The sequence below is a fragment of the Neolamprologus multifasciatus genome, chromosome 7 (genome assembly GCF_963576455.1).
Source record: "Neolamprologus multifasciatus chromosome 7, fNeoMul1.2, whole genome shotgun sequence".
Lineage (NCBI taxonomy): Eukaryota > Metazoa > Chordata > Actinopteri > Cichliformes > Cichlidae > Neolamprologus > Neolamprologus multifasciatus.
Window position 1 is genome coordinate 17,567,508 of NC_140445.1, and position 107,847 is coordinate 17,675,354.

General features: G+C 40.3%; 3 protein-coding genes and 1 long non-coding RNA gene across 5 annotated transcripts; 3 read left to right on the forward strand and 1 right to left on the reverse strand.

The window, feature by feature from the left end:
* The first annotated feature begins 5,400 nt into the window (after positions 1–5,400).
* Positions 5,401–8,807, forward strand: ptcd2 (pentatricopeptide repeat domain 2). The gene is made up of 10 exons (XM_085166474.1): positions 5,401–5,545; positions 5,922–6,014; positions 6,096–6,225; positions 6,315–6,432; positions 6,536–6,614; positions 6,702–6,793; positions 6,891–7,004; positions 7,113–7,187; positions 7,275–7,388; positions 7,683–8,807. Exons 1-10 carry the CDS (start codon positions 5,416–5,418, stop codon positions 7,902–7,904), a joined length of 1,167 nt encoding a protein of 388 aa, XP_085022600.1. The 5' UTR covers positions 5,401–5,415; the 3' UTR covers positions 7,905–8,807.
* A 108-nt stretch (positions 8,808–8,915) lies between these two features.
* Positions 8,916–16,686, forward strand: cacfd1 (calcium channel flower domain containing 1). Its single transcript, XM_085166475.1, has 5 exons — positions 8,916–9,759; positions 12,024–12,096; positions 12,652–12,777; positions 12,929–13,036; positions 13,435–16,686. Exons 1-5 carry the CDS (start codon positions 9,651–9,653, stop codon positions 13,523–13,525), a joined length of 507 nt encoding a protein of 168 aa, XP_085022601.1. The 5' UTR covers positions 8,916–9,650; the 3' UTR covers positions 13,526–16,686.
* A 12,201-nt stretch (positions 16,687–28,887) lies between these two features.
* LOC146514046 (carboxyl-terminal PDZ ligand of neuronal nitric oxide synthase protein) lies at positions 28,888–80,689 on the forward strand. Of its 2 annotated transcripts, none has more exons than XM_085166476.1 (11): positions 28,888–29,527; positions 31,219–31,290; positions 55,255–55,347; positions 55,454–55,512; positions 56,884–56,992; positions 57,649–57,790; positions 58,900–59,072; positions 64,173–64,334; positions 65,306–65,510; positions 66,285–66,615; positions 77,565–80,686. In XM_085166476.1, exons 1-11 carry the CDS (start codon positions 29,423–29,425, stop codon positions 78,127–78,129), a joined length of 2,016 nt encoding a protein of 671 aa, XP_085022602.1. In that variant the 5' UTR covers positions 28,888–29,422; the 3' UTR covers positions 78,130–80,686. The 2 variants fall into 2 exon arrangements, with proteins under 2 accessions (XP_085022602.1, XP_085022603.1); XM_085166477.1 differs by having other exon boundaries at positions 29,450–29,527; positions 31,219–35,170; positions 77,565–80,689.
* Positions 40,430–50,926, reverse strand: LOC146514047 (uncharacterized). The gene is made up of 2 exons (XR_014875100.1): positions 47,879–50,926; positions 40,430–45,945 (listed from the first exon to the last, which is right to left on the reverse strand). It is a non-coding gene; the product is annotated as an uncharacterized LOC146514047 (long non-coding RNA).
* Positions 80,690–107,847: the final 27,158 nt, after the last annotated feature.

A 107,847-nucleotide genomic window follows, 5' to 3' on the forward strand; every position in this document is an offset into this window, starting at 1 on the left:
AAAAATTAATAAATATGAAAAATAGTATACAAATATAAAAACCCCCCCAAAAAACTATACATTTAGAAATGGCTGCTATATACAGTCAAATACCCTCAGAGATTCTTTCATATGTACATAAAGTGCAGTGGGGGTGATAATATACACACATATATTGTATATTATGGTATGTATGTGCTAAATGAGCTGTTCATGTCCTCTACAGTCTCATACAGGCAATGAGAGTGTTGTCCATAATGGACATCCTCCTCACACCCACCTTGGATTCTAGGGGACTGTCCAGGACAGAGCTGCTGACAGAGCTACACCGTGATAAAACTATGCTGGACCTTCAGAACTCCCTTATTTCTTCATGGCATAGACTCAACAAGGTTCTGGAAACATTCCTCCTGAGATCTTGGTCCATATTGTCATGATAGCGTCACATAGCTGCTGCAAACTTGTTGGCTACACATAAGTGATGCAAAAATTACACATCCCAAAAGTGCACTAGCGGATTGAGATATGGAGACTGTGCAGACAGACAAATTGAGTACAGTAAAGTTTCACTGTCATGTTCCAGCAAACAGTTTCAGATGATCTGATCTTCTTATCATGTGTTATTGAGCTGGAAGCAGCCATCAGAAGATGGGTACACATTATCGTAACAAAGGTTCGGGCATGGTACGCAACAATAGTCAGGTAGGCAATTGTGTTTAAGTAATTAAACAATACTCAACTGGCACTAAGGCCAAGAAAATATCCCTCAAACCATTATACCATGAGCAGCCTACCACCAGTAGCCTAAGCCAGGATGGATCCATGCTTTTATTTTTTTTTCTAAATTCTGAATTTACCATCTGTCTTCTGTTGTCCACTTTTGGTGAACTGATGTGAACTGTAGCCTTAGTTTCCTGTTCTTAGCTAACAGAAGTGGCAACCGGTGCAATCTCCTGCTTCTGTAGCGCATCTGCTTGAAGTTTCAAGGTGCTGTGTGTTCAGCAGTGCTCTTCTGCATGGCATCGGTTATTTTTTTAGTTTGCTGTTGTCTTTCTTCATATACATATTTTCATGCACTGAGTTGCTGCCATGTGATTGTGTATTAGATATTTGCATTAACAATCGGCTGAACAGGTGTATCTAATACAGTGTCCAGTGAGTCTATTTTACAGGGTATAGAGTGCTAGTTTCAATTTAAAGTCTGTGTCACCAAGGTAATTATAAGATCTGTTGAGGACCACGGACCTCTGAAGATTCCTGCCACGGTAACAAAAACTACAGTCAGCCTCATAATGTTACTAAAGTAAAAGTTTCAGAAAAAGTAGGTACATTGAGGATTTTTTTTTTTTACATTTAGATTTTTTGCAAGTGAACAAAATTTACAGCATGCCTAGGTTTAGCCACCCAAACTAAGAGCACCTGTATTTGTATCTGTTGGTACTATATCTATCATTCGAAATCTGTCACTGGCTACATAGAAACTCCTCTACACTATCTGTTCATTTTCAGTCATGTGGCAGGGATTGTTGGCTGTAAAGTGAAATTGTGGCCGAGTGGAAATTACTTCTTTTAGCCTCATTGCCAACAAATGTCCCTGAAAGTCAGAATTGAGGAGAGATTTATGTCCCCACAGAGATTTACAGAGTGGACTGGAAGCCTCATTTAGTTAGTCTAAGGGGATGTGATGAGGCTAAAATAACTAGGAGTGAGAGTGCTTTAATACAATCTGTAGGGGTATTAATATAATCTTGTAAATGTGTTTTAAGCTTTGGTTTATATACTGCCAATAGATTATACTTACATTCATATTTTCATGGGGGTTTTTTTTTTGTTTTTTTTGTATTACTGGTTGATTTGACAACCAGATTAATCTACATGACATTTAATTATATTCAAAATGAATTATGATAGTTTTTCTTACCGTCACAGGTCATTTTTTTCCAAAGCTGTTAGATGTTTGTTACCAATTAGTTAACATTATCATGCTAATGTTCCAAATAAAAATAATGAGCATTTGTGGATTAGCATTGGTATCATTCAGCTCAAAGCACAGCCATGCCTAAAAGGCTTGAAGATACAAGTCATTAGCTACATTTGATCGATCACTTTGTTGAAACAATTCAGGCATAACTATTGAGAATCTGTCAAACTGTAAAAGAAATATGTATTTAAAAACTAATTAACTAATTGTGCACAATAAAAGTTGTTGATGGATTAAAAAAAAGTATAACGTTAGTGTAAAATTGTCTGCAGTGCTTTCTAGTTGTTCTGACATTGGCATCTCATTGCCAGCGAAGCTATAAAAAAACATGAATTACATTAAAAAAAAAAAGCATAACATTCATATGCTTTATTGTTTGTTGGAAGATGCTTAAACAGATGCTAACAAACCAATGCCACTCCAAAGCATGCAGCTCACAGCAGATTTAAAGATAAAAACAATAATATATGGATAGATTGATATCTACACAGAGAGCAATAAACGTGTCACAAGAATATGAAGAATGAAAAAGAAAAGGCAGAAAGGAGACTGATGATTTCAGACTTTCTGTAGCATGAACTAAACACAAGAGCCTTTAAGATCTGATGCCCCAGAGGTACCGACTGAGAAAGAACAGATCACCAAGGAACACAGCAGATCAAGATGATAGGAAATGTCTTCACCATTCAGAGTCATTTTGTTGTGCAGTGGGAGACCACAGCTTCACATGTTTGATGTCTCAGAGCAAGTGAACACTGAGCTTTGCCACCCAAGCTTTCGGGGCTTTTAGCTAATATACAGCACTCTAGTAAACGGACAGCCTTTTTTCTTTTATAATGTATGCATATTTCCTTCGGCCTACTACTTATTTATAAGTTATGCAAATAAGGGAGAATCCCTACTGTTTCTTCAAACCCTAAGCACAGCCATGGGCCTTTAAGATCAGCCTGCGTTCAGTGTAATCATAAGGCATTCTACAGATGAAGAAAAGCTGTGGCTTTATAAGTCTAACACAACCAGTCTCTCACAGTAATCATTGCCAGCTGTTTTTCTTTTTTTTCTGCTCCAAAACTGTCTCAGTGGGGACATTTATTAATGATGATGGGGCACCCCAGGCAATTTCCAAAACTAAAGGGAAGTGCACGCAGGGATAAATCAAAGAAGATGTAAGTGCTGTGATCTGTCAGCTGAACCTGGCCAATTGTCAAGGGAAATCGGAGTCTGAGTGCTAAAATAGAACCCCTACAAACAGTGTCGTGCTCCCTGTCGATTATTGCATCATTCCAGCAACTTTGCACAAGCTGCCATCATGCTGATCACTCAGCCTGTGGTTATAGATAAGCAACACAGGTTTGAAAGTATGTGAAAACAGCCATATGCTGTTATAAAAACAGAAAGAGAGAGAGATGGAGAGGGAGAGAAGGAGAAACCCATAGAGACACATACACCTTGCAGGAAACCATAAATTATACAAGGCCCCGTGTCTGATTGGCTGAGCCAGCAATCTCAGCCGGATGGGCTGAGTTCATGTTGCCAAGGCAACTGTGGGGGATCCTCCCAGTCACAGCCCTATTTTCTCTGTGAAAGACTATCCATCTTAGGAGTTCATTTAAGAAAATACCTTAATTATAGGAATTAAGTTTTCAAAACTTAAAACTTACACTGCTTTGCGAAACAGCTTCAGACTGAAAAATACTGTAGTAGTCTGTCTGAATTTTAACATTTTTGACATTTTTCTTACACCCCCACCATGAGAAAGATTTTAAAAAGCATGCAAAGGCATGATTATATAATACTGTGCGGGTCAATGGGTACACTAACTAGCAGCAGAGTTTGGCACTTACTGCAGCCTTTTATGTTAAAGTAATGTTCCTTTAAAGTAATTAGAGGAATTCAAAAAACATAATCGCTTTTACTACACTGCTTGCGCGCAGAAGGATATTATTGCATTGGAAGTCACAAAAGCCACCCAAATTGGCTCTGTGGTTCAGTGACCTGACACAATTTATACAGCTGGAAAAAATAAAGTATACTCTCAAGGGGTCGAAGGAGAGATTCTTTGCCGTTTGGGATACATTGCTAAAACATTTAGAGAAAATTAAAACCATACCCATCTGATACTCGCTTGGCAGCTACCGTATACCCTTATTGTTATGATGACGATTAATTTTGTGCAAACTATTGCCTTTTAAGTGCACATATTTAAATATGGTGAATTTTGATGTACCTCATTTAAATTTATTTATTTATATATTTTTCTTTCTTTCTGTATTGGTGTCCAATATGTTCTTGAGGTGGGGTACACATATAAAAAGAAGCATTGTAACTTCGTTACATGTATATCTTTGTATTACATTCTTGACGCTCAATAAAAAATATATTTTAAAAAATTAATGAATTCATTCATAGCCCTACTTGTAACCCATATTTTCTTTTTTTCTGCATGGCATGAAATTGGCATACAATTTTTGAATGGTTTTGGATTTTATAATGTAAATTATGGCTCTCTTACACAAATTGTATTATCTTATCCTATCTTATCTTATCTTGTTTTATTGTAAGTGCAAAATATGATTTGGCATGATATAGGTGTTTGCTCATTAGAGAACATTATGTGAGTTTTTGATTCAGCGACAAGGGGATCTGGAATGATAGCTTGAAACAGAAGAAAAATTTTACAGAGGAGGTGAATTTATCTTAGCACTGTAAATGTCAAACAGGCCCAGAAATGACTTAAATATAAATAAAAAATGTATTGTTTGTTCAGTAACAAATATTAATATATATATAAATATAATATTATATAATAATATATATATAATTATATATATATATATATATATATATATATATATATATATATATATATATATATATATATATATATATATAATATTTATATATATATAAATGCAGGGACTTTCCGAGTCCCTGCATTTTACATTATTAAACTGTGTATATTATACCGCACTGTGTGGGTACAGTACAAACACTGTAGCTGCTCCAAGCAATGACGCCAAACCAGAAATGTTCTGCAGCACAACAGCACCACCTGCTGGTTAACAGAAGAACACATTTTCCTGTTTGCTGCCGTTTTGTTCAGTAATAAAATTTCGCGTGGCCTTTCTGGAAACCACGATTCAAATAATATAGTTAAAGCTTCGTTTCAAATGACGATCACATCATTTCTGATGTATAATGAAACATCTGTCTCCTTCGACCTGCTTAAAAAACGGAGCCAGGTCATTAAGCGGTGCCATTTTGGATCATACCAACTGGAAATTGCACATGACGGAATTAAAAATAATAACTAATTATATTGTTCAGATTATATAAAATATTGACATTTTTAGGTGTTTTATTTTGATATGGCTTAATTTGCAGGGCTGAAATTGTGTTTTTATTTAAAACCTTGCTTTATTATTACTAATAACATCCCCTTTGATTTCATTGCCATGGTACAGCCTGTGGGAGATATGGCGCTGGGCAGACTTGGTAAATGTTGTCGGTCGTTATTATATGAGCCCTCTAAAGGAGTTTTTTACGGTGTTTTACAGCTAGGCTGGATTGAAGGCTGCATAGGAGGTAAGACAAACAAAAGTCGCCAACAAATGTTGTCACCCTTTAAAAGGTAGTATGAAAACTGCGTGGTTTGCATAGCGGGGGAGCTAGCACCCTGTAAAGCAAGCACACGTGAATTAAAACAAGGTACAGCTGCTAATGGGGGTACTGAACGTGAAATAAAGCCCACTAGAGTTTGGACTTTAAAGCTTAACTGTTGCCACTGTTGTTCTCTTTGGCTATGTGAGTATTGTGCAAGCTATTCTATGCAAGGCTACCTTATCACAGGGACTCGTAAGAGCTTTCTTCTCGTATAGTTATTATTATCTTTGCCCATATATGATTGCCATGTGTTGGTAACTGATTATGGATTCATCCACGCATTTTAACCACCCTGCAGCAAAAAGGCATTTGTTGTCGGAAGATGTTATCAAGCTACAAGACTTCCAGCAAAGAAAGCTGGCAGTGGCTCACCATGTCAATGGATCGGAAGGTAAAGTAGTTATTCTTGCCACTGGCCCAGCTCTGCAAAATGTCGTATAAAACTTACTTATGTGTAAACCTCACGCTACAGGGAATTATATTAACCTATTCAGTCAGAAGCTGCAAAGGAATGAGCTGATATTGCGGGATGATTTGAAGCTTCTCCTTCACCTGTGCCAGTCAGCAGATGACATGCAAATAGCCAGAGATGCCATCTATAGGTAAGTGCAGCATTCATACAGGGATATTTATAAAAAAAAAAACAACCCAGCCAAATCTCACTTACCCATTGCTGGCTTGTTCTCATAAGGTATCACACAGAAAACCGTAACTTGTTGTATGGAGACTTCAAATTTGGTCCTCTCTTCATGAGACTGTGCTATGAGTTGGGTCTGGAGAGCATGGCTTTTGCTACAATAACAGACAAGGTATACTGGGTAACATCCAAATTTAAGTTAAACAACAATAACTAGAATGGGCATATACTTTAGTGTTTGACTAATAACATTTTATTTTCTCCTGTCTGAACAGATTATGAAAGGATTTTTCCACGACACCACATCCTTTAATATAGCTATAGACATGTTGTTCATGAAAGGCTCCTTTGAAAGTAAGTAACAGATTAACTCTCCTGTGTTTTTTGTTTGTTTGTTTTTCTCCCACAGAGTATAATAATGCAAACTTTTAACAATTGCAGATGCTTTGGAGGTTCTAAGAACCATGAGGAGCCAAGGCATACCATTCAACAAAGACACTCTCACGTTAGCAGCTGGTACCTGCTATAAGCTGGTAATGTTTCAGATATTTTACTCTTTTATTTTCATTCAACATTACAACCTTATTTATTCTTATATTTGGACTGATGCCCTGTTTTTGTGTTGGTCAGAATACGGCAGAGACCTACCGGATCTGCATCGCGCTCATAGAAGAGGAACAGACCAGAGGGCAGTTCATCCCGAGGCATACTTACTGTTTTGCTGTAGCACTAGCACTTCGAAGAGTGAGTTTTACATTATGTACCTCTTTTGCATGAAGTGAGATATAGCACATATTTAGAGCATCATTTGTTTTCTTTTCTTTTCTTTGTGTGTGTGTTTGTGTTTTCCAGGGTGACCTTGAAAAGGCTCAGTCATTATTTTCACAAATTATGAGCACCGACAGCAGATTATGCCAAAACTTTAAGGTAAAGGTGCAGCATGTAAAATGTAATGTGCATTACTTCTTGCATTACTTCTTCCTGTCATTCTATGTAATTTGTTTTGTACTTTAGGTCCTAATACTAACAATGTCTGGAGCATTGGAAGAGGCTATTTCTATCCTTTCTGCAGCCATGTTGCCAAAAAGTCCATCTTTTGTAAAAAAGCCAGAGTTTTCTCAGGAGGTGGTAAGTGAAACTACAGCTACTTAAAATTACTGCAGCTGCCAGGCGATTGGTTAGGGTTACATAATTGTTGTTAGTGTAAATGCTTATGTACAAGATGAGTGGTGTATTTAAAGTTTTACTTTTTTTTTTTTCCTGTTTTAAACATTGGAAAATCTAGTCCAAAGGAATTTTGATGTATCCTTGTGCTGTTATTATTAATCCATGCTACTCTGAGGAAATGTTACTCAGATTGTTCTCTCAAGCTTGAATGAACAATCATCTGCTCAAGAGTTGACTTGGTGTCATCCGTTTCAGGTGGATTTGCTACGTTTGCGGAGTCAAGGCAGGCCGCATATAATAAAAGTGGAGCAGGTAGTGACTCAGCTTGAAAGAGAGGGTCAGGTGACTCAGCAGACGCTCGATGACATGCTGTGCCGCACGCCCACAGGAAAGAGGAAACCAGCACCAATAGGACTGGAGAGGAGAACTAGCCGGAGAACTCTAAAGCCTCTACAGTCCACTTTACTGTCAGAGTGAGGCTAGAGTTGGCCATTTAAACACTCTGACATTTCCCAGATTTTACTTTGATGTTATAAACGCACTCATATGATATTTAAGGGCCCTGAACAGCAGCCTATTAAAACATGCTTGTCCCCGCCAGTGCAGATACAACAGTCCATAGCATTGCACCTAAAGAAGCAAAATGGCCAAGAGGAAAGTTTATTTTTCTACTCCATCAGCATCATTGACAGAGTCTATGCGATCTTCAATAAAGAACACTTTAATATTTTATGTTAAATGTGTTTAAAATAAATTCACAGTACCTGTGCATACTCTTAGACTAATGAATTATTATGTGAAGGGACAAAGCAACACTTTTGTGAAAAGGTAGGTTGCCATCTTTAATGCTGAGTCATTTGACAGTCTTGTGTCATATGCATTAACTATCGTTAGCTACCAAGAAATCAGAAACGGGGACAGGTTTATTTGTAAGGCTCGTTTGGAGGTCATACGTGGGTTTTCTGTTTGTTGGGGGAGAAGTGTGTTATGTGTATGAATGAGTGATCAAAGACAGATTTATTAAAAAGCTAAAGTTTTGGGGGGTGTTTCTGGAATCAAATGATTTTGCTTTCTCATACTTTCTAAAGAGGACACTGGCGATTGTAAAGAGCAAACACTGGATATGTTGTGAGTTTTCCCCGTAGTCGACACTAGATATTTCCCACATCTTTAGTGTGGCTTAAAGGTTTAGTGTGTCTTGGATTTCTATATGGATGGGGAGAAAAGTGGGCCAGACCCGTGAGTCTAAAGACATTTAATTACACATTTAAAAATCCCTGAGATATCTTATGAGAAAAAGAAATTCAATTGTAACTGTACAACTCAGTGTTTCTACATGGCCTGTACTATGAAGAATAAAAGAAATGTGTTACAGAAACATTTGTTTTTAAAGAAAAATTCTATTTAGTAGATACTGAAAAAGAAATTGAGATTTCTGTAATTTAAACATGTAATATAGTTGGGAGAGGTCTTAAATGGTACTAACCAGCCACAATTCTGTGGCTACTCTTGAGTGTACACTCCCAGCACCTAATGTGACAACTTAAAAATAACATTACTTTAGTAGAAAATTATTACAATGCCAACAGATGGATGTGAAATGCTAGTATTTCTACTGTAACAGCATAAATTAAGTACAAATGCCAACCAAACCCGCCCGTAGGAATTTGCCCGGATGTAAACAAACCGTGACGTACATCGGAACCTTCCCATAATGCACTGCTTACGTCTATTTAACACGTAAAGAGGCGAAAGACTGAGCTGCTAAATTAACCTGAACACACCGGATGGACAGTTTGGAAACAGCAGAAAGAGAGCGTGTTTGTTTTTTTTATGTGACTGATTTTGAAGTTGAAGTTATATGAGGCGGTGCGGCGACATCCTCGCCTAGCGGCCGCTGGTGGCGGTGCTTTTTAGCGTTAGCTTGCCGGTTCGCTGGGACTGTCTTGAGCCGTGTGTAGAGGCTCCTCGTAACATCGGGCAGCTGACCCCAACTGGAGCAGACAAAGGAAAGAAAATAATTTATTTTAAAGAAGACGTATAAACTGAAAAAGATATCAAACTATTCGAAGGGACTGCGAGGTCGGAATAATAAGATGGTTAGGAATTAGTTTGCTGGGTAGTGTTACATTAATTTATAGATTCATATTTGGGTGTTTGGTGGTCTGACATTTGTAAATACTGGCTTTGGTTAGCTTTAGCAAGCGTAGCTAGAAAAACATAATGAGCACCGAAGAGACGGCAGCGCCTACAAAATCCACTCCGGATGATGATGGAATGACATGGTGGTACAGATGGCTCTGCAAAATAGCTGGGGTTTTGGGAGGAATATGTAAGTAGTTGTCAAAGTCTTATGTCACTCCTCGAGTAAATAACGTTACGTCCACAGAAACCCAAATCCTGCCATGACCACACGCTTAGCTTTAGTTAATACCACAGACTGTGCACTATGACCACTGCTGCTGCTGTGTGCCAGGTCACGACATTTACTTATTTTGTGTGACAGCTATGTGATTAATCTTTACGCTGTAATTGATACTGTTATGTGGCCTACTCAGTATGCAGATGAGGGGCAGCTGCAGAGTGACATGGCATTTTTTATAACGTAACATCTGTTTTAGATTGTGAATATGCCGCAATTTAACTGCACAGCCACTAAACAAAAGCTTTGTCACTGCTTTGTCCCCCTCGCTGCAGCAGCAGCCACTCCTGGGCACCGTCTGTTTGTTTGTTTTTTCATGCCACAGCAGCTTGTTCTGCCAAAACGAACCGCGGTGTACACGCACATGCTCAGGTATTCCTCTCAGGAGTTTCATGTGAGGCTTTTTATTTATTTATTTAAATATAACTGCTGTCTCTGCAGTTTTTGCAGTATCCCTGATCCACCCTTCCTCTCCCTGTATCCATCTCTCCTTCACGGTGACACCAGAGTCACCGTGGCCGTATCACATTAACAGCTGCATATTCAGTGGCTTCTGTATTATTAAGGAAGCTGGATTGTCTGAGTGCAGTGGATGAGTTTCAGCATGAAGCTGCTCTGTGGTGTTATTTGGTTTAGTTACCACAGTGGTGAAAACTGCAAGACTTGAACACTTTCTCAACTCCATCCTAAAAATACAACTCTGTGTAGACATAGATTGGAGTTCTGCACTCAAGGATTTTTACGATTTAGTGCAAGGTTTTTTACATTTAAAAAATTTGAACTTTTTCATTTTTTATTTTTATTTTTTTATTTATTTTTGATTGTTTGATGCCTTACAGCAAATTCTGTAAATTCTAATAAAATATACATTAACTTTCAGGATATTTCTTCTTTTTTTAATTATCTAAAACAAAATTTTTACAGCTTTAGCATTTTTATTTATAACATTAACTACTGGCAAATAACCTTTTGCACTTCCTTTTTGTTGTTGTTGTTTTGCAGATTTTGCAGAGCTTAGAGTCCTGTCCTCAATACTGCTTAATACTTAATACAGTATTTAATATAAGATTTAGGAGCAGTGAGATTTTTTCAGATATATCTTCTTTTTTTTAAAAAAAAAATAGCTGTGGACTTCACATATGAAGTATTGTAATTTCAGTGTAGTGGATACGTATAAGCGCACACACAGCAGACTGAAGATATAATAAGAGCCAACCCCAAAACTTTACCTGTTCTATTCCACATGGATATCGTGTATATAGATAGCACTTTTTGTGTTTACAGTTGACTTCATTACATTAGTGTGAATCAAACTGGCAGTAATTTACACCATTAGTTCATTTTCTGTGTTAATTGCTTTATTTCACACACATCCATGATATGTGAGATGCCAAGTTGGATACATTAGAGCCTGCCAGAAATCCTTACATGTAGGAAGTAGACATGGCTTTTTTACACAGCTTTTGAACTCACCATTTTCTACTGAGCTTTTGGTCTGTCTCATTTTCTGCTGTACACATATTTTTATTTTTTTTTACATACAATAGTGGACCTTCTGCTTCTTAGCAGTGGAAAATTGTCCTCACACTGAGTAGATGTTGTCTATCATAATCACTGTGGAGAAATGCTGCGAGTGAAAGGATTAAAAGGTTTCAAACAAATGCTAGCCAAAAAGAGGAACGCGGCCTCAGTTATGATGCAGTTATTATTAAAACACTCTGAAACAAATTCTCTTGTACATGAAAAAGGCAGCCTGCTTTGATTTTTGACCTGATTTCTGTCAAATTTATTCTGTGTAGTTAATCTTTGGCCCAGGCCTTGTTTCATAATCGCCTTTTCATCGAGATAGGCGTGCTGTATTTGAACAGTTTATTTGATTTTCGTTTATTTGTGTCAGAACAAACACAGAGCACAGTTGTAGCGATGATGAGACCTCTTTCATTCTGTGTTTGTCATCCTTTTGCATTCGTATGTTCCATATTTTCCACGTCACTAAGCAGCTTACACATGACAACTTTCCCACACAACTTTCGACACTGAAGTGGCTGAACTGTATTAACAGCTTCAGCCGGATGTATGGGACGGATTATTTTCTCTATCACGCAATGATCTGCTTCTGTGGTGTCATAATAACAGCCCTTTGCTTTGTGTTTTGTCCTGTCCGAATCATGCAGCCTGTGCCATCTCAGGAGTGTGGAACTGTGTCACTGTGAACCCTCTAAACATTGCTGCTGGAGTGTGGATGGTGTAAGTCCCTTTACTGTCGCACTTTTGTAATATTCACGTGCCACACAGCTAGATAGTTTAAAGGACAGTTTAGAGGTGAAAATGCAGTAAACATTATACCAAATGACCTCTTTTTAGGCAACACTGTGTTGGTGATGTAGCGCATTCAAAGACAACCAGAAAGTTGCCTTTTCTGGTCCAGTTTGTGTAAAGTAATGATTAAAGACACCACATGAAGAGCCTTTCAGCGAACTATACATTGATATTGAGCAGAAGTCTCATATAGCCACCTAACCACACCTACTCCTCTAACAAAGGAGGTATAAAGAGTAAATTGGAGCATCTTGCGCCAAAGTGCCTTAACAATTCTTGATTTTAGGTAGGATTTTTAAGTTATAAGCAGGTTAATGGGTAACTGTATCTCCAATCTGGCTAGCTGGCTCACTGTGAGAACTTTGTTGTTGTTTCCATGACAGCACAATACGTCTTTTCCAACTAGCTGCTGCTTTTAGTAAAAGGGAAGGGCAAAGAATGATTTCCTTGCCGTGCTTACGTATCCTCTCCTTGCTTCTCAAGGTTGAACGCCTTTGTGTTGTTCCTCTGTGAAGTCCCGTTTTGTTGTCAGTTCATTGAGTTTGCTAATGCGGTCGCAGCTCGTGCAGACAAACTCAAACCCTGGCAGAAGGCCTTCTTCTATTGTGGGTGAGGATGATTTATGCCACTGGAGACAGAAATGAACTATATGGGGGAAAAATAAAAAACATTTGGATCTTGGGTTTTCTGATAGTTGTGCACATCGCATATAATCTGGAAAATGTACTTAATCAGATTCAATGACTTTGCCTGTTCTCAGGATGGCTGTGTTTCCTGTATTCTTGAGTTTCTCCTTTACAACCTTGTTTGGGAACGCCATCGCCTTTGCTACAGGAGTGCTGTACGGCCTCGCTTCTTTAGGCAAAAAGTAAGAAATACGATATAATGCATCTGAAATATCTATACAGTACAGACTGTGCAATAACGTGTTTTTTGATATCTCACCCACATTATATCTCATTGAAACAGGCTCTCACATTAAACATTAAACGTGTCATTATAACAAGTTAACATGTTTTTAATCTCAAGTTTAAATGCGCTAACAGTTCTAATGTGATTTATGTGGTTTCTTTTGTTGTTGTTTATTCACGTAAAGTAACTTTTCACTTTTCAAGGTGAGCTGTCCATTAACCTTGCAGTTAACAGTGTCATCTATTCCTGTCATTCTTTCTTTCTTTTTTTCCTCCCCACACTTCCCTGAACGTAACATTTTATTATTACCATCACTCTCCTGCACCCCTGTCTTTCCTTTCCCTCCTCTTCCAGGGGAGATGCAGTGACTTACGCCAGACTGCAGCATCAGAAACAGGGGGATGAAGAGAGGATGACAGGAACGACAAACGGGGCTCCAGAGTGAGGCCTTTTCACCAGCTGTTGTTTCTTTTCCTCCTCCTCTGTTCTACACTTGGAATTTTTCTCCTGTCTTCTATCCATCCTACCTCTTTCTCCACACCCCTTTCTTTACTTAAATGTTACATTCTTGTTGCGCTCACCCGCAAAACAGATTCAGCCTGTTATTTGGTACTTGCCCTATAAACGGGATTCATGATTGTGACCTGATCACTTATATTTAAAACTTAGTTTTTATGTTTTGTTGTGTTTTGCTGGTTTCAGTCATACAGCCTTTATTTTTCTCTCTTTCTTTTTTAAACTGACATTGTTGTCGCCCATAAAGCCTTTCAGGAAATCTGATCAGAAATTAATGTGATTGTAAATTGTACATATTTGACTTCAGGTTATTCACTTTGACTTTAAGGCTGCAGTTCAGAGTTGTGTGTCAGAGGAATTCACCCCTTTGCATTCTTTGTGTGTGAGTGTGCCTCCCTGCTGTGGCACCGTGTCTCAATGCAATTTAACAACCGTGTGGCCAGAGTGGGTATACTTTTGTTTTGGGCACAGCGTGGTACACAGTGTCAGCAGTACAACACATCAGCGGGTTAAAAACAACAGCAACAAAAAAGTTATTACACTTTAATAATGCACAATGTCCCGAGGTAAAGAACCGCGTGTATCAGGAGCAGGAATTGTAGCAAACAGAGCTGCCCTCGCAGAGCTGGGAGAGTGGAATTATTGCCTGGAAGAACGTGACTCTTTTCTCAGCTGTCCTCAGATCAGATTCGTCACATTTTGGGATTCTCTTCAGCCGCAGGAGGCTACGTTTGCAGCTGCGAGGCACGATGTGCATCACACATGTGTCAGATCACACTTCAGTAATACTCAGAATCAGTTGGGGAGGGAAGCCTTCTCAAGTTGCGGATGAGCCACAGCTCATCTAGAGAGACACAGGTTTATTTTCTGTATCCTCTGAAGGCTGAGACCTGATCTACTAGAGAACTTTGAGCTATGTTTACTTGCGCGTTGCACTGGCACAAACTGGGTTTGGCGTTAAAAACAAAAAATAACACGGTCAGTATTCACAATGACACTGCAGCGACAAGATTGCGTTTAAGTGGTGCAAACTTTTGCGACTGGCTCTGTTGCGTATGTATTTCTGGAAGTTTACTTTCTCAACGCACAAAATACAAGGAGGAGAATATTTAAATCACATGATACACAGTTTACTGCTACCTGCGGCAATATTTAACGCAGAAAAAACACTAACCACGCTTATAAATACTATCTGAGGATTGCACTCATGCGCTAATTTGCCTCACTTAGTAAGTCTGGACGATAAAAAGCGATTGCAGGAATAAGCGCTGTCACTCCAGAATGTATTATTGTATTTGAGAATGTTAAGGACTGTATCGTCTTCTGACGATAATTAACATTCCTCTTTGGTTTGACTGAGTTAACGACATATGATTTGCGTGTAATATTTTTGTATGTGGCTGTGTTTTGATTTCATGACCTTTTATCAACAACCTAGAAATTTCTAGACCAGGAATGTGAAAGTGATTTTATGTCATGGACCACATGTGACTTGTTTTTATCTTAAGTGGGCCGGACCTGAAACTCCCTGTTCTGTCAGTGTAAAGACATTTTACTACACATTTAAAAATCCCTCAGATGCAAAAAAGTGCAGATTTTTCTACATGATCAAAAAATGTTGCTGTAGTACATGAACGAAACGCATGAGCACAAATAAATGTGTAAAATTACAGAACAAAATGTTCTGGTAGCTCTGCTGTAACTACGAAACTGAAGGATTGTGCTGATTCTAATGTGGACTCATTGTAGAAAAAAAATTCTGCATTTAATAGTGAAAAAAATGATCTTTTCTGTGATTTAATAGTTTATCTATTACTTAATTACTTTAGGGTAGTATGGATGGCAATCGGGGAGGTCCTTATGTGTATAAAAAAGCTCTAATGCTCATGAAAACACAGTTAAAAGTCCAATATCAAAGCCATTCTGTGGGCCAGATTGGAGTCTTTGCCGGACAGATTCTGGCCCCCGAGCCTTATGTGTGACACCCTCAGTCTAGGTACTTAATGTCTGTCAACCAAAACCTTTTATAAATCTCTGGCCAGTGATTTCAGTAGCATAGCTTCTGAGCACACACAGGTCTAAACTGCAGCTTGACGTCATATTTGAGGGATATTTTTAACATTGGAGAATGTATCTGGTGCATCCAAAGATAGAGACCTTTTATCTTTATTTTTGTTTTGTGCTTTTTATACATTAACTTTTCAGTTGGCTTAAGTTCAGTTGAGGTATTTGTGTAGCTTTCAGTTGAATGGCAAAACCTGCTTGTGCTGCTAACGGACAAGAGACCAGTCGCCAACTTGTGGCATGTAGATTTTGTGAAAGGTCATGAAACGAGGAGCAAAACTGTGCACTCATTTGGGAATCTTTGTGTAGCTGGGTTTTTTTTTTTCCTGCTTTAGAATCCGTTAATAAGTATCTGCTGATTTCTTTGTGTCTGACATACTGCTCTCTTATGCTCTACCAAAACCCATCCACAGTAATGAAGGGAAGTGTCTTGATTCAGGGAGTAATTGGTCTGTATCCCACACAGTCACCACAGCAATGGTTTCACTCAAATGAGGTATGCAGTGCTCACCAGTGTACCGTGTGTGTGGTTTGTTTTTGGGCCTTGCCATTGTTATTTTAGCAGTAATAAGGATGGAATAAGTGTTTACACATACCTCTTACAGCTGTTTCTACCTTAAGTCTTGACTGAGTGAATTATTCATACCATCACCATCAGCTCTCAGGTATCATAGTTAACAGTGCACAGCACACAAAACCAGCCTGTGCGTAGGTCCCAGTCGAAGCCTGACTCTACGATTTTACTGTATCACCCGAGTCAACGTGAAAAGCATTTTGTCATGCAATTAAAACGGACACAAAACAGCCTTCACACACATCCAATCCAGTGATATGCTAAAGTCTAACACTATAAAAGCACTCCACTGCTGTTTTAACACCGCTTTCTCTGTCCACGGCCATCCACAACAAAACGAATTGCTGCAGGTGTTGAGTGTATCTTGTGCTGTAAGGGATATGTGAATAATGTGTGTTGTGATGTGAATCCTGATCATGTTACAAATTAGTGAATAAACAAAATTGCTACTACTGCGTGGTGTTGTCTTCTTCTGTACCTTTTTGTATCACTCTCAGGTTTGTATTTCTTCTATCACGATGATCAGGTCAAAGTTTACATGTTTATATTAATGTCAGAGCCCATCTAACTTAGTAACTGCAGTTATGTTTTCTGTCATTTCAAATATTTCGTGTATAAGACATAATAAAAAACTGCTTTTTACCAAATCCTCTTATTAGATAAATACTGTACATGACATGCATTGACTTCCAGAAATCTTGTAGTTTGTTCAAATGCAGCTTTTTAGTTGTGTTGCCATGTTCTTTTTAAGAGAAGAGGCTTTCTCCTTCTTGTTTAGTTGCTTTCTACTTCTGCTGTCAAAGGTTTTCTCATATAACATCCTAACTAAAGAGTTGGAGATGTAGCTCTTTTGCAGAGTAATGCACATTTTGACCTTGGGGTCATTATCCACTCGTGGGAAGATTGGCAACTGTGTTGAATGCTTTTCCACTTGAATAATCTTTCTGACTGTAGAATGACACGCTACAAATTATTTCTAAATGACTGTATAACCCCACCCAGATTGACTGGCATCAACAAGATCTTTGCTGATGTCAACAAGCTGCCAAAACGTCTGTTTTTTTTAATGGAGATGCACACACCTCCTGAACTTCTCTATTAAAAGTGGGAGAAAGTAGTGAGGATGTGTTTAGTATTCACATGCTGCTTCTTAGTTTTGGTTTGGTTTCTGTTTAATAAATAGTGATGTGGTGTAATATATCATGTTTTTGTCATTCATCCAATTTTAAGACCTGCTAGGGGTCCTGGTTAGATTGATCATGTTTCCTCCCCTCATCCCAAACCAGGCTGCTTCTCCCTGAACTAGGTTCTGCTTGAAGTTTCTTCCTGTTAAAAGGGAGTTTTCCTTCCCACTGTCAACAAAGTACTTGCTCATAGGAGATCATATGATTGTTGGGGTTTTCTCTGTAGCGACTTTACCTGACAATGTAAAGCGCCTTGAGGCAACTGTTGTTGTGAATTAGCACTATATGAATAAAACTGAATTAAATTGAATTGAACTGCTGTTCTCATATGCAAAACCTTAGAACTGGAAGTGTTTATTTTAATTTATTGTGTTTTTTGCCATTAATGATTACTCTTGTTAAAAAGTTGTACACCTGGGAAAAGTAAATATGATATGTCACAGTCACGCGTGGTTCTTTTCAGTTCTTTTTCAAATGTTATTTCCATTTACTGCAGCTAGGTAGAACCTTTTTCCTCTTTAAATTATTCAGCTGTGGTTGAATCTGGGCAGAACATCCTGCTCCTTCTGAAAGCTTTAAAAGACAAAGCATCTCTCTGTCTGAAGTGTGGAGTTAGGCAAGAAGATGAATACTGATGAAAGACAAAATTTTATAAAAAGATTTCTGTTATACGCTGTTTTTTGGGGGGTGGGGGCAATTTTGTTAAGTGTTAGAATGTTTTGGGGCGCCTTTGATTGTGTTTTCTTAATAAAACAATTTCCCACTGACATTTTAAGATCCTTTCAGACAAATAAGCCTTACTTTGAATAATGATCTTGGAATAAATGGCCCCTTTCTTTGAAAAACCAAATGAAAGCAAGTAAAATTGTTTATTGAATGTAATTCAATTTCAGTTTTATTTATTTATACATCATCACCACATCACAAGAGTCACCTCAAAGGTGGCTGTAAGGTAGGGTAAGGTAATGATTCTGCAATAATACAGAGAAAACCCCAAAACCAGACAACCCCCTTTGAGTTCCCACTTGGTGACAGTGGGAAGGAAAAAGTCCCTTTTAACAGGAAGAAACCTCTGGCAGAATCAGGCTCGGGGAGGGGCAGGACAAAATGCAGAACTGTGGAAATGCAGATGATTCATATATAGGTTTCAGTGTCACATACATGTTATTGATAGATATTACTGTTATCATTAAAAAGAGATTTCAGTGTTATCTCTTATGCTTCCGCTTTTTGTATTGTTACAAGCAAAAATATTTGGGCTTTTTAAAAAACATTTTTTATAATGCTATGTGTCATCCAACCCAATCAAACCACTGTGTTTGTAACTGTGGTTGATCTTGAGTGGTGGCCCTTTACAGTGGCAAGCTTTTGATATTTTTTATGCCCTGTCAACATGAATCAGTGTCTGCAGGTGAATGGAAACTGAAACCAGACTGTTGATCAACCACACTGAACTGAGTTAGAAGGAAATAACCTTGAGGATTTTATTAAAACATACAAGCTTAATTCTTTTCCCAGACGAAACTAGCACTCCTATTTGATTTAATCAAGTATAGTTTCTCTTTCTTTTGCTTAGCCTTAGCCTACTGACTTTAATATTTCTATCATGAGCTTGTAGTAAAATCAAAGTATTGTTTCCCCTTTTTTTGCTGTCATGTCGGACAAATCTAAATCACGTATACATTAAAATTTAAAAGCAGTGATCAAAGAAAAAAGAAATGCTTCACATCTCAGTGTCACACCACAGAAATTAAGGATACTCTAGAGTTCCCTGTTTTTTTACATTTTGCCGTACACTATTGCTTTTTTATTAGTTTTCTTTGAATTATTTGTATCTAAAAACTCGTGAAAAATAAACCCAGTCTGACTTGATTTACCAGCACTTCCTCTAAAGTATGCTGTATAATAAATTACCTATTTATTAACTACTATTTAAATTTCCTTTGTAATGAGTCATTTCACAATACATCAGTATTAAATTTTGCATTGCTTCCTGGAATGTGCAACACATAAATAATGCTATCTGTAAAACTGCTCTGAGAATTCTGAATAAAGTTCTCATGTTTGAACATGTGATTCTATTTTCTATTTTCTTCTGGCCACTGAAGAATTCGTGTCTTTGCCTTGAGAAACTCTTGGGTAGCGTTTACAGCATGTTTTGACTCATTGTCCATTTGTATGATCAAGTATATCTCTGTACACATTAGAGTTCATCCTGCTACTCCCAGCAGCAGCTACATCATCAATGAAAAGCCATAACATAGCCTCCACCATGTCTAACAGACGATGTAGTATGCTTTGGATCATGAGCTCTTCTTTCCTTCTCCATATTTTTTTTATTTTCCAATCATTCTGATACAACTTCATCTTGGTTTCATCTATTCTAAATATTTTTTTCCAGAACAGTGCAGGCTGTTTTAGATGTTTTCTGGTATTATCTAGTCTGACACTCTTGGACTCAAGTGTAACTAGTGGTTTGCACCTTGTTCTATGCTCTCTGTATTTAAATCCATGATGGTGTCTTTGACAATGATACACCTACTCCCTCAAAAGTGTTTTTGATGTTGTGAAGCTGCAACCATCTACTTTAATACTTTTGTTAAATCCCTTTAATTAAAGCTAAACTTCAACCACATCTTGACTGTTAGATTAGAAAAAACAGGCGCAAGGTATAAGCATATACATACATACATACAATGATGCTTCACTGCAAACCTGCTCCCATCACAAGCCTGTTTATGTCTTGTGTAATTATGTCTCCGCATGTTTTCATTATCTGAACTCTGTGATTTGTCACAGTCTGAGTCTTCTGTGTGGTTTATGTTTAATAACAGCTGTTAAAGTCGGATGACTAGACAAGGAGTTACCTGATGTGTTCTGCAGATTAGATAAGTGTGAAATAACACTAACACAGCCAGATGCAGATCAGCTGCACCGCATGTGGATAAGATCAAACAGGAATGTCTCCATTAGTCTATTACATCATTAATTGTGAAACCTTTTCATATTCACAATGACCAGATACTAAGATTACAGAAGAGCAGACAGTGGACAGAGATATTTACAAAGCAAATAGAAATGACCTAAAGCACAGCTTGTAGCTCAGGTGGTAAACATGGAAGCTCATTTAACTGCAGGTTTGGTTTTGGTGACGTTTCTCTTGTTGTCCTGAGCATGTTGAATGGCAGTTCACCTGTGTCCCCTATGTCAGTCAGCCTATTCTCCCATCTCATCATTTAGCCTGATATATTCAAATAAGTTCAACAATATTTTTAAAAAAGAGGAAAAGGAAATAAGAGGCTTATGGGATCAATAACGTCATGGGATTTCTGCTGGATGCTTGGCAACCAATTAGCAATGATACAGACGTGCACCACTTAAAGTCTACTAGAAATTTATGTGTTTATCCATTTAAGGGCCATTGGGGAGGTTGGACGAGACTGGATACACCCTGGACAGGTCACCAGTTTGCCACAGGGCTAACTCAGAGAGATAAACAGCCATTCCCACACATCCATGGGCAATTTAGAAATAACCAATTAATCGAACCCCACTAACGGTATGTGTTTGGAAGCAAGCTGGAGTACTCAGAGAGCAGACATGGGAGAAGTCTGTGAAGGTTCTCAGTCATCCAGGTCATCGTAGTCAAAGGAGCTTGCAAAGAAAAGCGTCTGGACTTCTTTAAGTTGCTTGAAGACGTTTCACCTCTCATCCGAGAAGCTTCTTCAGTTCTAAGGTCAAATGGTGGGGAGTCCCAGATTTAAAGAAGTCCAGACGCTTTTCTTTGCAAGCTCCTTTGACATGGGAGAAGCATGCAAGCACCACCAGATGGTGGATTCAAACCCAAGGACTTCTTGCTGTGAAGCAACAGTGCTAACCACCACACCACCCAGTAAATTTAGTAAACTTTTTTCTTTTAATATAATTTGGCTTTTTAATTTAATTTGGTTGATGATTCTATAATTAATGTTTTAAAATAATAACCCAGGCGTATGACAAGATGACTGCCAAGTGGCGTGACTTGAAGGGTTTTATCAGCTGTGGCTTCACATTAGTCACGCAGACCCAAGAGAAGCAATGCTCATCTCATCTAATGCTCAGTCAGAAAGAAAAGACGCATGTTTGACGTTATCAGTCAGAGCACACTGACCATCCAGCTTATTTTAATCTGACGTTTTGAGAATGCATCTTGTCTCACACGGACAGACTGATAGGCTGCGTAATAACCTGCAAAAGTATTAAAAAACACCACTCCGATAGCTGCTGCTACAGATGGAACTTCCCTGTCTAACTGGATGTCATTACCATAATAGCAAAAATACGATACTTTTAATTACACACTGTGTAGAGAGAGGAACACAATAGATAGAATGCAATAAAATGGAAGACACATGTTCACATGTGATGAGCTGTAATGGAGAAAGGGCTAGTTTTAGTTGTGTTTAGTTTCAAGGTGTTCTGTGAATGACTGTAAATAATAACTAGGGCTACCTAAACTACTAATTCACACACCACGGTCACGCAAACACATGCGCTCAACGGCAGCACATTTACAACAGCCTCACAGCCCACACAGACTTATAGGACACACACGCAAGCCACGCTTGTTCATATTAGTGAATATACACACACATAGTCAGACTTATGGAGCCTCTCACCACACATTTTTTCTCTCTTTCTATTTACAAACAAGTGATGTTTCCACATTCTCTTCACCCATCTAAAAGAAGCTCCCAGCGTACATCATTAGACATACACACACAATTATGGGCACACTAAGGTTTGTCACATGGAATGTAAATGGAGCTGGCACCAGAGAAAAAAGGTTAAAGATATTTAACCAGCTTAAAAAACTACAGGCAGATGTTGTTTTATTACAAGAGACTCACAGGCCTGTCACAGGTTTAAATGAACTTAAAACACCTGAGTTTCCTAATGTGTTTGCAGCCTGTTATAATTCTAGACAAAGGGGAGTAGCAATTTTAATACATAAAATTTTTAACTTTACAGTACTCGATACAGTTATAGATCCAGAGGGTAGATTCCTTATTATTAAATTATCAATATTTAACAAAAATCTATGTAAGTATATATGGTCCAAATGTTGATTAACCCTCATTCTTCCACGGATTTTTCAGTGCACTCTCTGAGCACCTTGATTGCACACTTATTCTTGGAGGCGACCTCAACCTTGGACTAAATGAAGAAATGGATAGGCTCAACACAACAGGAACTCAGCACAATTGGCAATCCACAAATATAATCAAACAGAGCGACTTTGGCCTTTGCGATGCATGGTGCTCCCTTCACCCCAACAGTAAGGAATATTCTTTCTTCTCACATGTCCATCACTCCTACTCTCATCTGGATTATTTCCTAGTCAGCAGCTCACTGCTGAGTGATATTTCAGGCACTGAGATTCACCCTATAGCTGTCAGCGATCATGCTCCTGTATCTTTAACACTAATACATAAGAAGAACGCTACACCAAGTAAAAAACTGGAGATTCAATACATCGCTGCTCAAAGATGAAGACTTTATTAAACATTTTAAAAAAGAGTGGACTTCATATTTAGACTATAATGACACTCCCGGAACATCAGCATCTGTTCTATGGGAAGCAGGGAAAGCTGTGATGAGAGGTAAAATAATTTCTTTCTCATCACACAAAAAGAAAGAAGAAAACAAAAATATTCAGGAACTAGAAAAAACCATCAAATCCTTAGAAGGAGCCTACTTGTGCGACCAAGATAAAGAAATAATGAACAAAATATGCAAAACAAAACTAGAATTAAATGAAAGTATTAATAAAAAAACACAATTCCTAGTACAAAGACTTTGCTTGCAGAATTTTGAACACAGTAACAAATCAGGTTGATTTCTAGCTAACCAGTTAAAAATAAATAAAGAAAAAACAACTATATGTCCTGTTAAAGATTTATCTGGAAACACAATATATGATACTGGAAGAATAAACAACATTTTTAGGGATTTCTATCAAGCTATCGTCCAATATCCCTTATAAATGCAGACCTCAAAATAATCTGCAAAGCCCTCTCAAAAAGATTAGAGAAGATAACCCCCCTTTTAATTCATCCTGACCAAACTGGTTTCATAAAAGGTAGGCACTCATCAACAAACTGTCAAAACCGTGACACAAACGCACGTAGATTACTTAATTTAATAGACTACTCATACAGTAAAAACACTGAAACCACAATATTATCTCTAGATGCATAAAAAGCGTTTGACAGAGTTAACTGGAAATTTTTATTTGCAACTTTACACAAATTTGGTTTTGGAAACTCTTTCATAAACTGGCTAAGAATATTATATAATTCCCCAACAGCTTGTGTCAGAACAAATGACCAAACATCCTCCAGCCTCTGTCTCCTGAGGGGCACCAGACAAGGATGCCCACTCTCCCCTTCACTTTTTGCAATTTTTATCGAACCACTAGCAGCAGCATTTAGACAAGCTACAACAATTAAGGGCATAAAATGCAAGAACGTAGAACATAAAATCAGTCTCTATGCGGATGATGTGTTGCTTTTTCTCCAAAACTCACAAACCAACCTTTCTGAGGTAATTACTCTAATAAACTGGTTTTCAAGAGTTTCAGATTATTCAATTAACTGGTCAAACTCTACAGTTCTTCCAATTAACTGCTCCTTCCATAGTTCTTCTTCTGCCCCACTACAATCTGGAAATATTAAATATTTAGGTATTAATGTCTCTCCTAAGCTTTCAGACTTAACTAAATTAAACCACATCCCACTTCTAAAGAAAGTAGAAGGCAATCTGACTAGATGGAAATCTCTACCCATATCACTCATAGGAAGGGTCGCCACTATAAAAATGATGATCTTGCCAAAAATAAATTACTTATTTTTAATGATCCCGAACAAACCATCACAAGATTGGTTCAGATCTCTGGATTCGTATATTTCTAAATTCCTCTGGAAAGATAAACCCCCGCGTATCAGCTTAAAAACGCTTCAAAGAACCAAGGATAGAGGAGAATTAGATCGGCCTAATTTTCAACAATATTTCTTAGCCAACAGGCTTCAGTACATCTCAGGATGGTAAAAACCTCCCTTCTTAGATGAGCCCTGGCTAGATGTTGAACAGGCACTATGCAATAATCTAGAGATTTCAGACCTACCATTTATCAGCTCAAACATCAAAAGACATGAATGTTTTAAAAGCATCAACATCAGCTCTTCTCTGACAGCATGGTGGGAGTTTCTAAAAATAACAGAGTCTTCATTAATCCCATGCAAACGTACACCTATCTGGAATAACCCTGACATATTACAAAACAAATATGATTAATTTTCCAGAATGGAGTTGTAAAGGAATCAAATACTTAGAACATATAGTAGAAGGAACAGACTTTATTCCATTTGACAGACTAGTTATACAATATGGGATCAACAAGAAAATTTTTTCGAATATCAACAAATTAAATCCATAGTAAAAAAGAAATTTAACCTCAGTCAAGTTGAATTGCAAACACCACCAAGCGCGGTACATTTTCTTACTCTTAAATCCCCCAAATTATTGTGTAAAATATACAGAACACTTTCTAAAATAGATGAATCAATATCCCTTCCTATTGCAAAGTGGGAAGCAGATTTGTCAGTTGGCTTAGACTAAAACTTCTGGTCTCAGATATGCTTAAAAACCTTTAAATTGATTAGAAATCCCAGTCTGCAATTAATACAATACAAAATACTACATAGAGTGCACTATACAGGTCATTGGATGTTCCAGATGGGCTTTACATCTTCCAACAACTGCTCACACTGTCAAGGCAATACACCAGACAATTACATCCACGCTAATTGGTTCTGTCCACCAGTGCAGAAGTTTTGGCGCGAGATATGTGAAGACTTATCAAAGTGTCTCAAATGTAAAATTCCAACCTCCCCTTTGTCAGGCGTTGTGTGGAGGCGAGGAAGAAGGAACCCAAACGCAGGACTCACAGGTAGGTGAAGACTGGTGGATGTTTATTATAAGGAGTGGAGGAACAGAGGGTGAACGGACACTGACTGGCTGGAACACTGAATGGCTGACTGACTGAGAGAACACGGGGAGGACAACATCACACGAACATCATCAATGACACGACAAAGAACGAGTACAAACAGAAGACTTAAATACACAGACTGATGAGGATGATAATGAGAGACCGGTGAGTACACAGCTGAACATAATCTGGCTAACGGCACGAGACGAGCTAACACAGGAACAAACAGGAAGTGACGAAATAAACTGAACGTGAACAAAACGGAAAGCACTGGGTCACCGACCCAGGAACCCTGACACCCTTTAGTGTGCTTGTTGGGCAAATTGGATGATGTCACTACAGAAACTAATACAGTCCACATGGTTTTCACTGCCCTATGCATTGCCAAGAAAATGGTCCTCATGAGCTGGAAAAATAAAAATAATCTTAATTTTAGCCAATATAGAAACCATCTAATAGATCACATTAGTCTTGAGACAGCCTCTGCCACCACATTAGATCAATCCCTCTGGGCTCCTTTGATCGGCTCCATCACCTAGCGGGGGTGGGGGGGTCGTGGTTTGGTCCCGCCTTCGCCATTGTGGTTGATGTGGAGGTTGGGACGGGCTTAGGGCGTCTGGAGAACCCCTGGGGACGTTATCCCTGGAGGGCTTAACCCAGGGGTTGTGGTCATAACCTGGTTAGTGGCTCTGGTTGCTTTTAGAGGGTGTTCTCCTTGTGGCTGCGTGCAGCAGGCCTGGGGGAGGGTTTGTGCTGACGTAGGGGGCCTCTGGATATCTGGAGCCTGGATCTCCTCCATGCCTGCTTCATGCCCTGGGGGACGGGGCTATGGCTCTCTACATCCTCTAGCACACCATTACATGGGGAAACCTTTTGAATACAAGCGCGCTGATCCACACAGGTGTGCACACGGGTGTTCACTGTTCATAGACATAAACTACACCTTTATTGGCTGCTACTTCAAAGCACATTGTGCGCTGTCGGTTCTGCTTGCTACACAACAACATTCAATATTTAGTATTTAGTGCTGTTTACACTTAGCTAGATTAACGTGATGGTGCTGTGTTTAGTATGTTGCTCTGTTTTTTTTTTTTTGTTTGTTTGTTTTCTCTTCTTTTTCTCTCAACAGGTGATCCAGGAGATTCGTTTTCTCTTCTTTCTCTTTTTAAGTGCCCTTTATCACTGTCCCTCTTCCCTTCTGTTTTTCTTTTCCTTCATCTTTCTTTCTCCCTTTCCTATCCCTCAGTCATGTCTGTCCCATATGTAACACCTGAAAATAAAATAAAATAAATAATAACAACAAAGGTCGATCAAATGGACCAATACGGCAAGGCCGTGATGATCCATTTGGCAAACCAAATCCATTGGGTAACCTTGTTGGTCTTCAGACAACAATTCTGACGGCTAAAGAACCACCCCACCCCCCACCATCCGTAGCACTGACCTTACATGGAGGTTTAATAGATGCTTAATGCCTGTTTGATGAATCAGGTTAATTCTACCCATCTGTCACCAATTAATTAAAATGGCATTATGTGAGAAAAAAAAGTCTTGTGTGTCACAAGACTTTCTTCTCTCACTTTTAAGCTCTTGCCCTTTAAGTGCCGATTTAGTGGGATTTAGTTGTGTCACCTGGCTTCCACTTTCTCACATTCATGCATATTCATTCATTCATTCTTTTGATTTACAAGGATTAGTCTCTATAGGTCTATGGCTCTGCTGTCTCTGGAAAACAAGGCGACAAGTTCAAGAAAAATAAGTTTACTTTTTCTTGAAAAACAGCTGGAAAAAAGGCAAAGTTACCGTTAAAATTCAGTAACTTATAGTAAACGGCCAACAGAGGGCGCTAGGACCTAATTTCATTTGACGTCTGGAGGATTTAACTTAGTTTTTAACACAGTAATTAATTATGTAATAGATTAGAGGCTACTACTAGTACTACAAAAGGATGGCTCTCTTTATTATTGATGCTTTAAATACTGAACATGATGTTCCTCTTACAGACTGCTCACTGGGCTTAACGTTAATACCGACAGCTGATAAGAGCGTCCTGAGAATTAACCCTCTATTCACTGTTTCTCTCATCACGAAACCAAAAACTGATTTCTGGTATTTGTCAAAAACAAAACAACGAAACAAAACAAAAACCGACAGAGCATATTTAAACAGGTGTAAATGACTTGATGGCTCACAATGTGTGAAACATGTGTTAAATCTATTTATTAGGAATGATATGAGGCAGGGGCGATTCTAGGTTCAAACTTTTAGGGGGCCTCAGCTCCCACTCATAATGTCACGTTATTAATATTAATGTAATATGCTGTTTCCAAATGTAATCAGTCCTTTTCACATTTGCAAACCTCAATTCAATTCATTGACATTAAAAGTGTTTTTTTAAAGAGTCGTCTGGCCAAGAGTTTGCAACAAATATAACATTGCTGTTCTATAATGTGGCCAAAAAGGATTGGGCTGATTATAATGTAGGTGCAATAAGCCATACATTGTGTAAAATGACATGCCACTGTGCAACCATCAAAAACTATCTTGCAGGCAGGCAAAGGGGGCTCTTCTTATAGGAACAGACTCACAGAGGCTCTGGTTAGAAAACTCAAAGGGCTGATGAAAACGGACATATGTGATGTGTGTGAATCCCAGCCATTTGATCAGCAGCATGAGCTGATCAGACCTGAAAAGTGTCTTTAATGTGGAGAAAAACAGCCCAGGGCTCATGGTCCAACAGAGCCACTGGATGATGAAATAAGAAATAAGCGGATATATGGCATGAGGGTTTTGAGTGGTCTGATGGTTTTCCGAACTGTATCAGTCATACTTTTAAGTGGGGTTTAATTCAATGCATACTATTGCATGATATTTAACAGAACTTTTGTGCAAGTGGATCTATTCTAAAGCCTACATGAAGTGTATCAAACATAAGGCCCAGGGACCAAAATCTGTTCAGCAAAGACTGAAATCTGGCCCACTGGATGATTTTGGAAAGTGTAAAGGAGGGCACACATTTTGGACTTTTAGGTAAGTTTTGCAAAAAATTTAGAAATTTCGTTTATTTTAACAAAGAGTTCACAGTAAATTAGTTGAAATTTGGTCGCGAAGACTCGTGCAGACCGATTTTTTTTTCATTTATTACATTAGCATTTCTTTATCATGTAGAAGACACCTGCTGCGAATATTATCAGTCAAATTCAATGAGCGCCGAGAAGCGGGTGTAGAAGAACTGAGAAATACAGATGAAATCTCACCTTTTCCCCCTTAAGATATCTCAGGCATTAAACGCATGATTGAACTTCTTCACACTGACAGAACGGGTAGTCTGGCTGGTTCGAGCCACTTAAGATCAAAGTCCGGATGTGATTAGCAGCTAATTACAGTTTTATTTCTGCAACAGACCCACCTTCGGTTTCCAAAGGTTTCTAAGGTTCATGTCCCTAGGGGAGGACCAACTTAGTCGTCGGCCTTCCTCCCAGCTCCTGGGTTGCGTCATGCTTGGGAACTTCACTCCAGTGAGGGACCTGCTTTGTGCTTTGGAGAGAGAGAGAGAGAGAGAGAGAGAGCAGCGTTTCCACCAACAGGACGGGATTCAAAAAAGGGGGGAAAAAGCACAGCCAGCAGGCAACATCACCTGCAGAGCGAAACAACGTTGGATTTCCCCGGTGGGAAACAGACATCCGTGTTGTTTCCCTGTATGTCAGAGGCTTACTGCGTGTAGAAGAATTCGCTCAAGTGTCTTTTCGGTGTTTTGTAAAAGGAAAAAAAAGAGGCGCGCAGTTTTGTCCTTCTTGAGGACCCGGGACCTTGTTGACGCTCGGAGCGGGGACGATGGACCGCGTTTCCGCTGGGAATTCGCTCTTGGAGCCGGGCCGTGCGCACACATGGGGACTGTAGCGCTTCGAGCCCGGTTTGTTTAGCGGTTGAACCGTGTTTACTGTGCTGGGAAAGGAGGTCAGGAAAGCCGCGATGCCCGCCAGGAACAGGTACAACCTGGTGGATGATGTGGCGGACTCGAGGGTGCCGCTCCACAACGAGGAGGCTTACCAGCACGGGATATATTTCCAAGCCAAGGTGAAGTCCGGAGAGAGCCCGAACCTCCTCAATATGCAGTGTTTTCAGAGTTACATGAGCCTGCTGTGTGCTGCTGGAGCGGCAGGTGCACTGGGCTGAAGTTTGAACACATGGTAGCTTTGCCTGCAGGTCTTCAACCTCACACATCTATTAGTGCACGCATACATCTAAAGTCTAAAATGTTACAGACGGGGCTCAGAGCCGATGTGGGATGACTCAATCGTCTAAAAGCCGATAAAGATAGATGATCATTTTTTGATGCTTTGAGTGCATTTGGGGGCTTTTCCCAACTTGCTAAATTATTAAGGTGATCGCGAAGAAACCAGACAGTATTCAGCTTTAATGATTGCTTTTATAGTGGAGATGCAGCTCGTGACTGCTTTCATCATTGGTTGCTTTTTCTTTTTTCTTTAGATTATTTCCAATAATAGCAGTAATGGTTTGCAATAGATGCGAACAAATAATTAAAACAAAATCTGTTTTCTAGATGTGGAAGTGATGTTAGATCCCGCTGTTTTTGTCAGATCAACAGTGCAGGACTTCAAAAGTTTCGGTTTCCGTTTATGTAAAACAGGAAAAGAAGCTGAAAATAGCAAATATCTGGCACTTTGCACAAAGTCATATTGATGGACCAATCGCTGTGTGAGTCATAGGCACCTGCGTCTTTAACTGTATTTTGGGTCTGTTTGTTGTTCCGTTTGATCAGCAAACCGAAAGGGTTAAAAAAAGGGAGTGTTTCTGGTCCAAAGTTCATTCACATGGGTGCTTGTATCTTGTATCTCACTGGGCCTGCTCAGCAGCAGGGTGATGTCACTGTTCTTTTCTTTCGCTGAGTGTCCCATAACTCCTCAGCACAAACCTGATATTTACTGTGAATATACAACACTTTTCAGTCAGATAAAAACAGTAAAATATAAAAGATGAATCCCTCCCCCCCAAAAAACCAAACAAACAAACAAAAAGAAACATGCATGATGCATTTCTAAATTCAAACACCGTGAGCTGCAGAATCTACACAAGACAATGAGTCATTAAATATAAAAAAAGGAAACTCCTATTTACCAAGTAAACAATAAATTAAGGCCAGTGTTGCTGAAGCTCTCAGGCAGTTTACTGTAAAATGATAGAGACATCAAAGGCGTCATTGTCCCCAGAGCCCCTTAATTACACAGGCGCGTATTCAAATATATGCAAGCCACAAAGAGCTCATTAAAAAGGCATAGCTTTGCTTTGTTTGGGTTTTTTTTTTGTCATACATTAAATACATTTTGTCTTAAATAGAGACACCCTGTTTGACACTTTGCAAAGAAAATCTGTGATTGGCCGTGTTAGCTGATCTCTCCGGTAGTGAAAACCTGCTAGAGTTGCTGATGTCCGGGGGGTGAGAAGTATCACATGTTGGAGGCTTGGTAAAGACGGCTTTTTTCTTTTATTTAAGTGATCCCTAATTTTGGTGCCGTTTGATAACCCCCCCCCCCCCCCGAGGCTGTTTATCTTCCAAGGATGAAAATGGAAAAAGAAATTGCACATTTAATCTTGTGAAGGCAGAATGGCTTTGGGAGTAGAAGCACGAGGGATTGGATACACTGATCTCAGTTTGTGGCTAAGGAATATTAATTGTGCAGCTGTTTTCCATGGGATAATACCTGACGCTGATGCTTTGTGTATGTGTGTTTGCGTGTTTATTGCAGTACGTGGGTAGTCTTGACGTTCCCAGGCCCAACAGTCGGATGGAGATCGTGGCAGCCATGAGGAGAATCAGGGTAAGATCCAAAGACAGTGTCATCCTATGTTTAGGCCTGGAAGCAAAGACACACACACAGACTCACACACTCATCAGTGTGTGAGTCCAGCGGTGAGTGGGCCTTGATGGAGGACAGAAACTACCTTTACAATAATAGGAGAATCACACACACAGTAGAAAAAAAAAGAGCATGCTGTTGTCAGAAGGTATTTGTTCCGAGGAGGCCGTGACGCATGTGGTGCCCTGACAGCGTGTCACGGCTTCTGACGTGGGAAAACAATGCAAGGATGAAAAAGTAAGAGAGCTGAGGTGGATTGTGTGGCTCTCTTTGCCTCTTTAAAAAATGGGGAGGAAGCATATTTGAACAAACTCAGTCTGTGGCTTTTGATTTTTGCATTCTGTTGAGCAGATAGTTTTTTTTTTTTTTTTTCCTCAAATCAACTTTATAGTATAAGATGATGACCCCCCCTCTCCGCCCCCCTCCTAGCTATAAAATCATATCATTGTTAGTATCATCTTTGCCCCAGAAGGCTGGCGGTTTCATCAGGAAGCTAACACAAAGCTATATCAGACAGCCAGGCTGGTCCTGTAATCTAAGTGTGACTCACTAGATGTGCTTGGTTCAAACATGACAAAGCTCTTAGCTTTAGCCGAGTGTGTGTGAGCTACTAAAAAGTCATAATGTGTATTTACCCCCCTGAAAAATGCACAAGATTTAAGGATACTCATGCAAGCATCTCTTGGGGGTTCTATTTTTTACCCTTTTCGGGTAAATTTAAAAACACTGCAATAGTGTGAACTTCAAATTTGTATAAACATTTGTACAACCACATTTGTATAAACATAATGCAACCCTACATCTGGAAAAATCAGGGTTGCTCTATAAACCTGTGAAAGCTGTTGGAGGGTGAAGATAACACACCTCTAAATTTACCACAATTCCAGCAAACCTGTAAATCAATAAAGGTGTAGAGTAAACATGATCATAAGGTTGATACAGCACAGGCTGCAGGTACAGACAAGGAGGGAAGATGCTGCTGGTTGCTACAAGAAAAAGATCATCTTGTACATTTCAAAAATGTACAACACTTGCAACACAGTGAGATCTATTTACTATGTATTTATGAAGCTCCCATATAAAAATACACAATTTGTCATTAGTGCTTATTCATGTTCATGTCTAAGAGTGTGCTCTCATTCGGATGCATACATGTTGGGGTTGTGCATATCTGTATATTCACTTCCTTTCAGAGCCAAAGTAAGCTGCTAAAGCTGCAACTATTAGTGTATTTATAAAAATATGACGTAATAGGAAATTATTAAAGCTCTGATTTGTGTCAAATAGTCTCCTGATGACTGTAAATATGATAGTGTGGCTGTCAAACAATTTGGTATCATTTTTATATCTTTTTTCATGTGTTCACAACTACATGCATCAACATACATGGAAGTGTACCCAGGCACAGGGAAAGCATGCAAACTCCCCACAGAGAGGACCCAGCTGTACACAGGACCCTCATAGTGTGAGGCAACAGTGCTCACCACGTTACCACTGTACCACCCTATTTACCTGATTATTATTCTTTTGCACTTATTTCAATTCATTGCATAGAAAAAACACCCAGTCCCACTTCAGCTCTTTTAGAACTTCGCTGTTCTCAGCAGATGGTTGACAGAACCACCGTAGAACAAGCAAGAATCACCCACAGACCAATCGTCAAACATAGTTTTGATGCCGCCTGCATCTGACAACAAACACTCTCTGCAGGTAGACAGGCTGTCCACGAGGCTGCCTTTGCACTAGCCCCATTCAGGCGTAAAACACACATAAGACTGACGCACACATTTGTTCCAAAATTTGGGCCAATATTTTTTCTTTTAGACATGTGAAGCATAAACATTTCTCTAGAATTTGTTATGTGTATGTGTGTTATTTTTGAGGCCTTGTTAATTCAATTCAATTCAGTTTTATTTGTACAGCGCCAAATCACAACAACAGTTGCCTCAACGCGCTTTATATTGTAAGGTAGTAATCATACATACGGAAAAACCCAACAATCATATGACTCTCTATGAGCAGGCACTTTGGCGACAGTGGGAAGGAAAAACTCCCTTTTTTACAGGAAGAAACTTCTAGGAGAACCAGGCTTAGGGAGGGGCGGGGCCATCTGCCGCAACCGGTTGGGGTGAGAGAAGAGAGCCAGAGATTAATAACAAGTATGATTCAGTGCAGAGAGGTCTATTAACACACAGTGAGTGAGAAAGGTGACTGAAGAAGAAATACTTAAGACAATATAAGAATGCAGTTTAAAAATAATCTTGCTTTATTGTCACAAGACATGGATTATCTGTTTAGACTCTGCCCAGCTGCTATGTTGCCAGCAGTGGAGAAACTATGCAGCATCACCACTTCTTAACTTTAGAAATTTGCATGTAACGGCTGTTATAGATGCCAATACTGATATATTGCCAAATAGCTAATATCGTCCAATATATCAGCCCTAACGATATATCAGTCGGGCTCTAAGCTCAACAGCGTATTCCAGCATCCACAACAGTTGTAGAGGAACCGAGTTGTGTGACGTACAGATGGTTGCTTGCTCACCAGACCTTCTAGAGAAAGCTACCATTTTTAATCAAACTTGTTTACTTTATGTAGATTTTGTCAGCAAAAACTAAGCAGCAACCTAAAAGAATAAAGTCAACACAGATGTGCCAAATACTCCTGGAGTTTATGTTTTAGGTCTGTTTTCCAAGTGAAATGTAATTAGCTGTGTATAGATGTATTTTGAGTAGCCTTCCTGATTTTCACTTCATCCTTTTTTACAAAAGCAAAGAGGCTCGTCTTTAATTTAATGCGCGACCGTTTGGCTGAGGCACTGAGCAGAGACTCCGCGGTGCGAAGCATGATTAAAGAGAGTGAGGAATGAACTGATGGCAGCGGGAGAAAGACTTGGGAGAAGGAAGTCCTAGAATCTAGCAGGGTTGTGCGGTAGCTGGCAGAGCCGTAGTCGTTTCATATCCCTCGGCTAATCTCTTTGGTCTCAGTGGATGTGAGAAAGCAGGCGCAAACATGAGAAGGGAGAGAGGAAGGGCAGACAGCACAGACCATCATCTTTGTATAAACAGTGGATCTGGGTTTGACAGAACGCAGGAGTCGTACTAGTTTTTTTTGTTTTTTTTTGGGGGGGGGGGGGGGGTTTCACACACCTGCCATTCCCACGGAGAGAAAGTGAATAGACACAATTTTGTATCCTGTGGATCTTTTCAGAGTCGCTTTTTTTGTTAGACGTCCTCCCATTATGGCTGACTGGTCATACTGTGTTGGTTTTGTCTGAATTTGCTTCATTCAGTGTGACCAGTGACATAGAAAGTTTGCGAGTCTGTGTGTGTGTGAGGTTGAGTGCTCTATAATAGTGAGACCTCTTGTATTCTAACAACCTCCACAATCGATTAACGAGACAGAATAACAAAGGCTGGTGTTGCTGCATCCACACGGAAAGATTTGCGGTCTTCCACGGCTCACTGCCTCAGAAAAAGGGCGTGTGTATGTAATGGAATTTCTTTGGGAGACAAACGTGTGCTATTTACAGGAGGCCACAGACTCTCTACAAAGAAAAACAAGTTTGAGGCTATTCTCTCTCATTTTCCCCCGACCCGCCTCACCCCCCTCTCCACTGCTGTTTTCTTTCCATACCCTCACTCTTCCCCTACCAAAATAGACTGCCTCGATTTAGCCCATCTCTGGCTATCTACTCAGTGCTGACAGGAATAGATTTTAGGCTGAGGGCAGGCTACGCATGCTTCCCTTTGAATTTTGATCGGCCCTAATGGGATTTTAAGCCTCCCGCACGTGTCTTTCAGGATGCATCTTCCTTTCCCAGACCGCCAACAGTCAGGTTTTTACATCCTTTCTTTCTTTCTGCATTTGTCTCTGCAACTGTCTGGATCATCTCATGAGAAGAGCCCCTGTCTGCCATGCGAGAAGGAAGGATACCTTTTTTTTTTTCCAGGTTCCTGCTATTTTAGTTTGGCTTCACTGATTCTGTTAGTCTTCTGAGAGCTTGCAGAACTGTCATGATTGTGTCAGATGCAGATATTGGGCTGTCGAGGGGGATGAACCTGTCACGGGGTACAGCAGAACTTTTTACACGAGTTAGTTTTACTTTGTCGAGTTTTGTTTATCATGCCTATTTTATAGTCAGACATAACTCCGACTGTAGGTTGAACAACTGTTTTGTTTTGGTTTTTTGACATGACAGTAACTGATTGTTGAATAAGTAAATATTGGTGTGTAGTACTGTCATTACTTCTTCCAGTTTCTCCCAGCAGCCCAGGATTTTGTCAACAATTATCAAGCTGCAACTTCACACCAGAACCAGGAGATCTGGCTATCTTTTATATACAGTCTATGTCAAAAACCATCAAGTCATCAGACAAATTGAAGGAATCTGCAGTCTAAAGCATGTGCGTTTGTTTTTAACCATCTTCTTTAATTCTTCTTGTCCATTCACTCAGTTGTCATACAACATACTGCATCACTGTGATACTGGTCAACTTATTTGGCAGTGGCAGAAATCATTTAGAGAATCACTGAAATATTAATATTCATTTCCTTCCAGTCTGTTTCCATCGTCCATTAATTCTTAAAGCTCAAATTTTGGCAACTAGCCATAACAACTGTTTTCCCGTGCCTGAAGGCTCCTAAACATACCACTTAGTCATAGCACCTGTGAATGAGTGTGACGTTCATAAATGAGGCATTTCGCTCAAAGCCTCTAGTAGATTCAAAGTTAGATTAAAACACTTCAGATAATCACATAACATGGCCAGGTATGACTGAACTGCAGTCAGGAATCAACATGAACAGTTCCTGAGTTACAGTTTTGCAAAACAGTTACACACCCTGCATGTCCCAGAAAGCCAGGGGAGAAATGAAAGCACAGCTTAATTCCAGGCAGTTGTAGATCTACAGCAAAGTGGGGGTGGTTGGTCACCACGTGTGAATGGGGGGGATACTCTGTTTCCAGAGAGGCATGGACAATAATGAGAGGTTATTGGTTTTTTTTGCTTTGTATTCATGCTAGCTTAATGGCAGATGTACAAGAGCATAGTCGGTGACCTATATGTGTAGTGGATTAGACGTGATCTCAGCTTTGAAAGGGTGCACTCATCTTTTGTTTACCCGGGGTGAACAGTGGCACCGTCTTCTTGATTAACAGTAAAAAGTTATAATTCGTGACCTGCTGTGTTTGAGCCTTGTAACACTAAAAAGTGGCACAGAAGAATTTTAGCTATAGAAAATCTATATTTTGTAAAGTTGATGTCACCAAGCTTGAGTCACTGAAATTAATCTAGTAGACAGTACCGATACCTTTGTAATGCCACAGTTCTTAGTATTACACGTGCTACTAAATATATTTTAAATCAATCAAATGAACACATTCCAACAAAATTTTTAAATATACTCAAACTGACAGGATGAATGCTATTCTTTTCTGCAGCATCTGGTTATTTTGATGTGACAAGTTGTCTTTATCCTTTGTAAAAGTTGTATTCAGTACTGCAGTTTGCAAAAACTAATAGCAGAATTTTAGGATGCTGAAAAACAAGGCAGAATGTGGAGCAGAGGAGAGAGACTAATTTGTTTCTAAATTGTCACAATCAAACCTTTTTATTCTGAAGGTTATTTGTACCTTTGATCCTCGTCTTATGTAACCATCATTCAGAATGAACCAAAGCTGACCCTGACGTGAAGCATTCATCCAGATTTGCTTTGTCTCCTTACAAAAATCCACCGATTGTATAATTCAGTGGAATTCGGTTGATTGTATAGTAAAAATTCAACAGTTTGAAGTGCTCATGAGAGCAGCTTCACTGTAACGTTCACTGGAAGTGAATTCACGGAAACTTTCTTCCACATTCAAAATATGCAACACAAGTGATATTATGTAATATTTGATTCTGTCTGATAGCGTGGTGTATATTCCTGGTGTGTGGGGTAAATAAATATCCTAAAGGGATAGCAAGTCTTTCTTCACATGGTTGGACAGACGGTTAGTAAGTGGTCCCTGTCTCCAGTACCAGCTTCACATGCACAGACACACAAGCTTCTCCTTTCATCATCATCCCTAAGGCTATGCTGTTTCTTTCAGCGCCACAATTAGTCAAGTCTTATATACTCTGATGTCCCTACACTCACCCGAAGCAACGGAAAAGACATTTCTAAAACCATGAACTCAATCCTGCTGCACAGGCTGAAGGCACAGTTTTCCATAGGCATTCACTGTCCATTAGACTCTGTACCTCAGCACACAGTTCAGGTTTTATTATATTAACCAGTTAAACTTATTTGGAGTGTGTTTTCTAAGTATTTTTAGATATAAAATGATTTACATTACGTTGGTATGGTCTCTGAAAGTGTATAGCCAGAACCTGAGCGGTCCTGTAGCCTGCCTATTTCCACTGTTAATGCTGCAACAAAGCCTGCCGTAGCTAATCTTGAGTACAAACACAACTAAAGTCAACGAACCAGCAAGTGGATATGCTTCTGTGTATTGTTGGAACACATATGCCAGGTTCCTGCCAGAAAAGACACCCGTTCAAGGTGGATAGGACAGTACAAATGACCAAATTACCCCCTCTGCTAAAACACTCATTGTGCTGAGACAGACAGAACAGCCAGTCTGCGTATGTGCAACTCTCCAAGGAGAAACGAGGATGAACACCATCTGACAGGTACAGGTTCGTAACATATCTCTTGTTCTTCACTGCCTTTTTAAAATTGTATTTTCATAATGAAAAAATGGTTACCTGCAGTAGTATAGTTCAGTTACATGTAGTGACTGCTGTTGCTGTTTAAGGTTGAGCTCAGTTTAAATACTTTGTACAGTGCTGTGCCCCTGTGTCACACTTACATTTAGATCATCAACCGTATTTTAATATTAGATTTATTAAGGGAAAAAGGCTATCCAAACCTACCTGGCCCTGTATGAAAAAGTAATTGTCCCCAAAACCTAATAACTGGTTGTGTCACCCTTGGCAGCAAGGACTGCAATCAAGCCTTTGGGATGACTGGCAATGAGTCTTTCACAACTCTGTAGAGAAAGTTTGGCCCACTCTTTTTCACAGAATTGTTTTAATTCAGCCACATTTGAGTATTTTTAAGGATGAATGGCCTGCTTAAGGTCATGCCAAAGTATCTCAATTGGATTTCCATCCCAGTCTTCACTAGGCAAACAACAGTTTTTAGCAGGAACAATATGCTAATTCAGTGCTGTCGGAATTCAATTTTATAGCGTATTTTCCAATTATGTCCAAAAAAAGTTTAAATAAGGCAAAGCTCAACTACAGTTAAGTTGTCAAATGATTTAAAAGAGCATTGAGAGAAGCAGGATGTGCCAGTCTAACTTGTGTCATTGCCAAGAGTTTAAATATTCATGTAAATGTGTTATTTCAGTCTTATTTAACAAACTAATAAGCATTCCACAAACCTGTTTTTCTTCTTCGATGTGGAGGAGAGTACAGTTAAGACTGAGAAGTGTGTAGTGAATGTTTTTAAAGATGAGTCAGAAACAGTGTAGAACGAACTGTGAATGTGCTGTTTTCTATATTCAGATTAGCACTCTGTTTTCTAGAATGTGCCTGCAGTTTTTAAAGACACACAAGGTTAAAAGTCTTTTTTTCATAATCGCAACAAAAAAGTCTATTTTCCCACATGTCCGTTTGTCATATTACTTAAAATATACGTGCCATGTTTGGAAGTTGTGCTTCTCTGCCTGGGAGCATTCTTCCTTAGCATGAGTAGGCAGATAAAACTGGGCCTATCGTACTTTAGTATCGTTTGTTGGATAATGATTGAGGAAAGTGCTGCAGGCTTTCGAGCTGGCAGGATAGGCTGCCCTACTTCTAAATGTGATTTGGAGTCGCGTGCGCGTTTGTGTGGGTGTGCGCGCCTGCACATTTATTTCACTTCTCTCATCTTCTTCCAAAGTGCTACATATAAAGCCTGAAGGTCTCAATCTTCCATTCCCCCAATTCAGCTCCCAAACACCCTGATCTTCTTTTTGTTTTACTACCGTACTACTCTCCCTCATTCCTCTCCTGTCTCAGATGTGCCGTGGTTCAAATATGCACAAAGCAGTTAAGGATTAAGCTCAGGTTGATGCAAACTTACCTCCATCAGTTAGTTACACTTTACTCTTGCTCCTTTAACAGCTTCCTCTTGCTCCTTTAACAGCTTCCTACTGCTTACTTGGGATGTCTTGATACCTTTAATGTAGCAAATTTATGATTTCCATATTTGGAGACACAGCTAAAGCATGGCTAATTTCCAGTTTGAATTGAACTCATCAACTCAGGTGAACCAACACTCCTCCTGACATGAATGTGGTTCAGTGTTCTCATCAGTCAGTCAAGCAATAAATTATTTCCTTCCTTCTTTATCTCACCTCATCTTAGTCACCATCTCTTTCCTTCCCAAAGCTGATCTCTTTTAACCTTTGTCTGTGACAGTGATATTTAACTTGTATTTATATGGATTTATAGGACTGGCTTGCAGTTAGGGCTGGGCCATATCATACCGTTCACGGTAATACCGATATAATGTTGGGCAATGATAAGAAAATGAAATATTGCGATAGAATATGGGTAAAACGCGCATGCGCAGTGCCTTTGTTTTCATATGCACATGGTGGAAAAAGCATGGCGGCGACGGAGAATGAGAAGGGCGAAACCGGATCGTTGAATGAAACGGATGAACCAGAATTGGTTTGTAAAAATGCTACAACTTCAGTGGTGTGGAACTGGTTTGGCTTTCGTCCGTCAGATACACAACAAAGCACAATTTTTGGTAGCGCATGCAAGCAGGAAATACGGCACACTTAAAATCAATCCTTTGATTTTCTGAAAAATTGACAGTGCCCCTTATAATCCGGTGTGCCTTATGTAGGAATTCTGGCTGTGCTTACTGACCTTGAATAGATTTTATGTGGTACACAATGCTCAAAAATCTGTCAAAAATTGTTTTAGTACGATACTACAAAGCCGCACCGCTTGATGGATTGTCGGAACATTACGACTACCGTAGTCAGGAGCCTCGCGGAGTGATACGTTCTGTGCTTCAACATAATATTGCCTTATTGTGTGTGGATAACCTCTTAAGTTTTGTGGATATTATACTCGGTTATGCTGAGGATATGTCGACCAATTTCCACTGGAAATACCTTTTGGTTAAACTGTCAGCAAGGAATTTGCATTTGCACTGTTACATTTTTAGCTTTAATGCACATAAAAAACAGCTGCTTATTTAAGTGAAAATACATTGATGAGGTTTTTTTTGCACTAATAAAGTTGTGGAGTTGTAAAGTATTTTGTCTCGCATCAATTATATCGTCTGTTATATTGTTGTCGCAAATTTTCAAATGTATATCATGATAAATATTTTTGGCCATATTGCCCTGCCCTACTTGCAATTAATATATACCTTGTTTTAAGTTGCATTTAAACCTGCTATGCAAATCTAATTGAAATAAAAGCTGTGCATTTTCAAAAGGCAGTCCCACATTTATGTGTATTATGGACTGATACATAGAAAGCACATTCGAGTGCTTAATTGAAGTAAAAGGCACCTTATTTTTAACCTCATTCACCCAATCACAAAGCACTTTATTCTGTGTTTGTCTAACATTCACTCACACACTCACATGGGTGGAAACTTAGGGTTTAACATCTTTCCCAAGGATAATTCACATGTAAACATGTAGACTGGCACTAGGGATTAAAATAGCAACCTTCCAATGACTAGATGACCCACCACGGCTGCTCCACAGTATAATGAGCTCTAGTAGATGTTTCTTCTTTGTGGACAGGCTGTGATCACCTGACCAGTGATACTGGGACTCTGAGCCTAACTGCTCTTTGTGGATATATGAGCAGATCTTACATGAGCTATCATGACTGCTTTCCAGACCCTAGCCAGTATAAAGTTAGTATAAAGGTGGAATTTGCACATTACACTACAAAGTGTCATCAGCTTAAATTGAAATCTATAAATTCTGAGCTAACCTGACACTGATGATGGACACCGCAACCAGTAGCTGTAAGATATTCCACTCCTTAAACTTAACCACCTTACTGCAAATGCACTCCTTTGTCCATTGTAGCCTTGGAATAACACACAAATATTATGTTTGTTATTATTTAAACAACAATTCATTAATAATAGATAAAACTTGAAATTTCCAGTATCATGTCACTTGCTGAGCAATACTATTTACCTTTGAAAATGTAATAATCATGTGAATGTAATATTATGTGCATCGTGATATTTGTTTAGCTGTGTGAAAAAGTGTAACAAGCTAGGTTCTGAACGTAGCTTTATTGACATCTGGATCCACGTACTCAGGATTGATGTAAAGAGGATAAAGCATGTGAGGAGCGTGTGCAGGCAAGACGTTGTGGTGCCACTGCTTTCTGATTTGAATGCATGCTTGGCATCAGCTGGTAGAATCAGCCTGCAGCACAAGAGAAATTATAAAATGATGTATAAAACTGCCAATCAGATTTAATAACTTAATAACTGAAGGTGCCAGATTGCCATTACTTATTGTTCCCACTCATTTGTACCTCTGATGGCACCCACAAGCCAGTGAATGCGATCAAACTAAAAGCAATTTAGCATAATTCTCCAGTTACTGTATCGCACATTGGCAGAGCCAGAAAACCAGAGTCTGTCATACTCAAACAATGATGTTCAGTGGGAGATTTTGTATTAACATAGATATATTTGAGGCCACAACCTAACATATAATATATATGTTAGGTTGTGGCAAACATATATCAAATTGTTCAAATACTTTGTAGCACCAAACCTCTCAATCACAGCTTTTTTCATGTTCACTTCAAGTAAAACGTTTGTTTGGCATAAGGTGAGCACAACGTTCCTTTTTAAAATGATTAATTATTGTTAATATCTTGCTCTCTTCGACAGTGCATCTTTTATCCTCTCTCTTTCCCCTCGCCTCCAATCGGTCGCAGCAGATGGCTGCCCCTTCCTGAGCCTCCAGCTCGTTCTGCTACAGGTTTCGTCCTGTTAAAAGGGAGTTTTTCATTCCTACTGTCACCAAGTGCTTGCTCATAGGGAGGTCATGTGATTGTTGGGGTTTCCTCTTTGTTATTGTAGGGCATTTACCTTACAATAGAAAGCGGCTTGACATGACTGTTGTTGTGATTTAGCGCTATGTAAATAAAATTGAGTTCAGTTGAATAGTTTGTCCTTTACTCGCAAATTTGGGAACTCACCTAAATTGGATGTCTGTGGCACCAACAGATGTTTAGTAGGGATGCCAGAGCTCTTCTTTCTTTTAAACAGAAACGTCATTGTCACTGGATCATTGAACAGTTCACAAACTAGACAAAGCTTGATTATAAACATAATCTGCCCAGCTTTGATGCATACTCTATTACACACAGTGCTGAGAGTGTTTTAAACAATAGTCTAAGTCAGTCTAGTGGATGATCTCACCATTTGTGAACTGTGAGTTTATCCAGTTTATTATGTCAACATGTATTATCCACAGTAGCTGCTAATACCACTCTGTGATTGGCCAATATAGGCTCATACTTGTCTATTAACAATATCTTTGTCTTACAAAGAACCGTGTTCCTGCAGCATAAGCAGATAGAATACAGATAAAATAAAAACTGTTGTATTTTTAGTAGACTGACTGAAGACAAAAACACCAAGGCTTTTATGTTTTGTGATTTCCTTTACAGATTTTATGTAACAAACTGCTGCAGTGAAAGTTGGAGAAACTGTTTGCTGCATTCATTGTTATCTTCACTAGCATCAAGCCATCAGGGCAGAAGAACTGAATGAATAATGAGGGAAGAGACAGCCCACAAGCTGTATAATGATATGCACTGGAGGCTTTAGCTTATTTTGGGAGCGGAATCTCAATTTCCTAAACTCTGAACTCTTTCATGTTTTCTTGTGCTTCCTTTGAATAATTTGATCCCAGCTGAATTTCTGTGTAATCTTTGACTGGTCTGGTTTCTCACTTTCTCTGCCTGTCTTTGGTGGCTTTTGATAAAGCCTAAGCTCCTTAGATCGTGTTCTTTTTTCATGTCTATTTGTCTCTATTTCCTGTCACCATCACCTAGATTAGGTACATCAGACAAGTGCAGGAACATGTTGTAGCTTTCCAGAATTATCCTGACTCCATTATACCAGCAAGCAATTTCATTCTGCTGACCATCTGTAAAAGAACTTTGGACACAGTCATATCAAATGTCAGTCATATCACCAACCTCTGTCTCTGTTGAAGAGCCGGCTATTTGTGAAAATCTAATTAGATTCCCACAGCAGCCATTGGGGAGCACTTGTTCCCAAACTGAAAAATCCCATGAGTATTAGATGGATTGCCATGAAACTTGTCTGCAGAGAATAAATCCTTTACTTCTAGTGCCTCGTTAAGCCCAATAAACTTTATATGGAATGCGTCTGCAGTTACTGATTGTCATTAAAAAACTAGCACAAACATGAATTCACCCAGAAGGCCATCAGTCAGTAATTTACTTCATTTAGCACCATGATCAGATACAAATGTATTTTTTCCTTTATGGTGGTTGCTCCATCACATCCCCCAAAGAGCCAATTAGAGCCAATCATTTTTATGCATTCATGCACAAGAACGGTAGAGGGTCTGTTCTGTTTTGGGGGATTTCACTGGCAAATGTCTAGTTGTGGTATTTATGAATACTTCAGTTGATATGTTGGCTCTCTTTTCCTATTTTTTGCATAGGGGACTTACTTCTTTAAGGAGCTAAACTAAACTAATATTGCCCCAGATTAGAGCTTGGCAATTAGATATATGAGCTATTTGCAATCAGCTGAGTTCATCAGTGTAAGAGTAATGTAGTTCTTCTGAATCTGGTAATGTATGGTTAAGAACGGAGTGCCAGTGTGGAAATCTCAATTCTTGTCTCTGAACAAGTTATCTCAGAGCTTATGCTGAGCAAGCTAGTTACTTGTTGCTCCTGACTGAGCCTGACTGATATATTGGCAAATATTGGTTATATGCCAATATACTGATATTCGCATATATAATGCTGATAAAAAAATAAAAAAGAGAAGTGAAGACGTGGGAGAAACACCCTTCAGCGATTTTATGACAGTTGCATAGTTTGTCCACCAGAGGGCGCTCAAGAACACAAAACCAGGACAAGCAACTAATTCAAAATAAGCTGGAAGAATGAATGACTAATCTAAATCTTCTTATTCTCTAAATCTTCAAATTCTTCTTAAAAAATGTTTTTTGGGTGTTTTTTGTTTTATTTAAACTAGATGGCGCAGTGGAGAGGAGACAGGAAACCATGGAGAGAGTTAGGGAAGACAGAGCAAAGGGTTGGAGTCGAGCCAAGGCTGCTGCATTTAGCTTTGCAGCAAAACACCCAAGATAATTTTTTAACTGCACTGTCACATTATCTTAGTAATATGCAATTTTTCCAGATTTTTGTGTGTCTAAGAAGAAAAAATTTTTTTTTGCTAATATATAAATACAGCTGGGCTCTAAACACCATCATACATCACAGATTGTGAGGTTTTAATGACTGCTGGCTTTTTCATGTTTAAACCCCACCGTTTAAATCCCCCAAATTGGTAATGTATTCTTTTACATGACAAACAAGTGTGTGTGAGCAGCGTGGGTCCGCTGTAGACCTTCTGGGTAATAAGTGAAAAGGACAGTACAGGAATAGTCCTGGTTATCAGACTGCACACTGCTCATCTCCACCAAGTCCTTTGATTCTGCACAAAAGACATTCGGTGTATTTGATCTCTTTGATTGCGTCCAATCTTCTGCAGTGTATTACTAATGAAGGACCTCAAAGACTCAGGGCCGCCAAATGAAAACACCAAATAAGATACCTGATTAATGTAAAGAAATGAATGCTGCCAGATTCAGTCTCCTCTTTCTCTGTGACTCCACTTGACCCCTGCCATTTGAGTTTGTAGTTACATTCCAGGTATTGTGTGAATCGTACAATGATTTAAACAGTTCACTTAAATATTATTACACACAGTGTTAACCCTGTCTTGTGGAAGAATGCAGTCAGGTTGGAATGAAATTTGCAGACAGCACTAAGTAGAAAGCAGCTGGCTGTCATCAATCAATGCCATGTGGTGGCACACTTTGCACTGCCTTCTGTTGTCAGACATGTTGTTGCTGGTGTAGTGGGCTGCATGAGAAGCTGTCTCAGTCATAGATTTAAGCTACTCACGTCTGAGCTTCATGAAAGCTCTCACACTCTCTTAAAGCCTCCTCAAGGGGACTTTTTGGGGGATGTTTGCATGTAAGGCACAGATGGTGGGCAACCCTGATTCACAGCCCATGTTTGCCTCCCTAAAACAGGGTTAGCATGTGATTAAGCACTGACCTCAAACCTTGCATTGTTCTAGTAAATGGTTCATCACCTAGTGTTTCCCCAACACCCAAGATGATTTGTTTTTAGCCCAACAAAGAGACAGCACACAGAGAACAACTACTGAAATGATAAGTATCCATTTATCCATCCATTCTCTTCTGTTTATCCAATTAAGGTTCACAGGGGGGCTGCAGTCTATCCCAGCTGCCATAGGGCGAGAGGTGGGGTCCGCCCTGAACAGGTCGCCAGTCTGTTGAAGGGTTTGAAATGAAATGCTTAACAGATTAACAAAAAACTGTTTTACCAGCTATTTTGATAATCAGTTATCAGTTATTCTTAAGATGCTTTATATTGTGAGGTACAGACAAAAACAGAGAACACGCCATATAAGCAAGCACTTTCAACTGTGGGAAGGAAAAACTCCCTTTTAACAGGAAGAAGGACTCAGGGACGGGCAGCCAGCAGCCATGAAGGGTTGGGGGGAGACAGGAAAAACTACACACAGTGGAAGAGAGCCAGAGACTATGACTAATTATTAAATACAAAGTAGTGTGTAGACACACAGATTTCTAGAAGGGGAAATCAGAGCCTTATTCAAAAAAATCTAAAAATATCAAAACATTTTTTCTTCTGGGTCTCAGCTTATTTTTTTATTTTTTCAAAGCAGATGTCAGATATTACATACACAAGTGTTTATTAGTCAGCCTATAGTACCATACAAGCTCTGTTACAGTATGGATGTAGATCGCTGATGGTTGCCCCCCTGCACTGGGTGCTAAAGGGATTTTATGGCTTGTGATCTGACAGCGTTCATCCCAGTAATCCTATTACTCTGACTGCTGCTTTGCCAGACTACTGCTTTGGACAGAGTCACACTCAGCATCCCTGTATCAGCCAGATGCCTTCGTTTACCCCCTTTCTGTATGATGCCCTGTTGCCCCAGTGGCTCCACCTGTCATTTCAGACACACAGTTTGGTTTCAGTTTTCATTGGTGCTTTTTTAAACAGAAACTCCCCGGCCTAGATGGCGTCTTTATTGTAATATAAACCCCTGGCTAAATCGATCCTGAGTGGTATCCAGACAGCCGTGCGCTTTATAAATGACACAGAGGGCTATTATTTGCATCACTGTTGTCAACCATGCCGAGCAGGTAAAATTATCCAACAGATTCAGCTGTTCAGATTCATCATCAGGACCAGATTTCCTTTCCTTGAGAACTGTGTTTAACTATAAAGAATTAATAATTTTTACCCACACTCTTTGGAATAAGTCTGATTATGACCTTCAAAACGCCAACAAGTGTTCATAGTATCACATTTAATGTAGAGTATTCCCATAATTTTAACAAAACTGCACAAGTTTCTGACACTGTCACTGTCTCTTAACCTCCTAGGACCTGTGTCCACATATGTGGACATCACATTTTGGGTTATTTAGACCAAAATACTCAATTTTGCTCTACAAAGGCCTGATATCCACTTACGAGGACATTATACTGCTACTGTTCTATCAAAATTTTAAACGAATATCCTCATATGTGGCTTGTTTTTTCTTAAAAACAAAAATAAGGTAAAAAAAAAATAATCTGGTAATTCTTTGTTTTTACATTCATCGGGCCCCAATATGCCCAAATATAAAAGAGAAATTAAAAATGCATGCCGTGGAAGAGTTTGGGTCCTAGGAGGTTAATGCAGCACTAGGTACTGAGATGCGTGTTGGTACAGTTCGCCCTCGCTTCCATTTTTCCAGATGTCAAGACATGCCTGATTAATTCCTCTGTTTTACACAACGTGTTAAAGCGCACCTGAAACACAATGAAGTGTGTAACTCACTCTTTTAAGATAAGGGTTTTTTTTAAGTTGTGAAATAACATGAATAACAGCCTCAGCTCCTCGTTCACCTTCAGCCTGTTTCTCATTGAGTGCAAGTGCTTGGCATGCTCAGGTTGTTCCTTTGTATTTCCTCCCTTCCCATGTGACTAACCCCGAGTAGCTGCCGTCAGCGCCCTGGGACTGGCTGTCCTTTCACTGTGCCTGTCAGTGACTCACTCAAGCGTGCGCCCATTCTCACTCCAAGGGCGCCAGCACTCGAGGAGTGCCTGCCTTGGCCCGCACTGGGGTTTAGCTGCTTCTTCTGACAAGTCTGCCTCAAGTGTAGTTGAATCCTCTCCAAAGGTACTCACATCTCACGTCACGCTCGCTGCTTACCATCCGCGGAAGGTTTTCATCTTGACCTTGCCGCTTTCGTTTTAAACGGAACGACACAATGGTGATCAATCCATGCGCTCCGTTGTATTCGCGTCCCAGACTTTCATTCTTTTCCTCTCCCCCCTGCACAGATGCACGAGCACGAGCTGTGATGGTCAATTCTGTCCGTCAGTCACTGTAAACAGACCTGCAGTGTAAGTAATGAAAGCCATTTATCTAGAAAAGTAACAGCTGGAGGTCCCAGATGGAGCTGGTGGAGAGTCAGGACCAGCTGGTGAAGCCTGTATTCCTGGTAGAAGATTGTCACTAAAGTCCCAAAATAAACATGCTGAGGTCAGGTTAAAGAAGAGTAAATGACGGTGAAGCAGCGTAAACAAAGCCCTTCGATCAACACTGTGCCATGTTCTACTGAAGAAAAAAAGCTGCAGTTATTTAACAGCCTGCCGTCTTGCGCGTAAGCCCGCTGTCATGGAGGAGCCCCTATTTAGCAGGCCGTTAAGTATTCTGTTTTCTGCTAACACCCGCTCTCTCTTGAGAAAAGACTGCTGCTGCTCACTGGGGGCTGCAAACAGGAGTAATATCATCACACAGTAGAGAGCAGTCAGCACACGCGTTATTTCTCTTCATTTTGTCCACTCAATTTTTCCAAACACACATATATATCTCTCTCTCTATATATAGAGAGAGAGATATGTAACGTCGCCAGGGTAAAGAAAAATAAAACTCCCCTCTATTTCTGATCTAGGCCAAGGTCGTTTTCCGGGGTAATTGCACCGACACACACATTTCTGCTGACTAACGATGAGACGTGCCAGGAGGTCTGGGCATCTCTGCTATCGTGAGAGTCACTCTGTCCTCCCTGTCTGGCCTCAGGAGTGACCGGCAGCAGCGATTTAAGCTCCACTTTCTGTTCAACTCATGCAGCAAAGTACATTTTCTTCATTTTTAATTGAATTTCGTTTTTTTTTCCCAGTAATTTGATTTCCCACCCCTCTTCCAAAAAAAAATCTTTATTTTCATGTTAAATGTTCAGCTGTTGGGGAAGCTAGTCTGTCTTCCTGCCTCAGTTCTGCTCCCAACAGTCATCTCATTGTACCCTGAATCCAGGAAAAAAAGCAGTGAAATTCCTTGGAACTCCCCAAATCTGGGGAATTATAATGAAGCCGTTGCTAGGTTGCGATCTATAGGGCCTATTGTGGATTCCTGTATAGATTCAATGGTACAACGGGGAGCATGAGTGACCCACAATGCACCTCGCATTCCACTGCTTTTCAGGATTGCTGAAAGCGGGGAGGGGTTGTGAGTGGGAGTCGGGGGTGCGCCCTTCTCATTCCATGATTTTTGTTTGCCCAACCTAAAACCCTCCTCATTTATTCATTCTTAAAATGTCCATTAACATCAAGCAGGAGGGGGAAAAATGTCCTTTTCCAAACACTCCTTTTAATTTTCGCAGAAGCCAGAATTTGAAACATGAATCGAGTAATGTTAACTGTAGGACTCGGTGGCCTTTCATTTAGAGGTTGCTGGCAGGTACCATTTGGGACCCGGAGGTTTATTTACAGTATCTGCAGTGTAATTACTTCCACATAATGACTGGGAGCTCTGTCCTTTGCTCTGCAGACTCTCAAGAAAAAAGGGATATCAGTCACATCTCTGTCTCTTTTTAGTCTTTATATATGTACAGTAAGAATACTAAGAATAGAAAGATTACTGATCACATTCAGGGTGAAAATTGGCGTTACTTGTATACAAACACTATCTATCCCATGATCACCATACAGGGTTAATTTAGGTAGCAGGGTCTATAATATTATAATGTTTCTGATATCTGTATTTAAGGTAATCTAATGGTTTAATGGAGATTTTTAGCATGTAGCATGGTAACATTTGCTCATTAACACTGAACTAAAGGTGCAGCTGATTGGCCTGGACAGTTAAAGAATAGCTAGTCAAAGTCTTGCAGACATTTCAGTGATAAAATGTAGTGTCACAGTGACACTCGAGGGAAAATTAGGAAAGGTAACAGGATTTGTCTTCTGGACATGAATGTCAAAACTGCTGTAATCCATCCACTAGCTACTGAGATATTTCAGTCTGGGACAAAGTCGTGTACTAACATTGCAGGCCTTAAAAGCACATGAATAGATAAGTCTTAAAGATTAAAGCTATTTTCCAAAGTTTTAGTATCATTCTGAGGGCATTGCAGTTTGTCAGATAAACAATCTCAAGTATCTGATCTGGCTGCGGCTCTCATTGCCTTGAAGCTATTAAATATTTAATTACTCACAAATTGAAAATGCTCTGTAACCTTTTTTTTTGTCTTGCCTTCTTATACTTTCCTAATAAAAAGTGATTGATCTCTCTCCTTTGGTTTAATCTTCCTCTGTGTTTCTCTGTTGTAAAATAGCTAGCTCAAAACAAAATATAACAGTGAAATGTTCTACTGAGAGTGAGTTTTCCCTTCCTCGTTTTGTGCACATAGCAACTTCCATCACTATTCTGTCTGACACTTTCATAATAGATTGCAGAGAGGAAACGCTGACTGGAATTTGTTACGCTGTCTGGGAAGACTGATGAGTCTGAAGGCTTAAATGCTCACATCCAGGCTGAGAACGGTCTGAAGTAAATGCTCTCAGTATGTTCGCCTTGAGCTTTTACATTGCTGTAGTACTGCAACACTCACTGTCAGCATTGCAACTAAAGTTTTATGGTTAAAACCTGAGTCTTTGAAGGGAGATTTTTAGCTCATGTGCCTTTGCATGTCTGTTCAGTCTTCATTAGTCATGCACCTTTCATTGCATTTCAGGTCTTATTCCTCTCACGTGAGCCTGTAAATCTGGTTACCTAAATTTCTCTAACCTAATTCAGAAAGTTTCAGCATCCGTAGCAGCGCGCTAAAGTGAACTAAGCTCTTCTCTGGAATATCCTTAGGGTTTTCAGAGCTGACATACGGCTTAGTGCATCTTGTGTCATGAGCTTTTAATTGTTTGTTCTGATGTCAATACCGGGAAAACCATAACAATGCAAGTTATTACATTAATATTTCAAAACACTTTGCACTTATCCATCCATCCATTCGCTTCCGCTTCTCCTTTTTCAGGGTCGCGGGGGGCGCTGGAGCCTATCCCAGCTGTCATAGGGCGAGAGGCGGGGTACACCCTAGACAGGTCGCCAGTCTGTCGCAGGGCCAACACACAGAGACAGACAACCATTCGCGCTTACATTCACTCGCACATTCATACCTAGTGGCAATTTGGATTTTCCAATTAACCTATCCCCACAAGCTGCATGTCTTTGGACGGTGGGAGGAAGCCGGAGTACCCGGAGGGAACCCACGCAAACACGGGGAGAACATGCAAACTCCACACAGAAAGACCCCGGCCTGATGTTGGAATTGAACTCAGGACCTTCTTGCTGTGCGGCAACAGTGCTAACCACCGTGCCACCGTGCTGCCACTTTGCACTTAAGCAAAGAAAATATAAAAATTTCATACTTTGGATGAAGTTGCAAAATCCCACAAAATCCCACAAAATCGCATTTATTAGACCTCACAGTGTAGATCAATGTATGGAGGATATTTTTGTTAGTGTTAGTACTTAGGTAATTCAATTTTCAGTTCAATTCAATTTTATTTATATAGTATTTATATAGGCTGCTATCATGACAGGTTGGGGGTGAGGGGAGGAAGGCAGGACAAAAAATACTTGGAAGAGTGTCAGAGTTAATAATAACTAATAGCTCGCAAGCTAAAGTATTTTAGTCATTGTCATAGCAGTTGTGTTGTTTAGGTTTTAATTTCTGGTTTATGACCAGACACTAGCCTCATGATGCTAAAGTATGACTGTGATGCTAGTTTGCTGCATGCTAGTATTTAGCTCAAAGCACCACTATGACTGTGACAGTGCTCTTTTTTTTGGTCTCTGTTTTTTTGTATTCCTCAGTCTTACATTAGAAATCAGTTGCAGATAATCTGTTTGGTCTTGGAGCCCCAAAAATCTTTCAGAAGTTAATTCTGTTACTTTCAGGACTTACTTTTAGCTTGTAAGCTAAATTGCTTAAATCATTGTCATAGTAGTTGTATAGTGTAGTCTGAATGTATACTATCTTGCTGATAGTGATTTTTTACACAGCGTGGTTCTCAAAAAATAAAGAAATGATTTAAATTCTGGTTTATGACCAAACACTAGCCTTGTGATGCCAAAATATGACTGTAAACACCAAGAATGCATGCTAGTTTTTTTTTTCTCATGTGGTGAATTTGCCCTGTAGAGTCTATTATTCCTTGCATGCTCCATCTGCCTGTCACTTTGTTGCTGGAACGTGAAAGTGAATTTCCCCAATGAGGGACAATAAAGAATATTTCTATTCTATTCTATTCTAGTATTTAGCTGAAAGCTCTGCTATGGCTGTGACGGTACTCTTTTTTTGAATCCTGACTAGAATTTCTTTCTGTTTCTGTTTCTGCATTTCTCTGTCCTCTTCCACTTTAAAGACCTATTCTCTGTTTAATCAGCTCTCTCAGGACTCCTTTCTGTATAATTAGAGACTGAAACTTTAATCACCATGGATCCAGGGCTGAGAGAGCAGGGCAAATAGACACAAGCAGAAAATTATCACGAACGACGGTACATAAACACGGAAACGGGTGACAAAAATGACTTCATGGAGTCACAACAGTTATTTACTCTGTCTTTGGAGACATTCAGAGTGTGAATATATATAAAGTTAAAATACAACACAGATGTGACTCAGAATCATATCTGGTAGGTCTTGAATTCATAATGCTCAGCTAATTGCTATTTACTGCCATTGTATAGCTGAATTAAAAGGTCACAATTTCCGGGGGGTCCTTACGTAACAACGGTTGTCTCTTAACCTCCTTTCCGGTTGTCTCTTTGTATCTGCTCGCCTCTCCTCCTATGTTCTCTCTTGCATTTTATAGGCTTCTTACCCTTCTTTGTCTCTATACTTTTATTCACATTTATTTTGCATGCCAGCATCTTATATTCTCTTCTCTTCCATTCTTTTTACTCATTCAACAAACTGAAGTATAATCACATTTGCGATATAATATAGAAAATTTACTTTTGTCAAACAAATTTTTTGCTGAGATTTAGAAGAAAATATATGAATCTGACTGCATTTGGATACCTGAGTGTTTGCCACTATGTTATAATTATATTAAATCTAATGAAAACATTGGGACAGAGTTTTCCAAATCTAAACCTTTCATCAGTTTTACAGATATACAGAAGAAAGAAAAGAGACTCCACATTTTAAAGCCACTTAATCTGTTCTGTGCATTCTGGTTTTTAGTGCGTTTTTCATTTCAGTGAGACATCATGCGCATCTTTCCAATTTTCCACAATTAAATGTTTATTTCCATTGTTGTAATTAATTTATTTTATTTTATTTTTTTTGCAATAGCGTTGTCCTGACTCATTGTTCAGAAAGTCAGGTAATGAGGTACTTTGCACTGCTTTTCTCGTATAAACATTATATTTTGTTTTGAGAATGTTGGCATTGCTGTTGTGAAATGAACTTTTTACCACAGGCTAAAATGTTTACAGTGACTGATGTTAAATAAAGTTCTTAAACTAATGTAATGGAACTAATGTTATAGCTTGTAGTCTTTAGTAGGCTACTCACCAATCAAGCTAACATTTTGAATCTGTGTCCCGCTAACAAACTAGAATGCTAATATTTTACATACACAGTCAATAACAAACCATGTCAGCGCTTTAAAAGGATATTTTAATATTGTCAATTACATTTTAATAAAGTTTAAGTACACAGGATTATTTTTTAGCCTTACTGAATTGGGTATTGAGGTAGTACCAAACAATTGGTACCACAAAAGTGCAACTTCAATGATGCTGAAGGCTTTTTTTATATTAAGATGGAGGAAGGGGAGCTGTGGAAGTTGTTTAAGTTGAGCTGAGTTGAGTTTTCTATGCTAATCACAATCATGTTCTAGATCAGGGGTGGGCAACTCCAGGCCTCGAAGGGCCGGTGTCCCTGCAGGTTTTAGATGTGTCCTTGAACCAACACAGTTGATTTAAATGGCTAAATTAGCTCCTCAACATGTCCTGAAGTTCTCCAGAGGCCTGGTAATGAACTAATCATGTGATTCAGGTGTGTTGACCCAAGGTGAGATCTAAAACCTGCAGGACACCGGCCCTCGAGGCCTGGAATTGCCCACCCCTGTTCTAGATAGTAAGGTCTCAACATTTCCCCTCTGCAGCTGAATTTCATCTCATATTGCAGGCATATGTTACCAAATATAGTCCACAAAATATAGGCATTTTGGGACATGAAAGATGGATGTTTCCTGCGGCCTCACTGTAAGCCATTATAGCTCGTAGCTAACAAGAGTTGCTTCTTATTTATAACTGATCTGAGTTGACAGGCCAGACTTGCTAACTTCCTCGGCAGAGTGCCTGGCCAGCTGATGAGGTGGAAACGTGTTAGTCACTCTGTGCAGACACAGCTGTTGTGTACTTCTCAGCTAACAGAATGAAGACAAACCCATACCCAAGGCCTTGTACTTAAATGTTGTTTAATTTAGTAGGATAGTTTGTGTTCCAAGAAGAGATGTGGTTCAGCTCTGCAAGGCCACAGTCTTTATAACACGATACTCGATGTACTCGACTTGCATTGCAGCTGAGGGGCTGTTTCGTCTGTCTCTGAGAGCTTTGGTGAAGTTTTTTTTTTTCTTGGCTGCAAATGTTTATCAGACTTGATCAGAATTCTTATTGCAAACTGCCAAGCCATTAAAAATGCTGATAAATTAAAGTGCACTGCCGATTTTGTTTTAATGCTGATAGATTGTTCTCTTAATGCTGCCACCCTGCCAAAGCAAGACATCTCTCACTGCAGTGAAGAACTGGAGTTGTTGGTATATGTCTACGATGCGACTGTATAACAAGTATGAAACACAATGTCAGAGTGAATTTTAAGTGAATTACAGCAACCAAAATCCCTCTAATCACGTTCAGTGTTGGGTTTGAGCACGTGATTGACTGATTCGGTAGATGCATTAATGAGCAGCTGAACAGGTGTACATAAAAAGTGACTGGTGAATGTAGTTTCTAAGCATTTTTGCAAAGGTATCTGATTTCATCCTGCACGTGTCTTCAGATAATCATCTCCAAGCAAACAGATGGAATTAGGAAATTGCTATAAAAGACTTATTTTCTATGATCATTCACTATTGTGCAGTCTAATTCTTACTTAGTTAAAGCTCCACTACTGCAGCAGTCACATTTCTATCCTGCAGAAAAGATAAGATGCTCTTTATGTATGCATGATTAATATTCCGATCTACTTTTTTTTCATTTACTTTCCCAGTACGAATTCAAGGCCAAGAACATCAAGAAGAAAAAGGTCAGCATCGTGGTGTCTGTGGACGGGGTCAAGGTGATGCTAAGGAAGAAACAGAAGGCAAGCTACCAGAATCCAAAATGACCGTTTTCTCCTGGATTCAGAAATGAACCACCTCCACGAGAATATTAGAAGTGAGATATAAGCTCTTTCTTTTCATTCACAGAGAAAGGAATGGACATGGGATGAGAGCAAAATGCTGATCATGCACGATCCAATATACAGGTCAGTGCACCTCTTGAAACAAGTTCATATCTTCATATATAAACAAGCCATAAAATCTCATCTTCCCTTTTTCAGTTATATACTCAGAAGATAAAGCTGTCTGATATTCAGCACAGTCTGTTCTTTGCTCTCTGCATCTTGATGTATGCTTTACCCAAAGTAATTGCTTTGAGTAGACTACAGGTTATACAGTGTACCCCTCTAAGTGGATATTTTGTCCTTTACTGCGGGCCCAGTGGATGTAGCTTTTGCATGCTTTACATGTCCTCACGTGTACGTTGCTATACATAATGGGTGGCTATATATGGAAAACGAGGCTACATTCATAATACATAGGGGACAGCTTATGCATGCACTGTAGTTAGCGAAGCATGTTTCTGTCATTGTTTAATTTTTTTTTTTGTCAAACAATCACTAGTTGACAAGGTGAAGATGTCACCTGCTCCCAAACGATTTAACTCTAACGTGTCAAAATTGTACTGCATATCAGATGCTAGTAGGAGTAAGGTTTGTGTGCAGTCAAAGATTTGTGTGCAAGTTGATGTAAATTATGGATAAATCTGTGAGAGGATCTCATTTGGTAGAACCACACCTCACCAAGGGTCTTAGTGATGTTCAATGTAATTATCCTTTCTGTGTGTGTAAGTGTGCTTTTTGAGCAGTAGGTCGTTATAATTTGTTTGCCTGCTTCCCAGTGGAGACATTTGACAGTAGAGGAGCTAGAAACAGATGAAAAATTGACCTGTACCAGTTTACTGCACTGGCAGTAGTGTAGTATCAACCATGACATAATGTCTGTACAGTATAAGCCACAGTAGTGTAGTACAGTAGCAGGTGTCTTTAAAAAGTACGTATTGCTCTTTTACTTGATTCTGAAGAAGGTGAATTATTTGTGCTTGATTAATGGCTCCACACCCTCATGATATAGGATTTTAAGACCCATAACAAAGCCGATGTTCTGCGATCACGTTAAAGCCACTAATATTTTTTTCTTTTAGAAAAAAAAGTCCCTTTCAGTTGTTATGTGTAGTTATTTATGAATTAATTTATTAACTTATTTATGCTCTGCCTGGCTCTGCTGATTGTTTGTGACACTCCAAACACACGTTGCCAGTGGGGAAGTTGCAAAGTGCCCTCCGGTGGACAAACTATGCAACATCAACACAGACAAAGTAGTTGAACGGTGTTTCTCCTGTCTATTTTTCAGCCATTATAAACGCCAATACTGAATCATTTGCAGATAAGCAAAAGGCAAATATCCTGGCGCTGCTAAATCAGTGGGGCTCTACTCATTTATTTGCTATTAAATACAAATGCCTAATATTAAAAGGCAAGAGAGAGTTTTTTTTAAATCAGCTGTCGTGTTTTCAGGATTTTCTACGTATCACATGACTCCCAGGACTTAAAGATCTTCAGCTACATTGCAAGAGATGGCTCCAGTAATTCCTTCAGATGCAACGTCTTCAAGTCAAAGAAGAAGGTACAGTTTGACTGGCTCACACGCCTTCTAACCAGACTCATGAAAAGCTTATTATGGATCTCCGCTATGTCCACTATGATAGTTACAGCCATTTGAAGTTAGGGCCAGCAGAGCTTGGTTACAGGGGCATAGCTGCCTTTAGAGGCAGAAGAAAGAAAACACTGTGCAGAACACATCAGGTCTGGTAGTTTAGTATTCTGTGATTTTCACTTTGCTCTTTCATTCAAGAATATTTCATTCTGATGATATCAGCTCTGTTATTCGATATTTGGTTTTAAATTTGATTTAAGATTCAATTTGTAGTGGCTTATTTAATATTCGGTGGCTTACCAGATCCACAACATGCTGTGAATACAGAACAGATGCACTCAAGGACAAAGATTACAGCTGCATATTTGAGACGAGGATCTCTTTACCTTTCCTTCTTTTTATATGTCCGCAGTTTTTTGCAAGTTACTGCTGCTCTTGTTTTTACATCAGTCATGAAAATTGTGCCACAAAGGGGATTTTGTTTTTTTCCAATTCATAAAGTGTCAAAATTACTAATAGTTCATATTTAAAACTCGTATTAGGCTGATCAGTGTAACTGACTTATTTTGCTGTACTTCTGCTCTAAGCATTGATTCCTATCACAATGTTCCTCTTTTCTGTGGCAGACACAGGCCATGCGTATCGTGCGAACAGTAGGTCAGGCGTTTGAGGTGTGCCACAAGCTCAGCCTGCAGCACGCCGAGCAGGACGCTGACGGGCAGGCTGACGGAGAAAGTGACAAGTCAACAGAGGAGCCCAGCAACCACGGTGAGGACAACATGATGAGATTTACTAATTTTTGTGATCCACAATTCTGTCAGTTCTAATTCAGATTACTATCTACACGTTTATTTATTTATTATAATAAATATGACATTAAAATGGAGCAGCACTGTTACCTCACAGCAAGATGTTCCCGGGCTCAAATGGCCATGGACACGCCGTGTTTGGGTTATCTCAGAACACTCCGGCTTCCTCCCAAGACATGCAGTTAGTGGGGTTAGGTTAATTGATGATTCTAAATTGCCCATAGGGCTACAGGTGAGTACTAATAGTTGTCTCTCTCTCTGTGTTAGCCCTGCACCAGATTGGCGACCTGTCCAGGGTGTACCCCGCGCTTGCCCTATTGCACCTGATCTAAATCATATAATATACAGTTGGTTTTCTGGACACATGTCTGTTTGTGTATATTGTGGACTACAGTGTATGTTTTTAAGGATTTTAAAGAACATAGATTTTTTTAAAGGCAAGCTTAAAAATAAGAAAAGAAACCATCCCACGTTAAATTTGGTGAACACTGTAAAAGAGAGTATTTATCAGCCACATGGGTCACTTAGGTTTGACTTTGCCTTTCTTCAGTCTGATTACATGCTTTTTCATGGCATAAATTGAACTGTCAAACCTCACCATCCGATTCATTTAGAACGGTGATTGAATGGTAACAGGCACGTGACTGGTTACACCGGGATGTAAATGAATCTAAGGAACAACATTAAGATAATATGTAGTGTTTGAGTGTTTTCCAAGGCCTCGTGCTGAGTACAGTTTGTGCAGGTAGGATGAGGGAAGCAGTGGGAAATATTCCCATGATTACAGCTTTCAGGTTACTGGAGGAAAAAAACTGGGTGATTGCCAGTGTTGCATGTAATGAGGGTAATTTTCAAAGTGACTGAAATGTTATCTGACATCAGAGAGCTAATCATGACGGGCGGGTATGTGTGTGCTTGAAATAGCATTATTATAGAGTTATATAAATTAGGGCCGTGTTTGTTTGATAGGCGCTTGTTCAGTAAATTACTCTTTAAGTTGGACATGTGAGAGAACATCTAACATGTACAAGATGTGGAGATGATCCATTTTTGTGTATTCCTCTACAGGTCGCACACTGACGGGGGCAGAGCGAGGGGAAGATGATCAGGACAGCAAACATGAGGGACGACGAGGAGGAGAAGATCCTGCAGCTGGCAGCTCTCTGTGTGAGAAGGCAGTGAGCGAAATTCTCCAGAGCTTGGCTGAACTCAACGTCGTCAAGCCTGGACAGACCATCATGGTAAGATACTGTAAGACAAAGCTGGAACAGGTTTGACATATCAGGTACATGTACATACAGAAACATGTTGTTTTATTATTCATGAAGCTCAGGATATTTCACCTAATACACAGGTTTTTATTTTATGATATATTTCCCTTTCTGAAAAGCCATCAGTCTTACTCTGTATTCCACACAGAAGTTATGGTAACATTTTGTATGTCACCATCTTATTTATTTTTCAAACTCACACGATTACATTTGGACAACACGTTAGAGCTGGAAGGGTTTATTTCCCATTTCCAGCATTAAGAGAATGAAATAAATTCCAGCCGAACAGCCTCGTTCACATACAGTCTACTGTAATAAGTGGATGCATACATTCATTTGATTACTGTAGAGAGGCAGTTTTTGTTGTTTTATTGGAGGTAAGGTAAGATGAGCATGGGAGCCAGTCGATGTTATCGGTTCCTTCATCCTCCAGAAACGTGCATATTTTTGCTACATGAAGCTCAGCATTGTCCGGTGGAGCCCAGAACTCATTGCACCAACACAGGGTCTCATGATGGATCCAAGGATTTTATCCCAATACCTAATGACAGTCAGGGTGCCGTTACTTAGTCTGTAGCGGTGTATGCATCCCTCCATGGATATGCCTCCTCAGATCATCACTGACCCACCACCAAACCAGTCAGGCAGATAACATAACGTTATCCATGGCTTATCCAGACCCTTTCATGTTTGTCACATGTACTCTGGGTGAACCTGCAGTCATCTATGAAAAGCACAGGGCACTAGTTTTAGCTCCAATTCTGATATTTCATGACAACTGCCAGTCGGGCTCCATGGTGTCAGGCAGTGAACACAGCGCCCACTAGAGGATGACAGGCCCTCAGGTCACCCTCGTGAATACTATTTCTGATTGTTTGGTCAGAGACGTTCATGCTGGTTGTCATCTTGTAGCTCTGGCAGTTCTCATCCTGTTACTCCTTACACAAAGGAGCAGATACCTGTCCTGCTGATGGGTTAAGGACCTTCTACAGCGCTGTCCAGCTCTACTACAGTAATTGTCTGTCTCCAGGAATCTCCTCCATGCTATTGAGACCGTGCTGGAGGACAGCAAACCTTTTGGCAATGGCACGTATTGATGTTGAATCCTGGAGGAGTTAGACTCATGCTACCATTTCAATGGCCTCCACCTACAAAACAGTCAACAATATAAAGCGCCTTGAGGCGACTGCTGTTGTGATTTGGCGCTATATAAATAAAATTGAATTGAATTGAATTGAATACAAAACCATTTCTGTTTTGTGTCCCATTGTTCCCCCTCTGTCGATAATTTCATTAACACCAAAGCAGCTGAAACTGATCAACACCCCCCTAACTCACCTGATCCATATCCCACAAATTAACCGACTTGATGCTGTACTCTGATTAAAAATTCTCCCTTCAATTTAATGCCACAATGAGAAACAAGCTAAAAAACAAACTGCCTTAATTGGCATCATTCATAAGCACAATCTCAGTTATAACAAAAAGTCTCTTTGTTTTGAAAAATCACACAAAGAAGCAGCACAAGCCAGGTCTTACTTACGGAGAGTACAGGGACTATTTCCCAAGCACTTCTATGAAAGCGTACTAACTCTTTAACTATGCCAATATTTTTATTAAACTTGACATGCAGAATTCCCTTACACTGCAGTATCACATTCACAAACTTGTACTATAAATGCCCGTGTTTTATACGGGAGTATATATTTCCACCACATTTTCCATGTGGAAGCTCCTGTTTTATTTCTGACACTGGCTGTAGGTGTGAGGCAGGAGTTTTCACACTGTAATGATGACTTTCATTTTTGCATCAAACGGCTTCTACCTTTGTAGCTGCAGGGCATCAACTCTGATTCATTGCTTTGGCTCTGGTGGTGTTTTGATACTATAATCTAGGCATATCACTGCCAAATGGCTCATTGAACTAAGTAAGTACAGTATAGTGCTTTCTCATCTACTGCAGTACCTGACCACATCACTGACTGCAGTTCTTCATGACTAATAAAAGATGCTATTTGGCAGCCTATTGGAGACATAAAATAACCTGATAACTCTTGCATGAGGTGGGAAATAATAGATTTTGGTTAGATTGTGTTTAACATGTGGCAGAGCTTGAATCCCTGTGAAATTAAAAGCTGACGATGATCTTTCTTTATGGTTTTGAGAGCAATAGGAAGAAAAGATGCAAAGGCTTTGGTGTGTTATGATGTCTTCCTTTTGGATTTGTCACCAGGACCAAGTGTGGCAGGCACAGCTGTTATCATGCTACTAAAGGAGGGAGAGTGCAATAGGAGCGAGGAACCTGAATATTTTTGCTGGCTGGGTAAGGGGGACACTTAATCCCAGAAACCCAGCGTGTTCCCTTTGATTTTCTGAGAAATGCCACCGTAATCCCATTGAGGGGTTCACCAACATCTGCACCATGAAGATAAGCAAGGAGGGAATAAGAGAGAGTGAGCAGCTGGTAAAAAAATAGATGAAGGAAGGAATAATGAGAGATTTGGATATCAGGAAAGATGCAAAGTAAAGATGACAAAGGGACTGGCTGTATTTGAATGCCAGGATGATAACCTAGAAATGAACAGAAATGCCCCTGACACCATCTGAAGTGTTAAATCAGCTTGCATTTTTAAAAGTATATTTTGTTAGACAACTACTAACCCTGATTTTCATCAGTTGGAAGCTTTTTCATAATTTTTTTAAGCTAATAATGTACATTTAAAATGTTTGTCTGTGAAGATTCTCAGCCATTCAAGTCATCGTAGTCAAAGGAGCTTGCAAAGAAAAGCGTCTGGACTTCTTTAAGTTGCTTGAAGACGTTTCACCTCTCATCCGAGAAGCTTCTTCAGTTCTAAGGTCAAATGGTGGGGAGTCCCAGATTTAAACCTAGTGGGAGTATCCCCCCACAGAGGGACAAAAGGACCCCCTGATGATCCTCTAATCGCCTGAGCCAAGGTGTGAAACTGGGTGTGGGTCCCAATCAGCCAGGGTCAACCTGAAACCCTGGCTGATTGGGACCCACCCTTAAAGTTTTCCTTAACTAGAATTCTTAAGTAAGTGAAGAGTGAAACATTTTTTTGCCCAAGGCTGTATATAAAAGATGGACATGGCCACTGTGATCCCCTACTGATTTGTAAACCACCATTTTACTTATAGTTTGTCATCTTATGCGTCAGTCACACAGGCCTAGAGACGAGTCAGGGACCCTCTGACAACCTCTGGTCACTGGTGAAAAATGTGTATTCCCAACTGGTTTGAGAGTGGTTGCTGGCTATTGCTGTGAAATTGCTTATAAAGGGGGCACTGGATTAAAAAGCTCTTTGTGGTTGCTAACACTTTGTTGCCTGTAGTTCGTATGAAAGAAAGCTTGTCTGCAGGCGGTAGTAAAACCCACGCTGTTTGACACAAACCTCTTCAGAGTAAAAGTTGTGCCTCACCCCTGCAGCTAACAGATTTCAAAAGGCCCAGCTTTTACTTTCAAGGCAAATGTTTTTCATTTCTAGTTTGTGTTGCACTTTTACCAGTATCCGCTCGTAGAGCAGTTAGCAAGTGTTTGTAGACATGCAAACATCCAAACCGTGGGTAACTGCGGCAAACAGCTTCCAACCAACCAAAGATATCACAGAGAATTTTTCAGTACAGCACTTTGTACCTCTTTGAAACCAATTTCATCTACCAAGTACCAACAGCTTCCAGCAACTGTTTGCCTACTGGAAGGGGATGGGTCACTGACTGGTTGTAGGCCTATGCAAATAGAGTTTTAGCAATCAGTTTCACAGTGTCTGCCATCAGCCTCTTACCATTTGATATGTTTTTTCCTCTGAGTCTGTGAAACTAGGGCCTTATGTCGCCATCTTGTTTTTTAGTTTGCTTGTTTGCCTCTGTTTAAACAAAAGAGTAGCAAAGGTGATGCACTCTAGCTCTAGCTAGCTAACTTGCGTAGCACAGCATGTCCTATGTTAACTATGATGATTCAAATTTTAATTAGCCAAAAAAACAGGCTGTAAACAAAATGTATTTTTTGTTGTACATTTTGTTGGTTACTGGTTACTAAGGTGCCGGCCTTAGCCTATCCCAGTGGTGGCTTGAAGCATGTGACATTGTTTTTATTAATTCCCATCAACTTCAAAAATAGTAAGGATGTTAGAGACTAAAATGGACAGCTCTTGTGTAAAATGAACAAAATGGTGTTCATAAAGTTATGATCACTATAGTTTGTTGCTCATAGTTGATTAAAAATGTGGTAAAGCAGACTTGCTATGTGTCAGTGTCAGAACCTGTGAGAGCAACATTAGATACATTGATACATTAGAGCTAAAACCTCATCTTTAATGTAATGCCAGTGAGCTGCCTCTCATAAAAATCTGCCTGAACCTGAAAGTACATTACAGTGTTCTGCCCGCCCTCTAGTGGTGAGATGTGGCCTTTACATTTTCTTTTCATTTCATTTCATTTTAGTGATAACAAGTGGTGTAATTATACACATATAAATCTTATGTTTTATATGTTTTATATGTATGTTCTGTCATGAAACCATCACCACACATACAGACACACACAAAACCTCCATTCCTTGATGACTGCCAATACCCCAGATGCAGAAACCCACAACCTATCTGCCCTTCTTACTGTGCAAGGCAGGAGGGGAAGTGAGAAGCTACTTAAGGAATGCCCTATATCTCCAGGAAATTTTATGCTACCAGAGATCATCTGGAAAATCGTTAAAAATGTGTTACAGGACAGATGGAGGCAGGATGGAAGGAAACGAGAAGATCATATGGTAATGAGCATATAGCTTATAGAAGTGGCATTACAGCAGGGGCCCCTCGGGAGCTCAGTGGATGACTATCTTGGTCTTGGGGACAGAACAGGAAAGTCTGTATCCCGTTAGTATGGTAATTGCATTAATCTGTCCAAGGTCTATAAATAGGTCATGTTATGCAGCTAGGACATGCAGCTAGCAGCTCCGTGGGTTCTGAAGGCTCAAACCTCATACCTTCATCCCAAGCCAGCCTGTTTTCATCAATAAGTGTGTTTTTTTCTCTCTCCGTGTTGTTTGTCTGGGGTTAGGACTTCGATCGAAGGTCCCTCTTCACTGTGACATCCCAAGGCATTACTCCCAGCAGCCCTTGCTCTCCTTCTATTACTCCGCTGGCATCACAGCACTACCTGCAGCTTCTTCAGCAGCAACTGCAGCAGCAGCAGCAGCACACACACGTGGCTGTTGCTCAGGTAAGAATCATATACACACAGTCTTACAGCGTGTACAGCATTAGACACACACACAAAAATCCCATTATGCCCACAGTACAGAATACTTTTTAATCCTCTGCTGTACATGTAATAAAAATACAGATTCAGAGCTTTAAGATGAGATTCACTGTAACTGGACTTAGCTGCACGTCAGATATTAAGTGGTAAATGTCTCTATTCACACTTCATAAATAACTAACATTTTAAAAAATTATATTATGTTTTTTATTATCGTCTTCTACCAGCAGGATTTCAGATTATTAGTGGCACTTTGAAGATGACATCTCATTACTCAGAATTAAAATAAATGATTTTTGCTATTGCCAGTAACTTTTTAGGTTGATCCTGGCTCATGCTGGGAATTTGCCTAATGGCAAAAATGACTAAACTTCCTTTGGCCTATTTAGAAACGTCAGTGCAACAATTTTTGTTGCGATTTCAGATGTAAAATTCTTCATACATGGATAATGCACAAAAGTAAGGTAGACTTTTCTCTGCTTCATGCCAGAGCACACTCCGAATTTGCATAATGAGAAAACAGCCACAGTTTATTACCTGCTTCTCTGTGTTTCTCATATTAATGTTGTCCCACTAGAGGGCAGAACTGACACAGTAATGGAAGGACAGTTATTGCAGCTTAATATCTCACTGCCTGGGCTGAAATATAGACACACAAATGATGATAACAAAACATCTGAATGCAGTAAGTCTTCTGCACCAACCACTTAGTCAGTCTTAGACCCAAACAACCAGAATGTCAGCACTTCCCATTGCAGTCTAGTTATTATAAATATAGAAAGTAACGTAAATCTAAATTTGTCTCCGTAAAATTCTGGAGCTTATGCCGTGTGCGATGTATAAGAACACTGTTTATGTTTCCATTTTGCACGCTCAGGTCAGAAATGTTCCCACTCAAACAAAACACACCTCGGCCTTTGTTCTCTCTCCAGGTACAGCTGCTGAAAGATCAGATGGCAGCAGAGACCGCCGCTCGTATCGAGGCTCAGGCCCGCGTCCACCAGCTGCTGCTGCAGAACAGGGATTTGCTGCAACACCTGACCCTGCTCGTGCAGCAGCTGAAAGAGCTGGAGGCCCGCGCCCTGAAAGCAACACACCCAGGGCAGCCGCAACAGGAGCTGCAAGCTAATGGACACGGTAGGCGACTGGAGGGGTGACTGCTGAGAACAGCATGTTGCCTTTTGAGTAATTTGTTGTCAGGTCAGGTTGTCTATGTGCTGCGGTCTTGATTGCTCACTCCTTTTTTTTTTCGGCCTGTGGATGAAAGTCACAACACAAGCCACGCTCACTCACCGATTTCCCGCGCCTGCCAGCATTGTCATCTGTGCTTGTGGTGACGGAAGATGAAATCTCAGCATAAACTGTCGAGCGATTCAGCCTGGAGAAATTTAACCAAACTGAAAAGGAGTCTGTGTCTGCCAGCCCGACAGATGACATTTTACGTTGAAAGGACTACTGCGCTTTTATACAGGCTTGAAAATTAAAATCGAGAACCATGCATCAACCCCATACTGTGTTATCCCCCCCCACCCCCCCACCCCCCACGCATTCCCGTGTAACGCACAATGGCATAAATCATACTGTGCGCAGTGGATTAAAAACACTTCCCCTCAGCAATATCTTACTTCTCAGTGAGAAGGTGATGAAAACAGCCTTTATTCTTTGTTCTTTTTCAGCTAAAAGAATGGGTAAACTAACTAGAGGCAGAGCTGTCAGTCTCTATACTAGTTGTGTTGGCTGAGAGAAAATCGTGCTGACCTCAGGTGTGGCTGGCCTGAGATCAGATCTTTTTCTATAATGAGAGTTAGAAATCTTAACAAACTATTCTAAAAAGTCTGCATGCTGGTTACAGGTGACTCGTGTCATTATACCTCTTGTTGATTTGTCTCCCATTTTTTCTGTTTTTCTCAGATGGCCAGCAGTCATCAGGTGGCTTAGTTTCAGCATCAGCAAAGTCCCTGTCCTTAAATCTGAAGAATCACTACAGTCAGACCCTGGACCACCTCATCACCTCCACGCCCTCACGGCTGTTCGAAACCTCGCCCCTGTCGCCCACCCAGGTGGGCTGTGCTGAGTCCTACCTCAACCTGCTTAACATGGAGAGCGACGTCAAACCACCAGCCTCAGCCAACAATGACCTCGACCCCTTCATCAGAGCAAATGGCGCTGTGGAAGACAAGGAGATCTCCGGCAATGAGATTGTCCCGTTCACATCCCGAAACTCTGCCAGCATGGATGAAAAGTAAGACTGCTGTCTTCTTGTTTATTGTAAAGAAAAAGATAATATTGGGTGTCTGGAGTGAAGCAATTACATATATATTAAAGGAAATTTCTGTTTTGCTGTAACGCTATTACAAACAACAAATTGGCTTATCCCAGCATTGGGAAATTGTTCATATCACTTCCTCAAATACATAAGAGTGAGAATTCTTTTATACAAGAATTCAGAGAGTGGAGGACATCACATGCAGTTGCCTGAGGGGGGAATTTGGTATATGAAAATTCCTTGGCTATCTAGGCTAGGCAAAGCCCTGCCACTAACAGTTCAGAGTCTGTGCCTTCACAGCAGTGTGATCAACATAGCACTGTTTGTTGGTAATGACAGCAGCGATGTATCCACCAGATAGTGGTGGGGCGTGGAGATTTTGCTCATCCATCTCACATGATGACAGAAGAGAAATACGGCTTGTATAGTCAATCAGTCGTTTTACATATCAGGAGATAAGAACAAAAATTATGTGGCTCTTAAAATAAAGTAAAATTCAACCTCAGATGAACAACTACAGATGCCATATTGCACTGTGTAGTTATTTAATTAGTAAAAGCTCAAATGCACATGCTGTGCATAAAAATTTATCTACACCTTCATTGCTTCTAAAGGAGTTAAGAGGGTAATTAGCAGCCAGGTGCTGCTAATCAAATGCATTTGATTTATTCATCATCAGCAAGTGTGAGCACCTCTCTAAAAGCAAACGTTTTGGCAGTTTTGCCGGTCTCGAGCATTCAAGTGTGCGTGTTAACGAAATGGCGAGGAGGAAGGACATTAGCTCTGATCTCAAAGAGGCAATTGTTGCTGTCATCAATCTGGGAAGGGTTATAAAGCCATTTCCACACAAGCTGTCCATCATCCTACAGTGAGAACAAGAAGAGTGGAAAATGTTCAACACACTTGCCAGTCTTCCCAGCAAATTCACCCCAAGGTCAGACTGTGCAATTCTCAGAGAAACTACAAAAAAACCCAAGAGCTACATCTCAGACTCTACAGGCCTCAGTTGGCATGTTAAATGTTAAAGTTCATGATTGTACGATTAGAAAAACGCTGGAAAAGTATGACTTGTTTGGAAGGGTTGGCAAGAGAAAGCCTCTTCTCTCTAAAAAGAATGCGTAAGCATGGCTTAGGTTTGCAAAGTTGCACCTAAACAAATCTTGAGAATTCTGCAAAAATCTCCTTTGGACAGGTGGAGGGGTGTTTGGTTTAATGCACAGTGGCACATTTGGTGAAAAACAAACCAAATTGGAACTCATTCCAACTGTCAAGCACGGTGGAAGAGTGGTGAGGATTTAAGCTTAGTGTGCAGCCACAGGACCTAGTCACCTTGCAGTCACCATTAACTCTGTATACCAGTATTCTAGAGTTAAATGTGAAGGATGTGGAGTATTATAACAAACTGAAAAGTAATAACAAGCAGAACTTTGTTTCAAAGAAGTTGATTGGATTGGTAACCTTTAACGACGCTAGCCAGCGGGTTTTGCTAACTTTGGACTGAACAGCATTAGCTGTTTCTCCTGTTAAGTTAAACTAAGGAGTATAGATTAACATTTAGCACACATATCCTCGTCTAACTTGCTGAACATTTCCCCCAAATGTTAAGCTCCTTTAATGGCCATGCATGCTGCTTATGTCAGTTTGTGTTTTGGGTAACCAGGCTACGCAGCGACATACACATCCGCTAGCTTTCAGTGTTATTAGCGGGGAACAGCTCGACTCAGCAGAAAACGCCTCCAGCTAATCAAAGTGTGACTGCAGTCAGGGGATTACAGAACACGGGGGAGAGAAGGTTTCGGGTTAGACAAACAAAGAGGGGATTGGAGTTGCTCGTGAGAGGCAATGAGATTTAAGAGAAACACACAAAACTCCATCAGCTCTAAACTCTGGCCTCGTGTTTCTGTTTCATGAAACAAACTCATGTTGAGAAGCCATTAAACCACACATCGAGAGAATAAGGACAGTAAATGTGATCGTTTTCTTGCAATAATTCATTATTAATGTGTTTTGCTTTTCAGGCTTCCTCGAGGCTCTATTTCTCACTTGCACATTTTATTTTGTGAATTGCTTTTACTACCTTACCTTTGACTCACCATCTAAATTCTCTGGCATGCCGCCCAGTGACACACGTGCACACACACACACACACACACGCCTTGAAACATATATAGAACTACTGTGTATAATCACTTTTTAATTAGGTTTAAATGCTCTTAAAACCCCTCCTATTCTAAACTTTTACTACAAAAGATCAAGGAGAGTTCTCAGTCAGGATAAACTCTTTTAGTAATTTCCTTTTTATCCAGTTTCCTTTTCCTTTCATTCACACACTTCAATTGGCTCTACAGAGCATCTTTAAGATGATTTCAAAACAGTGAAGGAGGAAAATGGGAAGTTGACCTGGCAGATTGCTTGTGCTTATCCAGACTCATAGCTTGTGGTTTCGTCCCAGCCAGTCCCCACTCACATCCATTCACAACCTGAAACTCTACCCTGCTACCATCTTTTTTTTTTTGCATAAGCAAAAGAAAAAACAAAGGTTAACCTCAGACGTCTTCCAAAGAGAAGCATCCTGTTACTGTACATTTCCATCTGAATATTGAATTCTTCTGGGAGTGTGCGGCTCGCATGCAAGGCCCTCTCGCTCCCGCTGTTTCACTGCCCCACCACATTTTCTATTTTAAAAGACGAAGTAGCTCAGGAACTTACCACCAAAGTGACTTTTCTCTGGCTGCCACCCTCCTCCTCATCCTCCTCCTGTATTGGCTTGTGTTAGCATCCTCTCCTGAGTGACATCATCTTTATGTACAAAGCAATCTTGAAATTTGATGCCCGGCTCTTACACAAACGACATACAAAAGGGATGAAAGTCAGGGTTACTGCTGAGCAGAAGAAGAAGAAATACACAACAAACAGTTTTGACCTTTTTTGCTGTTTAGATTAGGTGATGTGATGAAGCTTATGTAGCCCAGCCAGATCTTGTAAATTTGCTACAGCATAGGAAAAATAGAGGGGAGGTGTGGGCGGCAGTGGAAAAATGGAAACTTCATCTCCTTTGTGTTATTGTGTCCCCCCCCCCCCCACCCGTTTGCCAAACTCCTTTGCATTACCTTTGACGCAGTGAGACTCCTCCTGTGTCTGCCCTCCCCCACCCGCTGCATAGCAAATTTTATTGCTTCCATTTGCTTTTGTTTTCTGGATTTCCCCAGCGGATCAATGTTTACAGCCTGAGTGGCCCAATTTTATGTTCTGCGAATGACTAGACAGGTCCTCCAGTGCCATCTTCTCCCTCCCATCTCTTCTTTACCCCCCTCCCGCCCTCCCTTGCTCCCATATATAGCGTTCGGTGTATAGCCAGCCGTGTAGTGAGTCAACCTTTACACAACACGAGTGGGATCAAAACAGGATGTTATAGTAGGCTTAAAATACACTTTGTTGCCACAACTTTGAGCTGAGTAAGAGGATGACTAAAGTGAGCGGAGACTCCTGAGTGCACGGACGTTTGTACAAAATGTTGAGTCAATCCATACGTTAGTGAGATATCTCTACCTGGACCAAAGTGGTAGACAGACCAAAGATTGACATCCCTTGAGCCACAATGCTGCTAAAAGCTGCAGCCTGCCCACACAGAGCTCACACAGAAACATATAGTAGCCAGCTTATATTCACAAGTGAGTCATACTTTCCCGTGGCATACACTGCACTGTATACACTGCATTCTCTTCCACTCTCTCCGACAGGACTGCATGTTGCATAATCACATTTCCTGACCTATCTCATGATATCCCTTTCTCCTCCATCTTTTCTTCATTTTGCTGCTTCATTACATCATGGTCTCTGTTTCCGAGCTGCACTATCAGACCTCGCCGGCTGATAATTTGATTTCACGAATGTGATGGGAGCGTACTGGATAATGGTTTTAGGCATTTGGGCAGAACCCATACTGTCCACTGAATTTACATGCTGTTTTTCATAAACAGTTACTGTAATGTTTTTTGACAGTTTTTCAGCAAGATTCATTCGTGCCTTCAGACTCAGATTGGGCTGAATGTGATGTCTGCAAAGCTGGAAAGTTTGTAAGAATGAGCTTTGACAGGCACTCTAATTGGCAAGTTTCTGCTTTTCAGAAAAATTAGTGGAATTTTGAAGTTTTGCACACTTTCACGTTCGTCCACCTACAAACTTAAACGTCCCACACGGACATCTCACCAACACCCTCGACTGGGGTTAAGTGTTAGTTTCTGTAGAAAAACAAGATGCTTTTACAAAGGCCCAGCGTCCCCTTTGAGTTTACACGTCCTACTTCTTTTCTTCTTTCTCTTCGTGATTGACTGCTTTGTTCCTTTTTATTTAATGGTTAAAAAAATTTGTCATATGTACTTAGGTTGTAAATAAATGTTTTAAAAAGCCTTTGCTCCTCTCTCCGCTCTGTTTGTTTATTTTCATGTGAGATTTATTAGTTCAAGAACAGACAGTGAAAAGGCTGTCACATATCTTTGGTAGTAAAATAATTCAGGGAAAAGGCACTGGTACTCCATCTACTAACCATGTCTCAAGTAATAGACTTGTCTGTGGAAAGTTTTTTATTAAGAAGATATTTTGTTTTTGTGATATTTTTGAGTTATGGAAGGAAAATTAATCACTACTTTGCAGATTTATCATGTGCTACCAAGTAGCAATGCACCAATCCAATCTAATAGAGTCCAGTCGTGAGCTCAGTTCAGTCCTGACTCGAAAAACTGGATTGGATTGGATGTCAGAGCTGGCACATTTCAGTTCAAACCATGCATCATTAGCTGCTAGCAGGATCGCTAACGTAGCATGTAGAAAGCTAGCAGCAAAGCGACAGCAGCTTGGAGATATTTTACTGTAACTACACCAGCAGCTTTTGTTTTCTCTGCAAGTTTTTAATTTAACCACAAATTATTTTCAAGCGAGGTAATGTAGGTGCATATGCTATGAATGACATTATTTATGCATGCCTAAAGTAGTTGACTTGCATTGCTGTTCTAAGGCAATTGATAGGCCTCAAGGTTTTGTGTTCTGTCCAGTTTTTACAGATTACTGCATGTTTTCATGTATTGTAACTTTGTAACTTACAGTGCCAGAATAATCATCACAGTGAATGACTGTAATCCTTTCAGTTTTAAGTAAATTCCAAATTCCAAAAATGTTAGAATTGCTGTGAAAATGTAAATAAACGAACAAAATTCTGTAAAATGGTATTAGCGCTTTTTGAATTTGACAAAAGCCAAAAAGGCTGGAAAAGTAAGTAGCACTGCAAAGAAACAGCTGTTGGGGGGAATAACTAGGTTAACAGGTCAGTAACATGGTTTTTACAGACAGTGGTTTCACTGGTCTGCAAAAACCTGGTGCTACAAATTGTGGAAAAGTTCAGAATAATGTAAAATTGTGAAGGATTTGAGAAAAGCATCATCAGTAGTACATAACATTGTCAAAACACTAAGAAAATCTGGAGAAATCTCTGTGCGTAAGAAAGAAGAATAAAAATCAATACTAGATTTCCATATCTTCTGGCCTTCAGGAAGCAAGGCATTAAAAACAGGCGTGATTCTGTCTTTTAAGTCACTGCGTGGGCTCAAGAACACTTCCAAAAGTATTTGTCTGTAAACACAGTTCATTTTGCCATCCACAAATAGAGGTTAAAGCTCTAACATTCAACAAAGTGCCCATATGTGAACACGGCCCAGAAATTCTGCTGTCTTCTCTGAACCAACGCTCATTTCAAATAGACTAAATTAAAGTGTAAAATTGTTCTGCGGTTGGACAAACTGAAATTATTTTTGGAAAACATAGACACTGCATTCTCTGGAGTAAAGAATAGAAACTGCATCTCTGATTGGATTGTATCAAAAGCATCATGAGTGCTGAAACAGGTTTTGCAAGGAAGGCATTTCATATTTTAGATAGACAATCCTAAACTGCTTACTGCAGTAAGTAAACAGCACAGCTTTGTAGTTGAAAAGTCCAGGTGCTGCCCTGCCTGCTGTCCAGACTTTTTACTAATTTAAAACATTTGGTCCATTATGAAATAAAAATGATGACAAAGAAGACCCAGGACTGTTGAGCAGTTAGATTCATATATCACAAAAGAATGGGACAACATCCCTCTCCCAAAAGTCCAGCACCTGGTCTCTTCAGTTCCCAGATGTTTATAGACTATTGTTAAACAATGGTGAACATGGCCCCTTCCCAACTTCACAGCTTTTTTTTTTAAAGATGTGTTGCTACTATCAACGTCAGAATGACCCTATTTTTTGTTTAAATTGGTACATTTTCTCATTTTAAACATTGGTTATGTTTTCCACATTATATTGCAAGTAAAATATTGGTTTGTGAGATTTGCAGAGCTTTCCTTTGTGTATTTATTTACATTTTACACAGCACTCCAAGTTTTTTGGAATTGAGGTCATGCAGTACCAATGCTACCTTTGGATTTCAGGTCAGCTAAAGGTGACTTTTGTAAAATGCGTATTTTCCACAAAGCATTTTGAATGTGCTATCTCTCTGATTTTCACCTCTTGCTGGCATTTGCAGCTGTATTCAGCGCCACGCACCAAGTCAGACTGATGGAAAAACCTTTGCTCTAGTCAGGGAAGTGCATGTTTCCACCTTATGTAACACCGAAGTTATTATTGAATTGTTGAAGTTGAGTTTAGAATGGGGGAAAATACTTCCACACCCAGCTGCTCAACCAAATATCTGTCTGCTACTGTGTGGTATTAGATATTACCACGGAGGGTACCAATGATGGAAATGTTCAAATCCAAAACCTTTTAGCTGTTATTCCTTCCACATGCATAGCTCCCCGACTCTGTCGTCTAATTGTGGCCTCTCTTTGGTACAGGTGTGAGGACCCGCTCCTGCTCATCCTCTTCTTCCTCTAACCATCCCTCATTTCCTAATGAGATATCATCAGCCACTGCCTTAAACCCCCCCAGCTCATGCCTTTCATCGCCCTGTCCCCATCCCCATCCCTCTTATCGTTTACTGCACCAACCTGCTTCTCCCTGGGAGCCCGGGGAGCTCTCTGCCACTGCCTAAGCCCCCTTCCTCTCTTCCTCTTCCTCCTCTTCTCTGCCCCTTCTCCTCCCTCTATGTGAGTATTACTCATGGTAACCAGCATGTGGAGCATGTGTCTGTGGCACAAGCATGAGGCTGTGCATGCAGTGGATGAACAGTGTGGGTGTTCGCTGGCTCGTGCGTAGGTCTCACCAGTGATTTCTCTGCTAATGACTGCGTAACCTCTATTTACATTCAAATGTGCTTCTGCAAATTTAGAAGCCGCATTAGCATCGAGGTAATCAATGAGTCACAAATGTTTTATGCACAGCACTTTTGTCTCTGTTTTCCACCTTTTGTTGGATTGTTTTGTCTCTCCCGGTTTTGCCAGAAGAGAGGAAACGTTCTTGTCAAGACGTGGTATTATTTTATCTGTGGAGGTTTGGCCTGAGCTGTAAAACTGTCAGAGCAGGGCTGGAGGAGCGGCACATCTTTATGTACCTGTCTTAGACTCGATCTGTTAGAGTCGGCTCTGTGAGGTATTTTAGAGTGTGAGTGTGTGTTTTTGTCACATGCATGTTTTGATTTACCGAGAGAATCTGAGAAGACCATCCACCGCCATAAAGCACCAGAGGTCTCACGTACTGTTCTGCTGCATGTGTGACAAGCAGCTATTAAAGAAACCATCAGAAATCTTGTAATTAATAAAGTTCAGTCAGGACCACTACAGTCAAAACAGAACTGTATTTACATCAGAGTTAATTTACATTAATCAGCATTTATGAAACGTGGAAAGGCCAACGGGGATCATTCCTCCCATAGCAGCAGCAAGACCTGCAGCACAGATCCGAGTGGCAGTCACTGACCAATATGACATTTATTAAGTCACACACAGCACTAACGGAGGAGCTGGGGTGGAATCCAAAGCAGCTGGCAGATGCACAACAACGAAACTAGCTTTAATATCACACCCTATATGAGATTCCAGTTGGATGCGTAGAAGATTGCTGAGGAGTCATTTGCTGCTGGTTAGCTTGAGATCAGCCGGGAATTGTGACTGTGCTTGTCTTTGTGCCCTGCCTCAATTTAGAAGTAGTGGAAGTAGTAGTTTTCCAGCTGCATTGTGAAAAAAAAGATAAATCCACAGTGAAATCAACTGAATCTAATTGCTGATCAAATGATACGCCAGAAGTAAGCACTCATATTCTCTTTTGAACTGTGTTTGTACTGTCATTGCAGGTACTCTCATAATAATCACTTTACTTTGTACAACTTTATAGGATAATGAGCACTGGACAACTTGATCACTGTGGGCTACTGTGGGCCATTTCACAGTCAAAAGTCTGACCCCAGTCCTTAGCTCATCTTGTATTCTGTACACCTAACGGGACTAACTGAGCATTGGATTTTTAAAGTTCAGTGACCTATTTTCAGTATTTTCTTGTCAAAGTATCTACTGTTTAATCACTAATACTCTGCAGCTCTACATAATATGGAATGAAAGCTTTTATGTTACATAATAATAAAATTTAAATTACCTCTTCAGACTCAAGATGTGAAGGATAATACATGTTTTATACAACAACAACAGATGGTTATGAGCTAACGTCATGCCAGCTAATGTTAGGCTCATTTATGTTACAAATCACGCTTTCGCTCTGATAAACAACTTGATTACATTCTCATAATGTATGAGAGCTTATTTGCTAAATGTCGAAGTTTCACTCACAGCAGAAAGGGTTAGCAGACTGACACTCACTACAAATAAATGGTGGCCACCATAGCTAGGATTGTGCACTTGAATTGGGAAGGGTAAAGAAATCTACTGACATCTAGTGGTGAGATTTTACACACTGTAACTTTAAAATACAGACATGGTGTTGGCAGCGTATTTATTTAAAATGTTAATATTACAAGTTGTAATGTTATATACATTAACATTAGCTTAAGCATTTATTGAAGCAATAATTTACTTTAATTTAGCCAATCAGCACTATAGCTGACTTAACTTTGGATGCTGTTGAATGTCAATTGTTTTAAGTGGTTCGCTAAAGTATTGGAACTATTTCCTCGTCCCTTGCAATGACATGACAGCATTTTTACATTTTGCCTTTGGCGAATTGGTTGGTCATCTACCTCGAATACTAAGTACTTCCATACCAGCCTTCTTATTAATGAGCGTGGCAAAGCCATTACAGCAGCTGTACTAGTCACAATCTTCCAAGTGTAGTTTATCCTGTGCTTGTGTGTGTTCGTGTTTTATTTCTTTAGCAAGTGAGGATAAACTAAAACACTTCCTGGCATATTTCATCTCGTTCAGTTCCAGAAGATTCACAGCTTCAGTGCAAAGGCCTGCTACAGTACTTAAGGCAAAAACACAAAAGTACTGTCACATTTTCAGAATTTTGGTATTGAAAGATATCAGCAGTATCGGTTCTGTTGACAACCCTAATCCCAGTTGTATGTCCTGGTCTTCCAGAGTAGTGCTAAATTAAAATAGTGACAGAAAGTAGAGGAAAAGAAAATAGCCTGATGCTCAATCCAGCTGGAATCCAAGCCACAACTTGGCAGCACTTTAAAAATAACACCATTTAAACCTGCTGCAGAGTCAAACCGTTAACTGAGCAGATTGTGCGTGAACAGTGAACCTACCAGCCCAAAAAGAAGCTAAATATGAGTAAGAATCAAGTGGATTAATTTGCCTTTAGGGCTTACTATGTGTGCTACTTTGAGTATAAACATGAATGTCTCCACCAAAACTTTCTTAACATCATTTCATGAAAAACCACAAATGTTAACCTGCTAACCTCATTAAAACTCAGCCTGTGGCCACCGTTGATGCAGGTGCCACATTTTGCGTCGGTCCATAAAAACAGTTTCCAATACATTTAACTGAAAATAAAAAAGTTACCACATGCTGTCCTTTGAGGAAAAGTCGAGGGATCCTAAAGCAGTCGGCTCCATTCTCAGGGAACCACAACCTTTGAATGCCGGCCCTTTCATTGCTACATTTTTCTTCATCTGCATTGCAATCCCCACAGCTACACTGGCTAACTAATGATACCCCCCTGTGCCTTTGGAGTCAGTGGAGTTCAGGTTGACTTTTACCTTCCTGTGCTACGTTGTGCTGCTCCGTTTGTTAGTGTAGGAAATGGCGGATAATTATCTCAGGAGATGTTTTCCCCATCATTACTGTAGCTGTCATCATCATCCTCGTGTGGAGACAGTAAATACATCATTAGGTCACATAAGTTCATTACTCAGCCCAGGATTCAACCACGGACCAGATTTCTCGGGGGAACGAAGTTAGCAGCCACAGTTATAATGTAAATGGGAGGAGTCGGGGAGGAAGTGAGGCTTGTTATCGGGTGTTTGTCAGGAATCATTTTCCAAGAGAATGCCTATAATTGAGTGTGGTTGTGAGCACTGGTGCTTGTCATGATGTTATGGTGGTGAAATCAGAGTGAGCAATGTAGCTATTTCTGGTTTGCGTGTTGGGGGAAAGCCTGCAGCTTTTTCCTTGGTTCTTTACGCTTACCCTCCCGCAGTCTTTGGCTCTTTTTCTTCGCCCATCCCTCCGTTTCCCCAGCAGAGAAGCTGTGGGACGTAGATAAGTTCCTAGACAGCCGGAACAACAGGGAGCCAGAGACAGAGTCACTGTGTCGTGTATTAGCAGCTTACACCACAGTGCACTCAGGTTAATGGAGTATAATGTGACTGATGGAGCAAAACTGGCTCGAGGTGCATTCTTCTACTAATAAAGTAGAAAATGATGCTGAATATAAATAAGCAAAAAAAAAAAAAAACAACAGAAAATGTGCTCATGAATCTACTGTGAATTTCTCAACATGTTAGCCGGTTGAAGGCTTCACTAACCAGTGCCTCTGTTTTCTCACTGACAGGTGCAGGCAGATAATCCCCAAACTCGACCCTCCTCCACCTTCCGTGAACCGCAAGAGAGCTAGCAGGACATTGTCTCCAGGGTCAGAGGTCGCAGCTGCGCCTACGCCCGCAGAGGTCACCTCTAACGACGCAGCCCCCAGCCGCAGCAGCAGCATCTCGTTCCCTGACATCACCCCCAGCTCGCTGTCATCCGGTGACTTCCACTCCCTGAGCAACGGCGAGAGCAGCTCCTGCTCCACCAGCGAGGACTCGGGCGTGCGCTCCGAAACCAAGTCCCTGCTGTCGCCCCTGCGTGACGACGACGACCTGTTCGGGGACCGTGGGACATTTTTAACAGCCTCCAGCGACTGTAACAGTCCCGTGGAGGAGAGGGGGGAAACTGTTCTCTCAGCCGCTGAGTCGTATCCCACTGAAGCCCCCACCCTCACTTCACAGTCGGACACTTGTGGCCACCCGCTGCCCTTCTCCTCCCCGATGAATGATACCTGCCTTCACATCAGCTTTTCTGAGGATGAGCTGCTGGAGAGCAGCCAAGAAGACCCTAACGCCCCTCAGCGGAGCTAGGAGCTATTGATCTCCTGGAAAACTTCCATCATCTTCTGCAATCAGCTTTTAATCTAATATTTACTATCAGACCCTCCTATGTTTGCACTGGGCTCTATTTCAGGGCCTTTAATCATTCCACCCACTTGTGACACAGTACAGGCACACAGTAGCTGATACCAGTTCCTGGAAAGTACTCTATTGTACAGATGATTAGCCTGTGGACAGATTTAGTATTTTTGTAATAAAATAATGAGCTAATTTACTTTTTAGTGACTAGAATGTTTAGCAGAATACATGTAGCACCTCTTGCACTGTCAAAGTCAATTTAGCGTAGAATTCAAAGCCAACGAGGGAACACGTTTTATTTTTGCTAGTAGTCGACGTTAAAGATTATTTTGTATGATGGTTCACTGTGGTACAAACTAAAGATACACGATGACCATGCAAATGCTTGTGATTTTGATGTTGGGAGAAGCCTCGATTTCTGCAGGAGCACCCGACGGGTAATGGTGGGCGGAAAGAAAAGAACAAGAAAGTCAGTAAAAATGGAAAATGATGTGTTAGGGTCTGCGCACAGCTGTGTAGTGCTGTGCATTATATTTTTGTACTCTCAGAGGTTAGTGGGTTTTAGAATGGTTTTTTTCTTACTTGCATTTCGTGGGCCTTAAAGCACTGCTGGGAAAATGAGTGGAATGTCTGCAGGTATTCTGTGTATTCAATTGATTTGTTTTGGATGCAATCCTTTAAAACCAAAGGGGATTTTTGAATTAAAAGCATTTTCTTTTTGAGAAACTCGACATGAAGCTAATGACCGTGAAAGTAATGGATTGCGCCCGTCTGAGTGGGGAGTCTGTTACAAGATACTGAATGGGAAGATAATTGGGGAATCAGAGAGGACCTTGGAGAAAGAAAGCTTGGCAGATGGATTTTCTCTTCTTTGCTTCTATCTTTGTCAAATCTTGAATACCCAACAAATCTGCTTTCGTTTTCAGGGTGAATTAACCTAAATGGTGGGAACATTGTTGGCATTCAATTGAGAGAAAAGGACCTCGAGTAGTTTAAAGTGAATCAAACTGCACTCTAATCCCAATAGTTTAGTTATAAAAGAAATAATTGTATGACGTTGAAATGAAAATGCCAAAATGTACCACCATAGATCAAACCAGATTGAAAAATTCAATAAACTGAGTTACTTTAAATGTCTGACATTTTATAAATGAAATCATAAAATGTTGAAGAAAATGCTAGAGATAATAATCGGAACAACGGACGATGAAAAGCAGTAGCTGTTTAACTTCACGTTTATAAGGTTTCTGTTGCCTTGTTAATGGTGTCGAATAAAGTGCCACCTTCTGCGAGTAGAAGTGAATATAAATGGAAATGAGGGGTAAAGCACACAAGGTCACATGGGGGGGAGTGTAAAGTTGCAGGTGTACAGGCAAAACACAGAAATCAGGCTTTTCCCAACATTATACGTGGCAGGGAGCTTAACAGCAATAACATGAGGATGAAGAATAATAATAAAGAGAAACAGCTGAAAAAAAACTTTGTTTCTGGCTATTTGTGGATCACCTGAAATGAACTAAAGTCTTAGACCCTTACTTCCTGTTAGCTTCTGCACATAGGACACCATTTACATTTACAATAATTGATTACACAGCAGTGGGGAGTAGACTTCATCACAGATGTTTTTCTGAAAGCGCTGTAACTAAGTGTAAGAATATAATCCACCCACTGTTATCATCTTCAATGCTCATAGAGCAGAGCAGCTATCTGAACGCTACCCCAACAGAGGTCGATTATCTTGTTAATAATTTTACCTCCTCACTACGTACGACTCTGGATACTGTAGCTCCTGTGAAAACTAAGGTCTCAAATGTACCTGACTCCGTGGTATAATTCTCAAACACGTAGCCTAAAGCAGATAACTCGTAAGCTGGAGAGGAAATGGCGTGTCACAAATTTAGAGGATCATCATTTAGCCTGGAGAAATAGTTTGTTGCTTTATAAGAAAGCCCTCCGCAAAGCCAGAACAGCTTACTACTCATCACTGATTGAAGAAAATAAGAACAACCCCAGGTTTCTCTTCAGCACTGTAGCCGGGCTGACAAAAAGCTCTTTTGAGCCAACCATCCCTTTAACGTTAACTAGTAATGACTTCATGAACTTCTTCACAAATAAAATTTTTATCTTTAGAAAACAAATTACCAATAATCATTCCACAGATGTAATATTATCTACAGCTACTTTTAGTACCATTGATGTTAAGTTACTCTTTTTCTCCAATTGATCTTTCTGAGTTAACTTCAATAATCACTTCCTCCAAACCATCAACGTGTCTTTTAGACCCCATTCCTACAAAACTGCCCCTCTCACACTGCAGGCCTACTTGTTGTTCCTAGAGTATTTAAGAGTAGAATGGGAGGGAGAGCCTTCAGTTTTCAGGCCCCTCTTCTGTGGAACCAGCTTCCAGTTTGGATTCGGGAGACCTTTCTCACTCACTATGTATTAATAGACTTCTCTGCATTGAATCATATCTGTTATTAACCTCTGTCTCTCTTCCACAGCATGTCTTTATCCTGTTTTCCTTCTCTCACCCCCCCCCCCCCCCCCAAGCCTGGTTCTGCCGGAGGTTTCTTCCTGTTAAAAGGGAGTTTTTCCTTCCCACTGTCACCAAAGTGCTTGCTCAAAGGTGGTCATATGATTGTTGGGTTTTTCTCTGTATCTACTGTACAATATAAAGCGCCTTGAGGTGACTTTTGTTGTGATTTGGCGCTATATAAATAAAATTGGATTTAATTGAATGGGGAGAAGAGTGCTATGGAAGGAGGGGGTTCAAAGAAAACTTGTGCTTACTGTACTGCTTACATTTCCTGTCGTTGCACATATTTGAACCTGCTGCTGATCTTTGTTCACACGCCTTTTCATTCAGTGTAATTTCCTGTAACCGCTGTACAGTCAATATCATTTGAACCACAGCCAGAGCTGAAGGCACTTTGAGAAGATTACACTGCAAATAGTAACGCAGCGGTGTAAGATATCAGCGCACAGGTGCGGCTCTGAGGAACTACTGTAGCTGCTCACGGCTGGATTCCAATTAAAGACTGTGCTATTGGTTTCGTCTCCTCGCTTTGAATGGAAAGCAGAACAGACAGATCGTCCGCTCTTCTGGCCTGTTTGGCTATGCATTCATTATATCTCATTACAGTCCCATTTGACATTAGGAATTCATGCCTCTCAAATTCTTTACCACACACTTAACATTTTCAAGGCTTGACGACACTTCCTGTCCCTTCCTCCAAGGCGTTGTGCTCCCAAGGTGTCCTTTTGAAGGTGAGCTTTTTCTTCTCTCTAGTCCACGAGCTTGCAAACTTCGCTTCTACAGTGTGCCCTGTCGCTTCAGGGTGCAAACATCTGACTGACAGGCTTATTAGCCTTCAGGGCCTCAGTGTAATGTAGCTGTAGCAAAGAAGGCAATGCTGTTATTTCCCTGTGCACCTCTCTGATCTACGGAGTGCAAACACCACCTCTGCTACAGTCTGGAGATAAGAAATTAGCTGTGTAGTGTCCCTGCGTGCCTTCATTCTCACCTTCAACATGGAATTCCCCTGCTGGATAATCAATAATGCAGGATGCTTGTGCAGCTTGTCCCTCCTCTCTCTCCTATTTCTCTCCAGAGAGGTGGTTTCCATCCTGTTCAGTAAGCCCATTCAATACAAGACTGCATCTGATCTGCGATCAATCTAACGTAGCCCTTAGAAGCTGGAAGGCAGCCTCATGCCAAAACCCCAGCTCCTCGGCTTTACATAGCCATTTAAAGTAGATGTCCCTCGTTCTTTATATGCCCATTAATGCTGCTGAAAAGTCATTAGTCTGTGTATGGACAGGAGCGAGCCGGTCAGTGATAAAAGCTTTGTGTGTGTGTGTGTGATGCTGGTGATCACAGGCACAGGGACCGACTCATTATGCAAAGCCTGCTGCTTTTAACAGCTGCCAGTAGAAACAAAGATAAAGAAACAAATCAGATCTTGTTACCTTTTTTTTAAGCAATCATCCAAGAATGAGGAAGCCCAACAGTTTAATTCTGACATCAACACAACAGGAATGTGAAGACAGCAATTCAGCGCATTTTAATTAATCTAATGTTGAAATGTTCAGCCGCATTTAGTGTTTACAGGGCAGAAGGCTCAGAAAAGTAAACAGAGAAGATAGAGGGTGTGATAGTGTCATCTCTCTTTAAATGCAAATTTGTAATATCAAAGTCCTTGCTGGATACCATCAGTTTTTCTCGGGTCATAATTATGTAGCAAACACATTAGCAAGAAGTTCAAAGCAGAGGGCAGGATACAAGTTTTCAGGGTAAAACTTTTCCTTTTAAAGGTTTCAGTGACTCCATTTTTATATACACAGGATGTGAAAAGTGTCTCACTTCCTCTTTGTTATTGTTATTAATAGTGAAATCACTAAGCTCGTGCACAAAGAAGGCTGCAGTCACGTGACTTTTCACCTTTCAGACAAAGTGAGGGAAAAAATGTCTGTAATTGTTGTTTTTTTTATCTGTTACAAAATTACTTTGGTGTGGTATGAATGACTATGGGAGAGTTCTCTATCAATGGGAAAAGCTGTAAAATATCAACACGTTCTCACTCCTAAGCTTAATATTTTACACCAGGTGACAAATCGTCAACATTTTACGCTTTCGGGTACCCAACGCGTTCCTAAATGACGACATCGGAAAAAGGAGAACGTATGAGAACCGTTTGGACTCAATCTACACATGTACACTGTGCATTAAATTGCAGAGAAGAGTTGTATGGGAAAGACTTTGGTTGGCTTCACCATCTATACCACAAAGCACATCCAAAAGAAAGTAACTTGATTGATTTCGACACTGGTTGGAGTGTAGCTGTGGCAAGGTAGTGTTTTTAGGTAAACATACAATGGCAATGCAAACCAAACCAGTGTAATATGTACACATCCCTGTGTTTTATCACGTCCTGGTAACATTTGTGATGATTACTTCCAAGGTCGGCTGCAGATGACTTTTGCTCTTATATTTTTGAAGAGATGCTTTCAGGCAGAAGTGATTGTCTCGCCCTTTTAATGTAGCACCGCTCCAGTTTTCTTGGGTCCTTGGATGGGTCCTTCTTTTAGCTTCTTTAGTGAAATACTTTGTGAAATCTACCCTTGTCTTGTTTTTGATGAATGAGTCAAGTTTGAGGTGCCCGTCATTACCAAGTGCAACTTAATCAGGTAACAGACTATGTTCTGTAAACTTTTTTTGATTGTCCGGTTATACTGTTGTTCTATAGTGTCGAATATTTTAAGTGAAACAGGAAATAGGGGCATGGTGTGCTGCTTGTCTTCCACTGCCCTTGTGATCTCTTTTACAGCATTTTTGAAAACACAACTGATGCAAATTCTCAGTCCTGCATACAAGTTTATGATTGGTTTTCTGGAGGCTTGTTTATATGACAACTTGAGTTCAGTTCAGTTTTATACATAGAGTGCCACTTCACAGAAACATGCTTTATATTGTATGGTAAGGACACTACAATATTCAAGAGAAATTGAATTGAAATCCACTGTGAACAAGCACTTGGTGGTGCTGGCAGTGGCAGTGGGAAGAAAAAACTCCCTTTTAACAGGAAGAAAGAACCAGACTCAGGGAGGGGAAGCCATCTTTTCAGGTTGCGGGTGGCCTGCTTGCCAGCAGTTTAAATTGCACCAAATCATAGCAGTCATCTGAAGGCTCTTTATATTGTAAGGTAATGACCCTACAATAATACGGAGAAAACCCCAACAATCAGACAACCTCCCACTGTCCCGTTTGGTGACAGTGGGAAGGAAAACCTCCTTTTTAACAGGAAGAAAACTCAGCTAGAACCAGAATTAGGGAGCAGCAGCTGCTTGGTTTGTTGGTTGGTTGGTTGTGAGGGGAGGAAGATAAGACGAAAGAAGAACAGCAGGAAACGGGCCCCCTAGAAAGTTTTGAGAAGCAGTTAGGTAAGCAGATAACATTGTACCCAAACCTTTATTTTTTTTATTATAGTAACTAGCATGTAAGTCTTGGCCAGCAGCTGCCAAAGTAGTGACCCTGGCTCCAGGATGGTTCAGGCTCATGTGATCCAACCTTTGTTAAAGGTCAAAGTTTCAAGCCTAATCTTAAAAGTAATATGTATGCATTGTATAAGGCAGGGGTGGGGGAACTCCAGGCCTCAAGGGCCTTTGTAACTAAGGGCTGGTTAAATTACCTCCTCAACATATCTTGACGTTCTCCAGAGGCCTGGTAATGAACTAATCATTTGATTCAGGTGTGTTGACTCAGGGTGATATCTAAAACCTGGCCCTTGAGGCCCGGAATTCCCCACCCCTGGTATAAGGGTTATATTTTTAGTGATATATAGGTTACACCAGGACTCCATATCTCTTGCCTGTTGTCCAATAAAATTGTTTGTTTAGAACTAATGTATATTAACGATAAGGTAAAACAGAAATGGTTAAAAAGTAAAAGCCTAAAAAAAACCTGTGCTTTTTTACCGTGGCACTACATACTAGGTCTGATATATTTCTAAGTCAAATTTGCTTTTGTAGAGCCGATCACAGCAAGCAAACAACAGGATGCAGTGAGAGAGCACTGACACTGAATTTCAAAGAGGATTTGACTTTTGACTGTCCCACAGCATGTGAATAAAGTACCCAGCTGCACTCAGCCAATGCAGCAGAGATCAGGAGAGGCTGAGTTAAATATGGTGACTCCAAAGTTCCCCCTATACGCTGGAGAGCTGAGGTCACAGTGAGGGAGAGGCTGAGTGTTGAATTTCTTGGCTTTTTCCTAAATAGATATGTGACTGTAATGGATTTAATGATCACGAATAAGTTTAAAATATCATGAAATTCAATCCAGACAAGCACAAGAATGATATCTGTGGTCTTGTTTATTACAACATATGTGCTTTCACATAAAGCCCAAACCAGACACATTGGAGCACTCCTCTCTGGTCCTTTGAAGCCAGAGTCTTCTTTCACTATGTCATGGCTTTATTGGGAAGACAGACATTTCAGATATGTAAACAGGCAGACAGATGGAGCTGGGAACAAGAGAAAAAGTGATGGGACTGTGGAGACACACAACAGCTCACTGGAACACAAGTGTCATGAAGCTGTTGGACTGTCCACCTTTTGAAATGTGCGTGTTGATGGTCTTACATCTTAATGCTGGTAAAACCCTGTTATCTTTTTTTGGGTTTATTTTTACAATGAGAGAGCCATACGCGGGAGTTTAGAAAATGCAGATTTTATTCATTTATTTTTTTGTCTCTTGGTTGTCTGGAGGTGTGTAGCACAGCTTACATTTTCTGTTTGTCATTTCTTTTTATCAGCTTTGAGCACATGAATGTTAAGCGGGCAAAAACTGCTGCTGTGTGCTGCTTGAAGAGCCTGTGCAGAATATCAGAGCGAAAGCTTTAGGTGAGCTTTTTGTACAGCTAGACCCTGGAGGCGATAAAATACTCACTAGTTTCAAACCATTTCCTTTAACAGATGTTTTTCCTCCCTCTCTCTGTTTTGGTAATGAGGTCAAGCAGAGGAGAAGTGATACCTATCACATTTGCAGCATGCTCAGAAAAGGTCAGCTATGGTCTGAAAGCCAAGCAGCTGTAGTTATTTGCACTCCTGCAAGCTGATAAAGCCAGGCCCCTTTGCAAAGCTAAATATAAGTTACGATGACCACTACTTGGAAGTGATGTTTGATTTTAAGTTAACAAAGGTTGTCCAAACAAAGGACGCTAGATGATGAGTGTTCTGCAGGAGCTGTTGCTTGGTTAATCAGGAAAACTGCACCTGTAACATGGCAGCAATCGAGTCCACTCAGTTAATCTCACTGTTGGAGAGTAGGTTAAATTACTCATACTGTCTCTCTTACTGGAAAATAATACTGTGTTATGTTTTTACAATAAATATCAAGCGGTCAGTTAGTTTTGCTAACTAAGTAGTAAGTAAATACAAAATGCAGTTTTTAAATAGTCACTTATTGTCCAGCAGGTCACAAAAGACCCTAAATAATACCAGGCCCCACTTGTCTCAGTTAAGGTCAGACTTGGTTATTCAACAATAAGAAAAAGACTGAACAAAAATGGTGCCTATGGGAGAGTCCTAAGGAGAAAACCACAGCTGACCAAAACAAAAAGAAATGTTCTTCTAACACTTGTCAAAAAAACCCACACTTTGATGACTCCCAAGACTTTTGACTCTTCTGCCGACGAGGCACCTTTTGGTTTGAGTCCATTTACATCTGGGGAAACTAACACACCATTAACACAGCATTTCATAAAAAGAGTTTATTTGTGCTGGTAGTACAATGGTCTGGGGTTGATTTGCTGCCTTATGAGCTGAATGTTTTCCCATAATTAATGGAACCACGACTTCTGTTCTCTACCAGAAAACCCTGAGGGAGAATCTCTGGCCATCAGTTCATGCTATTAAGTTCAAGACAATGATCTGAAACACACCAGCAAGTCTACCTCTGAATGCCTCAAAAATCCAAAACAAAGGTTTTGGAGTTGCCTAGTCAAAGTCTAGACTTTGTAGGCATGACCTTAAACAGACTGTTCATGCAGTCCTCAATTAATGGCTCAATTAAAACAATTTTGCAAATAGGAGTGGGCCAAAATTCCTCCACAGTGATGTGAAGGAATGAACAAATGCTAAATTGCAGTTCTTGCTGCCAAGTGTGAAACAAATAGTTGTTAGGTTTAGGGGGCAATTACTTTACGACAGAGGGCCAGGTAGGTTTGGATATTTTCCCCTTTTAGTAAATTAAAAAATAATTTATCATTTAAAAATTCAATATTTAAAAGCTGTATTTTGTTTAATAATCTGAAACATGTAAGTGTGACAAATATGTGAAAGACTAAGAAATCAGGACAGCACTGTCAGGTCATCGTTATTGTCTATAGCATTATACTGTCTTGATTATTACCAGTATAATCCAAACACTGGTGCGATACATCGGCCAAAAAATGTACAGATGAAAACTAGAGAGAATATTTGCACTTCTACTGTGTGACTAACAATAAAAGAAATATTTTGTTGAAATCAAAACTTGCAGAGGGACTTTCAGGAATACAGTGATTAATGGTTTGCACAGAGAGTAAGGAATATACGTTTACAGCATAATATTATTTCTGGCAGTTTTGCCTGCGTTTTTTTCTGGCTGCTGCAGGCTCCTGACATCTTTTCAGCAAACATCGGGGGTAAGACAAAAGCAGAAACAAAGATTAGGCTACTGCATGTTATGGAAGAATTAAAAACAGGGTCTAAGGTTTGGCACTCGGTGGCCATTGTGAGCTTGTGGTGAAGTCCTGAATGATGCTGTATATTTTTCTGTGCGTGCTTAAAAAGAAGGGATTCAGCACCCATGCACTTACTATACTGTATCACCGAGAGAGGCTGTTAGACTCAGATCATTTTTCGTTTCTGTTTTCATAACCTTTTAAACCTTCACAAGATGAACTTTAGGACTTTAATTAATCCTCTCGGCTCACAGCATAGCAGGAGAAATAACCTGCTTTCACCGGATGATTAAACATTCCACGGCTTTAATTAACAGTGCTCATCTGCAAACTACCTACATGTAGTCTATAAGATCTATATCCTTGGCCTTCCCCATGCTATTATGCACCACAATCAGCACACTTTGAAAATCCACAGGCTTTACAGAGTGAAGATGGCTACTTCCCCCTGCTTGCATCATTTCTCATATTTAACGTAATACGTCAACAGCACCCATTTTGACAATTTGTGCTGGGGTGAACTTAGGTGTAGTTACTGACAGGAATTATGGTCCCATTTTTATTTAGTAAGTCACAGCCACAGTACAGTGAGTGAATTTCCCTCTGACTCCCAGTGAATTACCACAGTGCTTTTAGTATATGCATCAGTGATTCACCATTCATTCCAGTCTATTTTTAGACTTGGCTATAGCTTTCTAGCCTGCATTTTGTGTTGTGCCTTGTAAATTAGCTGAACCCAGTAAACCCCAGTTTACACCATTCTTTTAGATCCTTATTTTCTGATCTGTGACACAGACGTGTGGAGCTAAGGCTGAAAGCAAGATTATTAGTTTAGCATATAGGTCATAAACTATAGTAAATACACTAATGCAATTTGTTCTATTTAATTCAGTTGAATTTGGTTTATAAATAGCACCAAATCACAACAACAGTCACCTCAGTGTGCTTTATATTGTGAGGTTTAAACTTCAAAATAATACAGAGAAAAGCCCAACATTCAGACAAGCAACAGTGGCAACAGTGGGAATAACAAACTCCTTTTTCCATTATATAAAAAAATGATTGACGTTGTCATCTCTATAATACTGTTCAGTTTCTGAGGTTACAAACCCAATAAATAACAAAGGCCTGTGCATCAGGGGTCCATTCAGTGTACAAGGATTAACGTAAATCACATTGTTAATAATTTGGCGTGATCTTTTCCGTTCTTTAAACCAATAATTAGATTAATTGTCACAGCCACAAAGTCATACCTACACTCAGTGTAGTAAAATGTGGTTTATAGTTCTGCCAATCCACATATATATCATTAGTAAGGACTAAGAGCTATGCTAACCCGATCTCACAGATTAGCTCTCCCAACTCTGGAGAAGCATTAGCTGCAAAAAAATATCAGCCTAAATGTGCAAATGCAATCTTGTCGATTTTACGCAACAGAACGCACCAAGTCTTTCGTCCATGTTTATTATTAGTACATTATCATGCACACCCATGGAAGTAAAGTAATCTCCACCCCAATTTCATGATGGCTTCAGCACAGTTTCACTTCCTCTTTGTAAACTCCAGAGTTCAAAGAATTTTCTCAAGAAGGCTCCTTCTGTCTCTCTGCCGTCTTGTAAATTCTTCCAAGCACTGAAACATTTAATCATCTTCATCATCCATCTTCAAAAGTGTTCACTAGAGGATGTGACCGACGTTCCTATTAAAATGATTCTGTACTTATGCAGTGGCACTTAAGATCGCAAGACCCTGAGTTTGTTGTGTTTTAGTATGACTTCATTATTCAGTGTTGTCACTAAGGCTACAAATCTTTAGTGCAGCAGCGTGTGAGAGTAAGGGAGAGAACACCACAAATACCAGAGAAAAGTGAGCTCAGAGTGACCTGTGTCTGACCCTGTATGCAGGGCGGTGACTCTTAGCTATCAAAACAGTGACTGTTAAAGATGGAAGATATAGCCCTTACTGAATGCACTGAATGCATGATTGTTTAATAAATGCTAAATATGACCACAGTTTGTTAAATTTTATTTATTTTTTTTATGTTTGGGGGGTCATGTGACTACTTTTGTGTCAGATCAAACTGTTTATCCTGCACTTATAATGCACCCAAATCCTTGATCCATGAGTCCATGCACTGAAGAGCTAATGGATGCACTTTCGAGCAACGCTATTAGTGAAGCAGACACATTTTTCACCTTTTCACATGTTTTCCTCCTCCTGTTATTTCAGTTAGACTAAATCCATAAAATGACATCATGATGTTTAGTGTCATTTGTTATCACATCATATCCAAATGTCTGTAACATGTACATTTCTTAGAAAGTTTGTCATATATCCACTTATAGTGTCCAGTGGTAAGATATACTATTAAAGCACTGAACTTTCCATTAGCTGCCTCCCTCCACAGCCTTTCTTCTTTTCTTTTTTTTCATTGCTTGCCTCAGTGTTGTTAATGTGTGTCAGACTTCTTCTCATGGTTACCAAAACAGTAGAGTACTGAAATGAATTCTAGCCAGCAGACCCTCATTGATTTTCCAGCAGAGAACAATCATTTCATTAAGTTCCACCGTGTTTATCTGCGTGTGTGTGTGCGTGTGTGTGTGTGTGTGTGTGTGTGTGTGTGTGTGTGTGTGTGTGTGTGTGTGTGTGTGTGTGTGTGACCTTGTTCACAATCTGCCATCTGGACAAAAATGCTTAGCTCAGTCTTCATACGCATGGACAGTAGGAGAGAATGACTCACTGTTCGTTGCACAGAAAATTGTGTGTTGATAAAGTGCTTTCACTTGCACTCACAAGTGTCCCCTCCCTAAAACAGCTGAGGCAGATTGGCACACCATGCTCCAAAATGAAGAAGTAACATGTAATCAGTTGGGTCTCCGGATTTCAAAGTGTTGCGATATTTAGCTGGGCAATGCAGAGCTAAGAAAAGTGCATCAACTATGTTTTAATTTTTTATACTGTATATGTAAATGAATACCAATGGATTCAAGTAAAGTGAATGGATTACAGTAAAGTGAAATTGAAATGAAGCTTTATGTGTAAGTTCAGTAAGGAGGATCAATAATCACTCATCTGCCTGCTCATCACCCGAGTGTTCGGCTGCTTTTCTGTTCTTTACATAACTACCGCTTTCCCACGCTGTTAATCTCAATACTGATATCATTTCTCTAGTCCAATCACCTTCTCGCCCACCTACTTTGATCCAATCAGCCTCTGCTTTACATGGATTAAACCTGTGCCCACCATTATTCTCCCTTTCACATTCCCTTTCGTACAACCCACCTCCTCCCCATCTCCACCTCACAGACACCTCAGAGCTCCATTCAGCCCTCGGTCTTCATCTTCACCACCAGCGTCTAGACCAGGGGTGGGCAACTCCAGCCCTCAAGGGCCGGTGTCCCTGCAGGTTTTAGATGTGTCCTTGAACCAACAACACATCTGATTTAAATGGCTAAATTAGCTCCTCAACATGTCCTGAAGTTCTCCAGAGGCCTGGTAACGAACTAATCATGTGATTCAGGTGTGTTGACCCAAGGTGAGATCTAAAATGTGCTTGTTTATTCTGTTATATCTTTTGTTAAGGTTTGCCATTCGTTGGGGTTTTGTTCTATGCCTGCCTGCTCCCACTTCTCTGTGTCTGTGAGTTTCCTGTTTTATTCTGAAGGTCTCTGTCTCATGTGAGTGTGTTCAGTTTGATTTCTCTGATTTCTCCCAAGTGTGTTCCCCTCCTGTCTCTCATCCCTTGATTGCTGCTGTGTGTATTTAAGCCCTGTGTTTCCATTGTTCTCTGTTGCATCGTTAATGTCTACTCACCCTCAGTCTACGCTCTGTGTTCCGGTCCCTGTTTACCTGCCTGTTTGTTTATATTTTCTCAGTATAGTTAGCCTTCTGTTCAATCTGCAACCTGCAAATAAAGCTGTTTACTTTGAGTTCAACTTTGCCTCACTGAATCCTACAGGGTCCTTCCTCCCTGTCTGCCTACACACAGCCATAACAATATATGTTGAAACGTGTATTCTTTATTTTTACCTTTTATTTAATATTCTCCTTTATACTAACGTGAGAAACAGTAAGTCAGTTCTCCTGTATCCCTATATACGTAGTAAATTAACAATTTTTTTGAAAAAAGTCATTACAGCAGACTAGTGCTGTCAGCATTAATCTTGTTAAAATGACGTTAACGCCATAACTGCAGTAACGTGGCAAACCTCCGTTAGCGAGTTAACGCGGATCACCCCGTGTGAGGGACTGCGCAGCGCTAACGCGTTAACGAGCTAACCGTGCTAACGCGTTGACGCCATGCAGCCCGCGCACGGGGCGATCTGCGTTAACTCGCTAACGGAGGTTTGCTGTGTTAATGCGGTTATGCCAATTTAACAAGATTAACGCTGACAGCTCTACAGCAAGCCCATGTTAACAGCAATCAGAGGTTAATATAAATTATTACCAATGGCAAACAACATATTTAATATGGCGAACTAGCATAGCGGTAAATCCACGCAGCTAAATTATATGCATGCTAATGCTAATAAAAGCTTTTTCTATACATCTTCATTTTCCAGACAGACACTGACCAAATATCAGAAAATCTGACATGGCTTTAAAGTGCTGTGTTTTAAATATTGCAGTGTGTGTGTGTGTGTGTGTGTGTGTGTGTGTGTGTGTGTGTGAGAGAGAGAGCGAGAAAGAGTCATAATGTAAGTGACACAGAGCAGCCAGTTAGTTGGTATAAGCTCACTCAGCTGCTTCAGCTCTCTCTAAATCTGTTTTCACACTCAATTTGTCACATGAAGAGGGGAGATGAGATTTGAGGCTGCCTTCACAAGAGGGAATCCTTTTTTAAGGGAACATCAAGCAGGGGGGGAAAAGACAACCGAAGCTCCCAGCTGTAATTTACTCCAACCTTTTGTACACTCCTGTAATTCTTCTGATTGTGGTTTTAAATCTGCACAATAAACTGGAATATTTCACCAAAAAGATGTTTTTATTTTATAAACTCAACACTTTCCACCAGTCACACTTAAAAAAAGAAGAAAAAAAAGAGATAACAAAAAAAAAATCAATTCCTTCTTTATGGAGATGAATCAGATTATTCACACTGTAGTGACAAATTGATTGGAGCAGTGCTGAAGCAGCATGTGCACCACTCACCGGAGAGACACGGAACGGAAAAGCATCCCGTCTCATTTGCTGCGCTCAATCTCATACTTGTCATGAAGGAAGAATGTGTAGGCAAGGATGCAAACCCACACACACACAAAATACACACATGATGCCATAAACTCAGACCTGAATCAGGGATAAATCTGACTGATTTATGTTTTTATTATATCTCCCTCTCTTGCTTTATAGCACATGTGTTGCAGTCCCATTCGTTTACCGTCCTCACGTCAAACTGCACAGCAGCAGGTAATTTTGTTATGGTGGTATCTTAAAGCAAATATGAGTCTCCGGTTTGGCATTGCAGCTCCATTTGCCGACCCAGAGGCATCATCAACCCATCAAATAGACGGCTGTGTTTCGTCCATGACCTTGAAGAGTAATTTACCTCCTCATTCATAAAAATTGCCATCCTGTCTCATTCTAACCTCGTTCTAGCTTTTTCTTTTCTTCCACTCCTTCCACCCCCCTCTCTAAAAGTGCATCTTCAGCACACCTGTTTGCATTTCCCCACCTGGGATTTCTTTGATGCATCGAGCTCTAATTGAAGCCAGCAGATGAAACCTAAATGGCAGAACATGAGGACTTAATCTGTTCAATCTGATCAACTCACAGAGGTATTCCACTCACAGATGCAGCTCAGAAGAGTGCACAGAAGACGAAATACCTCAAGAAATCCTTTAATGTCACGTGAGGGATGTTTGATGTGGACTTTGATACACAGTGGTGGAATACCAAAGCAAAGCATTCACAGGCAGACCTCATTTTCCTTCTGACTTACAGATATCTGATTTACAGGAAAACAACCGTATGTGCAATTCTAATAGGATTTTGGAAAATTTCCCAGTTACAGTTATATATATATATATATAAAAAAAGATGCTTTCCAAGATCTTTGGACTGTCCACACTCCCCATATACACAGTCTGTGTTCCAATTTTGGTGAATAAAATTCTGGGGGTTGTTTATATTTTGCACTAACTAATAAGGTGCTAATTAGTGTACTTACACTAAATAACAGGTATCTGAGTGTGTGATGCTAGCTAGCATGCAGTGCTCTCTTCTAAATAAGGTCTCTCCCGTACACGGTAACAGCCACAAAGCTTTCGTTTAAGGATAGCCAGAACAGTGGTCCATGAAATAATGAGTACCATCAGGATGACTACATCTATCATTCCTAAGCCACATGACTAATTCTTTCTCATTCTTCCAGATATTAATCACAGATCAGACCATCAGAGATGTTCAACAGTGAAAACTCGGGCACAAAAAAGCAGTCATATCTAAGTCTGAGACTGAGTCAGTATCTGCAAACAAGCATCTCATCTTCATTGTGAATCTCACTGGATCCCTCTCTTCAAGCGTAGGCTCTACATATCAGATACAGACATTAAGACCAGGACACGGCGCTGTCCCACAGCAGGTAAATTATAGAACGTCTAGATGTAACTTAAATGAAATCTGCACAATTCAACTTTGAAGCAGTTGCTAGCCTTTTCACTGTAGATGCGTGTGTTCTTCATATCACTAAAATGTACCACTCAAAATCTTGGCCATTGTGTAAATAACAGATGCTCGCCACCTCCGCATCACTTGTTTCTAGGACTGAGGCAAAAATAGAAAATTGACATGAAATGAATTTGAAGAAAAGCTCCAAAATAAAAGTCCAGAAGATTAAAAGAAACATATTAAAAACTAAAAAGATGAAATGAATCGCACACTGTACACAGAGAAGGAGAGGGACGGTACCGCAGCTCATTCGACTTAAAGGTTTATCAGCAAGGATAGTAGATAAAAACCCTGTTGTGGGTCTCTGTGTGCCTTTCCTATTGTCTTATCTCTGAGGATACTGTCGCATCTCTCACATCAAAAATGAGCTACAAGAGAACCTTCTCTTATCCTCCTCCTCATCCTCCACTGTATGAATTCAAGAAAGGAAGAGACACCAGTGCCTGCATGTGTGTACACTTGGAAGAGGAACATGTAAGAAAAAGAATAGCTATGTGTGCGACAACTAAGCCTTTTCAGCAACCAAAGCAATGAAAAACAGTGCGCTTTAATCGCTTCTTTTTTTTGGGTGTTTTGCTGTGTTGCCCCTGTGATCAGCAGAGTCATATATATGTAAATGAGTCTACAAATTCATCTTCAGAGAGTGAGAAACAGGAACGAAAGAACAGCTGTGGGATTTTCTGTTAGGGGGTATTCAACCTATGTGTACCTTTGTTTGCAAGCAATGAAAATGCATCCCCTAATACTAAAGACGCCAGACACTGGGACGTCAACGTCAGGCACAGTTTTAACTGTCAGCCTGCGATTGTTTGGAATAAGAGAGTGAGCCTGGAGCTGTATCTGGAGCAGCATGAGTGACAGTTTCCACCCAGTCTTTTCCTGTGTGAAGACAGTCAGATGTCCAAGCCCACTTATAGATTATATATTGCATTCAGCTTATATCAGCATATGCATGCCTATTAATTGTAACTAGAAATATTCATGTTGATAAAAGCTTCAGTTTACTGATGTCGCTTCTAGCTATGACCAGTGGCTGACTCTGTGCTACTCTCAATGTGTCGTGTGTTAAATCATCTCTTATTTGCCTCTATAAATCCACGCTCCTGTTACATCCACACCACCTTATGTAGTTGGCCACTATAGAGGCAAAGGGACGGAAACAGATGCTTCAATTTGTTCTGTTAAGTCGAGCAAAGTTTTCATTAACATACATTTCCATTTTTCCATCTATGAAGAGCAGTGTTTTTAAGACATAAGACACAGAATACTAAACGTAGGCGAGTGGGAGGAATAAGAGGCTAAGAATAGAGGTGACAAGGACAAAGAGAAATTTATCAGTGAGAAGTGGGCTGCAGAAATTATTACTACACATTTAAAAGGGGAAAAAATCCATCTATCCTTCAAGTTTCTTTTCCCTTCAATAATACATCTGTATCTCTGTGTGGAGGCAAGGAAAGCCCTTCGGGTACATCCTCGCTTGAGTGACTGACAAATGTGGTGACTGGGAATCCCTGCAATCACAGACGGCACCTGCCCACCTACCGTCCCCAGAGAAACAGCCGGTTTGCAGTTCCCCTCATGTGTATGCATTTTCAGGTGCGCATCACACAAACAAATATAGCAGTGTGCCTCCAGCTGTGTCGCCACATGCAACTGAATGCTGAGACAAATTGATGTTTCTTATATCCAATAATCCAGACAATGAGCGACATTTAACATGAAAGATGTGGTTATTGCACGGATGCATTAGACAATCCTAATCCAATATCTGACAGGATGCCGTGACACAGACACATTATGAATAATTGACATCTGTTCCTCCAATCCTCCTAAGGTCACAAAAAGCCACCAAAGGCCAGGGACGCTGAAGAGAAGCAAGTGATTTGCATGAATTTCGTCTTGTATGGCTTGTTGTATACAGGTGAGAATAATACTTTGATCACCCTATGTAACTGTGCCCTGTGTGCACAGGCAGACTCACACTACACCATCAAAACATCATAAGTAAAGCTGGCAGGCACATGATACAGAGCTGCATGTATTCATTCAATTAGTAAACTATGTTTCCATCAGAGGGACTTCCTCTGCATATACACAGCAGCTCACTTAACATCTGCTGATGAGGCTTTTTCATGTAAAGGGCACGTCCAGTGACTAGTGCTTGTAACCCAAAATATCTGCAGCTCGTTACTCTTAACCTTCACTGCTGTCCAGAAAGTACTGCTAATATTATGCTTCATTTATTAACATGATAACTGGCAGTGTTTTAATCCACACACCTTTCTGCTCTAAATACACTGAATGTGTATTAATCCAACAGCCTTCAGCAGAGGCAACATTTTCAGCTATTCAAGTAACATTTGCTAAAAAGCATAATGGCTGGCTGATTTAGGACATTATGTTTTTACCCAGGACTAAAACCTTGCTCCAGTCGGCTATATCTTTAAGCAGCTAATGCTAAGATTAGCATGTCCACTTACTCGTGATAAAAATGTGATGGAATAATTATCCTGACATTACGATTGCAACTTGGAGCAAAGCATGAAGTACAACTCGAATCACTGTGAATGTCATTTGATAGAAAACTGTCTGGACAAAAAAAACCTTGGAAAAATAAAACAATAAGGGACAGTCATAGACTGTATAAAACAGATGACGACATCCACAGTGTCTATCTCTCTTTATCTTTATCTTTTTTTGAGCTAGGAATGACAAATGACATGAGGGTGGAGCGCTAAGTTATAAGCTAATGCTAGCAAACTTGGTAGACAAATTATGCATGGGTGTGTTGACAGGCCTACTTAATTAGTGGCAAAAGCGACTGACAGACATCTGGGAAGTCTCGGCAAGTAAGAGAATTGAATTTAAAATGCTCCAAAACAGGGCAATGCTTAAGTCATGTTCATGAGGCTCCGCTTAGTGATTCACATTAGCTGACATAATTGCCTATCACACAGCAGGTGGCCAAACCTCTTCAGAGTCGTTTGAGAAGTGGAGGACAAGTTTGGCTTCAGAAATTGTAAAACTTGAATAAATAAATGACTAAAATAAGACAAAAACAATACCAATAATAATCATTCAGTTATTCAGTGTACGTTTGTATTTAGGAGAAATAAGAAACCATGACAAATTAGATTTGTCCATTGTCCTTTGACCATTAAAGTAATGACACTCACCCTCATCTCAATTTCAGATAAGCCTTGAATTAGAATATTTTAAGGAACGTTGAGTAGCACCATCTGCCCCATTAAACACTGCTACTCTTGGTGACCCCAACCTGTGAGCTAAGAGTTGTTTTAAAAGAAAGAAAGAAAGAAAGAAAGAAAGAAAGAAAGAAAGAAAGAAAGAAAGAAAGAAAGAAAGAAAGAAAGGAGGGAGACTTTCTGGCTTCTTACCAAGGACTTGGTGTTTCTGAGTTTCTGTATTTGTTTGTGCGTTTGAGTGTGCCTCCTTCAGTAATAAGCTAACACTGTAATAGGCACACAGAAAGCAGTCAGAGTTTACTCAGGATCTGCAGTGAGTCAACTAAGCACTCGTTCTTCAGGATAAACTCAAGTAAATTACAAAGACCCATTTCTTTACCTCAGTTCATTGAATACACATAGTGCAGTGCTGTGTGTTAATGTTTCTGCTGACATTTCTTTTTTTTACAAACCTTAATGTCAAAACCAGCCACACTGAGGAAAGCATACTGAGACCTTGCATTGTATTTTCTCAGCTTAGCACAAGGAAAACACATATTTAAGTGGGCAAATGTTAGCATTCGCACTCACACGCTCACATGGCCATTAAGTCGACATCAGTGATCACAGACCACCGGGCTGTAATTACTCTGTCCCTTTGTCTGCCCTGTTGCAGATGGCGGCTTGGGCTTTTATTGACACTTGAGTAGATAAAAGAGGCTTGGACACCTGCACCTAATCGAATAGAACAGTATTATGATAAATCCACACTTTGAAGGCTTAATATTGAATTTTTCTTGACTCTGTCTTATAGGTGTTGATTTAATTCTGTGTAATACTTGGAGATGGAAGTTAAAATTGAAGCAGAAAAGCTTACAACTTCGCTGATTATAGGTTTATCACATATATTATCAATAAACTGCAAATATTCATGCTTCTTGGAGGATAAACTGTTAATAACATATTCCGCACTCACAGATAATGATATTGTTTATTATATCATGGCAATAAGAAAAAATATAATAAAACTAAATGAGATTAGGCCCCATAAAAGAGACCTGGGGAATCGTTGGCAACTGTCTGGCAACCGCCAGTCGCTAGGGAAAAAGCAAGTGTTTGCCAGCTGGTTGCTGGAGGTTGCTTGCTAATGCTCGGGGAAATATTCGTTTTTGGCTAACACTTGCAAGCTAATCACTAATTGAATAGCTTGGTAGTGATTGGTAGGGAAGTTTTTAGTGCGGCAACCACAGCCAGCAAACTTCAGGGACCACTTATTCATTGGTCCATTTAACGGCGCTTGTGACGGGTCAGATAACCATCTTCCCGTGTGTCTAAGACCTTAGCGATCAACTTCACTGAAATATCTCAGCAAGCATTAGCACCTGCCATTACATCCGCCATTGTTTAAAATTGCAAATGATCATATAATTTCGTTTTGTCCTTTTTCTTTGACTTTCTTTCTTTCTTTTTTGCAAAAATGTACTGGCTAGTTTGACAAATCTTTTTATGATCTGACTTTCTGACTAGACAGAAAGAAAAGGCTTTTTTATGGAAACCATGAATAAAAAAGGTTAGGAAATACTTATTTTAGTCTTTATCAATTTACTTATTATGTTTTAGTAATGTATATGGTTTTACATATAATATTAAAGTCCCGAATAACTGCCTTTCCAAAATATATGGTGTAGCAAACTAAATTCATGTAAGCAAACTACCTAAATGCAGTGCTGTACTTTCACTCTCAGATAATTTATGCTACAAAGTACGAGGGTAGCGATAAGAGAGCACAGAAATCCAGAGAAAGAAAGAAGGAGCGGAGTAGCAGAGAGGTTTACGGATTAGCGTCAAAACAAAGTAGCACTCTGGGAAAAAAAACAAAAAACTGAAGCACATTCAAGATGACTAGCCCGCAAAGTACGTGCAGCTGTGAAAGAAGGTGACTGACAGCCTGCCAATTAATACATGAATGTATTCGTGAGCAGAGAGGGGGGTTTTTTTCTATCTCCCTGTGACGACTGAGATTAAACGCATGTAGGAAAACATTACAATTCAGAAGTCGAAGCAGCCTTCATCTTTAATCCATGGAATATTAATCAATCCATTCATTTTAATTCTGGTTTGGGGATGTGGGATCTCCGTGTTCAGACAAAAGGATGCTAATGGCTATTCTACAAACATCTTTGTGCTATAGCCATTCACATACCCGCGACACAGCTGGAAGAGAAAAGACATTCAGACTAGGTTTTGTTTATTTCACAGGGGGTCAGAAATACCTGGCAGAGAGTAATTTTTCCCCCTCTCCTTAGCTGAAGGAGGATTTTGACATTTTCATGTTTAGACTTTTCATCCTTCAACTGTTAATGGCTTTTGAAAGCAGAAACAGCTCTGTCAGTGGCTCAGCAATTATGAAATGATTGCTTCAGCTGTGATTTCATAGCAAATTACTGCAGGACATCAGTATACAGACACTTTAATGCGCCTGTCTCTGTGATTGCTCAGATTTTGCTCCTACGTTATGCATTTATCGGTGTAATCAGTTGCAGAAGCGTAAAGGTGTAGGAGATGTTTCTTTTATTTGATTTTGAAGCTGATGAACAAGTGCAGCACCTAATAACATTTGCTCTTCAGAGTTCCTCAGTTTCCTTTGTTATCATGATTTCCATCTGCAAAGTCATTTCTCTGATTGGCTGTGCGATCTTTTAATCAGGCAAGGGAGGGAGAAGTAAAGAAGTAAATAAAAGGTTGTCCCTTCCTGCAGTAACAGTGCCCTTGACGTCTTTCTCCCTGTGGCCAGAGTGAGGGTAGTCAACCCCAACAAAACCCCTGCACCTGTTCATCCTCGGCTACATGCAGACGCACACGCTGTCAATTGATCTTTAGCTGAGAGTCTCCTCTGAATTGATTTGAATAATGATTAGGGCTTTTTGCAAGGTTTCTGTTCCTTTTTTACATTTTAAGGACTGATAAAGAGCGGCAGTTTAGCTTAGTCTGCAAAAAGAGGTCGCGCCTTTTCACACTTTTTTCACACTTTAAATGTGAATACCATTTAAATGTTAAAAAATATTCCCCCCAATATTTTTGAACTGAACAGGCATGACTCACTAAAATGAATAAAAGATGCTTAATTATGATGTGTGGAATAAGAGGTTGCTTTTGTCATAGACATTCGTTGTCATTTAGACGTAGGGTCTTTTTTTGCAAGTCTTTAGGAAGTTAGAAGAGTTGAGGATAAACCAGACAACATGTCCACAATCCAACACTTTGGTAGGTGACCTCATGAAAAGTGCTGGATGCTTTAGCAGTTCTTGTTTGCACATCACTGTCACTGCAGTTGTGCTCTCTCAAGCATGAGCCCAAATTTGTGAAGTGAGTAGCTTGTTCAAGGATGCTTGATTTGAGCTTGATATTTAACCCTTAGATGCACACGTGGGGTCAAAAATGACCCAATCTTTAAAATGAAAAGTTGTAATATATTCATATTCCAGGTATTCCTCATAAAATATGTTTGTAACATGATGCCATTTGCCTTTTTATTTATTTTTTCATTAATTTAAAGAAAACGCTGTTTTTGTATCACTACCCCACTCTTCCACAAGTGGGGTCAAAAATGACCCCAAGCAGTTCCTGTGGAATCTTCTATGAAACTTTCATTTTTAGCAACTCTGACTGTCCCACTTACACTTCTAAAGGATCAGGAATTAATTTTTACACAGTAACATACATGATTTATAGACAGGGCTGCACATAAGTGGTCTGCAGGTGCGCATTGGCTGTCAAAAAAAAGTATTCCCAGAAATTCTGAGAATATGCGCTTCTTTTGCGGTGGAGGAACACCAAAGTAATTGCTTACAGAGCTTGCTTCTTCAACATCTTTAAGAGTTCTGAACAAATGTCTGTCCTCCTCCAGAACATCTAATGTACGCAAACGAGCGTTCCAACTTCTTATCTGTTCCATCCATCCATCCATCTTCATCCGCTTTATCCGGGGCCGGGTCGCGGGGGCAGCAGCCTAAGCAAAGAGGCCCAGACCTCCCTCTCCCCAGCCACCTCCTCCAGCTCGTCCGGGGGAACACCAAGGCGTTCCCAGGCCAGCCGAGAGATATAATCTCTCCAGCGTGTCCTGGGTCTGCCCCGGGGCCTCCTCCCGGTGGGACATGCCTGGAACACCTCACCCACGAGGTGCCCAGGGGGCATCCTTGTCAGATGCCCAAACCACCTCAGCTGGCTCCTTTCGATGTGGAGCAGCAGCGGCTCTACTCTGAGCCCCTCCCGGATGGCCGAACTTCTCACCCTATCTCTAAGGGAGAGGCCAGCCACCCTGCGGAGGAAGCCCATTTCCGCCGCTTGTATCCGCGATCTCGTCCTTTCGGTCACTACCCACAGCTCGTGGCCATAGGTGAGGGTAGGGACGTAGATCGACCGGTAAATTGAGAGCTTCGCTTTTACACTCAGCTCCCTCTTCACCACGACGGACCGGTGCAGCGTCCGCATTACTGCAGCTGCAGCCCCAATCCATCTGTCGATCTCCGGCTCCCTTCTCCCATCACTCGCGAACAAGACCCCGAGATACTTGAACTCCTCCACTTGGGGCAGGAACTCATCCCCGACCCGGAGTGGGCACTCCACCCTTTTCCGGCTGAGAACCATGGCCTCAGATTTTGAGGTGCTGATCCTCATTCCCGCTGCTTCACACTCGGCTGCGAACCGCTCCAGTGCGAGCTGGAGGCCCTCACCCGATGAAGCCAACAGAACCACATCATCTGCAAAGATCAGAGATGAGATTCTGAGGCCACCAAAGCGAAAGCCCTCCGCCACTTGGCTGCGCCTAGAAATCCTGTCCATAAAAATTATGAACAGAACCGGTGACAAAGGGCAGCCCTGGCGGAGCCCATCACCCACCGGGAACGAGTCCGACTTATTGCCGGCAATGCGAACCAAGCTCTTGCAACGGTTGTATAGGGATCGAATGGCCCGTAGCAATGGGCCAGACACCCCATACTCCCGCAACACCTCCCACAGGACACCCCGAGGGACACGGTCGAATGCCTTCTCCAAGTCCACAAAACACATGTAGACTGGTTGGGCAAACTCCCATGCACCCTCAAGTATCCTCGAGAGGATGAAGAGCTGGTCCAGTGTTCCGCGACCAGGACGAAAACCGCATTGTTCCTCCTGTATCCGAGGTTCGACTAGCGGACGAACTATCCAGCACCCTGGCATAGACTTTCCCGGGGAGGCTGAGGAGTGTGATCCCCCTGTAGTTGGAACACACCCTCCGGTCCCCCTTCTTAAAGATGGGGACCACCACCCCGGTCTGCCAGTCCACGGGTACTGCCCGTGTCTGGGGATGAGGGGAATGACCCGCCAATTTCCGGGGGCGAGGTCACTGAGGCAGTTAAACAACTCCTTGGTGGCAGAGCCCCTGGTGTTGATGAGGTCCGCCCCGAGTTCCTGAAGGCTCTGGACATTGTACTTCTTATCTGTTACACGTCTTTTATTTTGACAGCAAATGCGCACCTGCGGACCATTTATGTGCAGCCCTGTTTATAGTTTCCTGTGCATTTCAAACATCGTACTTTCCGATGTTTTTTTTAATATCTAAAACTAAGATGGCTGCTATGAGGCCAGCTGTGGACCTTGCCCTACAAATGATCCAGGATGGATGGGATGAAGAGCCCATCGGAGGCCTTGACTCGGACATCGGACATCACAGATATAGAGGACCCAGACTATTGTCCCCCCCCCACTGAACAAGGCCAGTCAGACACAGAGGAGTCCTCTGATGAGTCCTCTGAAGAGGAAATGGATATTGAGTCCAACAGAATGAGCCCCTCTTACTGCTCTAGCCACAATATTCTGAATTAGTCGGCCAGGGCTTGCACCTGGGTTTAGTACTGTCTCCCCAATAGATGCATGGAAGATGTTCATGTCTGATAATTTAATAGAAGAGGTTCTGGCATGCACAAACATGGAGGCATGAAGAGTAACCACAGACAGGGGAAAAGAGTGGAAAAATGTAATCAAACATAAGCTGGCCTTCATTTGATTGACCATTCTTGCAGGAAGTGAGAAGAATTGGGATGTACCAGTCAGTGTGTTTTTTGGGAGTCCTCTGCATAACCCATTGTTCAAGGCCACTATGTCAATTCAAAGATTTGAAGATATTCGCCCGTCTTGCACTTTGATGACAAGAGGACCAGAGCCTACCGACTGAAAACAAACCACGTGGCAGCTTTCCGCTACATATGGGGCCTGTTCCTGGTGAACTGCAGGCAGAAATTCATGCTCAGTGATTGTGTTACAGTGGATGAACAACTTGTGGCTTTCAGAGGGAAGACCCAGCTTCTGCAGTATATGCCGAGCAAGCATACAAAAGTGATAGAAGTGATACAAAAACTCCAATTTCTTAAAATTGATGAAAAAATAAATAAAAATGCAAAGGGCCTCATGTCACAAACATGTTTTATGAGGAATACCTCAAATATGAAAATATTACAACTCTTCGTTTTAAAGATTTTGAAGAATAAAAACCGAGTTTATAGCAAAATGCATTGATTTTAATTGGGGTCATTTTTGACCCCACTCGTGGAAGAGTGTAGGTACTGGTAGGTTGTGCATCCAAGGGTTAAGAGTCCCTGTTCTTTGTTGGTGTGCATTACTTCTGTGTTTGGCTTGATTACTTCCTGGTCATATCTGTCCCTTAAGAAAACACGAATAGTTGCTTTTTATTCAAGTCAACTACATAAAAATGCTTTTAACAAAACAGAAGATAGACTTTGCCTCTTAAATGAAAACTGATAAATTAAGAATCTACAGCCTCACTTTCGTATTTCTGAGGCGGAACCCTGAAGTTATAGTTTATGGATCCGTAAGCATGGAAAGATCCACTTTGGCCTGGGCAATGTCAAATATATCATCGCAGGATGAACACGGGGCTCAGTGAAAACATGTGGGTACCCTCCACACATACACTGGAGTTACACCAGTTAAACTGGAGTCCTTCAGGTGTTTTTCTAACAAACTTAAAGTAATATATCACTGACTACACATCCATGCATTCCCCTTGATCCACAGGTATGTCCACAAGCAAGACACTAGCAAATGCTAATCCCAGAAGGATAGTCTATCCAGTGCTGGGTTTTTTTTCCTGTTTCTATGACCAGTTTAACCAGTAAATGACAAATAACAAGACTGTACTAGGACATTTGAATATTTTTAACAAATTAGGGCATGAACAGAACCTTTAGAGTTGTTTGTGGTGTCTGGCATTAGAGTGTTGGGATGTTTTACAACAGTTGCCGTGTGGCTGGGATATTGCTGGAGGAGGAAAATTTGTCCCTTCGTTATAAACTCCATTATCATGTTGGATTTTGACTGTGACTCACTCACAAAAGGCCCTGCTTTGAGCTGCCATCCCCACTGTAATAAAAGATCATCTCCAAATTTGTTGCTTTATCGTTACACTGTAACTACGTGAGACTGAAGGATAATACTGGCAAAGGTTAAAGGTAACACCAGTGAGATGCTATTGTTATGTAATAACACAGAATATGTTTAATTGTTAGGAAAAAGAAAATAAATACATTTTAAGACATTTGTCCATTAAAATGTGACATTTTGTTATGTCGCATTATCATTTGTTGTTTCATTATGAAAGTACCATCATCTCAGCTCCGGTGGAAAGGCAATTTTCACATAGCACCCAATTGGAATGAGAGAGGCGCAATTTTCGTCTCACAAAAAATATGGAAAACATTGCTCTGGAGGACAATTCTCTTCTCCAGATTGGAAAATATTATTATTTGACACATTTAATTATGGTGTAAACATGCAGAATGAAGATGCATGCGTACTGTTTATCAGATCTGCTGTGTCCATGTTAGTTTCTAGTGGAAACTAGTCTCCGACTGATTTGCTTTCATAAGCCATGGCTGACGTGTGAATGCTTTTACGTTTTTGGATGCATATAACTTTGGGGTAAGATGATAACTGCTGCCCTGTAGTTTGTGTGCTTTACTCTGCAAAACTGGATTCAAAACAGATATCATAGTAAATGTGCATACAACTTTAATTAACTTAAACAGATTAGTTATTTAGCGTGCCACAAGGTGCTTTATATTGTGCTTTATAATGTAAGGTAAAGACCCTACAATAACACAGAGAAACTCCCAATGAGCAAACCCTTTGACTACAATGGGAAGGAAAAACTCGCTTTTGACCCCCCTTTTTTTACAGGAAAGTGCAACTATAGAGAAAAGGTGACATGCAACGCCTCGCATAGTGGCATAATGGTGATCGTCAGCTTTACATTTCACATCTTTTATGGATTGCACAGAGGTCATTGGGGTCACAGTAGCTCCATTATTTGATTTCGAGGGGTCACATGTTGAAACTGTTGAAAACAATCCCACAATACATCCTTCTGTTCAAGATTCAAAGAGTGATGGAGTCATTAAAGTCAGATTCAGTGTTAAATAACAGCCTCTCAGTCGCATATAAAGCGTGGTGCTCAGACATTTGTTTGTTCCTCCTCATCTCATCTCTCTGCGTTGCTCAATGAGTCTCCTCTGGGGGACGACAGGCTGCCGACGTGTCCCTGCTGCCAACCACCATGCAGCCACCTAGCCTCTTAAACCCTGGCAATGATGCCAGTTTTGGGATTGTTCTGCTTGATTTCACCACATGGCAGTTTAGGTTCAGGATGCTGTTTCTGTTGGCACTGGACTCTGTGTCATTGATAGACTCACCTCTGTTGTGCTTTGGCAACACGTTGCAGCAACCCCGACCCCTGGTTTCTTTATTGCTCAAGTCAGCAAGACACGATGAATTAGTCAATATACAGGTAGCTGAGGCACAAGGTAAAGAAATAAGAAATATTCAGCAAGTGAAAATAAAATAAAGAATAAAAGGTGAATCAAATGGACCATTACGGCAAAGCTGGGATGGTCAATTTGGTAAAGAAAATCCGTTGGGCATCTTTCTTCGCCTTTAGACAATAATTCTGATGGCAAAAGAACCAAACGGGACAGGCAAAAAAAAAAAAAAAAAAAAAAAAAAAAGAAATATGGACACGGGTCCAATATTCATGTTGTCAGATTGCACTTTTCTCTCTCAATCACTGCATTACAACATTAGAAGCAATAGGAGGGGATATCAGAAATTATTTATTTCAACTACACAAATTAATGGAAATCGACAGAAACCTTTTCCTTTTACCTAACCGTTCAGACAAAACTAAATGTACATATTATTATGGATAACAAAGATCCCGACAAATACAGTACTGTTGAGACTACGTTGTCTCATTAGCTTGATCGTCTGCACCCTTGATTAGCTCTCTGTGTGTAGATACAATCCTGTCTTCCTTTTGTTTCCTGTCTGCATCTGTCTATTGAAGGTGTGCATATGCTTATGCCTGCTTTTGGGCCCTTCAGCCTTCCTATTACAGTTACATATTCTATTCCTGTTGTTGAAGCACTCTGTCTCTTGCTGACTAACCAAGGCTACTTTCAGAATTACATTGCCATTGTATGATTGGAATGACTGTAGAGTTCAGTGGTTTGTCTGGTTGTAGAGAAGGAGCCATAATCCGAGCCGGAGGCTGACTACAGCTCATAAGCCATGCTCCCAGTGACTCGTGTATTGTCTGTGTTGATTAAGGTGATATTCTTTTCACATTGTTTCTGTTTAAACTGGCATTCAGACCATTTCATCTGCCTTGTAGTCCTGAATTTGGGTCAGAAACCTTGGCATCTGGGAAGCAATAGAAGCCAGGGGTTAACTTTGTTAGGAAATCCCTTCAGTGCCTTGAGTCTTTTTTGATTTTCTGTCTTTAATAACAGCAACAAAGGCTCTGATAAGGTCAGTGTGCTATACCTGTTGGACTTCAAATAACTGTTAACAGCTAAAATGTGAATGGACTTTACAGAGGGATTTATCACTACGCAGTCAGATCTTTCCCACAGGAGTAAGAGGCAAGAAGTAGAAATACTACTGGACTTCAAGAGGCCATAGATATTTATTCAAACAAATGCTAATCTCAGTCTGTCTGAAACAACCAACAAGCAGTTTGTCATAAAACACAGGTAAGCAAATCTACTTAAAAAAAAAAAACGACTTGAGCTTCTTTTTTAAAAAAACTTTCCTTTTCTTTATTCCTCGCTGCGGTCCACAGCAGCACAGGATTTGGAAAAGGCCCAAACATGTTTAGATTTTCGTTACATCCTGCTGCAGAGCTGATGACTTTCTGTTCCTCGCAGCGTTATCTGCACCTGTTCAGTAAACACAAAAACGAACCACTTACAGACGGCGTAATCTCTCTCTCCCTCACATCTGAATGCAAACATTCACCTTGAATGTTTGCATTTTATCGACTCAACAGTCTATTCGACAGCGTAACATTAAGGATCCAATTGGACATGGAATTTTATATCTTCCTACGATAACAAAACGTCTTTATAAGGTCACATTCTGCAGAATACCACAAACACCAATAAACGTGTTTCACTTCAATATACACAATGAGTCAAATATGAGGTGAGAGGGCAGCTATTTAAAGGTGTCTCTTACCACTGGCTCGTGTGTTGCAGGAA

Bases quoted from the DNA above. Each gene is read 5' to 3' on its own strand.
- ptcd2 (XM_085166474.1), top strand. From the start codon at position 5,416: ATGGTACAGCCTGTGGGAGATATGGCGCTGGGCAGACTTGGTAAATGT. The intron at 7,188-7,274 runs GTAAAGGTGCAG...TTTGTACTTTAG, and splicing joins GATTATGCCAAAACTTTAAG to GTCCTAATACTAACAATGTC. The intron at 7,389-7,682 runs GTAAGTGAAACT...CATCCGTTTCAG, and splicing joins CAGAGTTTTCTCAGGAGGTG to GTGGATTTGCTACGTTTGCG.
- cacfd1 (XM_085166475.1), top strand. From the start codon at position 9,651: ATGAGCACCGAAGAGACGGCAGCGCCTACAAAATCCACTCCGGATGAT. The intron at 9,760-12,023 runs GTAAGTAGTTGT...CGAATCATGCAG, and splicing joins TGGGGTTTTGGGAGGAATAT to CCTGTGCCATCTCAGGAGTG. The intron at 12,778-12,928 runs GTGAGGATGATT...GCCTGTTCTCAG, and splicing joins AAGGCCTTCTTCTATTGTGG to GATGGCTGTGTTTCCTGTAT.
- LOC146514046 (XM_085166476.1), top strand. From the start codon at position 29,423: ATGCCCGCCAGGAACAGGTACAACCTGGTGGATGATGTGGCGGACTCG. The intron at 59,073-64,172 runs GTAAGATACTGT...GTCTGGGGTTAG, and splicing joins AGCCTGGACAGACCATCATG to GACTTCGATCGAAGGTCCCT. The intron at 64,335-65,305 runs GTAAGAATCATA...TTCTCTCTCCAG, and splicing joins CACACGTGGCTGTTGCTCAG to GTACAGCTGCTGAAAGATCA.